This window comes from Pan troglodytes, chromosome 20, assembly GCF_028858775.2.
Source record: "Pan troglodytes isolate AG18354 chromosome 20, NHGRI_mPanTro3-v2.0_pri, whole genome shotgun sequence".
Lineage (NCBI taxonomy): Eukaryota > Metazoa > Chordata > Mammalia > Primates > Hominidae > Pan > Pan troglodytes.
In genome coordinates, this window is record NC_072418.2 from 25406469 (window position 1) to 25550647 (window position 144179).

A 144179-nucleotide genomic window follows, 5' to 3' on the forward strand; every position below is an offset into this window, starting at 1 on the left:
GGAAAGACATAACCTAGATCTGGGGCTCAGCTTTATGTTCCAATCACCCCACTGAAAAGGGCCCAAGAATGAAAGAAGAGTCACATCACAATTCCCACTGTAGACAAACCCCAGAAGAGGAGAGTCACATCATGTAGAAAAAAGAAGGCATTTACCTGGGCTTTGCCCATAGGAGAAATTGCAATGGGTCAAGAGATATGTTACAATGCTTCCTGTGGTCAGGGTTCAGGCAGAAAACTCACATAATCTTGGTGCTGGACCCAGCAGTATGTTTCAGTGTTTTCTAAGGGCACAGCCAGGGCAAAGAAGTAACATCACCTTAGGGTTAGATGCCACAATCTCATTTGTGGGCAGAAAGTATCCCCTGTGAGTAGAGAAAAGGGAGGAAAAAAAGGCACATTCCCTCAGCGATTGGTGAAGATATATATTACAATGACTTCTGTAGACAGAGTCCAGAATGAAGTTACATCACCTGAGTGTTGGACTCAGCCATGTGTCACAATAACCCATGTGGAAAGGACACAAGTAAGAGAGTCACATAACCTAGGCCTAACAATATGTTACAGTACACCTGTGGGCAGCATCAAAAAGAGGAGACTCACATCACCTGGGTGCATGGCCCAGTGATATATCACAATGCCCCCTGTGGGTTGTATCAAGACAAAATAGAGTGACATTACCAAGGGTCTGGGTCCCAAGATATGTCACTGTGAGCTGGGCCCAGGTGAGAGAGTCAAATAACTCAGATGCTGGGCAGAGACACATGTCACAATCAGACCTGTAAGAAGGTACTGTGGTGACATTAAAAATGACATTGTCAGCCAGGTGCAGTGTCTCACACTTGTAATCCCAGCACTTTAGGAGGCTGAGGCAGGTGGATCACCTGAGGTCAGGAGTTCGAGACCATCCTGGCCAACACGGCAAAACCCCGTCTCTATCAAAAATACAAAAATTAGCTGGGTGTGGTGGTGTGCGCCTGCAGTCCCAGCTACTAGGGAAGCTGAAGCAGGTGAATCACTTGAACCTGGGAGGTGGAAGTTGCAGTGAGCCAAGATCGTGCCACTGCACTCCAGGTTGGGTGGCAGAGCAAGACTCCGTCTCAAAAAAAAAAAAAAAAAAAGAAAGAAAGGGCTAGGCACGGTGTTTCATGCCTGTAATCCCAGCATTTGAGAGGCCGAGGCGGGTGGATCATGAAATCAGGAGTTCAAGACCAGCCTGCCCAAGATGGTGAAACCTCATCTCTACAAAAAATCCATAAAAATTTGCCTGGCGTGGTGGCATGCACCTATAATTCCAGCTGCTTGGGAGGCTGAGGCAGAGAATCACTTGAACCCAGGAGGTGGAGTTTGCAGTGAGCCGAGATTGTGCCACCGCACTCCAGACTGGGCAACAGAGCAAGACTCCATCTCAAAAGAAAAAAAAATGACATTGTCTTGAATCAAGGAATGAGAGTCAACACCTCCTACATGTTGGGTTTAAGTACAAGAAATCACAATCTCAGTGGTGGACTGAATTTGCCAATGAGCCTCAATTTCTCTTGCAAACTCTGTGCCTTAGTGAAGTTACAGCCACAAAGGTGTGCTGAATCTTGGTTAAAGAGTTACCAACCTGGCCAGGTGCGATGGCTTACACCTGTAATTGCAGCACTTTGGGAGGCCAAGGCGGGCAGATCACGAGGTCAGGAGATTGAGACCATCCTGACTTAACACGGTGAAACCCTGCCTCTATTAAAAATACAAAAAATTAGCTGGGCGTGGTAGCAGGCACCTGTAGTCCCAGCTACTTGGGAGGCTGAGGCAGGAGAATGGCATGAACCCGGGAGGCGGAGCTTGCAGTGAGCGGAGATTGGGCCACTGCACTCCAGCCTGGGCGACAGAGCAAGACTCTGTCTCAAAAAAAAAAGTCATCAACCCAACTGTGGACAGTATCCATGAGTGAGAGTCCATTTTCCAACATTCAATTGCCTCCAAATGTGAAATTCAGAACCTCAGAAGTGGGTTGCGTTCATTTAAGTGAATGATTTGCTGTTGGCTAGGTGTGAATATGAGTGTCACAACCTCACCTGTGTGCTTGTCCCTGTCAGGACACACTCTGTACCACTTGAGGGCTTTATATGGTATGCATGAGTTGCAATCTGCTCTGAGACTTTTGCGCTCCTATGGACCCATGATCTTATGTGGCCCTAAGTCTAGGTATGAGCGTCAACATCTCTCCAATTGGCTGGGTCCAGAGAGGAGAGTCCTCACCTGCCTATGAGCTGGGTTTAGAAATGAGTCACCATCTCAACTGTGGCCAGATGTTCACATATGATAGTCACAATTTCAACTATGTACTGCATCTGCGCGTGAGAATCATGAACTCATCAGTGGGTTCTGCCTGTGTTTGAGAGTGGTAATTCTAAAAATTGGCAGAGTGTGCTTACAAGAAACACAATCTAACCTGTTTGCTATGTCCTCATCACCCTCTGTACCATCCAAGAGCTTTATACAATATATGAGAGAGTAGTAATTATTTATAACCTTCATATAGAGAGGAGACCCAGGATTTTACCCCTTTTTCTAAGCCTAGCTGTGAGAGAGAGTATCTCTTCAATTGGCTGGTACAAAGTCTTAGAGTCATCATCACACCTGTGATCTGGGCCAAGATATATGTTACCAACCAACCTGTTAGCAGAAAGCATCCAGGAGAATCACATCTCCTGGGTGCTGGACCAATGATATAAAAAATTCTTCCCTGAGGGCAGTGACCAGGCAGGAGAGTCACATCACCTGGGTTCTCAACCAGTGATAGGTTACCATTTCTTCCTGAAAGTAATGCACATGGAGGAGACACACATCACCTGGTGGCTGGACCCTGCAATATGTCACAATCTTTCCTGTGGGCAGGTAGAAAAGGAGTCACATCTTTTATGTAATGAATGCAGATAAATGTCACAAAAACCCCTGCAGACAGGGCTGAGGCAGGAGCCTCCCATCTTTTAGGTGTTTGGCCCAGTTAAATGTCACAATACCCAAAAATGTGGTTCGCAGGCAGAAGAGAAGGGTCACATTGCCTAAGTGCTAGTTCCAGTGATATGTCTCAATTTTTCCCTTTGGCAGGGTCCAGGGTGAAGAGAGGATTCACACAGCCTAAGTGATGAAGGAAAATATATGTCCTAATATGCCCATGAGCAGGGCCTATATGAGACAGTTGCATCAGCTGTATGTTGAACCCAGTGATATGTCAAAACATACAATTTATGCAGGGCCCAGGCAGAAGAGAGTGTCATAACCTAGGTGTCAGTCCCAGTGATACATCACATACATCACAATGCCTTATTTTTTTTTGTTGTTTTTTTTGTTTTGTTTTGGCGAAGTCTCACTCTGTCACCACGGCAACCTCCACCTCTTAGGTTCAGCGTCCAGGGATATGTCCCAATCCCTCTTTTTGTCAAGGCCCAGGCATAAGTAGAGAGTAGCATCACCTGGGTGATGAAAGAAAAGATATGTCATCATACCCCTGCAGGCAAAGCCCATGCAGGAGAGTCACATCACCTAGGTGTGGGGCCCAACGATATATTAAAATCTCTTCTTGGGTATATCCCAAGCAGTAGAGGAGAGTCACATCACCTAGGTTCTCAGTCCAGCAATATGTCACAATGCCCCTTGAGGGGAAGGCCCAGGCAGGAGAGTCACATCACTTAGGTTAGGGGCCAAGAGATGTGTCACAATGTTCCCTGTAGGAAGGGCTCAAGAAGAAGAGGAGAGTAACATGACCTAGGGGCTTGGTCAAGTTATGTGTCAAAATCATACTTGTGAGCAGGGTCTAGGCATGAGAGGAGAGTCACATCAAGTAAGTGCTGGGCCACGTACATGATGTATCACAATAACCCATATAGACAGGTCCCAGGAAGATACCACCTAGGTGCTAGGTCCAGAAATGCATCACAATGTCTCTCATGGGCAAACACCAGGAAAAAAAGGGAAGGGGATAACATGAACAATCTGATGGGCCAAGAGATATGTCACAGTGCCCACTGTGGGCAGGGTCCAGCCAGGAGACGCACATCACCTTGGTGTTGGACCCAGGAATATGTCATAATGCCTTCTGAGCGCAGGCCCAAGGTGCCCAGCAATATGTTACAATCTCTTCTGCAGGCAGAACCTAGAAAGAAGAGTTGAGTCACACCAGCTAGGTACTGGGCTCAGCAATATGTCACATTAGTTTTTGTGAGAAGGAACTAGGCAGGAGAAGAAAGTCACATCACCTGGGTGATGAGCAAAGAGATATGTGACAATGACTCCTATAGGCAGAACCCAAACAAATTAGTTACATCACCTAGGTTTTGGACCCAGCAACATGTCACAGTGGCCCATGTTGGCAGAGCACAGGCAAGAGAGTCACATAACCTGTAGGGGACAGCAGCGATATGTCACAATGCTTACTGTGGACAGTACCAAGGCAGAAAACAGAACTTCCATCATCTGGGTGCTAGGCCCAGTGATATGTTACAATGTCCCATGTGAAAGCACAGAAGCAAGAGAATAGAGTCACATCACCTAGTTTCTGGTCCAGCGATATGTCACAATTTCATCTGTGGGCTAAATCCACGCAGGAGAGTAAACTATACAGAGGCATATGGCACAATCGTGCTTGCAGGAAGGTCCACAGATGAGATCAACAATTCTGTACATATCCTGCTTCTGTGGGCACCAGGAAGGCAGGAGAGGAGACTCACATTACCTGGGTGCAAGGCTCTGTGATATGTTACAATGTCCTTTTTGGGTAGCACCAAAGCAGGAGAATAGAGTTACATCACCTAGGTGCTGGGTCCAGCAGTGTGGCACAATCCTATCTGTAGGCTGTGCTGGTGCTGAAGAGTCACATTACTCAGGTGCAAGGCAGAGGTGTATGTCAAAATCACACCTGCAGGAAGGACAGGGGATGAGATTAACAATACTGTACATATCCCGATTCTAGGTATGAGAGTCAACACCTCCTGTATGTTGGTTCTAAGTACACTAGTCACAGTCTCTGAAATGAACTGAATCAGTGCATGAGAAACTCAATCCCTCTTACCACTGTGCCTCCTTAGTGGAATCACAGCCTCACAGGTGGGTCAAATTTTAGTCTGAAAGTCACCAACTTACCTTTGAACTGGATCCACATATGAGAGTAAATTTTCCACCTTGCAACTGCATCTGTGTGAGATTCAGAACCTCAACAGTAGGCTGTGTTCATGTGGGAAGATGACAACATTTACTGTCGGCTGGGTGTACATATGAGTGTCAAAATCTCAACTGTACTTTGGGCCCAGTTAGAACATGCTCTGTACCAGCCAAGTGTTTTATAAGGTATGCATAAGAGTCACAGTCCTTTGTGACTGGGAGACATTCGTGCTGGTTTGGACTCATGATTGTGCCAGTTATAAGAGTTAACTTCTCTGCAATGGCTCAGTCCAGATATAAGAGTTGTCCCCTGCCTATAAGCTTGGCTTACTAAGGAGTCACCACCTCTGCTGTTGCCTAATGTTCACATATGACAGTCACAATTTCAACTCTGCACTGCATCCACCTGTAAGATTTAAGACCTCACCAGTGGGCTCTGTCCATGGATGAGGGTGACAGTCTTTTTTATTTTTATTTTTATTTTTGAGACAGAGTCTTGCTGCATCACCCAGGCTGGAGTGCAGTGGCAAGACCTTGGCTCACTGCAAACTCCACCTCCCAGGTTCAGCCAATTCTCCTGCTTCAGCCTCCTGAGTAGCTGGGATTACAGGCGCTCACCACCACGCCCAGGTAATTTTTGTATTTTAGTAGAGACACGGTTTCACCATGTTGGCCAGGCTGGTCTTGAACTCGTGACCTCAAGTGATCCGCCCACCTCGGCCTCCCAAAGTGATGGGATTACAGGCACGAGCCACCACCCCGGCCGACGGTCTTAACAATTGGCAAAGTGTGCATACAAAAAACACAATTGCACCTGTTTGCTGGGCCCTGTTATGACACTATATTACCCGAGGGTTTATACAATATGTGAGAGAGTGTAATTTTCTCTGACCATCCTAAAGAGGAGAGCTAGGATTTTATCCGTTTTCCTAAGCCTAGCTATGAGAAACAGCATCTCTTCTATTGGCTAGTTTGAGGCATGAGAGTCAACATCGCACCTATGATCTAAACAAAGATATATGTCACAGTCTCATCTGTGGATAGGGCATGCACAGGAGAGTTACGTCATCTGGGTGCTGGGCCAGAGATATGTCACAATCTTCCCTGACAACAGGAATCAGGCAGAAGTGTTATCACCTGGGTGGTTGGTCAGAGATATGTTACAATTTCCTCCTGAAAGCAGGGCACACTCAGTAGAGTCACATCATTTGGGTTCTAGGCCCAGTGATATGTCACAGTGCTCCCTGTGAGCAAAGCTCAGGCAGGAGAAACACATCACCTGATTTCTGGGCCAAAAGATATGTCACAATCTCTCCTATGAGCAAAGCCTTGGTATAAAAAAAGAGTCACATCAAACAGTTGATGCTCCCAAAGATATGCCACAATGTTCTCTGTTATCAGGGTTCATACAAACAACCCATGTCACCTTGTTGCTGGGCCCAGCAATATGTCACAATGCCTTTTGAGGTCCAGGCCAAGACAAAACAGTAATGTCACATTGTTGTTAAGCTCCACAAGATGTCTTAATATCTCTTGCAAGCAGAACTTATGAAGAGTCACATTTGTTTGGCACTGGGACAAGTGAGATGTCAAAATTCCCCATGTGAGCAGGGACCAGGTAGGAAATGAGAGTCACATCATCTGGGTGATGGGTGAAGAGATATGTCATGATGTTCTAGAACCTAGGCAGTAGAATTACATTACCAGGTGTCGGACCCAGCAATATGTCACAATTGCTTATGTGGTCAGGGCACAGGCATGACAGTCATATAACCTGGGTGTAGGCCCAGAGATATGTCACAATGCCCCCTATGGGCAGTGCCAAGGCAGGAGAGGAGACTCACATCACCTAAGTGCAGGGCCCAGCGATATGTCACAATGTCCTCTGCAAGCAGCACCAATGCATAAGAATAGAGTCATATCTCAGATCTGGGTTCAGCAATATTCACTATCCCATCTGTGGGCTGGTCCCAGGGAAGACAGTCAGATTACTCAGGTGCTGGGGAGGGGAAAATGTCACAGTTAAATCTGCAGGAAGGTCCAGGGATGATACTAGCAATCCCATACATGTCATGATTTTAGGTATAGGAGGTTAACCCCTTCTATATGTTGTGTCTAAGAACAGGAGTTATAATCTCAACGGTGGACTAAAATTGTGCCTGAGCGCCTCAACTCCTCCTGTGGACTTTGTCTAATTAGTGAAGTCACAGCCTCATAGGTGTGCTGAATCTTGCTCTGAGTGTCATCAACTCACCTGTGGACTGGATCCACATCTGAGAGTCAAGTTTCCGACCTTTGACTGCCTATGGGTGTGAGATTCAGAACCTCAAAAGTGAGCTGTGTTCCTTTTTTTTTTTTTTTTTGAGACGGAGTCTCACTCTGCAGCCCAGGCTGGAGTGCAGTGGCACGATCTCGGCTCACTGCAACCTCCGCCACTCGGGTTCATGCCATTCTCCTGCCTCAGCCTCCCGAGCAGCTGGGACTACAGGCGCCCACCACCATGCCCAGCTAATTTTTTGTATTTTTAGTAGAGACGGGGTTTCACTGTGTTAGCCAGGATGGTCTCGATCTCCTGACCTCGTGATCCACCCACCTCGGCCTCCCAAAGTCCTGGGATTACAGGTGTGAGCCACCGCATCCGGCCAAAAGTGAGCTGTGTTCATTTGAGAAAATGATGATGTATACTGTTGGGAGGGTGTGCATACAACTATCACAATCTCCTGTGTTCTGGGCCTTGTTAATACCCTCTTTAAAATACCCAAAAGCTTTATACACTATGAATGAGAATGATAATTAACTCTGAGATCATGTTTGTAAACACCCATGACCATACCTGTGGCCCTAAGCCCAGATATGAGTGTCAACATCTCTCCTATTGGCTGGGTCCAGACAGTAGAGTCCTCATCTGCTTATGTTCTGGGTTTAGAAATGTGTCACCATTCCAACTGTAGCTGGAGGCTCACATATGACAGCCACAATTCCAAGTGTGGACTGTGTTTGCATGGGAAATTCAAGACCTCGGCAGTGGGCTCTTTCCATGTGTGACGGTGATAATCCTAATGATTGGTGAGGTGCACATATGAGAAACACAATTTCATCTGTTTGCCGTGCCCTGTGATGACACTTTCTGTAACACCTGAAGGCATTATATGATAGGTAGGTGGGTGGCAATCCTTTATAACCTTCATACAAAGAGGAGACCCAGGATGTTGTCCATTTTTCTAAGTCGAGCTATGACAGTATTTCTTCTAATAGCTCATTTGACGTATGAGAGTCATCATTGCACTTGTAAGCTGACTACAGTATATGTCACAATTTCACCTGTAGGTAGGGAGCTAGCAGGAGAGTCACATCACCTGGATTTCAGCCAAGGTATCTCACAATCTTCCCTGAGGGAGGGAGCCAAGCAGGAGTGTCACATCACCTGGGTGCTCAGCCAGGGATATGTTACAATTCTCTCCTGAAAGCACAGCACAGGCAACAGACTCACATCACCTGGGTGCTGAGCTCAGCACTATGTCACAATGCTCCCTGGGGACAAGACAGAGGCAGAAGAGCCACATCACCTGGTGTCTGCTTCCAGGGATATGTCACAATCTTTCCTGTGCAGGCCAGGGTACCGGCAAATATGAAATGTCACACATTCTAGGTCATGGATGCAGATATATGTCACAAGGTCCCTGTGGGCAGAGCCTAGGCAGGAGCATGCAATCCCATAGGTTTTGGACCTAGTAATGTTTTACAATACCCAAAATATGTGAAGCCCAGGCAAAACAAGAGAGTCACATCACCTAGGTGCTGGGTTCAGTGATTTGCCACAATTCCCCCTTTTGGCAGGGTCTAGTCAAAAGAGGAGAATTATATCACCTGGGTGATGAATGAAAAGATATGTTATAACATCTCTGTAAGCAGGGCCCATGCAGGAGATTCACATCACCAAGGTGTTAGAAACAGTCACATGTCACAATACGCAATGTACAGGAGGAACCAGGCAGGAGAGGAGAGTTACATCCCCTAGGTGCTGGACCCAGCAATATATTACAATCCCTTCTTGGGAAAAGCCCAGGAAGTAGAGGAAAGTCACATTACCTGGGTACTAGGCCCAGTGATATGTCTCAATGTCCTCTGTGAAAAGCACTAAGGCAAGAGAAGACTCACATCACCTAAATGCTGGGTCCAGCAATATGGCACAATCCCATCTGTATGCTGGGCCCAGGCAGAAGAGTCAAATCACTCAGGTGCTGGGCAGAGGTGTATGTCACAATCACATCTGCATGAAGGTCAAGGTATGAGATTAACAATTTAACACATTTTCTAGATCTAGGTATGACATATAACACCTCCTGGATGTTGGGTCTAAGAACATGAGTCACAATCTCAATGATGGACTGGATCTGTGTGAGAACCTCAATCCCTCCTGCAAACTGTGTCCCCTTAGTGGAGTCACAGACTCACAGGTGTGCTGGATCCTGGTCTGAGACACACCTCCCTTATGAAAGATAGTTACACATGTGATTTGATTTTTCAAGTATGTCTGCCTCTGGGTGAGATTCAGAACCTCAACAGTGAGCTGTGTTTATGTGGAAGGATGACAGTCTTTACTCTTGGCAGGCTATGCATATGAGTGTCACAACCTCCCCTGTGTGCTGAGTTCTGTTAGGACATTCTTTGTACCTCTTGACAACTTTACACAGTATGTGAGAGAGTGTTAATTCTTTATGATCTTCATACAAAGAGGAGACCCAAGACATTACTCATTTTCCTAATCCTGGCTATGAGAGACAGTATGTCTGCTATTGGTTACTTTGAGGTATGAGAGTCATCATTGCACCTGTAAGCTGGGCCAAGATATGCATCACAATCCACCAGCGAAGAGGGACTGAGCAGTAGAGTCACATCACCTGGGTTTGGGGGCAGTGATATGTCACAGTCTTCTCTGAGGGCAGAGACCAGGCAGCAGTGTCACATCACCTGGGTGCTGGGCCCAGTGATATGTTAAAATGTTCTTTGTGGGCAAGGCCCAAGCAGGAAAAACACATCACCTGATTGCTGAGACCAATGGTATGTCACAGCCCTCCCAGTGGTCAGGGTGCAGGCAGAAGAGGGGAGTTAAATCTCCTAGATTACGGATGCAGAGATATGTCACAAGGTCCCCTATGTGCTGGGCCCAGGCAGGAGCGTTCCATCCCATGGCTGTTGAACTCAGTGAAATGTCACTATACCCAAAAGGTGCCAGGAACAGGGAAAATAAAAGGGTCACATCACCTAGGTGATGAAAAAGATATGTCGTAATACTTCTGTGGGCAGTTCCCATGTCATAAAGTCACATCACCTTGGTGTTGAATCCAGGCATATGTCACAATACACAATGCATGCAGGGCTTAGGCAGAAGAGGAGAGTCACATCACCTAGGCGGTGGGCCCAGCAATACATCACAATTCCTGCTTGGGCAAAGCCCAATCCATAGAAGAGAGTCACATCACCTATCTACTGGGCTCAGCAATATGTCACACTGTCCTTTGTGGGGAGGGCCCATGCAAGAGAGTCACATAACCTAAATGATGGGCTCAAAAATATGTCAAAATGCCCTCTGTGGGTAGGGCTCAGAAAAAAAAGAAAATCACATAACCCAGGGGCTGGGTCCAGCTATATGTAACAAACACCCCAGTCGGCAGGGCCCATGCATGAGAGAAGAGTCACATCACCTAGGTGCTGGGTTCAGTGCACCATACTGAGACCTTGTCTCTACTAAAGTAACAATACTTTTTTGGCATGGCCCAGGCAGAAGAGGAGTATCACATCACCTAGGTGATTAATAGAAAAATATTTTATAATACCTCTATGGGCAGGGCCCATGCAGGAGAGTTGTGTTATCCAGGTGTTGAAGCCAGTGACATGTCTCAATACACAACGTATGTAGGTCCCAGGCTGGAGAGGAGAGTCACCTCATCTAGGTTCTTGACAGAGTGATATGACACAATCCCTTTTTGGGTAGAGACCAAACAGTAGAGAATAGTCACATCACCTAGATGCTGGGCTCATCAATATGTTACAATACCCTGAGAAGAGGGTCCAAACAAAAGAGTTATATCATCTAATTGAGGGTCTCAGAGATATGACACAATGCCCCCTGTGGGTAGGGCTCAGGAAGAAGTGTGCAGTCACATAACCTTGAGGCTGGGCCCAGCTACATGTCAAAATCACCCCAGTGGGCAAGGCCCAGGCATAAGGACAGAGTCACTTCATGTAGGTTCTGGGCCAAGCAATATGTCACATTCCCCACTGTGGACAGGTCCCAGGAAAAAGAGAGTCATATAATCTCAGTGATCAGCCAAGATATATGTTACAGTGACTTCTGTGAGCCGGAATAAGAGTCATATTACCTGTGTGCTGAACTCATCAATAAGTCACTCTCTCTTCGGTGGGCAAGCCCCAGGCAGGAGAGGGGACACATCACCTTGGTGCTGGGCCCAAAGTTATGTCACAATCTCTTTTTGGGCAACATCTAAGAGAGGAGAGACACATAATATAGTCAAAGGGCCCAGAGATATGTCACAATGCACCTTGTAGGCAGGGTCCAGGCAGGAGACTCACATCACATTGGTTCTGGGCCCAGCAGTATACCACCATGCCTTCTGAGGGCAGTGCTAAGGCAAAAGAGTAATGTCACCTGGCCGGGTGCGGTGGCTCACACCTGTAAACCCAGCACTTTGGTAGGCTGAGAGGGACTGGATCACCTAAGTTCGGGTGTTCGAGACCAGCCTGACCAACATGCAGAAACGTCATCTTTACTAAAAATACAAAAACAAACAAACCAACAAACCAACACAATATCACCTTAGTATTAGGCTCGCTGACATGTCACAATATCCCCTGCAAGCAGAACCTAGGACAAGGAGGAGAGACATGTTAGCTAGGTGTGCACCCAGTGATATGTCACAATCCCTTCTGTGATCGGGGCCAGGCAGGAGAAGAGAGCCGCATTACCTGTGTGATGGGTGCAGGTATATGACACAATGTCCTCTGCAGGCAGGGCCTAGGCAGTAGAGTTACATCACCTGGGTGTTGGACCCAGCAATATGTCACAATGACCCACATGCACAGGGCACAGGCAGGAGAGTCACATAACGTATGTGTGGGACCCAGCGATATGACACAATGCCCCCCGTGGAAGAACCAAGGCAGGAGAGAAGATTCACACCACCTGGGTACAAGACCCAGTGATGTCACAATGTCCCCTGTGTGCAGTGCCAGGGCAGTAGAATAATCACATTACCTCAGTGTTGGGTCCAGTGATATGTCACAATCTCTTCTGTGGGCTGGGCCAGGGCTGGAGCACCAACTCACTCTGGTGCTGGGTAAAGTCATATGTCATAATCACACTGTCAGGAATGTTCAGCGGTGAGATTATGCATCTGGACTGGGAAGAAGCAACACATCAAAAATATGACCAGACCATCCACGGCGGCTCATGCCTGTAATCCCAGCACATTGGGAGGCTAAGGTGGGAGGATACGTGGAGCCCAGGAGTTCAAGACTACCCTGGGGGCTATATGGCGAGACATCTTTATTAAAAAATGATAATTAAAGTTTAAAAAGTAATATATATAACCAGAGCCTGGACAACATACTGAGACCATGTCTCTACTAAAAGAGATAGATAGATAGATAGATAGATAGATGATAGATAGATAGGTAGATAGATAGAGCCAGGCACGGTGGCTCACGCCTGTAATTCCAGCACTTTGGGGGCCAAGGCCTCACTCAAAAAGAAAAAAAAAAGAAGAAAAAAGAAATCTAAAACAACAGCAACTTCAGTGTGCAGGAAGGAGCATGAGAAAGACAAAAGAAACAGAAAAAGAAAGAAAGAAATAAAAATAAAACAGCGGCCAGGCGCAGTGGCTCACGCCTGTAATCTCAGCACTTCGGGAGGCCAACGCGGGCTGATCACCTGAGGTCGGCAGTTCGACACCAGCCTGACCAACATGGAGAAACCTCGTCTCTGCTAAAAATACAAAATCAGCCAAGTGTGGTGGCACATGCCTGTAATCCCAGCTACTCGGGAGGCTGAGGCCCAAGAACCACTTGAACCCAAAAGGCGGAGGTTGCAGTGAGCCGAGATCGCGACTTTGCACTCCAGCCTGGGTAACAAGAGCAAAACTCCGTCTCAACAAACAAACAAACAAAAAACAGCAACTCGATGTACTGTGGAAACAAACTTGAAGTGGGGCTAGGAAAACAAAAAAGAAAACAAAAACAGAAAGAGCCCCTGAGCCTCAGCTACTCGGGAGGCCGAAAAGAAAGGATTGCCTGGGTGAGCCCGGGAAGGTGGAGGTCGCAGTGAGCAGTAATCGCACCCTCTACTGGATCTTAGCGGTTCTGCAGCCGAGGAGAGCCATCTGGTCCGTCTTAAACATTTCAAGCTGGTGGCCAAGTCCTACACTCTTGGCCGACATCTGGTGGACCCGGCGGCCGGACTGAGAAGCCAGCAGGTAGAGGCCCAGCGGATCCACCCTACAGGCCAAGGGTGGCGCTCGCGGCCTGAAGCTGTTTTTCTGGCATCTAAGTCGCCAACCTTCCTTCCCACCGCGCCCCCAACCCCCATCTGCTGATCGATGTGGGCGGTGGAAAGAGGAGCAAGGGCTCAAGCGCAGGGACTGCCCCCCCGGTGACCACCCCACCCGCGGGGTGGGAGAGGGCAGGGACCCAGACTGCCACCCCCGGGCCCTCACAGCCATACCTGGGATGGGGCCTGCCGGGCCACACCCCCGGACACCTGCAACTCAGCCATCCATACCATGCTTCCCCAGCCCTATCCCAGCCGGTGGATCGAGCTGCCACCACCCCCACTCCCAGGAATGAGGGGAGGAGCCAGGAACCAGAGGGGTGGGAGGCCAAGCAGGGGAGCCCCCAACCCGAGGCACCCACCACGCAGCACGCCGTCCCTTTCGGCGCTCGGAAAGCCCTCGGGCGAACCCCTCCCGAGCCCACCCCTCCCAGGACCTCAGAAGATGGCTCAGGACGGCCCCTGACTCTCCATGGGGACTTGGGAATAAACTCGGCAGGCGCCTCAGACAGTCGGGACCAGCGTGGGCGTCCCTGGCCCCCTGCGTCAGGCCTGGTGGGTCCTGTGGGTCGGGCCTCGGCCGTTGCAGTGAGCTTGGGATCAGCCGGGGCAGCCCCACACTCGGCTCGGGCTGGGAGCGCGGGGACAGCCTCCCAAGCCACAGCCCTGCGCGCCCGACCTCCGACTCACAAGGGACGCGCCAGAGCTCTGGTCCCATTGAGACAGTTCAGCTGAAGGCTGCGGGCCTTTCCGAGCTCCGCCCAGCTCACAGCGGGGACGGTCCCTCCCTCGGCAGCTGCCGCTGGAGCTCCGGAGGACAAGAGAACTTAGAGAGGTGGCCTCAGTGGAGCCCGACAACCGGCGCGAACGTCAACAAGACAGATCGAGATGGCAAGGGCAGCTCGTGGGCGAAATGGATCCACCCGACCCCAGAAATGATCCCCGATACGTGGCTCTGCATAGACCACGACAGAGTCCAGTCAAAGACAACCCATGGGTGTGGGTGTTTGCAGATGCTTGGAGATGCATCTCAGCGGGAGAAAGAATGAGCAGGACTCGGTAGTGGGTGGTTTAGGACACAGGGAGATACAGAATGAGGAGACTGTCCCAGAATCCACACAAAGACGGACAGACGACGAACGGAAGGAAGGAAATAAAACAGAAAAAAAAGAAAGAGAAGAGAGAGAAAAAAAATGAAGAAAGAGAAAGAAGTATCAAAAGAAAAATAGAGAAAATAATGAAAAGAAAAAGGGAAGATGAAAAAGGAAGGAAAAAGGTGGAGAGACACAAAAAGAAAAAGGAAGAAATGAAGGAAAAAAGGAAAGAAGAAAGAGAGAGGGGAAAAAAAGAATACAAAGAAAAAAGAAGAAAATAAAAGAGGGCAGAGCATGGTGGCTCATGCCTGTAATTCCAACACTTTGGGAGGCTGAGGTGGGAGAATCACTTGAGCCTAGGAGGTTGAGAGCAGCCCTGACAACATAGTGAGGCCCTGCCTCTACTAAAAGTTAGCCAGGCATGATGCCACATTCCTGTAGTAGGAACGAGGGAAGGCAGGAGAGAAGGAGGAAAAAAAGGGAGGAAGGTAGGAATGTTGAGAGAAAGGCAGGAAGGAAGACAGGAGGGAATGAAGGAAGTTAGGGACCAGGTTCTACAAGGAGGAAATGTTAAAAAGAAACAGAGAAAAAGAAAGGAAGAGAGAAACACAGGAAGAAAAAGGGAAGGACAGTAAGAAAGAGACAGAAAGGGAGAAATTATGAAAATAGAAAGAAAAGGAAAAAAAGTAGAAAGATGAAAATACATCTCTAAAAGAATAATAGGCGGGGCATCGTGGCTCATGCCTGTAATCCTAGCACTTTGGGAAATCCAGGTGGGTGGCTCATGAAGTCAAGAGATCAGGACCATCCTGGCCAACATAGTGAAACCTCATCTCTACTAAAAATGCAAAAATTTGCTGGGCATCGTGGTGCGTGCCTGCAGTCCCAGCTACTTGGGAGGCTGAGGCAGGAGAATCACACATACACACAAAACCTGCTGCCTCAGGCTTTAAACACACATGTTTTCTGTAATCCAGCCTCATTTGATTGTGAGGGCTGTTGTCAGAAATGTTACTAAGAGAGGAATATGCATAAATTAGATCACATTTAAGGTTATGCTTATAATGCCACTTGAGTGGGAAGCAAGAGAGTGGAGTTACAGGCACCCAGCTGGGGTTTACCCACACCAGGTTGTTTCTTTCTCTTTTTTTTTTGAGACAGAGTATCACTCTGTCACTCAGGCTGGAGTGCAGAGGCATGATTTCGGCTCATTGCAACCTCTGCCTCCTGGGTTAGAGCAGTTCTTGTGCCTCAGCCTCCCGAGTAGCTGGAATTAAAGGCACGCGCTACCATGTCCGGTTAATATTTGTATTTTTAGTAGAGACAGGGTTTCACCATATTGACCAGCCTTGCCTTGAACTCCTGACTTCAAGTGATCTGACCGCCTTGGCCTCCCAAAGTGCTGGCATTACAGGTATGAGCCACCGTACCCGGCCAACCAATGCCAGTTTCTAGGCTCATGAGAGTGTGGCACAGGTAAACATCACCTGTCATTGGTGACAGAAGAAAAAAGGCTGGAGGGAAGACCAGGTGGGGGAGAGGTGGTAGGCTGTGGGGCTAGACCCTGGGCATGCTGGACCTGTTAGGTCACTGAACATCTATCTGGCTGGCCACCTGCCCCTTCACGTCAGTTGAGGAAAGGGGATTGGGCAGCATTCTCCATAAGTCCCACTGTGCTGTGAGGATGGAGGAGTGTCTACAAATTGCCATCTTAGGGTAGGTTTTAGTGTGAGCTGGACTCTCTTGGAGAGCCAATGAGATGGGAGGAAGACAGTCCACCAGGTAAACCTTAGGGACAGAGCCTGTGAAGTAAGAGGGGGTGTGTGGAGGTGGCCTGTCCCTATGAGAAGGGGAGTTTAAAGCTATTACAGGCTGGGCGCTGTGGCTCACGCCTGTAATCCCAGTACTTTGGGAGACAGAGACAGGTGGATCACTTGAGGTCAGGAGTTCGACACCAGCCTGGCCATGACAGTGAAACCCCAGCTCTACTAAAAATACAAAAATTAGCCAGGCGCTGTGGCACGCGCCTATAGTCCCAGCTACTTGGGAGGCTGAGGCAGGAGAATCCTTTGAACCTGGGAGAGGGAGGTTGCAGTGAGCTGCAATGGCGCCACTGCAGTCCAGCCTGAGCGACAGAGTCTCGCTCTGTCAAAAAAAAAAAAAAAGAAAGAAAGAAAGAAAGAAAGAAAAGAAAAAGACATTTGAATTCTAGTATCTGTCAGTTCCTCTGAGCCAACTGGAAAATAGATGCCCTTCACCTTGAAGTTTGTTTTTGTTTGTTTGTTTTTTTGAGACAGAGTCTCGCTCTGTTACTATACTGGAGGGCAGTGGCCTGATCTCAGCTCACTGCAACCTCTGCCACCAGTGTCTTGGTTATGGAAGCCTCCTACGTGCTTCCTGCCCCCAGTTTGATTTGCAGGCTCCTGGTTGTGTTGCAGTAAACGCGCTTTCCTCTGGCCTTGTCCAATGAATACGGTTCACACAGCTAACAGTACTTCTTGAGAGGGGTTACCATGTAAAGCTGAGAATAAACCGGGTTTAGGTAACGTTGTGCCTCCTTATCACCTGAGAGGCCATTGTTCCTGGTCCATTCTGTGAGTATATTAGTGCTGTCAGACATCTTTGGACAATTCAAATGAAAAGGGGCTGTGGTTTTATAGAGGAAACAAACGCTTTAGATGTGAAATCCTTCTTTTATTCTCCACTTCTCTTACGTGAAAATTTTTGTTTTATTTATTTATTTTTGAGACAGTGTCTCCCTCTGTCACCCAGGCTGGAGTGCAATGGTGCGATCTTGGCTCACTGCAACTTCTGCCTCCCGGGTTCAAGCGATTCTCCTGCCTCAGCCTCCCGAGCAGTTGGGATTACAGGAGCCCACCACCATGCCCGGCTAGTTTTTGCGTTTTTACTAGAGACGGGGTTTCGCCATGTTGGTCAGGAGGGTGTCGAACTCCTGACCTCAGGTGATCCTCCCGCCTCTGCCTCTCAAAGTGCTGGGATCACAGGCGTGAGCCACCGCCCCCCGACGCCTCAGCTCATTTGTTAATTAGCAGTAATTGCCCGGGTAAGTGACACCTCCTACTTGAGCCTCTTTCCCTGTCCATAAAATGCACTAATACTGGGGAGGGTGGGATTGGGAGGTGGGTCCTGGAGCTCCATCCAATCAGTGGCACTGGTGTAGGAACCGCCCGATCAGGCGCGCAGTTGGAGAGGAGGGCGTGGCTTCCGGCATTTGGCGGGGTCTTTGTCTCTCGCTCCCGCCAGAGCTTGGGATCGGTCTTCACTGTTCCGCGTCCTCCACCTGGGAACCCCCGACCCCCGCCCGGCGACTTTGTCACAGACTCTGTTGCCTTGTGATCTGCAGGTCCTGGGAGACGCACAGCTAAGATGCCAGGGCAACCTGGAAGCTGTGAAGTGGTGCGTATGCGGGGTTGGGCATCCCGAGAGGCGAGAGCGGGCTGTGAAACCTGCAGGACCGGCCTCCCCACAGTCCGCTCCCGGGTCCGCCGACCTCAGTCCTCTCTGGCGCAGCTCGGCCCCAGGCCTCTGTGGCCGCAAGATGGCGGCTGGGCCCGCAGCCGGGACCCCCAGCGTCTCGCCGCGTCCCTGCTGGGCGCCCTGTCTGGACCTCCCTGGGCAGCTCTGCGCCCGCAGCCCCGAGTATTTCCCAGAGTGCTTAGGGATGCCAGGCGGGTCATCAGGGTAGAATTCCGACTCGGTGTGTGCGTGGGAGGAGCTGCGACCCTTGGGGTTCCCAAGCTTTCCTGTTTTTTTTTTCTTTTCTTTTTAGACAGTCTCGCTTTGTCGCTAAGGTAAAGTGCAGTGGTGTGACCTCGGTTTCTGTAAGCTCCGTCTCCCAGGGTCAAGCCTCCCAAAGTGCCGGGATTACAGGGTTGAGCCACCGCGCCTGGCCTAATATATTAGTTTATAAGAAATGCATTCGAGTTGGGTTTTAGATTTTTTAAATTTATGAACACAGGGGACTAGAGCCACTTTAGTCTAATTTCCTGCTCTTTAATTACTTTAACACTCCACAGGAGGACTCGTTTTCCTCTGTGCCTTCCTAATGTATGGCAAGCAGGGCTCTAATCCACCACTTTTTTCCCTTAGCCTAACTCAGGCTTGCAGTAAAATTATAAATTTCCACTTTTGTTCCTACATTCTCAAATGTGGGATATGAGACCAACTTCCCCTGTCCAGTTTACGACACTATCAACTATTTGTCCTTTATTGTACATTAGAGACACAGTATTTTAATTGTTAATCATGATTTTACACAGCAGTGGATGGTGGCAGGTTTTTGAAGATTTGTTTTCTGTCTATAAACATTTCACATGAGAAAAAAGTAGAAAATAATCCTCTGACACTCCACTGTAAAAAATAAAAATAAAAATTATCTCTGCCTCTCCCACTTTTATCTTCCCTAGGCACACACACCTTATTAGTACGTCTTCGGGTTGAAGTTTTGCTTTGGAGAAATTACAGGGCCCTTTACAGCAGCCCTCTGGTCTTTTCTTGGTCATGAGTTTCAGAACTGTCTTATCCAACCCAGGATGCCCGTAGTGACCATATCTCTTGGAGTGTCTAACGAATATCATCCCCTGGGTCATTTCTTAGAGGGCAGCCTGAGGAATGGGAGTATAGCCTCTCAGAGGAGCAACTGGGTGGCCTGGGCCTGAGGACAGTCTCCTGGTATACCATTTGTCTAAAAAGCTAACCTCTTAGAACATTTAAGATTTTTTTTTTTGTCAAAGGAATGCTTAGGCACCACTGGTGGGAGTTTAAATCAGTTCACCTATTGTCGACAGTGTGGCCATTCCTCAGAGACCTAGAGAAAGCAATACCATTCAACCTAGCAATCTAATTATTGGGTATATACCCAAAATAATATAAATCATTCTACTATAAAGACACGTGCATGTGTATATTCATTGCAGCACAATTCACAATAGCAAAGACATGGAGTCAACCTGAATGCCTATCAATGATAGACTGAATAAAGAAAATGTGGTACATATACACCATGGGATATTGTGCAGCTATAAAAAAAATGAGATCATGTCTTTTGGAGGAATGTGGATGGAGCTGTAGGCCGTTATCCTTAGCAAAGTAACACAGGAACAGAAAACTAAATACCACATATTCTCACTTTAAAGTGAAAGTTGAATGATGGGAACACATGGACACAGAGGGGAACAATCCATACTGGGGTCTATTAGAAGGAGGAGGGAGAGGAACAAAAAAAGTAACTAATGGGTACTAGGTTTCATACCTGGGTGATGAAATAATCTTCACAACAAACCCCCATAACACACCTATGTAAAAAATGTGCATAGGTAAAAATGTGTCTCAAACTCCTGATCTCAGGTGATCTGCCCGCCTTGGCCTCCCAATGTGCTGGGATTACAGGTGTAGGTTTTTTAAAAATTTAGGTAGCTTTTCCCATAATTCCCTAAGAGCTTTTTTTTTTTTTTTTTTTTTGAGATGGCGTTTCACTCTGTCACCCAGGCTGGAGTGCAGTAGCAGTGTCTTGGCTCACTGCAACCTCCAACTCCTGGGTTAAAGCAATCCTCCTGCCTTAGCCTCCCGAGTAGCTGGGATTATAGGCATATGCCAGCCAACACACCCGGCTAATTTTTGTATTTTTAGTAGAGATAGGGCTTCACCATGTTGGCCAGGCTGGTCTTGAACTCCTGATGTCAAGTGATCTGACCGCCTCAGCCTCCCAAGGTGCTGGGGTTACAGGTGTGAGGCACCACGCCCAGTCTGTGTGGGGAAAAGAAAGAGAGATCAGACTGTTACTGTGTCTGTGTAGAAAGAAGTAGGCATAAGAGACTCCATTTTGCTCTGTACTAAGAAAAATTCTTCTGCCTTGAGATGCTATTAATCTGTAACCCTACCCCCAACCCTGTGCTCACAGAGACAAGTGCTGTGTTAACTCAAGGTTTAATGGATTTAGGGCTATGCAGGATGTGCTTTGTTAAACAAGTGCTTAAAGGCAGTATGCTTGTTAAAAGTCATCACCAGTCTCTAATCTCAAGTACCCAGGGACACAATACACCGTGGAAGGCTGCAGGGACCTCTGCCTAGGAAAGCCAGGTATTGTCCAAGGTTTCTCCCCATGTGATAGTCTGAGATATGGCCTCATGGGAAGGGAAAGACCTGACCATCCCCCAGCCCGACATGGGTAAAGGGTCTGTGCTGAGGAGGATTAGTAAAAGAGGAAGGCCTCTTTGCAGTTGAGATAAGAGGAAGGCATCTGTCTCCAGGCATGTGTCTTTATAGTAGAATATAGCAGAATGATTTATATTATTCCTGGAGAGTGATTTATATTATTCCCTGGGCAATGGAATGTCTTGGTGTAAAACCCGATTGTATGTTCCATCTACTGAGATAGGAGAAAACTGCCTTAAGGCTGCAGGTGAGACATGCTGGTGGCACTAGTCCTCTTTAATGCACCAGAGATGTTTATGTACGTGCACATCAAAGTACAGCACCTTTTCTAACCTTGTTTATGACACAGAGATATTTGTTCACGTGTTTTCCTGCTGACCCTCTCCCCACTATTACCCTATTGTCCTGGAACATCCCCCTCTCTTGAGATGGTAGAGATAATGATCAATAAATACTGAGGGAACTCAGAGACCGGTGCCGGCACGGGTCCTCCATATGCTGAGCGCCGGTCCCCTGGGCCCACTTTTCTTTCTCTATACTTTGTCTCTGTGTCTCTTTCTTTTCTCAGTCTCTCATCCCACCCGACGAGAAACACCCACAGGTGTGGAGGGGCAGGCCACCCCTTCAGTCTGAAGAATAATTTTCCACTCTGTGCAATTTAAGACAATTATCTTTTTTTTTTTTTTTTGAAATGGAGTTTTGCTCTTGTGCCCAGACTGGAGTGCAGTGGCACAATCTCGGCTCACTGCAACGTCCATCTCCTGGGTTCAAGCGATTCTCCTGCCTCAGCCTCCTGAGTAGCTGGGATTACAGGCATGTGCCATCATGTCTGGCTAATTTCTGTATTTTTAGTAGAGATGGGGATTTCACCACGTTGGCCAGGCTGATCTCGAACTCCTGACCTCAGGTGATCTGCCCTCCTCAGCCTCCCAAAGCGCTGGGATTACAGGTGTGAGCCACTGTACCCGGCCCTATCTATGTATTTTTAATCAATGTTGTCCCTGCTTTGTTTATGACACAATTTTTTCTAGGTTTTCAATTATTATATTGTTTTAAGGCAGAGTTTTGCTCTTGTTGCCCAGGGTAGAGCGCAGCGGTGCGACCTTGGCTCACTGCAACCTCTGCCTCCCAGGTTCAAGTGATTCTCCTGCCTCAGCCCCCTCAGTAGCTAGGATTACAGGCATGCGCCACCACGTCCAGCTTATTTTGTATTTTTAGTGAAGATGAGGGTTTCTCCACGTTGGTCAGGCTGGTCTCCAACTCCCGACCTCAGGTGATCCGCCCGCCTTGGCCTCCCAGAGTGCTGGAATTACAGCCATAGCCACCGCGCCCGGCCTATTACTTTATTTTGTCTTGGTGAGTAGTCAAGGAAATAATCTTAAATTCACAATCTACTTATAGTTTGAATATATGTAATTTTGTGAGAAGAACACTTGTTATTTGAAGGTAATTTAAAAAAATTTTTGTAACTTTTTTTAAGTATTCTTAAATTTTAAATTGTGGTTAAAAACATGCAATAGTCATTTCAAACATTATTAGGTGTACAGTTTAGAAGTATTAAGTGCAGTCCTGTTGTTTTCCAGGAGGTTAGAGATGATTTTTGTCTTACAAAAGTAAAAGCAAATACTCACTAAACAACAAATTGTCCTTTCCACCTCTCTCTAGCTCCTGAAGAACCCCATTTTACTTTCTTTTTTCATGACTTTGACTAAGTATTCTATGTAAGTGTGATTATACAGTGTCTCTTTTTTTGACTATTTTATTTTACTTGACATAGTATCGTAAAGATTTATCATTATTGTAGTATTTGTCAAGATGTCCCTATTTTATTTATTTATTTATTTTGGAGTCGAACTCTTGCTGTATCCCCCAGGCTGGAGTGCAGTGGCGCCATCTTGGCTAACTGCAACCTCTGCTTCCTGGGTTCAAGCAATTCTCCTGCCTCAGCCTCCTGAGTAGCTGGGATTACAGGCACGCGCCACCATGCCCAGCTAATTTTTGTATTTTTAGTAGAGACAGAGTTTCACCATGTTGGTCAGGCTGAGATGACCCTATTTCAAAAGACTGAATAATATCCTGTTGTATATATGTGCCGCATTCGTTTAATCTACTCATTTGTAAAGGGACATTTGCTTCCAGGTATTATCTTTTGTGAGTCATACTGCAATGTACATGAATGTGCAGATATCTATTCCATGTTTTGCCTTGACTATGGGATATTTTGAATACACTGATTTAGTGTCATGTATATACTCTTATTTTTTTTATTTTTTATTTTGAGACAGAGTCTCACTCTGCCACCCAGGCTGGAGTGCAGTGGCGTGATCTCGGCTCACTGCAACCTTTGCCTCCCGACTTCAAGTGATTCTCTACCTCAGCCTCCTGAGTAGCTGGGATTATAGGTGCGCACCACCATGCCTGGCTAAGTTTTTTATTTTTAGTAGAGACGGGGTTTCACCATGTTGCCCAGGCTGGTCTCAAATTCCTGGCCTCAAGTGATCCACCTGCCTCGGCCTCCCAAAGTGCTGGGATTACAGACGTGAACCACTGTGCCTGGCTATGCTCTTACTTTTATTGCCTGATCTCTCGATGTTGTGTTCCCCAAATCATTGCCAAACCCATTGTCATGAAGCTTCCCCCTTCTGTATTGTTCTAGGAGTTTTACAGTTATAGATTTTATGTTAAAGCCTTAGTTCATTTCTTTTTTTCTGTTCCCAAAGTGCTGGGATTACAGGCGTGAGCCACCGCACTAGACCTCTTTTTTTCTTTTTTTTTGAGGGTCTCACTTTGTTGCAGAGGCTGGAGGGCAGTAGTGCGATCTCGGCTTGCTGCAAACTCTGCCTCCCGGGTTCAAGTGATTCTCGTGCCTGAACCTCCTGAGCAGCTTGGATTACAGGCATTTGCCACCACTCCTAGCTAATTTTTGTTTTTTGTTTTTCTTTTTTTGAGACGTAGTCTCTCTCAGTCACCCAGGCTGGAGTGCAATGGCGCTATCTTAGCTTACTGCAACCTCCGCCTCCCAGGTTCAAGCGATTCTCCTGCCTCAGCCTTCTGAGTAGCTGGGATTACAGGGGTGAGCCACCATGCCCACCTGATCTTTGTAGTTTTAGTAGAGATGGGGTTTCACCATGTTGGCCAGGCTGGTCTCAAATTCCTGACCCCAGGTGATCCACCCGCCTCGGCTTCTCAAAGTGCTGGGACTACAGGTGTGAGCCACTGCACCTGGCTAATTTTTGTATTTTCAGTGGAGATGGGATTTTGCCATGTTGGCCAGACTGGACTTGAATTTCCGGGTTCAAGTGATTCACCCACCTCGGCCTCCCAAAGTGCTGGGATTTCAGTCTTGAGCCAACACACCCAGCCTTATCTTTTATTTATTTGTTTATAGACAGACTCTTGTTCTGTCACCCAGACTGGAGTGCAGTGGTGCAATGATAGCTCACTGTAACCCCAAACTCGCAGGCTATCTTTCCACCTCAGCTTCCCTAGTAGCTGGGGCTACAGAAATATGCCACCATGCCATGTCTATTTATTTTCTGTAGAGATGAGGTCTCATGTTGTTCAGGCTGGTCTTGAACTTCTGACTTCAAGTAATTCTCTTGTCTCAGTCTTTCACACTGTAGGAATTACAGTCATGTGCCACCACACCTGGCCTTTGCTAACTATTTTGTAATATGCAACACTTTTTTATTCATCATTGTCATCCTACTGTGTAATAGAAAACCAGAACTTACTCTTCTTCTTTAATTGTAACTTAATATTTGTTAAGTAACCTCTTCCCATCCTCCCACTTTAGTCTCTGGTGACACCTGTTGTATTCTTTGCTTCTATAAACCCTTTTTTTCAGAGTCCTCGTATGAGTAAAATTATGAGATCATGAAGTATTTGTCTTTCTGTGTATGACATTTCACTTAACATGATATCCTCTTGGTCCACCCATGTTGTTGCAAATAGCAGATTTTTTTTTTTTTTTTGAGATGGAGTCTTGCTCTGTTGCCCAGGCTGGAGTGCAATGGTACGATCTTGGCTCACTGCAACCTCTGCCTCCCAGGTTCAAGCAATTCTCCTGCCTCAGCCTCCCGAGTAGCTAGGATTACAGGCGCCTGCCTCCATGCCCAGCTAATTTTTTGTATTTTAGTAGAGACAGGGTTTCACCATGTTGCCCAGGCTGGTTGCAAACTTCTGAGCTCAGGCAGTCCACCCGCCTCAGCCTCCCAAAGTGTTGGGATTATAGGCGTGAGCCACAGCGCCTGGCATAATTTTTTTTAATAGCTAAGTAGTATTGTATTGTGTATGTATACCACATTTTCTTTTTTCATTTTTTTTTTTTTGAGACAAAATCTCGCTCTTGTTACCCAGGCTGGAGTGCAATGGCGTGATCTCGGCTCACCGCAATCTCTGCCTCCTGGGTTCAGGTGATTCTCCTGCATCAGCTTCCCAAGTAGCTGGGATTACAGGCATGTGCCACCATGCCCGACTAATTTTGTGTTTTTAGTGGGACGGGGTTTCTGCACGTTGGTCAGGCTGGTCTCAAACTCCTGACGTCAGGTCATCTGCCCACCTCAGGCTTCGAAAGTGCTGGGATTACAGGTGTGAGCCACCGGACCCGGCCTTTTTTCTTTATTCATTTATCTGTTGCTATACATTTGAATTGATTCTATATCTTAGCTTTTATAAATAGTGCTGCAATAAACACGGGAATGCAGATATCTTTTTGAAACATGGATTTTCTTTTTTTTAGATATATAGGCAGTAGTGGCCGAGCCCGGTGGCTCACATCTGTAATTCCAGCACTTTGGGAGGCTGAGGCCGGCTGATCACGAGGTCAGGAGTTCGAGACCAGCCCAGCCAATACGGTGACAACCTGCCTCTACTGAAAATACAAAAATTAGCCAGGCATGGTGGCACATGCCTGTAGTCCCAGCTACTCGGGAGGCTGAGGCAGGAGAACTGCTTGAACCGGGGAGGGGGAGATTGCAGTGAGCCGAGATTGTGCCACTTCACTCCAGCCTGAGGGACACAGCGAGACTCCGTCTCAAAGAAAGAAAGAAGATACATACCCAGTAGTAACATTACTGGGTCATATAGTAGCTCTATTTTTAATTCGAGGAACCTCCATACTATTTTCTATAATGGACATAAATATTTACACTCCCGCCAACAGTGTATATGTGTTTCCTCTTTATTACATCCTCATTAGTGCTTGTTTTTTTTTTTTAAGTATAGCCATTCTAATAGCGTTAGGTTGTATATTATTGTAGTTTGGGTTTGCATTTACCTGGTGATTAGTTTATGTTGAGCATCTTTTTATGTACCTGTTAGCCATTCATATGTTTTTTTGATAATACCTGTTAAGATCTACATATTTTTAATAGATTGTGTTTTATTTTAGAATTTCACAGTTTTTAAGATAATTTTGAATAAATTCCTTGTCGTATGTATAGTTTGTACATTATTTTCCTTCATTTTTTAGATTGCCTCTTCACCCTCATAATTGTTTCCTTTTATATGCAAAAGCATTTTAGCTTGATGTAATCTCATTAGCTCATTTTTGCTTTTGTTTCCTATGCTTTTGAAGTCTTATTTTAAAAAATTATTTCCCAGTCTAATGTTTTAAAACATTTTTTCTATGTTTCTGTTTAATAGTTTCATAGTTTGTGGTATTACATTTGAGTCTTTAATTCATCTTGAGTTGATTTTTGTATATAATGAGGGGTAGGGATCTGGTTATATTCTTCTGTGTATGGATATTTGATTTTCCCTGCCATTTGTTGAAGAGATTGTCTTTTCCCCAAAGTGTGTTCTCACTACCATTGTTAAAAACTAGTTGGCTTTAGGTGCATAGATTTGTTTCTGAGCTTATTGGGCACATTGATCTATGTGTTTGTTTTTATGTGAGTACAATGCTGTTTTGGTTATAATAGCCATGTAGCAAATTTTGAAGTCAGATATTGTGATGCCTTCAGCTTTGCGCTTTTTAAAAAAATATATAAAAAGTATTTCCTAGACAAGTGGCAGATTACATTTTAGAAACAAAACCATCTTTGAAAATACTGGCCGATTCTTCTTTAAAACGTACAAATAGGTCTTTTAAAAAAACTTAAGTTCAGGGGTACAAGTGTACGTTTGTTGCACTGGTAAACATGTGTCATATGGGTTTGTTGTAAAGATTAAGCCTAGTACCCATCAGTTATTTTTCCTGATCCTTTTCCTCCTCCAACCTTCCACCCTCTGAAAGGCCCCAGTGTGTGCTGTTCCCCTCTGTGTGTCCATGTGTTCTCATTATTTACCTCCCACTTATAAATGAGAACATGCAGTATTTGGTTTTCTATTCCTGTGTTAGTTTGCTAGGGATAATGGCCTCCAGCTCTGTCCACATGCCTGCAAAGGACATGATCTCATTCTTTTTTATGGCTGCATAGTATTTCATGGTGTATATGTACCACATTTTTCTTTATCCAGTCTATCATTAATGGACATTTCAGTTGATTTCATGTCTTTGCTATGGTGAATAGTGCTGCAGTGAACATACACGTGAATGTGTGTTTATAATAGAAGAATTTATATTCTTTTAGCTGTATACCCAGTAATGAAATTACTGGTCAAATGTTATTTCTGTCTTTAGGTCTTTAAAAAATCACCACACTGTCTTCAACCTTAGCTGAACAAATTTACACTCCCGCCAACAGAGTATAAGCATTTCTTTTCCTCCACAACCTCGTCAGCATCTGTTATTATTTAGCTTTTTTAAAATAGCCATTCTGACTAAGGTGAGATGGTATCTCATTGTGGTTTTGATTTGCATTTCTCTAATCGGTGATGTTGAGCTTTCTTTCAGATGATTTTGATCACACATAAGTCTTCTTTTTAAAGGCTCATGTCCTTTTAGAGGTTCGTGTCCTTTACCCACCTTTTTTTGTTTTTTTTTCTTTTTAAAGGATCATGTCCTTTACCCACCTTTTTTTTGTTTTTTTCTTTTTTTTTAAGTAGAGACAGGGTTTCACCATGTTGGTCAGGCTGTTCTCGAACTCCTGACCTCAAATGATCTGCCCTCCTCAGCCTCCCAAAGTGCTGGGATTACAGGCATGAGCCACCATGCCCGTCTTTTTTTTTTTTTTTTTTTTTTTAAATATAGACAGAGTCTTGCTCTGTCACCGAGGCTGGAGTGCGGTGGCATGATCTTGGCTGCAACTTCCACCTCCCAGATTGAAGCGATTCTCCTGCCTCTGCCTCTCTAGTAGATGGGATTACAGGCTCCCACCACCAAGTTTGGCTAATTATTTTTTTGTATTTTTAGTAGAGATAGGGTTTCACCATGTTGACCAGGCTAGTCTCGAACTGCTGACCTCAGGTGGTCCACCCGCCTTTGTCTCCAAAAGTGATGATTACTGATGTGAGCCACCGCACCCAGACCTATTTCACCCAATTTTTTTTTCTTTTTTTTTTTTTTTTTTGAGATGGAGTCTCGCTCTGTCACCCAGGCTGGAGTGCGGTGGCACGATCTCGGCTCACTGCAGCCTCCGCCTCCCAGGTTCAAGCAATTCTCTGCTTCAGCCTCCTGAGTAGTTGGGATTACAGGCGCCTGCCACCACATCCAGCTAATTTTTGTATTTTTAATAGAGACGGGGTTTCACCGTCGTGGCCAGGCTGGTCTGGAATTCCTGACCTCATGATCCACCCTCCTTGGCCTCCCAAAGTGCTGTGATTACAGGCGTGAGCCGCCGCGCCCGGCCCCACCCAATTTTTAATGGAGTTGTTTATGTCTTGTAAATTTGTTTCTTCTAGCTGCTGGATATTAGACCTTTGACGGATGCATAGTTTGCAAAAATTTTCTCCCATACTGTAGGTTCTGTTTACTCTGTTCATAGTTTCTTTTGCTTTGCAGAAGCTCTTTAGTTTAATTAGATTTTACTTATTTATTTATTTATTGTGATTGCTTTGGCATCTTTGTAATGAAGTCTTTGCCTGTGCCTATGTCCTGAATCATGTTACCTAGGTTGTCTTTCAGGGTTTTTATAGTTTTGGGTTTTTCATTTAAGTTTGTAATCCATCTTGAGTTAGTTTTTGTATAGGGTGTAAGGAAGGGATCAAGTTTTAATTTTCTGCAAATGGCTAGCCAGTTTATTTATTGAAGAGAAAATTCTTTGCTCATTGCTTTTGTCAGCTTTGTCAAAGGTCAGATGGTTGTAGGTGTGCAGCTTAATTTCTGGCCCTCTATTCTGTTCCATTGGTCTGTTTCTGTTCTTGTACCAGTACCATGCTGTTTTAGTTTCTGGAGCCCTGTAGTATAGTTGAAAGTCAGGTAGTGTGATGCCTCCAGCTTTGCTATTATTTGTGTTTAGGATTGTCATGCCTATTCAGGGTCTTTTTTGGAAAGTTTCATATGAATTTTAAAATAATTTTTTTCTAATTCTGTGAGAATGTCAATGCTTGTTTAATGGGAAAAGCATCGAATCTATAAATTGCTTTGGGCAGTATGGCCATTTTAGTGATATGGATTCTTTTTATTCATAAGCATGGAAAGTTTTTCCATTTGTGTCATTTCTGATACCTTTGAGCAGTGGTTTGTAGTTCTCCTTGTAGAGATCTTTCACCTCCCTTGTTATCTGTATTCCTAGGCATTTTATCTTTTTTGTGGCAACTGTGAATGTGAGTTTGTTCGTGATTTGGCTCTCAGCTTGACTGTCATTAATGTATAAAAATGCTAGTAATTTTTGGCTGGGTGCGGTGGCTCACGCCTATAATCCCAGCACTTTGGGAGGCCCAGGCAGTTGGATCACCTGAGATCAGGTGTTCGAGACCAGCCTGGCCAACATGGTGAAATCTTGTCTCTACTAAAATTACAAAAATTAGCCAGGCATGGTGGCGGGTGCCTGTAATCCCAGGTACTCAGAAGGCTGAAGCAGGAGAATTGCTTGAACCCGGGAGGCAGAGGTTGCAGTGAGTCGAGATCGCACCACTGCACTCCAGCCTGGGAGACAGAGCAAGACTCCGTCTCAAAGAAAAAAAAGAAAAAAAGAAATGCTAGTAATTTTTGCACATTGATTTTGTATTCTGAGACTTTGCTGAAGTTGTTTATCAGTTTAAGGAGCTTATGGGCTGAGATTATGGCATATTCTCGATATAAGATTATATTATCTGCAAACAGGGGTAGTTTGATTTCCTCTTTTTCTATTTGAATGCCCTTTATTTTTCTTGTCTTTTCTTTCTTTTTTTTTTTTTTTTGAGACGGAGTTCGCTCTTGTTGCTCAGGCTGGAGTGCAATGGCATGATCTCGGCTCACTGCAGCCTCCACCTCTGAGGCTCAAGCAATTCTCCTGCCTCAGCCTCCCAAGTAGCTGGGATTACAGGCATGCGCCACCACGCCTGGCTAATTTTGTATTTTTAGTAGAGACAGGTTTCTTCATCTTGGTCAGGCTGGTTTCGAACTCCCAACCTGAGGTGATCCACCACCTCGGCCTCCCAAAGTGCTGGGATTACAGGTGTGAGCCACCACACTCAGCCTAGATGCCCTTTATTTCTTTCTCTTTTCTTGTTACCCGGACCAGAAGTTCCAATATTATGTTGAATAGGAGTGATGAAAGAGGGCATCCTTGTCTAGTTTTAGTTTTTGTTTGTTTGGTTTTTTGAGAGGGAGTCTCACTCTATCACCCAGGCTGGAGTGCAGTGGTGCGATCTTGGCTCACTGGAACCTCCGCCTCCCGGGTTCAAGCAATTCTCCCTGCCTCAGCCTCCCGAGCAGCTGGGATTACAGGTGCCCACCACCATGCCTGGCTAATTTTTGTATTTTTAGTACAGATGGGTTTTCACCATGTTGGCCAGGCTGGTCTTGAACTCCTGACCTCAAGTGATCTGCCTACCTCAGCTTCCCAAAGTGCTGGGATTACAGGTGTGAGCCACCATGCCTGGCCTATTGAGAGTTTTTAACATGAATGGATGTTGAAGTGTATTGAAAGTTTTTAATGCATCTATTGAAATGATCATGTGGTTTTGTTCCTTTTTGTTTGTTTGTTGGTTGGTGGGTTGGTTGGTTTTTGAGATGGAGTTTCTCTCTTGTTGCCCAGGCTGGAGTGCAGTGGCGCGATCTCGGCTCACCACAACCTCCACCTCCCGGGTTCAAGTGATTCTTCTTCCTCAGCCTCTCGAGTAGCTGGGATTACAGGCATGTGCCACCTTGCCTGGCTAATTTTGTACTTTTAGTAGAGAGGGGGTTTCTCCATGTTGGTCAGGCTGGTCTCGAACTCTCGACCTCAGGCGATCCACCTGGCTCAACCTCCCAAGTGTTGGGATTACAGGCGTGAGCCACCGCGCCTGGCTGATTATGTGGTTTTTGTCTTTAGTTCTGTTATATGATGCATCGTATTTCTTTTTTCCTATTTATTTTTTTCTGTCTCCCAGGCTGGAGTGTAGTGGTGTGATCTCGGCTCCTGGCAACCTTTGTCTCCTAGGTTCAAGCAATTCTCCTGCCTCAGTCCCAAGTAGCTGGGACTACAGGTGGGTGCCTCCATGCCCTGCTAATTTTTGTATTTTTAGTAGAGACAGTGATATTGTTTGATTGAGTCTCCATTCAGATCTCAATTTGAATTGTGTCTCCCAGAATTCCCATGTGTTATGGGAGGGACCCGGGGGAGATTATTGAATCGTGGGGTCTGTTTTTTTCCTGTGGTATTCTCATGATATTGAATAAGTCTCACAAGATATGATGGGTTTATTAGTGGTTTCTGCTTTGCTTCTTTCTCATTTTCTCTTGCTGCTGTGATGTAAGAAGTGCCTTTTGGCTACTGCCATGCTTCTGATGCCTCCCCAGCCATGTGGAATTGTAAGTCCAATTAAACCGCTTTTTCTTCCCTGTCCTGGTTATGTCTTTATCAGCAGTGTGAAAACAGACTAATACAGTAAATTGGTACCAGTAGACTGGGGCCTTGCTGAAAAAAATAACCGAAAATGTGGAAGCGATTTTGGAACTGAGTAACAGGCAAAGGTTGGAACAGTTTGGAGGGCTCAGAAGAAGACAGGAAAATGTGGGAAAGTTTGGAACCTCCTAAAAATGTATTGAATGGCTTTGACAAAAATGCTGATAGTGATATGAACAATAAGATTCCAGCTGAGAGGGCTGGGCACAGTGGCTCATGGCCTGTAATCCCAGCACTTTGAGAGGCTGAGGAGGGCAGACCACGAGGTCAAGAGATCAAGACTATCCTGGCCAACATGGTGAAACCCTGTCTCTACTAAAAATACAAAAATCAGCTGGGTGTGGTGGCGCATGCCTGTAGTCCCAGCTACTTGGGAGGCCGAGGCAGGAGAATTGTTTGAACCTGAGAGGCAGAGGTTGCTGTGAGCCAAGATTGCGCCACTGTACTCTAGCCTGGCAACAAAATGAGACTCCATCTCAAAGAAAAAAAAAAAAATCCCAGCTGAGGTGGTCTCAGATGGAGATGAGAAACTTGGAACCGGAGCAAAGGTGAGCCTTATGTTTTAGCAAAGTGACTGGTGGCATTTTGCCCTGCCCTAGAGATTTGTGGAACTTTGAGCTTGAGAGAGATGATTTAAGGTATCTGGTGGAAGAAATTTCTAAGCAGAAAAGCATTCAAGAGGTAACTTGGGTACTTTTAAAAGCACTCTGTTTTAAAAGGGAAACAGAATATAAAAGTTCAGAAAATTTGCAGCCTGACGATGCAGTAGAAAAGAAAACCCCATTTTTTGAGGAGAAATTCAAGCTGGCTACAGAAATTTGCATAAGTAGCAAGGAGCCTAATGTTAATCCCCAAGACCGTGGGGAAAACATCTCTAGGCCATGTCAGAGACTTTCACAGCAGCTCCTCCCATCACAGGCCCAGAGGCCCAGGAAGAAAAAGTGGTTTTGCTAGGCATGGTGGCTCATGCCTGTAATCCCAGCACTTTGGGAGGCTGAGGTGGGTGGATCACCTGAAGTCAGGAGTTTGAGACCAGCCTGGCCAATATGGTGAAACCCCATCTCTACTAAAAATACAAAAACTAGCCAGGCATGGTGGCAGGTGCCTGTAATTTCAGCTACTCAGGAGGCTGAGGCAGGAGAATTACTTGAACCCAGGAGGCAGTGGAGGTTGCAGTGAGCCAAGATCATGCCATTGCACCCCATCCTGGGTGACAAGAGCAAGACTTCGTCTCAAAAAAAAAAAAAAAAAAGAAAAAGAAAAAGTGGTTTTGTGGCCCGGGGCCCAGGGTCCCCATGCTGTGTGCAGCCTAAGGACTTGGTGTCCTGTGTCCCAGCTACTCTAGCCATGGCTGAAAGGGGCCAATGTACAGCTTTGGCTGTGGCTTCAGAGGGTGGAAGCCTCAAGCCTTGGTAGCTTCCATGTGGTGTTGAGGCTGTGGGTGCACAGAAGTCAAGAATTGAGGTTTAGGAACCTCCACCTAGATTTCAGAAAATGTATGGCAACACTTGGATATCCGGGCAGAAGTTTGCTGCAGGGGTGGAGCCCTCATGGAGAACCTCTGCTAGGGCAGTGTGGAAGGGAAATGTGGGGTCAGAGCCCCCCCACAGTCCCTACTGGGGTACAGCCTAGTGGAGCTGTGAGAAGAAGGCCACCATCCGCCAGACCCCAGAGTGGTAGATTCACCCACAGCTTGCACTGTGCACCTGGAAAAGCTGCAGACACTCAATGCCAGCCAGTGAAAGCAACTGGGAGGGAGGCTGTTCCCTGCAAAGCCACAGGGGTGGAGCTGTTCAGGATCATGGGAACCCACCTTTTGCATCAGCCTGACATGGGTCTGAGACTTGGAGTCAAAGGAGATCATTTTGGAGCTTTAAAATTTGACTGCCTCGCTGGATTTTGGACTTGCATGGTCCCTGTAACCCCTTTATTTTGTCCAATTTATCTCATTTGGAATGGCTATATTTACCCAATGCCTGTACCTCTATTGTATCTAGGAAGTAACTAGCTTGCTTTTGATTTTACAGACTCATAGGCAGAAGGGACTTGCCTTGTCTCAGATGAGACTTTGGACTGTGGACTTTTGGGTTAATGCTGAAATGAGTTAAGACTTTGGGGATCTGTTGGGAAAGCATGATTGGATTTGAAATGTGAGGACATGAGATTTGGAGGGGTCAGGGGCAGAATGATATTCTTTGGATGTGTCCCCATTCAAATCTCAACTTGAGTTGTGTATCCCAGAAGTCCCGTGTTTTGTGGGAGTGACCCAGGGGAATGTAATTGAATCATGAGGGCTGTTCTTTCCCATGCTATTCTCGTGATAGTGAATATCTCTCTCAAGATCTGATGGGCTTATCAGGGGTTTCCAGTTTTGCTTCTTTCTCATTTTCTCTTGCTGCTGTGATATAAGAAGGGCCCTTTGCCTCCCACCATGATTCTGATGCCTCCCCAGCCATGTGGAACTGTAAGTCCAATTAAACCTTTTTCTTCTCAGTCTCAGGTATGTCTTTATCAACAGCATGAAAACAGATTAATATAAATGGGGTTGGTGGCCAGGTGCTGTGGCTCTTGCCTGTAATCCCAGCACTTTGGGAGGCCGAGGCAGGCGAATCACCTGAGGTTGGGAGTTCGAGACCAGCCTGATGAACATGGAGAAGCCCCATCTCTCTTAAAAAAATTAGCTGGGCATGGTGGTGCATGCCTATAATCCCAGCTACTTGGGAGGCTGAAACAGGAGAATCACTTGAACCCAGGAGGCAGAGGTTGCGGTGAGCCAAGATTGCACCATTGCACTCCAGCCTGGGCAAGAGCAAAACTCCATCTCAAAAAAATAAAAATAAAAAACAGACGGGGTTTCACCATGTTGGCCAGGCTGGTCTCAAACTCCTGACTTCAGATGATCCGCCCACCTCGGCCTCCCAAAGTGCTGGGATTGCATGCGTGAGCCACCACAGCTGGCCTGAATAATATTTCTTAATTTCAGTATGTTCAACCAACCTTGCATTTCAGAGATTAAGCCTACCTGATTCTGGTGGATAAGTTTTTTCATTTGCTGCTGAATTTGGTTTGCCAGTATTTTGTTGAAATTTTTTGCATCACTGTTCATCAAAGATATTTACCTGAAGCTTTCTTTTTTTGTTGTACTCTGTTGGGTTTTGGTGTGAAGATTGTCCTGGCCTCATAGAATGAGTTAGGGAGAAGTCCCTTCTCCTCAATTGTTTTTTTGTTTTTGTTTTTGTTTTTTTGAGACAAAACAAAACTCTTGTTGCCCAGGCTGGAGTGGAATGGTGTGATTTCAGCTCACTGTAACCTCCGCCTCCCGGGTTCAAGTGATTCTTCTGCCTCAGCCTCTTACAGGCACACGCCACTATGCCCAGCTAATTTTGTATTTTCAGTAGATACGGGATTTCGCCCTGTTAGCCAGGCTGTTCTCGAACTCCTGATCTCAGGTGATCCACTCGCCTTGGCCTCCCAAAGTGCTAGGATTACAGGCATGAGCCACTGCGCCCAGCCTGTCGTTAATTTTTTGAAAGAATTTCAGTGGAAACTGTACCAGCTCTTCTTTTTACATCTGGTGGAATTCAACTGTGAATCTTTCTTCCCATGGGGACTCAGGGACCATCCTGTGTCATCTTCTGAGGGCCCGGAAGGGGTTTGCCTGTGGGCTTTCTAATTGCTGGAAGGGACGGCATGCTGCATGGTGGGTGCCCCTGCTGTGGGTTAGGGGGTACCCCTGCTTGGCATCCCGCCCCTCTGGTTCCTGCTTCCCCCCCTCATTCTTGGGGGTGGGGGTGGTGGCAGCTTGATCCCCGGGCTGGGACAGGGCTGGGGGAGCCTGGTGTGGATGGCTGAGGCACTGGTGTCTGGGGATGTGGCCCAGCAGGCTCCATCCCAGGTAAGGCCCTGAGGGCCCGGAGGTAGCCGTCTTGGTCCCAGCCCTCTCCCACCCCAGGGGTAGGGTGGTCACTAAGGGGCAGTCCCTGCACTTGAGCCCTTCCTCCTCTTTCCACCACCTACGGTCGATCAACAGACGGGGTCAGGGGCATGGTGGGAAGGAAGGTTGGCGACTTAGATACCAGAGGAACAGCTTCAGGCCACGAGCGCCTCCCTTGGCCTGTAGGGTGGACCCGCTGTGCCTCTGCCAGTTGGCTTTTCCTTCTGTCTGCCAGGTCCACCGGATGTTTGCCAAGAGTGTAGGACTTGGCCACCAGCTTGAAGTGTTTCAGGTGGACCAGAGGGCTCTCGCCGGGGTCAGAACTGCTTAGATCCAGCAGAGGGTGCGATTGTGGCTCACTGCTACCTCCATCTTCCCAGGCTCACCCAGGCGATCCTCCCATTTTGGTCTCCCAAGTGGCTGCGGCTCTGGGGATCTTTCTGTTTTGTTTTGTTTTGTTTTTTTCCCTAGGCCCACTTCAAGTTTGTTTCCACAGTACATTGAATTGCTGTTGTTTTTTTTCTTTTCTCTCTGTTATGCTCTTTCCTGCATACTGAAGTTCCTGTTATTTTAGATTTTTTCTTTTCTTTTTTTTTTTAAATCAGGCTTTGGCTCCCAAAGTGCTGGAATTACAGGTGTGAGCCACCATGCCTGGCTCTATCTATCTATCTATCTATCTATCTATCTATCTATCTATCTGTCTGTCTGTCTATCTGTGGGCACTCTATAGATAGGTAGGTAGGTAGGTGGTAGGTAGGTAGGTAGGTAGAAAATAAATAAGTTTTCATTTATTTATTTATTTATTTTGAGATGGAATTTCACTCTTGTCACCCAGGCTGGAGTGCAATGGCACCATCTCCAGTCACTGCAACCACCGCTTCCTGGGTTCAAGCAATTCTCCATCCTCAGCCTCCCAAGTATCTGGGATTACAGGCGCGTGCCACCACACCCAGCTAACTTTTGTATTTTTAGTAGAAATGGGGTTTCAACATGTTTACCAGGCTGATCTCGAACTCCTGACCTCAGGTGATCCACCCACCTCGGCCTCCCAGAGTGCTGGGATTACAGTCGTGAGCCAAGGAGCCCAGCCTATCTATTTTTTTAGTAGAGATGTGGTCTCACTATGTTGTCCAGGCTTTGGTTATATATATTACTCTTTTAACTTTGTCATTTTTCATTAGAGATGTCTCACAATGTTGCCCCCAGTATAGTATCAAACTCCTTGGCTCCATCTAGCCTCCCGATTTGGCCTCCCAAAGTGCTGGGATTACAGGCATGAGCCACCGTGCATCATCTGGTTATATTTTTGATGTGTTGGCTCTTTCCAGTTCAGATGCATAATCTCATCCCTGAACATCCTGCTGGTGCGATTATGACATATGATTTTACCCAGCACCAGAGTGATTTGATGCTCCTGCCTGGGCCCAACTCACAGAAGGGATTGTGACATATCACTGGACCCAGCACTGAGGTAGTGTGACTATCTTACTGCCTTGGTACTGCCCACAGAGGACATAGTGACATATCACTGGGTCTTGTACCCAGGTGGTGTGAATCTTCTGCCTTGGTTCTTCCACAGGGGACATTGTGTAATATCGCTGGGCCTCACATGTACATTATGTGACTCTCTTGCCTGTGCCCTGTCCATGTGGGCCATTGTGACATATTGCTGGGTCCAACACCTGGTTGATGTAACTCTACTGCCTAGGTCCTGCCTATGGAGGACATTGTGATGTATCCCTGAACCCATCACACAGGTAATGCAACTCTATTCTCCTACCTGGCCCCTTCTCACAGAAGAGATTGTAACATATCACTGGGCTCAGCACCTAGCTCACATGACTCTCCCCCTCTTTCTAGATTCTGCCCTCAGAGGACATTGTGACATGTCACTGGGCCTAATACTAAGATGACATCATTCTTTAGTTTTGGCACTGCCCTCAGAAGCCGTGGTGGTATATTGCTGGGCCCAGAGCCAATGTGATGTGAGTCTCCTGCCTGGATCCTGCCTACAAGGTGCATTGTGACATATCTCTGGGCCCTTTGACTATTTTATGTGACTGTCCTCTCTTACCTGGATGTTGCCCAAAAAGAGATTGCGACATACTTTGCACCCAGCACTGAGGTGATTTGACTGTCCTCTTCTGCCTGTGCTTTGCCTACAGGAAAGAGAGTGACTTATTACTGAGTTTAGCATACACACGATGTGATTTTCCTCCACTCACAGAAGTCATTGTGACATGTATCTTGGCCCATCACTGAGATTGTGACTGTCTTTTTCCTGGGATCTGTCCACAGTGGAGAGTATGACACTTTTTGGCCAAGCACCTACAAGATACGACTCTCTTCTTACGCCTGGGCCACTGGGGTGATTTTGACATGTAGTTGGCCCCAGCTCCAAGATTATATGACTCCACACTTCTTCCTGAGCCCTACCTACAGGTAGCATTGTGTCATATCTGTGAGACCCTCAATTAGGTGAAATGACTCTTTTGTTTGGGCCCTCTTCTCAAGGTACTGTGACATATTGCTGGGCCCAGCATCTAGGTGATGTAACTCTTCTGTACTGTTTGGTTTCTGCCTAAAAAGGGATTGTGACATACCACTCTATCAAGAACCTAGGTGAGGTGACTCCTCTCCAGCCTGGGACCTGCATACATTGCTTATTGACACATATCACTGGCTCCAACACCTAGGTAATGCAACTCTCCTACATGGGCCCCCACCCACAGGGGTATTATAAGATATCTTTCTATTAATCACCTAGGTGGTGTGACACTCCTCTTCTGCCTGGGCCCTCCCAAAAAAGTATTGTTACACATCACTGAGCCCAGCACCTAGGTGATGCGACTCTTCTCTCATGCATCGGCCCTGCCAACTGGGGTGTTTGTTACATATAGCTGGGCGCAGCCCCTAGGTCATGCGATTCTTTTTTTTCTGAGCCCTACCCAAAGAGGGCATTTTGACATATTTTGAGCCCATCATTTAGTGATGTGACCCTTTTGCATGGGCCCTCCCCACAAGGGGTACTGTGACATATTGCTGAACCCAGTACATAGGTGATGTGACTCTGCTCTATGGATTGGGCTTTGGCCAAGCAGGGCTGTGATGTGTTGCTGGACTCACCACCTATGTATTGTGATTATTCTGTTCTGCCTAAGCCCTGCGTACAGTGTGTATTGTGACATATGCCTGGATTTAGCACCTAGGTAATGTGACTTTATGGCATGGGAACTGTCCACAAAAGTGTTATGACATCTTTTTCATCACCTAGGTGATATGACCCTTTTATTTTCCCTGTTCTGGCATATTTTGGGTATAGTAACATATCATTGAGTCCAATGCCTATGGGATATGTGGCTCCTCCCTGGGCCCAGCACATAGAGTGCCTCATGACATATCTCTGCATCCGTAGTCTAGGAGATTTAACTCTTCTCCTGACTTTCTTCTCCTGCCTAGTTTCTTCTCACAAAAAGTATTGTCACATATCACTGGGCCCAACAGCAACAGTAACAATGATGTTACTCTTTGGCCTACTGTTTGCCCTCAGAAGGCATTGTGACACATTACTTGGCCAACATCAAGGTCATGTGCTTCTCCTGCCTGGACCCTGTCACAGGGGACATTGTGACATATCTCTGTGTCCATCACCCAGGTGAGGTGAATCTTTTCACCTGCCTGGTGTCTGCTTGCTGGGGGATAATGATATATATTGCTGATTTCATACCGAGCTGATATAACTCTTCGCGTCTTCATACATCCTGCCCGGAAGAAAACTGAAATATCGCTGGGCCCAGCACCAAGGTTATTTGGCCTGGCCCCGCCCTCAAAAGGCATTGTGACATGTTGCAGTGCCCAGCACCAATGTAATTTGTCTCCTGCCTACACCCTGCCTACTTGGGGCATTGTGACATGTCTTGGCCCATCAACTATTTGATAAAGCTCTCCTTTCTTACCTGGGTTTTTCCCATAGTAGAGATTGTGAAAGATCTCTGGGACCAGCACCTAGATGATGTGACTCTCTTCTTTTGCCTGGGCCCTTTCCAGGGGATGATCGTGTCATATAGTTTTACCCAGCCCCTAGGTTATGGTTTCTGTGACATATTGCTTGACTCAGCACATAGGTGATATGACTCTTCTCCACTGCTTGGACTCTGTCAAGGAGGTATTGTGGGCCAGGAGTGGTGGCTCATGCCTGTAATTTCAGCACTTTGGGAGGTCAAGGCAGGTGGGTCACCTGAGCTCTGGAGTCTAAGACCAGCCTGGCCAACATGGCAAAACGCTGTCTCTACCAAAAATACAAAGAAAAAAATAGCCGGGTATGATAGTGTGCCCCTGTAGTCCTGGCTACTTGGGAGGCTGAGACAGGAGAATCACTTGAACCCAAGAAGTGGAGGTTGTGGTGAGCCAAGATCATTCCATTGCACTTCAGCCTGGGTGACAGAGTGAGACTCTGTCTCAAGAAAAAAAAAAAAAGAAGGTATTGCAATGTATCACTGGGACTGACATCTAGGTTATGATACTCTCTCCTGCCTGAGCCCTGCATAAATTGTATATTTTGACATAGCACTGCATTCAACATATAGCTGATGCAACTCTAGCACATAGGCCCTGCTCATGGGCATATTAGGACATATATTTTTCTTCATCACCTAGGTTATGTGAATCCTCTTCTTCCCAGACCCTGCCAAAAGGAAAGATTGTGACATATCACTGGAACCAGCACTTAGGTAATGTGACTTTTCTGCTCTGCCTGAGAACCACATTTTTGGTATTGTGACATTTCACTGTGCCAAACACCTAAACGATGGGAGGCCCTGCCTCAGCCCTGTCCACAGGGGTTCTTGTGATGTATATCTGCATCCATTACATAAAAAATGTGACTCCATTTCTACCTGTCCCCTGCTCACAGGAAAGATTGTGACATAGTGCAGGGTCCAGCCACCAGGTGATGTGTCTCTCCTACATGTGCATTATTTTTAGGAAGAAATGGTAACATACCATTGGTTGAGAACTCAGGTGATATGACTCTCCTGCCTGATCAGTGCTGTCAGGGGAAATTTTACATATCATTTGCCCAGCATCCAGGTGATGTGATGGTTCTGGGTACTTTCTGTCAACAAGTAGGTTGGTAACGTATAGCTTAGCCCAGCTCACATGTGTGATGATCACTCTAATACTTTGTACCAGCCAATAGAAGAGATACTGTCTCTCACAGCTAGGCTTAGAAAAAGGAGTAAAATCCTGGGTCTCCTCTCTGTATGAAGGTTATAGAGAATACTCTCGCATATTGTATAAAGCCCTCAGATGGTACAGAGAGTGTCGTCATAGGAAAAAGCAAACAGATTAGATCATGTTTCTTGTAAGCACACTGTCAATTTTTAGAATTACCACTATCACACAGGGACAGAACCCACGGAGGAGTTCATGATTCTCATGTGCAGATGCAGTCCATAGTTAAAATTGTGATATCATATGTGAACATCTGGCCACAGTTGAGATGGTGACTCATTTCTAAACCCAGGTCATAGGCAGGTGAGGACTGTCCTCTGTGGACCCAGCCAATCGGAGAATGTTGGCTCTCATACCTAGACTTAGAGCCGCATAAGATCATAGGTCCATAGCACCACAAAAATCTCAGAGCAGATTGTGACTCATGCATACCATATAAAGCCCTCAAATGGTACAGAGGCCATTTGACAGGGCCAAGCACAGAGGTGAGATTGTGAGCCTCATATTCACAACCAGTCAACAGTAGAGATTGTCATCTGCTTAAATAAACACAACCCACTTCTGAGGTTCTGAATCTCACATTGGGAGGCAGTTGAATGTTGGAAAATGGACTCTGTTTGTGGATTCTGTCCACAGTTGGGTTGATGACCCTTTAACCAAAATTCAGCACACCTTTGTGGCTGTCACTTCACTAAGGCACAGGGTTTACAAGAGAAATTGAGGCTCTCATACATGAATCCATTCCACCATTGAGATTGTGACTTCTTGTACTTAGACCCAACTTGCAGGAGATGTTGACTCTCTCATTCCTTGACTCAAGACCTTGTCATTTTTAATGTCACCAAAAGACCTTCTTATAGGTGTGATTGTGACATGTGCCTCTGCCCAACGTCTGAGTTATTTGACTCTCACCTGGGCCCAGTACCCAGTGACATATTAGGGGACCCAGACCTTTGGTAATGTCACTCTATTCTGCCTTGATATAGCCCACAGGAGGCATTGTGACATATCACTGGGCCTTGCACTCAGGTGATGTGAGTTTTCTCTTCTTGGTGCTGCCGCATACGTGTATTGTGACATATTGTTGGGCCTAAGTTATGTGACTCTCTTGCTTGTGTTCTTCCCACTTAGGCTATTGTGACATATGCCTGAGGCTAACACCCAGATGATATAAGTCTTCATCCTGGACCCTGTCTACAGAAGTCATTGCGATATATGTCTTCACCAATCACTGAGGTCGAACGCCCAGTGATGTGACTCTCCTTCTTGGTCCATGCCCTCAGGGAAGATGATGACATACCCCGGCCCAGCACACAGTTAATGTCACTCTTGTGCTTGCTGTCTACCCATGGGTAGGATTGTGACATATATCGTGGCCAAGCACAAAGATGTAATGACTGTCATACCTCGAAGAAAGCAATAGAGTTAATGTTGCTCCTAGGTAGGCTTAGGAAAATGAGGAAGTCGTCTTTCTGTTCAAATCTCACTCTCTGACATATATAAAGCCCTAGTGTGTTACAGAGAATGTCATAACAGGGCTCCTCACACAGGTGAGATCGTGTTCTATACACAGCCCACCAATCTTGAGAATTGTCACCCTCACACATGGACAGAGTCCACTGGTGAAGTCCTGAATCACACATGAATGCAGTTCACAGTTGGAATTGTGACTGTCATCATTGAACATCTGGCCACAATTTGGATGGTGATTCTTTTTTTTTTTTTTTTTTTTTTTTTGAGACAGAATCTTGCTCTGTCACCCAGGCTGGAGTGCAGTGATGCAATCTTGGCTCACTGCAACCTCTGCCTCCTGGGTTCAAGCAATTCTCCTGCCTCATCCCCCTGAGTAGCTGTGATTACAGGCACCCGCCACCAAGCCCAGCTAATTTTTGTATTTTAAGTAGAGACAGGGTTTCACCATGTTGGCCAGGCTGGTCTCGAAGTCCTGACCTCGTGATCTGCCCACCTCAGCCTCCCAAAGTGCTGGGATTACAGGTGTGAACCACCATGCCCGGCAGTGATTCATTTCTAAACCCAGCTTGTTAAAAGGTGAGGACTCTCCTATCTGGACTAAACCAATTGGATAGATGTTGATGCTCATATCTGGGCTTGGAACCACAGGAAAGATCTTCTTGGACAAAGGTCACAGAGGATTACCACTCTTGCATATTGTATAAATCCATCAAGTGAAACTATCATAAGAGAACATAGCACATGCGTGAGATTTTGTCTTTTGAATGTATACCCAGGCAACAGTAAAGATTGTCATTCTCCCATATAAACACATCTCACTGTTGAGGTTCTGAATGTCAGACACAGAGACTGTGAAAAGTTGAATAATTGACTCTCACGTGGATCTGGACTAGAGGTGGACTGGTGACTCTCAGAGCAAGATTCAGCACACATAAGAGTCTGTGACTTCACTGAAAGGACAAGCCTGCAGAAGAAATTGTGGCTTTCCTGCCCACATTCTGTCAACCATTGATATTGTGACTCACATACTTAGACCCAACATACAGAAAGTGTTGACTCATACCTAGCACCTGGACATATATGGAATTTCTACTCTAATTCCTGGACTTTTCTGCAGGTGTGATTGTATGCATCTGCTACCCACCTTAGTGATTTGACTTTGCTGCCTTGGCCCAGCCCACAGATGAGATTGTGACATATCGCTTGACTCTGCACCTTGATGGTGCAATCTCCACTCACTGCAACCTCTGCCTCCCAGGTTCAAGTGATTCTCCTGCCTCAGCCTCCTGAGGAGCTGGGATTACAGGCATGCACCACCACACCCAACTAGTTTTTGTATTTTTAGTAGAGACGGGGTTTCACATGTTGGTCAGGCTGGTCTCGAACTCCTGACCTCGTGTTCTGCCCGCCTCAGCCTCCCAAAGTCCTGGGATTACAGGTATGAGCCACCATGCCCGGCCTCGCTGGGCCTTTCACCCAGATGATGTGAGTTATTTTTCTTGCATTGGTATTGCTCACAGGGTGCATTGTGACATATTTCTAAGCCCTTCACTCAGGTTATGTGACTACTTTTTTGCCTGTGCCCTAACTATTTTGCATGTTAGGACATATTATGAGGCCCAACACCTATAAAATAGAGGCTCCTCCCTGGGCCTTGTCTACAGAGGGCCTTGTGACATATCTCTGCATCAGTCACCTAGGAAATGTGACTCCGTTTTGCCTGCACTCTGTCCACAGGAAACATTGTGACTTATCACTAGGCCCAGGTACTAGTTGATGTGTCTCTGGTAACTGGGCCTTGACCACAGAGAGGATTGTTACCTATTGCTGGGCTCAGCCCCCATGTGGTGTGACTGTACTGTCTGTGTCCTGCTTTCAGGAGAAGGCTGTAACATTCCTGGTTGAGTATTCAGGTGATGTGACACTCCTGTTTGGTCCCTGCCTTCAGAAAAGATTGTGATGTACTCCTGGCCAAAAACCCAGGTGATGTGACTCTTATCTCTTCCTATTCACAGGTAAGATTGTAAAATGCCTTGGTCTAGCTCAGGTGTGATGATGTTGATCTTTTTTTTTTTTTTTTTTAATTTTTTTTTTTTTTGGAGATGGAGTTGCTCTGTCGCCCAGGCTGGAGTGCAGTGGTGTGATCTCAGCTCACTGCAACCTCCACCTCCTGGGTTCTAGGGATTCTCCTGCCTCAGCCTCCCAAGTAGCTGGGATTACAGGTGCACACCACCAATCCCGGCTAATTTTTGTATTTTCCGTAGAGACATGGTTTCAGCATGTTGGCCAGGCTGGTCTCGAGCTCCGTACTTCAAGTGATCTGCCCGCCTCAGCCTCGCAAAGTTCTGGGATTACAGGCATGAGCCACCGCGCCCGGCCACAAGTGTGGTGATGACTCTCATACCTCAAACCAGCCAATAGGAGAGATCCTGTTTCTTATAGCTAGGCTTAAAATTTCTTATAGCTAGGCTTAAAATCATGAGTATGGTCATGGGTCTTCTTGTACGAAGGTCCTAGAGAAATACCACTTTCTTTTATACTATATAAATCTCTTACTGTACAGAGATTGCCATTCCAGGGTTCAGAACACAGGTGAGATTGTGTTTCTCATATGCATACCCCAGCAAACATTAGAATTGTCATCTTCACACATGGACAGGGTCCACTGGTAAGTCCTGAATCTCACACATGGAAAAAATCCACAGTTGAAATTGTGACTGTCATATATGAACATCCGGCCAGAGTTGAAATGATGAGTCATTTCTAAATCCAGTTTATAGGCAAGTGAGAATTTTTCTATCTGAACCTGAGAGAATAAAAGGTGGTTTTGAATTAGACAAAATAGAGCCAAAAGTTCAAACAAATGGTGGAAGGATTGTAAAAATCTTGCAAAGAATTCCATGTGTGGTTATATTGACTAAATTCAAAAAGGTACTACATGGTTTTTCTGTAAATAAAAAATTGAAATAAAAGCACAACAAGGTACTCGTAATGCACTAATCTGCTTTTTAGCAAACTTTGTTAACGGTTATAACAGATTGTTGCTTCTTTAAAATTTTGGAGTCATTGTAACAAAATAAATAATTTACGATAATCTGAAATTCTATTTTATAACATCAAGTGTTTCAAATCTCTAACACTTAACATGCTTCCCAAAATCATACTTTAGTTTCAAAATTGCCTTTCCTGATTCCTGACTTTTGGATACTTCAGAGGGCCCCTGGAGTATCCAAAAGAGAGGTAAACAGAATTATTTGACATGTTTAGGTACATGAGATTGGCAAAATGGTGTTTATTCCATCTTTAGGTTATATTTTGGTGAATAATACTAATATATGTTCCAAAATTGTTTGGGATTTCTAAAATTCTAATATATGGTATCAATGGTAATTAAGGTTGTTATGTTAAGTTATTGTAAACCACAGAGATAGCCAAACTTCTTTGTCAATTGTGTTTCTAACTGTAACTAACCTGGACATTTTGTTATTCACAGACAAGTGTTGTCTTGTTTTAATTATTTTTAAAAGATGGTTTATATTAAACTATAGAACTTTCACAGGTGCTTTCAAATACAGGTTTCTGATAGCCTTGGAGATTGTGACATTGGAATAAAGGAAAAAAGGACAGGATTCAGGGCCGGGTGTGGTGGCTTACACCTGTAATCCCAGCACTTTGGGAGGTCAAGGCAGGTGGATCACGAGTTCAGATCGAGACCATCCTGGCTAACACGGTGAAACCCAGACTCTACTAAAAATACAAAAAATTAGCATGGTGGCTGGCACCTCTAGTCTCAGCTACTCGGGAGGCTGAGGCAGGAGAATTGCTTGAACCTGGGAGGCGGAGGTTGCAGTGAGCTGAGATCACACCACTGCACTTTAGCCTGGGCGACAGAGAGAGACTCCATCTCAGAAAAAAAAAAAAAAAATGCACAGGACTCATGAGGAGCTAAAATGTTCACAAATATCAAGCAAAACAAGAGTTAAGTAAATGGACTGCACTCAGAAAACTAAAGCAACCTTTTTGACTTTTGCTTGGTATATTGCTGATCCTTCTTTAATTTTTTAGAGTCAAGGAAACTTGTTTTTAACTACTATTTATGGCCTTCAATAATTGAGTAAAGTATACTCCTATGAACAAAATTAGGAATATGTTTGTTTTTCTCTGCCTCTTTCCTCTAGAATTTGGAAACTATCTGTGAGTATTCTCAACTTATGGCAATATAGTTGTTTGTATGAGTGCAATAAGAATCCATTTTCTTTAGCAACAGGATGCAACTGGAGAAACTGTTTGTTTGTTTGTTTTAACCAAGGCTTTGACTGAAAGGGTATGCTTCCCTTTAAAGAGTCAAGCTTGACTTGCAGAGATGATAAAAGCCCCTTGAAAAAACTGCCCTCATATCCTTGTCTACACAGTCTCTGTACAGCGTTCCTGACCTGTGGTCAGTGAAAAATATCACTTTTTAACAGGCCTAGGAGCTCCAAGTTTATCTTGGGACCTTAAAAGGAAAGGATTACCCAGCTCACAGGTATTTGAGGATACAAACACATGGCTGTGCTCAGCTTTAGAAGGTCTTATTCCTTGTGGAACAGATTTCCATCGAAGCCAATCTAAAAGGCCTATGTAGAGATAGTCATTTTTGCTCACCTTATGCAAATAATCAGGGCAAGTATAGGACTAAAGGCTATGTTGCAAACAACTCAGTCCTGTTATGATTTTTTCTTTTCTTTTTTTTTTTTTTAGATGGAGTCTCGCTCTGTCACCCAGGCTGGAGTGCAGTGGCGCAATCTCGGCTCACTGCATCCTCCGCCTCCCAAATTCAAGCAATTCTCTGCCTCAGCCTCTTGGGTAGCTGGGATTACAGGTGCCCGCCACCATGCCCTGCTAATTTTTGTATTTTTAGTACAGACAGGATTTAGCCATCTTGGCCAGGCTGCTCCTAAACTCCTGACCTCATGATCCACCCACTTCGGCCTCCAAAGTCCTGGGATTACAGGCGTGAGCTACCATGCCTGGCCAGAACCCAATATTTTCTACAACAATATTTTATACATTTCTTTCTACATGGATTATATAAATTGGGCTTTCCAGCAGAAAAAGGAAAAGAAAAAGCATATGTCTCAATGAGAGCACACAATTATGAGAATGGCAACCATGCAAAGAAAAATTGCAAGGACTTAGTGCTGATGAGGATTTACAGCAACTAAAACTAGAAATGTAAAATGATACAGTAAAACAATTTAACGGTTTATTGTAATGTTATATATACATTTATCATATTACCAGGATATCCACTCCTAGGTCATTACTAAAGCAAAGTGAAAACTAATGTTGAAATGAAAACTTTTTTGTGGCTGTGTATTGCTAACTTTATTTTCAATTGCAAAAAGCTAGATATAAACCAGATGCTTTATAGCAGTTGAATAAATAAGCTGTGGTGCATCCATAAAATAGCATCCTAGTTGTCAACAACAACAAAAAACAAATTATTGATCGACACCACAGTATGCATGAGTCAGACATGCATTTCCTTCAGTGAAGGAAGCAAGATCCAAAAGGCTACATATTACATGATCCAATTATATGGCATTGTAGAAAAAGAAAGTTATAGAGATTGATTATAATCAAGCTAGGCTTGATAGCTCAAACCTATAATCTCAGCATGTTGGGAGGCTGAGGTGACAGAGTTGTTTGAGTCAGGGATTTTAAGAGCAGCCTGAGCAATATAACAAGACCTTCCTAAAAAAAGAAGAAGAAAGCAGAAGGAGAAGGAGAAGGGGAGATGGAGAAATAGAAGGAGGAGGAGAAAAGGAAGGGGAAGAAAAAAGAGGAGGAGGAAGGAGAAGCAGGAGGAAGAGGAGAAAGAATAACAAAAAGTAGTAGTAGTTAGGACGATGAAACAGTTCTGTGTGGTACTCTGAAGATGGGTATGTGACTCTAGACAGTTGTCAAATCTTATGAAACTGAACATCACAGAGAATAAATTTTCCTCTGCAAAACAACACAAAACAACAAAATACATTGATTTGGAGTATATTTAGATACAATGTAGAAAATGTTAAAAGGAGCTTAACCTAATAGAAATGTATTACCTAACCCTATTAAAGAAGGTTGGAATGAGGCCAGGCATGGTTGTTCATGCCTGTAATCCCAGCATTTTGGGAGGCCGAGGCAGGTGGATCACCTGAGGTCGAGAATTTGAGACTAGCCTGACCAACATGGAGAAACCCCATCTCTACAAAAAACACAAAATTAGCTGGGTATGGTGGCACATGCCTGTAATCCCAGCTCCTCGGGAGGTTGAGGCAGGAGAATCACTTGAACCCAGAGGTGTATGTTATGAAGAGCCAAGATCGTGCCATTGCACTCCAGCCTGGGCCACGAGAGCGAGAACTGCGTCTCAAAAAAAAAAAAAAAAAAAATGTTGGAATGAAAGGTCTTAATTTAAATCACTTTGAAAAACAGTGTTTTGATTGAATACTGCAAGAGTCAAAAACTATACACAAACTGTATTGTTGTTTTTTCATAAGCATATGAATTAGCAATTTTTAAAACTATATGTTGGCGTATACACACACACATAGTAATTACTGCCTGTTTTTTGAACTTGAAAAATGTTAGCATCAAAGGGAGAATTTTAGAATAAATGATGTGATGCTGGACTGGAGTTGCGCATGTTTTTTTTTTTTTTTTTTTTGAGACAGTCATTGTCACCCAGGCTGTAGTGCAGTGGTGCATTCCTGGCTCACTGAAGCCTCCACCTCCCAGGTTCAAGTGATTTTCATGTTTGAGCTTCCTGAGTAACTAGAATTACAGGTGTGTACCAACTCACCTGACTAATTTTTGTATTTTTAGTAATGATGGGGTTTCACCATGTTGGCCAGGCTGGTCTCAAACCCCTGACCTCTTGATCTGCCCACCTTGACCTTCCAAAGTGCTGGGATTACAGGTGTGAGCCACCACACCTGGCCTGTTTTTTCAATAAGACTTATGACACCCACCTCAGACTTCCAAGTATCCTGGACCCTCTGGTGATATCCCGTCTCTACTTTAAAAAAAAATACCAAAAAAAAAAAAAAAAAACCCCACCACAGCTCTGTTTTTTGTTATTTTTTTAAAGTAGAGACAGGGTCTCGCCATGTTGCCCAAGCTGGTCTTGAACTCTTGAACTCCAGCAGTTTGTCCCTTTTGGCCTTCCAAAGTGCTGGGATTACAGGCAGTGTATTACTTGGTAAGAATTCATTAAGCTTTGCATGAATTAATGATTTTCACGTATATTTCTGTATGAATGTTTTATATCAACAAAAAATTACATAGTACATATTTGCACAAAATGCTAACTCATCTCAGAATAATGGCAGCATCTTTTGGTTTGTTTATGGTGGAACACACTCAGGACAAGATCATACAGATTGTAATATTCCAAGAGGAGTATTAAAGCCCTACCCCTTGGGTGAAACTGTAGGTCTTTTTATTTTTACCTCAGTTTGGTTCATGGTATGTTTTTTATCTTAAGAGAATGCAATTTTTTTTTGTTGTTGTTTGTTTTTTCCAGAAAATGTCCCCTCACAGCAATGATTGCCAATGCCGAGGCACCTAGCACAGTGTCTTGCTCAGTGGGTACTCAGTATTTATGGAACTGGGTTGATTAAGGCACAAAACAGCAAGGTTGGTTCAGTGAAGAATAATTTAGTAATACTGGTTAGACTAAAAGGCCATGACTTAGCAGCAAACATTCTTACATTCATTTGAGAAATAATTTACAATTAGGTCACCTAAAAATGTTAATTTACAGTGGTGGCATTTAAGCTTGGCTGCTCTGTCATCACCTATACAGATTAAAATCACACTGTTGCCCAGGTTCAACTCAAGCAATTCTGATTTAATTAGGGTGTTGCAATTTGTGTTTAGGGGATTTTTAACACCACCACCCCCTCCCACCCCCATGCTGCCCCAAGTGATTTTTACTTGCAGTCTGGGATGAAAACAATTGGTTTAGGGTGAGGGATGGATTCACTGTGTGTGATTATCATGAGTGCTGCTGAGATTTGTCCCATGGCTGCTTCTGACTTTGGGATTTTGAAAAGCAGCGCTGCCATTGTAAAAATCAAAAGACAACTTCAAGATGTACTCAAATACTTTGCTAAACTGCAACAGAATAAAATGTCTTCTTAGCTCGGTCTATAGTCACTTTAATTCAAGGTAAGAGATTGTTTCAGGTACAGTAGTTTTAGTAAGTGTTGAAAATCATAAATAGCCTACACATACCAAGAAACTATTTTAATCCTTTGACATATTTGACAGGCTTTTCCAAATCAAATTTTAGCTTACAAATTGTCTTTTTTTTTTTTTTTTTTTTTTTTTTATGAGACAGAGTCTCACTCTATTGCCCTGGCTGGAGCACGGTGGTGCAATCTTGGCTCACTGCAACCTCTGCCTCCCAGGTTCAAGCAATTCTCCTGTCTCAGCCTTCCAAGTAGCTGGGATTACAGGTGTGCGCCACCATGCACGGCTAATTTTTGTATTTTTAGTAGAGACGGGGTTTTGCTATGTTGGCCAGGCTGGTCTCGAACTCATAACTTCAGGTGATCTACCTGCCTCGGCCTCATTAAGTGATGGGATTACAGGCATGAGCCACAGCACCCAGCTGAAAAATTGTGTCTTTTTTGACCTCTAACTTTTGGATGCTATAGAGTGCCAATGCAGCATATAAAAGAATAAGAAACAGAATTTTTTGTTGTTGTTGAATTACATGGAAAGCATTGTCAAAAATGTTTGATCTTCAACTTAATATTTTAATAAATGTTATTAATGTTTATTTCAAAATGTATGAAATTTCCTTTTTTTTGAGACAGAGTCTTGCTCTGTCACCAGGCTGGAGTGCAGTGGTGCAATCTTGGCTCACTGCAACCCCGCCTCCCAGGTTCAAGTGATTCTCCTGCCTCAGTCTTTCAAGTAGCTGGGACTACAGGCACACACCACCACGCCCAGCTAATTTTTTTTTTCCTTTTTTTTCTTTTTTTTTTTGAGGCGGAGTCTCCATCTGTCACCCAGGCTGGAGTGCAGTTGTGAGATCTCGGCTCACTGCAGCCTCTGCCTCCAGGGTTCAAGTGATTCTCCTGCCTCAGCCTCCCGAGTAGCTGGGATTACAGGCGCCACACCCAGCTAATTTTTGTATTTTTAGTAGAGATGGGGTTTCACCAGGTTGGTCAGGCTGGTTTTGAACTCCTGACCTGACCTGGTTTTGAATTCCTGAGCCCGCCTCAGGCTCCCCAAGTGCTGGGATTACAGGTATGAGCCACTGCGCCTAGCCTAATTTTTGTATTTTTAGTAAAGACAAGGTTTCACCATGTTGGCCAGTATGGTCTTGATATTTTGACCTTGTGATCCACCCGCCTTGGCCTCCCAAAGTGCTGAGATTACAGGCATGAGCCACCGTGCCCAGCCAATGTATGAAATTTCTAAAAATCTAATTTATCTGAGTATATCTAATTGTCATAATTATGGTTATTATGACAAATTATTGTAGGCTGAAGATATAATCAATTTCTTTTTATTTGTTTCTTTATAACCATTTTTTTTTTTTTTAAGACGGAGTTTCACTTTTGTTTCCCAGGCTAGGGTGCAGTGGTGTGATCTTGGCTCACAGCAACCTCCACCTCCCAGGTTCAAGCGATTCTCCTGCCTTAGCCTCCCAAGTAGCTGAGATTACAGGCATGCACCACCATGCCTGGCTAATTTTTGTATTTTTAGTAGAGAAGGGGTTTCACCATGTTGATCAGGCTGGATGGTCTCGAACTTCTGACCTTGGGTGATCCACCCGCCGTGGCCTCCCAAAGTGCTGGGATTACAGGCATGAGCCACCGTGTCTGGCCTCTTTATAACCATTTTAAGTCATTTCCACAGTTAATGGTCTAATTCTAATGCAGTTTCTCAAAACTCCAAAAGCTTGCAAAATTGTTAAGTATAGTGTCTTTAAGGAGGTTTATGAAAATATGGGTAAAGTCGAGTATAGGTTTCTGATCAGTTTGGGATTAATTGTTTGGACTGGGTAAGGACTCTGAGAATCCTAATGAAGAGATTGATTCTTATAAAACTGCTAACCCAAGCAAAACAAAGATTAATTAAATATTAGAAAAATATTCTGCCACATATTGTGTTAAATCAGCCAGTACTGAAGTTTTTTAGACATGCGATTTGAATGAATTCTGTGGCCTAAGTCAAATTACCTATGATAACCCCTCAGTTATCAGTGCTATGCACCTAAATTGTAGAAACCTGGTATTTAAGAGGACAAATTTAATGTTAAGTGTGGACTCTTGGAGAACCTAGACAGCCAACAGCTACTTGTTCATTCCTGAGTTCTTAAAGCTTCCATTATTAACAGCTCTGCATTCCATTACTCATCACAGAAGAGATAATCTAAATTAAATATAAATTAAGTTTGTGTGTGGTGACTCTTCTAAATTACTAAAATAGGTTAAGACCAATTTTTTTTGTCAAGCATATAATCCCAATAAGACAATCAAAACTTCATGTACATTTCTGCTACCTGATGAGCCATTTAAACATTTATACAGAAATTTTATTTAATTGTCATTTTTAATGCATGTTTTCTTGTATAAAAGTTTTCTCATGCAAGAGGGTTGATGTTAGTAACTAAAAGGATATTAGGATACATGTTTTCTCATATCTTCAGTGATAAAGATACTTATTTCTCTAGACAAGGTGTAAAACTGTTAAACAAGATATTAGGCTGGGCATGGTGGCTCACGCCTGTAATCCCAGCAGTTTTGGAGGCTGAGGTGGGTGGAACACTTGAGGTCAGGAGTTCGAGACCAGCCTGATCAACATAGTGAAACCCCGTCTCTACTAAAAATTACAAAAAATTAGCCGGGCATGGTGGTGCATGCCTGTAGTCCCAGCTACTCGGGAGGCTGAGGCAGGAGAATTTCTCGAACCCAGGAGGCGGAGGTTTCAGTGAGCCGACATCACACCACTGCACTCCAGTCTGGAGATAGAACAAGACTCCGTCTCAAAAAAAAAAAAAAAAAAAAAAAAGATACAGTAGTATTGAGCAAAACTAACTAAATTGACTGGATTGCTTTTGTAATTGCAGATTGATGACATATCAGATCCATTTAGAGTGGAAAAAATATGTTGGCCATTTAAAAATAGTCATTGGAAGGCCTATGCACCTAAGAGAACCTCATGTATCTTCTGCTACTGAAGTCTAATATTACTAAATTCAAAAAGGCTTTAATGCATTATGACAAAGCATATGAAGAAAGCCTTAAGGTGAAGAAAGCCTTAATAGTCTACTGACTGAGGACAGTAAAACCCTTTATTATCTAGAACCCAGAGATTGAGTCTGCCTGCCATGTACACTGAAGCAAGACATCAAGACTTTGAACACTGGGTTGATAATCTCACAACTTAGAAGGTCCCCTCCAAACTCTTTAATTGTAAACCCATAGGAGATCTTAAAGCTAACCAGAAAGGTTTCTCCTAAAAAGCAGATGGATATCTTTATGTAGATAGCTTTTTTAATAAGATCAAAAATCAAGACACATCTGCTATCATGATACTCTTAGTTAAGTTTGTTTACGGCTCTACAAACAATAGAAATTAAAAAAACATCTTTGTGTGCACTCATTGGGTATACTTATATGTAGAGAATTTTGCAGCCAACGTATGAAAAAACATAACATCTTTTATAGGTAAAAAATGAAAGGCAGGCCAGGCACGGTGGCTAACGCCTGTAATCCCAACACTTTGGGAGGCTGAGGTGGGCAGATCATGAGGTCAGGAGTTTGAGACCAGCCTGACCAACATAGTGAAACCCCATCTCTACTAAAAATACAAAAATTAGTCAGCGTGGTGGTGCACTCCTGTAATCCCAGCTACTCGTGGGAGACTGGGGCACGAGAATCGCTTAAACCCGAGAGGTGGAAGTTGCAGTGAGCTGAAATCGCGCCACTACCCTCCAGGCTGGGCTACAGAGCGAGACTTCGTCTCAAAAAAATAGAAGAAAAAAAAAAAACTGGAAGGCCAATATGGGTGAGAAATTTTAATGGGACATTTGTTGTCTCATCAGAAACAGAATGTGTGTCCACTGCTCTTAACCTATTTCACAAGTTAAAGAGAACTTATTCAAAATAGGTTAAAGAGCATTGCCAGGGTGCCATTACTTTTCTAAATGGGCATCGTTTGATAGGTCTTTTTTCCCCCTGGTTTAGAGTAAATGAGGCAATGGTTAGAAATGTATCCCCTATCATAGGGCTTTATAGCAGATTGCACTGTAAAGGCTATGGTTACACAATAGACTTTAAATTTTTTGCTAAAGTTGTGCTGAATCATATAATTTCTTTGGATTACTTACTGTATAAACAGAAGTGTCTGCAGTTGCTAATTCTTGTAGTTGCACATGGAGAAATACATTGGGTATTACAGAGATGCAGTTGTAGGGGATTAATGAACAGGCTGTTTGGTTAAAATAAGTAGACTATAGCTAATTATTTGATCTATGTAATGTTAGTTGGTGGTTCATGAGGACCCTGGCTATAAAGCACGCTTCAAACTGTTCGTATTATCCTCCTGGTAGTCAAAATAGTAGTTTCCCTGCTGCATTGTATTCTCAAAAGTTAGAAATGTTTTCATGCAGTCACCTTTAGAATATAAAATTGTCTCTCACTAACTGGAATGACAGAAACTCAAAGACATGTGACTATGATGAAACCATAACCTATGAATGACATAAGAACAAAGACCCTAAATAATGGAAACAGTGGTACTAAGGCCCTGAGTTTTGGTTACACTGTGCACTGTTGAAAATTTTTTGAACAAAATTATTAGAGGCCATCATTCTGGACTGAGCTTGTGCACTAGGTCCAAACAGACAAAATCAAACCAAAATGAGTCACTCATGCTAAATATGACATAATCAAACTGAAAATTTAAGGAAATAGGTAGATTCTGTAGGTTTTGTTTTTCTTCTGTAAACAGCAGATCTTAACACAAGGGGTTTCCCTCTACTCAAACCTTTAAAAATAATAATAAAATAATAACCTGAATTTCTTGATTCCACTTCACAAAACCCATAGTTCTGCTATTTCACAGTGGAATCTGAGACTAAGTACATTTTTGATGGTGACAGAGTGTTATCAATGTCTAAAGTTTTGGTCTATCAAAATTTAGAAGATGACCAAAAAAGGAGAAATTGTTTAATTATACCCTAAATCTACCCCCTTTCATGTTTAAGTTTGGTCAATAAGTTTTTTTGTTGTTTTGTTTTGTTTACATAGTAAACTGAAACCTAACAATGTGTAAATAGACTGTACTCATTTTTGTACCAACAACTGTTTTGGCCAATAAAAGGATGTCAAATGTTCAAACCATGTTTAAATAAGGAAAATCCCAAGCTGTAATCAATCTAGCTGTTCCTATATTTCACTTCTATTTTCTGATGTCACCTTGCTTCTTCTGTCCATAAATCTTTCACCATCATGTTGCTGTGCTGGAGTATTTCAGAGCCTACTTTGGATCCACAGGCTACTCAATTTGCAAATCCCTCTTTGCCCAATAAAACTCTGTTAAATTTAGTTTATCTAAAGTTGTTTTTCTTTTTCTTTTTCTTTTTTTTTTTGAGACGGAGTCTCGCTTTGTCACCCAGGCTGGAGTGCAGTGGCGCGATCTCGGCTCACTGCAAGCTCCGCCTCCCGGGTTCTCGCCATTCTCCTGCCTCAGCCTCCCCAGTAGTTGGGAATACAGGCGCCCGCCATCACACCTGGCTAATTTTTTTATTTTTATTTTATTTTTATTTTTTTTTTATTTTTAGTAGAGACGGAGTTTCACCGTGTTAGCCAGGATGGTCTCGATCTCCTGACCTCATGATCCGCCCACCTCGGCCTCCCAAGTGCTGGGATTACAGGCGTGAGCCACCATGCTCGGCCCTAAAGTTGTTTTTCTTTTAGAAGTTTTCAAATTTATTCTCTGATCAAAAATGAATAATCTGTTGTTGGGCTTTGATTTTCTAAACTCATCCCTCAGCTATTTTTCCAAATTATTCTATGTTCTTTCAAAATGTTTCTGCAATTTTTTTGAGATGGGGTCTCATTCTATCACCCAGGCTGGAGTGTAGTGGTGTAATCAATTATGGCTTACTGCAGCTTTTACCTTCCATACTCAAGCCATCCTCCTGTCCTCGTCACAGAGTACCTCGGACTACAGGCATGCAACATCATGCTTGGCTAATTTTTTTTCATGAAGACAGGATCTTACTATGTCGCCCAGGCTGCGTTTGAACTGCTGAGCTCAAGTTATTCTCCCATCTCAGCCTCACAAAGTGCTAAGATTACAGGTGTGAGCCACCATGTGCTTCTGCAATTTCTTGACAGGATTATTTCCAATAATAAACAGTACTATGTGGGCACAAATCTAAAAAAAAAAAAACTGTCTTCTTTTGCAGAAGTGTCACTCTCCAGAATTTCAAGGGTCTGTGGCAGTTACTCTAGTAATATAGTTTGATCTATGGAGGTGCCTGAGCTTTGGAGTCAGAATTTATCCTGAGGTTCAGCCCAGCCAATTAGTAGCTTTGGGTCTTTGGACAAGTTTCTTCATGTGAAAGAGTTGTATAAACCACATATGCAAAAAAGGCAGAATGATACTAATTGCAGAAATTGCAGCAATTTTTCATCCCTCCTATATCCTTTGCCACGTGCTTTTTTACAGCTGTTCCCATTGAGATATGGAATCTGTTTTCCAGACCCTAGATACGGCTGACCTTATTTCCTCAGGTCAGTAGAAACCTGTGAACATGACCGTGTGCCAGTTTGGGGCCTAGGCTCAAATGGTCTTGAATGCTTCTGCTTTTCTTTCAGAATGCTGCCCTCTCCATGAACAAAGCACATGTTAGCCAGCTGGAGGAAAACATAACATGGTGGGTGGGGAAGAGAAGCAAAGTGCCTCTGTTGACAGAAGCAGAAGCTCACCCCCAGAAGCAGAAGCTTACCCCCAGAAGCACAGCTTCCTAGTCAAGAAGCAGTTGTTGATACATGTCTGAAGGAGCTCAGCTGGGACCAGAAGAATGGCCCCAGTGAGCCCAGCCTAAATGGCTGACCATCTCAATTATTACCTAATAAGTTTTGGATGGTTGGTTATGCTGCAATAGCTAACTAATACATGCACCCAGTGCAGATAGGTGCCATGATTTAATGACAGGTTGATTACTAGTTACCTTCTAACAGTGGGCTCCATAAAGGTACTAATATTTTCCCCTGATTTAAAGTTAGATGTGTTGTAAGATAATGTTGAGTAACGCTGCAATACATGTAGATATGTATGCATGTGATTGGTCCTTAGTCCCCGCACGCACAGGAGAAAACGTAAAACTACATCCTGACACTTAGGGCCAAGGCCAAATAGCAAAATAATTTTGCCTTTAATCCGTTTTCTTCATATCTAACATTGGAGGTCAAGACTGTGGACAGATCTGAAGACATAGAGTTTTCTTCCCCTGTGGCCCCATCATCCTTTGTTCAGTGTCTGATCTCTGGAAGAAAGGTGGTCACCAGGTAGTGATCTACCTGTGGTTATTCTGCTTTTTCTTTTCTTTTCTCTTTTCTTTCTTTCTTTCCTTATTTCTTTTCTCTCTTTCTTTTTCTCTCTCTCTCTTTCTCTCCTCCTCCCTTCCTCCTTTCCTCCCTTCCTCCCTTCCTTCCTTCCTTTCATCTCACTCTGTCACCAGGCTGGAGTTCAGTGGCACGATCTCGGCTCATTGCAACCTCCACCTCCTGGGTTCAAGCGATTCCCCTGCCTTAGCCTCCCGAGTAGCTGGGATTACAGGCGTGCGCCACTACTCCCAGCTACTTTTTTTTTTTTTTTTTTTTTTTTGTATTTTTAGTAGAGACGGGGTTTCACTTGTTGGCCAGGCTGGTCTCAAACTCCTGACCTCAGATGATCCACCCGCCTTGGCCCCCCAAAGTGCTGGAATTACAGGCGTGAGCCACCGCGCCCGGTCTATATTCTTTTGATTTGTGAATATTCATATAGCATATTATTTATAAATACATATGATCTTACACAAAAGGTTAAAGTCAATACCCTCTGGGGTGGGCCTGTCTCAGTTCAGGGAGGAAGTCCTGCCCGAAAAGGCAGTCTACGTTGTCACTCTTCATTCAGCCCAGCATCTGATCACATCTGTCACTCAGGGCCTGGGGGGCGGGGCCTTAAACGTTATCCAATCAGGGACACTGGGCTGGGGGCCGTCCAATCAGGCCCGCAGCTGGAGCAGACAGGGCGGCTTCCGGGATTTGGCGCGGCCTTTGTTTCTCGCTGCCGCCGAAGCTCCAATTCTCGTCTGTCTGCTTTGTGTCCTCTGCTCCTAGAAGCCCAGCCTGTGTGGCCCTGCGACCTGCGGGTATTGGGAGATCCACAGCTAAGACGCCAGGGCCCCCTGGAAGCCTAGAAATGGTGAGAGTGCCGGTCCGACATCCCGAGAGAGGGAACGGGGCTGGTTGGAACCGGTGGGAAGCGGCTGTGGCGGGACTCAGGCCTCCCCGCAGTCAGCTCCACAATCTGCGCCCAGAGTTCTTGCCCAGCTCGGCCTCAGTCCCCTTCAGCCATACGATGGCGGCCGCGCTGACAGCCGGGGCCCCGGCGTCCTGTCTCTTCCCTGCACTGTGACTGTGCCCTGGCCTGGAGCCCTCTCTGGGCAGCTCTGCACCCGCAGCGCCGCGTCTCTCCCAGATTATGCAGGAACCAGAGAGGATCGTCAGGGGAGAATCCTGACTCGGGATGCGGGTTCAGGAATGGGAAGAGCTTTGGTCTGTGGCGTTCCCAATTCCTCTTTCCTTCTGTTAAAAATTTATGGGAGTCATCACCAAAATATTAACGAATTTAATTAAAGAATGATTCTAAAATTGTAGAGCACCCAGTTACGGGGTGTAGCTTGTTATCCATGGGACGGGCTTGAAGGAAAGACTTTCATAAGATGCATGATGCAAAAACCCAAATTCGGTAATCGGTTAGGTACAGTTACATAGTTTCTAAATTTGCACCTTGAGCGTACAAATTTTCTGGTTATGTAATCAGAGCTTAATAGGCAGTTTATAGTTTGTTACGCCTAAATTTTGTTTTCCTTAATGTAGTAATTTACAAAAAAATACATTTGAGTTACATTTTTTTTTAAAGTAGGAATCCAGGCATCGCAGCCACGTACCTCGAATTGCCTGTCACTTAACTATTTTCACACTCCACAGGAGACTGATCTTCCGCATTTTTTTTTTTCATGTTTCTCAAACGGGGTCTCAAGTCTACCCCTCAACCCCCATTCCTCCAGCCTAACTCTGGCTTGCGGTAAAATACTAAATTTCCAGTTTCTTCTGATTATCCCAAATGCCAACTTTCCCTCTCTAATTCACATTATTATCTGTTTGTCCTTTAGTGTACACTTTTGATACTGTATTTTAATTATTTTTTTACAAACCATTGGGTGGGACATTTAAAAAGATTTGTTTTCTGTTTGTGAATATTGCCCATGAAAATAAACCAAAACTAATTCCCTGACACTGTATTGTAAAAAAATCTCTGTGCCTCTTTTTCTTTTGTCTTCCCTAGGCACAGAGATCTTGTGAAAGTGTTTTGGGGTCAAGTTTGTTTTTTGTTTTTTTAATCTTTATGGGATTATGTATTCTCAGCCACCCTTTAGTTTTTTCCTGATCCTGGTTTTCAGTACTGGCTGTGAATAAACCAGGGTACACACCATGGCTATGTCTGCTAGAGTGTTTGATGATTATTAGCTTCTGGGTCATTTTCTCTCACTGGACAACAAGAGGTATGAAGTGTAGTCTCTCAAGAAAGCAGGTGGATGCCCTGGGGCTAAGAGGAATCTCCTGGTGTCTTTGAAAAGCTAACCACTTCAGACATTAACATTGTCTTCACCCAACCTAGCTTCCCTTTCTTAGAGACACATTGCGGGTCAGCCAATCTTACGCGGGTATTGAGGGAAAAACAGAAGTGATTTCTGCCCCTCGGATTCTCTGAGATTCATGGAAAAAATAGTATCCAAATGGCAGATTTTACCTATTCTTTTATTTGGTAGCATTCTACAACCAAATGTTGTAGATAATGGGTGAGTTACAAGATTTATGAAATCATCGGTTGTTATTTTTACAGGGTAAATTTGTGACCGTGAATATCTCTGTTCTCTATCCTGTTATCTTAATTTCTGAGTTTAATGCTAAATTTTATAAAAAGAAAAAGAATCATCTGCAAACAGAGATTGTTTTAATTTCCTCTCTTCCTGTTTGGATGTGTTTTATTTCTTTCTCTTGCCTGAATGCTCTGGCCAGGACTTCCAATTTTATGTTGAATAGTGGGGGTGAGAGAAGGCATTCTTGTGCCAGTTTTCAAGAAGGAATGCTTCCAGCTTGTGTCCATTCAGTATGTTGGCTGTGGGTTTGTCATAGATAACTCATTATTTTGAACTATTTGCCTTCAATGCCAAGTTTGTTGAGGGTTTTAAACATGAAGGATATTAACTTTTATTGAAAACTTTTTCTGTATCGAAATAATTTTGTGGTTTTTATCTGTAGTTTGTTTATCTGATTAATCACACATATTGATTTGTGTATGTTGAACAAACCTTGCATCCCAGGGATACAACCTACTTGATCATAGTGGATTAGCTTTTTAATGTGCTGCTGGATTTGGTTTGCTAGTATTTTGTTGAAGATTTTTACATCAATGTTCATCAAGGATATTAGCCTGAAGTTTCCTTTTTTTGTTTTATCTCTGCCAGATTTTGGTATTAGAATGATGCTGTTGCCAGGAGCAGTGGCTCACGCCATCTCAGGACTTTGGGAGGCTGAGGTGGGTGGATCAGGAGGTCGAGATGGAGATGATCTTGGCCAACATGGTGAAACCCTGTCTCTACTAAGAATACAAAAAGTAGCTGGGTGTGGTGGTGCACGCCTGTAATCCCAGCTGCTCGGGAGGCTGAGGCAGGAGAATCACTTGAACCTAGGAGGCAGAGGTTGCAGTGAGCCAAGATCGCGCCACTGCACTCCAGCATGGCGACAGAATGAGACTCCGTCTCAAAAATAAATAAATAAATAAATAAAAAGAATGATGCTGCTTTTATATAATGAGTTGGGGAGGAGTCCCTTCTTCTCAATTTTTTAAAATAGTTTTGAAAGATATAATACTTGTTTTTCTTTGTACATTTGTTAGAATTCAGCTGTGAATCTGTCTGGTCCTGGACTCACTTTCTTTCTTTTTTTTTTTTTTTTTTTCTCAGACAGAGTCTCGCTCTGTTGCCCAGGCTGAAATGCAGTGGTGGGATTTCGGCTCACTGCAACCTCCGCCTCCCAGGTTCAAGCAGTTCTCCTGCCTCAGCCTCCCAAGTAGCCAGGACTAAAGGCGGGTGCCACCATGACCGGCTAATTTTTGTATTTGTAGTAGAGACAGTATTTCACCATGTTGGCCAGGCTGGTCTCGAACTCCTAACCTCAGGTGATCCTCCCACCTCGGCTTCCCAAAGTGCTGGGATTACAGGCATGAGCCAGCACACCTGGCTGGTCCTGGGCTTTCTTTTGGTTGGTAGGCTGTTTACTACTATTTCAATTTTGGAGCTTGTTATTGGTCTATTCACTGATTCATTTTGTTGTTTTTGTTCAGTTATGGGAAGATGGATTTTTCCAGAAATTTATCCTTTTTTTTTTTTGGATTTTCTAGTTTGCACAGAGAAGTTTATAGTAGACTTCAGTACTTATTCATATTTTTGTGGGGTCAGTGGTAATGTCGCTTTTGTCATTTCTAATTGTGTTTATTTGGTTCTTCTTTTTTCACTAATCTTATTAGTGGTTTATTAATCTTATTAACTTTGTTATAAGATAATAAGATAAGTGGTTATTATCTTATTAAATTTTTCAAAAGATTTAACTCAATAGATTTATTTGTATGACTTTTCATGTCTAAATCTCCATCAGTTCAGATCTTCTTGTCTTCTGCTAGCTTAGGAGTTGGTTTTCTCTTGCTTCTTTCATTCTTTTATTTATGATGTTAGGTTGTTATATTGACCTCTTTCTAACTTTCTGATGTGAGCATCAAAAAGTGCTATACATTTCCCTCTTACCACTGTCTTAGCCATGTTGCAGAGATTCTAGTATGTTGTATCTTTGTTCCCATTTGTTTCAAAAAACTGCTTAATTTCTACCTTAATTTCATTATTTATTCAAAAGTCATTCACATGCAGATTCTTTAATTTCCATGTAATTGTATAATTTCAAGTAGTTTTCTTTGTGTTGAATTATATATTTATCAAGCTGTGGCCTAAGAATGTGTTTGGTATGATTTGGGTATTATTAAATTTGCTGATAATTGTTTTATTTCTGATTGGTCAGTTTTAGAGTATTTGACACGTGGTGGTGAGAAGAGTGTATACTGTGTTGATTTCAGATAGAGAGTGTTGTAGATGTCTATTAGGACTATTTGGTCAAGCATTTAGTTCTGATATCTTTGTTAATTTTCTGCCTCAGTGATCTGTCTAATAGTGTCCATGGGGTGTTGTAGGAGTCAGAATCTAAATCTCTTCATAGTTCTCTAAGAACTTTGTGTGTGTGTGTGTATGACAGAGTCTTGCTCTGTTGCCCAGGCTAGAGTGTAGTGGCACGATTTCGGCTCACTGCAACCTCCGCCTCCCAGGTTCAAGAGATTCTCCTGCTGCTTCAGCCTCCTGAGTAGCTGGGATTACAGGAGTGTGCCACCATGCCCGGCTAATTTTTGTATTTTCAGTAGAGACCAGGTTTCACCATGTTGGTCAGGCTGGTCTTGAACTCCTGACCTCGTGATCCACCTGACTGAGCCTCCCAAAGTGCTGAGATTACAGGCGTGAGCTGCCATGCCCAGCAGAACTTGTTTTATTCATGTGCGTGCATGGATTTTTATTTTTTATTTTTTATTTATTTATTTTATTTTTTTCTTTTTTATTGATCATTCTTGGGTGTTTCTCGCAGAGGGGGATTTGGCAGGGTCACAGGACAATAGTGGAGGGAAGGTCAGCAGATAAACAAGTGAACAAAGTTCTCTGGTTTTCCTAGGCAGAGGACCCTGCGGCCTTCCGCAGTGTTTGTGTCCCTGGGTACTTGAGATTAGGGAGTGGTGATGACTCTTAACGAACATGCTGCCTTCAAGCATCTGTTTAACAAAGCACATCTTGTACCGCCCTTAATCCATTCAACCCTGAGTGGATACAGCACATGTTTCAGAGAGCACAGGGTTGGGGGTAAGGTCACATATCAACAGGATCCCAAGGCAGAAGAATTTTTCTTAGTACAGAACAAAATGAAAAGTCTCCCATGTCTACCTCTTTCTACACAGACACGGCAACCATCCGATTTCTCAATCTTTTCCCCACCTTTCCCCCCTTTCTATTCCACAAAACCGCCATTGTCTTCATGGCCCGTTCTCAATGAGCTGTTGAGTACACCTCCCAGATGGGGTGGTGGCCGGGCAGAGGAGCTCCTCACTTCCCAGTAGGGGCGGCCGGGCAGAAGCGCCCCTCACCTCCCAGACGGGGCGGCTGGCCGGGCGGGGGGCTGACCCCCCCACCTCCCTCCCGGACGGGGCGGCTGGCCGGGCAGAGGGGCTCCTCACTTCCCAGTAGGGGCAGCCGGGCAGAGGCACCCCTCGCCTCCCGGATGGGGCGGCTGGCCAGGCGGGGGGCTGACCCCCCCACCTCCCTCCCGGACGAGGCGGCTGGCCGGGCAGAGGGGCTCCTCACTTCCCGGTAGGGGCGGCCGGGCAGAGGCGCCCCTCACCTCCCGGACGGGGCGGCTGGCCGGGCGGGGGCTGACCCCCCCACCTCCCTCCCGGACGAGGAGGGAGGACGCTCCTCACTTCTCAGACGGGGTGGCTGCCGGGCGGAGGGGCTCCTCACTTCTCAGACAGGGCGGTTGCCAGGCAGAGGGTCTCCTCACTTCTCAGACAGGGCGGCCGGGCAGAGACGCTCCGCACATCCCGGACGGGATGGCAGGGCAGAGGTGCTCCCCACATCTCAGACGATGGGCGGCCGGGCAGAGACGCTCCTCACTTCCCAGATGTGATGGCGGCCGGGAAGAGGCGCTCCTCACTTCCTAGATGGGATGGCGGCTGGGCAGAGACGCTCCTCACTTTCCAGACTGGGCAGCCAGGCAGAGGGGCTCCTCACATCCCAGACGATGGGCGGTCAGGCGGAGACGCTCCTCACTTCCCAGACGGGGTGGCTGCCAGGCAGAGGCTGCAATCTCGGCACTTAGGGAGGCCAAGGCAGGCGGCTGGGAGGTGGTTGTAGCGAGCCGAGATCACGCCACTGCACTCCAGCCTGGGCGCCATTGAGCACTGAGTTAACGAGACTCCGTCTGCAATCCCGGCACCTCGGGAGGCCCAGGCTGGCGGATCACTCGCGGTTAGGAGCTGGAGACCAGCCCAGCCGACACATCGAAACCCCGTCTCCACCAAAAAAAAAATACAAAAACCAGTCAGGCGTGGCGGCGCGCGCCTGCAATCGCAGGCACTCGGCAGGCTGAGGCAGGAGAATCGGGCAGGGAGGTTGCAGTGAGCTGAGATGGCAGCAGTACTGTCCAGCTTCGGCTCGGCATCAGAGGGAGACCGTGGAAAGAGGGGAGAGGGGAGAGGGGAGAGGGGAGAGGGAGCTCTATCTACCACACAGTCTTAGAAGGTGCCATTTCTCATCCCCGGATTTTTAATAACATATTTTTTCTGTCTGCTTTTTTTCATAAACATTCTTTCAAGTGCATACAGTATGCCCAAGGCTACAGCTTAGATGTCTGCATCCAGTGTCTACTGAAATTCAGATGTCCAGTGTTCAAGAACATGTCCAGAGACTTGGCTGTTGTAGAAAAAAGTATAAATTAAAGATAAGAGGCTTTATTCTCTTACCTGAAAGTAAGGGAGTATATTTTGTTCATCTCTCTTTTTTTAAAACATTTAGATTACACGTAGATAGTTTTCTCTGCTTTTTAGAAATATATGTAAATCATAGTAACAGCTATATAAACCTTTTGTTATTCTTTCTGACTCAGAATTGTCTTCATCTAGGACCTCAGAACCATTGCTTTGTTTTTGCTTTGGCAAAGGTTTTTTGTTTGTTTGTTTTTGTTTATTTTCATTTTTAGTCTTTTAAAGTAGACACAAATTTGTTTAAAGCTTTTTTTTTTTTTTTTTTTTAGACAGAATTTCACTCTTGTCGCCCAGGCTGGAATACAATGGCACGATCTTGGCTCCCTGAAACCTCCACCTCCCAGTTCAAATGATTTTCCTGCCTCAGCCATTCAAGTAGCTGGGATTACAGGCTCCTGCCACCACCCTTGACTAATTTTTTAATATTTTTAGTAGAGACTGAGTTTTGCCATATTGGCCAGGCTAGTCTCAAACTCCTGACCTCAGGTGATCCTCCTGCCTTGGCCTCCCAAAGTGCTGGGATTACAAGCGTGAGCCACCACACTGGGCCGTTTAAAGCTTATTTTAAGAGCACACAAAAGTTGAGCACAAAGATAAGATTAAATTTAGCAACACAGAATGATAAAGAATAAAAAAGATACTGAGTAAATTTTTTTGACAGAAAACTGATTATCCAAGGTAATTATCTCATATTTGCAGGCTAAAGTACTTACACTGCAAAGGCAAGAACAGTTCAGTTTATTCACTAAATAGTGGAATCTGTAGGTGGACTTTGGTTTCTGTTACTTCAGAACAATTAGTATAGTTAGGTGTAGTGTTTGTAGACAACTTGCATTCACACAAATTAACATTTTGTATAATAGTATGAATATAAGGCTACAATATTTCAATAAATCCCTTAAGTAGTCATTTTAATATTGTTATTTATACTCTTGAAATATCAAGTGTTTTAACTGAATTATGGTTATAGATATTTTTAAAGTTCTACATACATTATGACAAGTACATTAAAATTATTTACACTTAGATATTTATATCTAATATCCAAAGAAAATTCACTACAAAATTGTTACAGTAGATATTAGTTTGACATGCTTATTAATTTATCCAATAGGGATAATTATAGGTAAGCATGGTTTTAGTGTCTTTCATTTCACTGAATTTGAATGCTGCTATTACAGGACAAATAAACATGATGGGTGATGTGACCACCCAAAACCATAATAGCTCCTCAGCTATGTTGCAAGCTCAAATATATTCCACTGTATAACAAAGTCAGATTCCAGTTTTTCATCAAAAAGTGCTGGTGAAAATTGTCAGATGTATTCCAATATAGATCCCCAATTCACTGGTTAGGAGATGGGAGAGCAGCAGACATGAAAAAGAAACCTTATAGGCCAGACACGGTGGCTCACGCCTGTAATCCCAGCACTTTGGGAGGCCGAGGCAGGTGGATCACAAGGTCGGGAGATCAAGACCATCCTGACTAACATGGTGAAACCCCGTCTCTACTAAAAACTACAAAAAATTAGCCAGGAGTGGTGGCGGGCACCTGTAGTCCCAGCTACTTGGGAGGCTGAGGCAGGAGAATGGCCTGAACCCAAGAGGTGGAGCTTGCAGTGAGCCGAGATCGTGCCACCGCATTCCAGCCTGGGCAACACAGCGAGACTCCAAGACTCCGTCTCAAAAAAAAAAAAAGGAAACCTTATAAAATTCTGCTGAGAACATGCCTTTTTTTCATAATGCTCATGTTTCTCATGCTGACATGCTGAGAGTAACCGTGCATTTTGTTTCAAGAAAAATTCCTTTTGGGGGACTATCTTCTGGCCAAGTTGATCGGTCTTACATCTAATCTGAGTTTTTTCTTAAGATGCTTTTAACTTATTTTTTCTTTCAATATAATCTCGCTCAGATTGAGAGCTGTTTTTCTCTCCAATGCTTTGGGTGTCTGTTTCAGAAACCCTATTAGTATCCCATGGTCTCTGTGAATGAGGTGGGTTGTCACAGGGAGAATATTCTTGGAGTTATCTCTATCTATCTCATGCTGGAAATCTAGCAGTATTTTTTTTTTATGTCACCGTTATAAATAGAAACTGAGGGTGAAATACTGCTCCCATTCCCATTATTGTGAAGGTGCAGTTCTACCCAGGAGGCCTGCAGGCTCCTCTCCCTGCAGCGCAGGCTCCACTCTCTGATGTGACACTAGAGTACTGCTGTGGCATTGGGGTTCATGTAAGATGTGAGCCAGCAGCTTTGAGCTGTGTGTTGTGGGCTGTGTCTCAGTGGAAGTTGGTAGGCGTAAAGAGAGGACACTGGCCACTAGGAGAACGCAAACAGGGTGCTGCATGTTCTACATTCTGTGAGAGGTTCCGAAAGTAAATAGAATCTGATGGCCAAATCTGTAAATGTAAACAAGCATCTTAGGAGTGAAAGATCAAGGCTACAAAGTATCCAGAGCCATAACCACAACTATACCTACCAGTAAAATGCAAGACTGGAATAGAGTATTGTTGTCCTTCCTCTTACTGAAGAGCTAGAATCAGGACAGGCGATCCAGTTTCTGGAGCTCCACCAGAGCAGTTCCATTTTTTATTTAGAATCAGCCTGAGTCTCTCCTGCCTGGCTTATCATTGGGCAATCAACCCAGGATAACTGGGAACCCTCTCACAATTACCTAGCCATCTTTGAAACATTTGAGAATATCCAGAGCAGAATTTTATCAGGCTGACAAGAGTGGTTAATGCTACTTCTTTCTCAGTGTAAAAGAAATGAGTCATTCTGTGTTTGTTCCTCCCTCATACAAGAGATAATTTTGGTTGGTACTCAGATGATAGTTTCCCCAGTTTTCTTGTACTTGGGTGAAAAACAAGGAAGAGGTCTAGAAACTAAAACAGATAAACTGATTGCTTTCATTTCATATTATCATTAGAAAAATAGGTAGAGCAGTTATGGTTCTTATCATACAGAAACTTTTAGTCTAGACTAGTGATATGGCTTGGCTATGTCACCAACCCAAATCTCATCTTAAATTGTAACTCCCACAGTTTCTACATGTTGTGGTAGGAACCCAGAGGGAGGTGATTAAATTATGAGGGGAGGTCTTTCCTGCACTGTTCTCATGATAGTGAATGAGTTTCACAAGATCTGATGATTTTAAAAATGGGAGTTTCACTGCACAAGCTCTCATTTTGCTTGCCACCATCCATGTAAGATATGACTTGCTTCTCCTTGCCTTCTGCCATGATTGCAAGGCCTCCCCAGCCATGTGGTATTATAAGTCCATTAAATCTCTTTTTCTTCCCAGTCTCTGGTGTGTTTTTATCAGCAGTGTGAGAACAGACTAATACAAAAAATTGTTACCAGTAGAGCCGGGCATTGATGAAAAGATACCTGAAAATGTGCATGTGACTTTGGAACTGGGCAACAGGCAGAGGTTGGAGCAGTTTGGAGGTCTCAGAAGACAGGAAAATGTGGGAAAGTGTGGAACTCCCTAGAAACTTGTTGGATGGCTGTGACCAAAATGCTGATAATGATATAGAAAATAAAATCCAGGCTGAAATGGTCTCAGATGGACGTGAGGAACTTGCTGAGAACTGGAGCAAAGGTGACTTTTCTTATGTTTTAGCAAAGAGACTGGTGTTATTTTGCCCCTTCCCTAGAGATTTGTGAAACTTTGAACTTGAGAGAGATGATTTAGGTTATCTGGCAGAAGAAATTTCTAAGCAAGGCAGGTCTCTGTTGAGCCGTGGATGCCAGTCTCTGTTCTGCAGGATAGGTTTTGTTAAAGTTGTTAAAAATAATGCCTATTTTAAGAGATAACAAATGAAATTTAGAGGACAAGAGGGTAAAGCTAATTACTATTCTTGGAAATGCTTGATGATACAGGATAAAAATAAATACAACACACCCAAATACAGGATGATAGTTTTTTTGTTAGTTGGGTTTTTTTAAAGCATAATGCAGGAGTAGATTTAGTATAGCTACTCCAAATGTTGAAGAGTGATACAGTGACCACAGAGTTAAAAACTCTCACTGTTATTGCTGTTTATTTTACAATAATTGGTTTAGTCTACAAGTTTAAGGCAAACATACTAATGCATTTGCTTTTCTTCAGAAATCATAAAGATTACATAAAATCTGTCCCAAAACTTCTAATAAATATTCAGTAGTGAAAAATAAGTCTGATTAAGATGCTTTACCAGGATACATGAATGAACTAAGGTGGTATATAATGCTTTTTTAAAACAAAATTTAAAAAAATTCAATAAAGGCAATCTTTATCGTGTTTGAACAATGCATTCTGAAAAGGTTAAACTTCAGAAATTATTTAAAGGTAAATAAGATTGGCATCCATAGGGAATACTATTTATAAAATAAATGCAGTTATAGAGGCTACTTTAAAGAAGAATAAAATTTGGACTTCTGAGTATGATGAGTGCACAATAATGGGCCACTGTCTTGGGGAACACAGTGCAGCATTACACCACACAGACTGGCATCGCCTGTACATGGCGCTGCTCCATGCTTCTCAGAAAAAGAGTAGATCCATTTTGTCAGCTGTTTTTTGTTTGTTTCCAGTGAGCATAAATGCTTAACATCATTAAGAAAACAAAAATAAAATTTGAAGGAAGGCAGCCCTTTTCAACAGGAAGGCAGAATGTGGCTTATGTGTCTCCATTTAGCACTGCCAGGCAGTTTGGCAGCAACTGTAAGTTACCCTTTGCATGCTTCAGTTCTAACTCTGCCAGTTCCACTAATTTTTTTTTCTGAATGCAGCAATGCTTCTTGTCTTAAAATCTATAAGTTCTTGTTTTGCAGACTGAGATTTTTTTTTTTTTTTCAAATTTCTGACTACATAATTGTTGGGAAGTTTTAGCCAGCAGAACATCTTTATTTTTTGCTCTTGCTTTATCCAGTGCTTTATTAGCATTTTCATAATCCACTAGTGACCTAGACCTTCAATACAGGAGATCCTTAGCAGCTTGAGTTTCTCTTAAGTAATATTTTTAAGGGTCAGAAAGTTTGAGGTCCTCATCAGCAGACACTCATGCTTCTATTTTTCTTGTTTTATCAAACATTTCTGAAACTTTGAGAAAAAACTTGCATATATCTGTAGAATCCCAAGTTCCTAAAGCATATAATGAAGAACCAATTCTCTTGTAATCATCTGCAGCACTTTTGTGGGATCTTGTCATTCTATGAGTTAGCAGATGCATCCTTATCTCGGTTATGATATTCTAAAAGAAATGTTTGTTCATGCTCAAAGAAATTATCTACATCCTTTACTCTGGAAACAATTACTCCATCTGCTGATTTAACCATGTTTTTAAAGAAATCTTCAAGTTTCTCTTTTTATTTTTCCTTGCACACTCAAGTCTTGATTATATTCCAAGAAGACATGGAAATTTAAATATTTTCTCAAAATAGGATGTGCTGTCACATGACATAGGAACACTTCATGCATCACAACTGTGTTCTTGGATATTCCCAAATATCCAGCTTCCACTTCCTGTTTCATCTTTGTGAATTCTTCCTTTGTCATTGACCCTTCTCCTTCTCCAAGCTTCTGTACTTTTTCCCTTGAAGCATCAAAATCAGCTCTTGGTGGTGCTGGTGGAATGATGTAACCTGCATAGTCTTCATTTTTAACAAAGGAATCATGAAGCCAGATAAATTGCTCACGTTGCTGAACAACAGAAAACTCATTTTGTTTAAAATTTGGAAATAAACTCTTTGTGTGAACGGTGAATTTTACTTTATTCCACTCACTAAGAGCATCAGAAATGTCCACCAGCAGAGCAGGATCACTTTGAAGGTTTACATTTATTGCTTTAAGTCCACGGTTCTCTTCCCAAGAGGAAGTCAGGGCCATCGTCCAAGTCTTCCATCATGGCTGCTCCCCAGGATGATAGTTTGTGTAACAAACAGAGATATTGTCAGATTGCTTATACCCATATAGAAGAGGACGTGATATTACACACAGCATATGCACGTAAACTGCCAAAATATGATGTGAAGATTGGCCTAACCAGTTACACTGCAGTGTATTGTACTGGCCTGCTGCTGGCCTGCAGGCTCCTCAGTAGGTCAAGATCTGTGACCTATGGCATGGACAAGATCTGTGAAGGCCAAGTGGAGGTGACTGGCAATGAATACAATGTGGAAAGCACTGATGGTCAGCCAAGTGCCTTCACCTGCTATTTGGATGTAGGCCTTGCCAGAACTACCACTGGCAATAAAGTTTTTGGTTCCCTGAAGAGAGCAGTAGATGGAGGCTTGTCTATCCCTCACAGTACCAAACAGTTCCCTGGTTATGATTCTGAAAGCAAGGACTTTAATGCAGTAGTACACCAGAAGTACATCATAGGCCAGAATGTTGCAGATCACATGCACTACTTAATGAAGGATGATGAAGATGCTTACAGGAAACAGTTCTCTCAATACATAAACAAAAGCGTAACTCCAGACATGAAGGAGATGCATAAGAAAGCTCATGCTGCTATGTGAGAGAATCCAGTCTATGAGAAGAAGCCCAAGAAAAAAATTAAAAAGAAGTGGAACCATCCCAAAATGTCCCTTGCTCAAAAGATCGAGTAGCTCAAAAGAAGGCAAGCTTCCTCAGAGCTCAGGAGTGGGCTTCTGAGAGCTAAACCAAACAATTTTCAATGAGGATTTTTTAGATGAAGAAAATAAACTTATTGACAGCAAAATTTAAAAAAAATTAAATTTATAAACAGCAAAGCATTCAAGAGATTACTTGGGTTCTGTTAAAGGCATTCAGTTTTAAAATGGAAACAGAGCATAAAAGTTTGGAAAATTTGCAGCCTGTCAATGCAATAGAGTAGAAAACCTCATTTTTTGAGGAGAAATTTAAGCCAGCTGTGGGAAAAATGTTTCCAGTTCATGACAGAGGTCTTCTCTGCAGCCCCTTCCATCACAGGCCCAGAGGCCTAAAAGAAAAAGATGGCTTTGTGGGTCAGGCCCAGGGCTCCCCTGCTCTGTGAAGCCTAGGGACTTGGTATCCTGTATTCCAGCCACTACAGTCATGGCTAAAAGGGGCCAAGGTAGAGCTCAGACTGTTGTTTCAGAGGGTTGAAGCCCCAAGCCTTGGCAGCTTCCATATTGTGTTGAGCCTGTGGGTTCATGGAAGTCAAGAATTGAGGTTTGGCACCCTCCACCTAGATTTCAGAGCTATATGGAAACCCCTGGATGGCCAGGCAGAAGTTTGCAGCAGGGGTGAAGGCCTCATGAAGAATATCTGCTAGGGCAGTACACACAAAAAATGTCGGGTTGGAGACCCCACACAGAGTCCTTACTGGGGCACCACCTAGTGGAGCTGTGAGAAGAGGGCCATTGTCCTCCAGATTCCAGAATGGTAGATCCACTGACAGCTTGCACCATGTGCCTGGAGAAGCCACAGGCACTCAACACCAGCCCATGAAGGCGGCCAGGAGGGAGGCTGTACCCTGCAGAGCCACAGGGGTGGAGCTGCTCAAGACGATGGGAACCCACTTTTTGCATCAGCATGACCCAATGCGGGACATGGAGTCAAAGGAGATCATTTTGGAGCTTTAAGATTTGACTGCCCTGCTTGATTTTGGACTCGCGTGGGGCCAGTAGCCCCTTTGTTTTGGCCAAATTCTCCCCTATGGAATGACTGTATTTACCCAATGCTTATATCCCCCCCATTATATCAGGGAAGTAACTAACTTGCTTTTAATTGTACAGGCTCATAGGCAGAAGGGACTTGCCTTGTTTCAGATAAGACATTGAATTGTGGACTTTTGAGTTGATGCTGAAATGAGTTAAGACTTTGGGCTGGGCGTGGTGGCTCATGCTTGTAATCCCAGCACTTTGGGAGGCTGAGATGGGTGGATCACGAGGTCAGGAGATTGAGACCATCCTGGCTAACACAGTGAAACCCCGTCTCTACTAAAAATACAAAAAAATTAGCCGGATGTGGTGGCGGGCACCTGTAGTCCCAGCTACTCAGGAGGCTGAGGCAGGAGAATGGCCTGAACCCGGGAGGCAGAGCTTGCAGTGAGCCAAGATCGTGCCACTGCACTCCAGCCTGGGTGCCAGAGCGAGACTCCGCCTCAAAAAAAAAAAAAAGACTTTGGGGGACTGTTGGGAAGGTATGATTGGTTTTGCAATGTAAAGACATTAGATTTGGAGGGGCCAGGGGTGGAATGATATGGTTTTGCTGTGTCCCCACCCAAATCTCACCTTGAATTGTAATTCTCACAAGTCATGGGAAAAACACGGTGGGAGATGATTCAGTTATGGGAGTGGGTCTTCCCTGCGCTGTTCTCTTGATAGTGAATGAATTTCAGAATATATAATGGTTGTAAAAACGGGAGGTTTCCTGCACAAGCTCTCTCTTTGCCTGCCGCTATCTATGTAAAATGTGACTTGCATCTCCTTGTCTTTTGCCATGATTGTGAGGCCTCCTCAGCCACGTAGAACTGTAAGTCCATTAAATCTCTTTCTCTTCCCAGTCTCAGTTATGTCTTTATCAGCAGCATGAGAACAGACTAATAAAACTAGCAACTGAATAAAGGTTGAATTATGCATCATATGGTAGGTAAATAAATGTGTGCAAAAAAAAACTTGGGCTTTATTTCGGCCATGTTCTTTATATTGTTGTGACTTTTGGTGTTTTCACCTGAAGGAATATTTATGAACAGAAGGGTTGTTATTATTATTTGTATTTCTTTTACCTTACTAAAAATACATATTCATCTTTTAATAAAATTATCCGAGGAAACCTTAAATGATTTGTTTAAATGGCTTATTAGTATATGATATAAAATTGACAGGGAAGTGACTATAAAAGGTTTAAATTACACAAACTCTGAGATTTAAATTTCTCTTAGGTAAGCTTAGGAAAAACAAAACTGGAAATATCCCCATTGGCATACAGAACCAAATTCTAGCTAGGGTCCACTCCCTGCCCCAGTTCTGTTCAGATTTACCTTTTGAAGGCCTTATTTAAGTCTGGCCCTACCCTGGAGTCTCATCTCACAGAACTGATTAGAAAAGATCAGTTTTGGGTGATGAATCGTGTTCCATTTTTAGAGCTGGTGCTCACAATTTTCTGAAACAGAAAAGCAGATAAATGAAAAATATAAAGTATGAATTTTAGGGTCTTTTTAAAATTATTAAAACCAGTGCTTGCAGAGACATTTTATTTAGCAACTTGTTTTCCATTCCTGCAGATCTACTAGTTGCTCCCCAAGCCACAAGAAGTAAATATAAAAACAATAAAAATTTATGTAAATTATATTAAACTCTTCATTTCTCTATTCTGCTCATCTGTTTTTGTTTAGTTTTTATTCTACACATTTTTTTAAAAGGTCAATGACAGAGAAACAGAAAAAAATATGGATCATTTTTCTAAATACTGGGAATTATTCAACACTTAGTATCAACACACAGGGTGTTATTAAGATTAAATCCTGTAATGTGCTATCACAGTGCCCTGTAGCATCTTATTGAGATTGTAGTACCTGAATAATAAACATTGCATTACTGCATGTGTATATGTTGTTTTCTAAACGCAGACTTAAACATTGTTGCTTTCTAAATACAAAAACAAAAAACATTGTTTCTTTCTGTTTCTTCTGTAAACTTAAAAAAAGCCAGCAAAGATTATAATACTTTAAGGTGGAGATTGATTGTCCTTATTTGTACCAAAAGTGTTTGTATTGTCACAAGAGTGCTGAGTGTAATGAACTCTGTGCTGTGCCTGCTTGCTCTAACTAATGCTAATAATGACCCCAGGTGGAGAAACATCAGCATTGATAGGAAACTTGTTTATAACACCCATTCATGTATCCTTTCAAAACCTGCAGAATCACATTTCATAGAGTAGGGCCAAAATTACCAAGTGATTTATAAGCTATTAAAGCTGGAGAGGCAATGCTTAGTTAAATGGTTATAAGCCCAGGCTTCTAATTAGAATCATGTGACTCTAAGTTGAGGCCAGAATCAAGTATGAGGGTTCAAGATACATTTATGATAGTTAAGTCTCACTTTGCACTAAAGGGTGGTCCCAGAACCTGTTCTGTTTGGGTTGCATAGGAACAGGGCAGTGTGGCCCACATTTTTCTTAACTGTAGCAGAAATTGCTGGTGTCTGTGGCAGGGGAGGGCACCTGAGGACAGGAAAGGAGAAACATATTTTTACATCTGTGGAGCAGCTTATTGTTCCTGAATCTCTTCTGTTATAAAGGACAGAAATGGGTAGAGTTTTTCTGTATTGGTCCATCTGCCTATGAGTGTGGTGGTAGCAGGTAAAGATGTGGTGCTTACATCGTTCAAGGCATATTCTCCAGATGCAGATGTAATTTGTTTCAAAAATCTCATCTGAGAAGAAATTCCAGAGAAAGACGAGAAGAGAAAAAAATGGCTTTTTTTCAGCTAAACATGCCTTGGAGTAAGGGTTGTGTCCACTCTGCCTGCTAGAATGCCATGCCTTTAGTACTTGCCAAACTTTAATTCTCTACTTGTGCTTTTCCTCTTAAATGAGTTTGTTGTAACTACGTTTTAAAATTCTTATAATAGTCAAGGATCTCAGAAAAATATTTCTTTCCTATGTACCAGAGCCTTCTGTACATTCTCTACATCATGGCTTCTTATATGCCATGATTCTCACCATGAATTTATAATCTGCAATATTAAAAATGTTCCCTTTGTGGCTGTTGAACATGGGAAGGTGTGGATGCTCAAGATTCCTACTGGGGAAACGCCGGGGTTCTTAGTAAAAATAAAGACCATGTAATGTTGAGGTTCTGTCTGTGTTCTCCATCAGCTCTATGTAGAGAAGGATTAAGAAAATGCTTATTTAAACAGGGTGTCATTTATTACCCAGTAAGTTCTGAAAAAAATTATTAGGAGATACTTGTTCTCCACGGTGCTAAAGAAAGACTATTTAAAATAACTATTAACTATTAACAATTATAGAACATGGGAGATATCTGTATTTTGAACTTTGCATAAAACTGATGTTTCTTTATAGTTAAATTCAGGCTGTAATTTACTTTTGGAGGGCCACTATTACAACAGTGATGCTGTGTCCTGTGTGCATCAGCACATCATAAAAATTTGTCTTAGCCCAGTTGATATTAGTAACTCACTTGATTAATGAAGCTGACAGATTTCTTCAATATGGAGTTAATTATTTTTCTCTTCATTAGTAGTTTCTTTATGCAGCTGATGTGCAGAAACCATCACATTTAATCTGGCAGCTGCCCTTCTTATGTTTTCTTTGCCTTTACCTGCCTTTGGAAAATGAAAGCTCTAATGTTTGTTACAGGCCAGAAAAACTGGAAAAAAAAGACTACAGGCTCTTCCAGTTACTCCATATTTGACAAAATAGCCTTCTTGGGCCGTAAATATTGGCATGACTGGTCATCTTGTGTTTTTTTTGTTTTTGTTTTTTTGAGACAGTTTCACTCTTGTTGCCCAGGCTGGATTACAATGGCACAATCTTGGCTCACTGCAACCTCTGTTTCCCAGGTTCAAGCAATTCGCCTGCCTCAGCCTTCCCGAGTAGCTGGAATTACAGGCATGCGCCACCATGGCCAGCTAATTTTGTGTTTTTAGTAGAGATGGGATTTCTCTGTGTTGGTCAGGCTGGTCCCAAAATCCTGACCTCAGGTGATCCGCCTGCCTCGGCCTCCCAAAGTGCTGGGATTACAGGCATGAGCCACCGCACCAAGATCCAGAAACTCAGGCTTTATTCCAGACCTTCTGACACAGACTGCATTAACAAGATCTTCAGTTTATTGTAGACATTACAATTTGAGCAGTACCTTCTAACTCAATGTGACTTTTCCATCTGAAAAGTTTACACAACTCTTTCTGTATGATGTAAATATACCACTCAAAAATGTACATGTTAGTGTTCATGTCTTACTTCATCATCTGGAAAAGTATCTCATATATACTGATATTTTGGATCTTATGCCAATCTCTTTTCTCAGAGTTAGAGTATACATTAGAGAATATTTCTGTGTTGAAGGTTATTAGATAATTTCAGTCACCCCTATAAGTAAGACCCAATTATATTTACTCTTATTTCACCTTGAGTCGAATTTAAAATTCTGCCCAGGGGCACTTGGTAAATATGTGTGTTTGTTTGTGTTTTTCAGGGAGCGTTGACATTTAGAGATGTGGCCATAGAATTCTCTCTGGAGGAGTGGCAATGTCTGGACACTGAACAACAGAATTTATATAGAAATGTAATGTTAGAGAACTACAGAAACCTGGTCTTCCTGGGTGAGGATAACTTTAATACACAATTCCTAATATACCCTATAGATTTCATTTATTTTTGTAAAAATTCTGTGCTTTCAGATCCCGGGTTTTTTTTTTTTTTCTTTTTCTTTTAAGTCTTCAGGATTTGTCCATGTAGAAAAGAATTTCAAGATGTTTTATTTTGACCTGAACTTTCCACTTTCCTGAGCTGGTTTGTTTCCTTCATTCTAGATTAGGGTTAATTTTAGAAATTTAGTTGCAACATCTTGTTGCTCACATCTTAAAATTTAATCACCATCACCAATTTTTGAATTAGTACAAAGTAGTTAAATTAAGAACCTATAAAATTAAAATATTTTTAAATATTTAGAAATTTCTTTTATTTTTTTTATTTTTTTGGAGACAGAGTCTCATTCTGTCACCCAGGCTGGAGTGCAGTGACACAATGTCGGCTCACTGCAACCTCTGCCTCCTGGGTTCAAGCGATTCTCCTGCCTCGGCCTCTTGAGTAGCTGGGACTACAGGCGTGTGCCACCACACCTAGCTAATTTTTTCGTATTTTTAGTAGAGACAGGGTTTCACTATGTTGGCCAGGCTGGTCTCGAACTCCTGACCTTGTGATCTGCCTGCCTCAGCCTCCCAAAGTGCTGGTATTAAAGGCATGAGCCACCATGCCCGGTATATTTAGAAATTTTTTATAAATTATTATTTTGGGGTTAATTTACTAGAATATTCCATTACATTCTCTTTACTGAGAGCATTACTAAGTTGGTAATTGGAGAATATGAGCAAGATTCATGTTATTTTTCATAAAACAGGTATTGCTGTCTCAAAGCCAGACCTGATCACCTGTCTGGAGCAAGAAAAAGAGCCTTGGAATTTGAAGACACATGATATGGTAGCCAAACCCCCAGGTAGGTGACAGTAAATACAATACACAAAACTGATAAGAGATCTATAGTTTAAAAACAGAAAAAAGCCAGTTTTTAAAATAATTTGGGAAGCTGTTTTACAAAGGAAATAGTTTCTGTTTCTTTTTATTTATTTTGCTTTTTATTTATTTTTTTTCCTCTCACATAGAAGCATCTTTTGTTTTATCTTTTTTAAATCTCTAAAAATTCTTTCCCTTTGGTAATCTTACTTTACAGTGAGAGCCAAAGTCCATTTCATGGCATATAATAGACTGCACAATCTCACTGCTTTTCCATTGTTTCTGGAAACACACAGATATTTGAATAATTTTGAGAAACTCTATGTTGAACTATTTTTATTTTATTTATTTGTTTTTTTTGAGACGGAGTCTCGCACTATCACCAGGGCTGGAGTGCAGTGGTGTGATCTCGGCTCACTGCAACCTCTGCCTCTCGGATTCATGTGATTCTCCTGCCTCAGCCTCCTGAGTAGCTGGGATTACAGGCGTGCACCACCACACCCAGCAAATTAAACTATTTTTTAAGTTCTCTTTTTGCATTATGTCTGAAATGTGTGAGAATAGTGGTTTCTGTTTCATTTATTTATTGCTAATTTTTCTGCATATTCCATGCTGTTTTATTACTATAGTTTTGAAATATAGTTTGAAATTATACAGCATGATGTCCTCCTGCTTTTTTTTTTTTTTTCTTTCAAGATTGCTTTGGCTATTCAAAGTTTATTGTAGTTTCATGTAAATTTTGGAATTGTATTTTCTATTACCTTAAATAACTGGAATTCTGATGGGAGTTTATTGAATCTAGAGACACCTTAGATAACAAGTCATTTTAGCCTGGGCATGGTGGCTCACACCTGTAATCCCAGCACTTTGGGAGGCCGAGGCAGGTGGATCATGAGGTCAGGAACTCCAGACCAGCCTGGCCAACATAGTGAAACCCTGTCTCTACTAAAAATACAAAAAATTAGCCGGACGTGGTGGCAGGCACCTGTAATCCCAGCTACTTGGGAGGCTGAGACAGGAGAATTGCTTGAATCTGGGAAATGGAGGTTGCAGTGAGCCAAGACTGTGCCACTGCACTCCATCCAGGGCAAGAGAGCGAGACTCTGTCAAAAAAATAAAAATTAAAAATAAGGCACTGCAACAACATTTATTCTTTCCATTAATAGACATAAAATATTTTTAAATTTATTTGTGTCTTCTCTAATTTTTTTAATTGATATATCTTTCATTTAAAATATTTTTTAGTTCCTTGGTTAAATTTGTTCTCAGAAATTTATTTTAGTGCTATTGTAAATAAGATTACTTTCTTTCTATATTTTATCAGATAGTTTAAGTGTATGGAACCATAACGTATAGTTGTATGTTAATTTTCTATTTGCTAATGTCTTGAGTATAATTATTACTTTAATCAGGTTTTAATGTACTGTTTATGGTTTTTTATATATAAAGTCAAATGCTCTAGAACCAGCAGCTTCTTACTTGTCTTCAATGTCAGTGACTTTAAAAATTTATTTTGACTAATTTTTCTGCCACGTACCTTCAGTGCTATGTTTAAGTAGAAGCATTGAGAATGGGCACAATATAGTTTTGCTTTGGTCTCTGTGAATTTTAAGAAGCAAACACCTCTTCAAGTTTTTATAAACTGGCTTCAAGATGTAAAGATATTCTTTTGTTGGGTGCCCAGGGTGATAGAGTACCCTCTGGGCTTATAGTGGAGAGGGGTTGTAGCTTGGTAACCAGGCTGCTGGGTCTTCACTGGGGTCCAACTTTAGTTGACTTGTTACAAGGGGCTTGGATAGTTATAATTCCCATTATATTTTTGGGCAGAGTGAATATCCTTTAGGACTTTGCTCTGTAGGATAGACACTAGGGCAGGTTTCTGCAATTGGTTATGCATATATGGTGGGCTTTATATCAAAATGTAGATGAAAATAGCTTTCACTGGGTACCAGAAAGGATTTCCCCAGGTCTCTGTGTGGGTTTCCATGTAGGTAGAGCTGAACATGAACTGTGGCTCAAGGAGCTGGAACTGAGTCATGGAAGTGCTTCAGGGAAGACAATAAGGACCAAGGTCTGCAGTCTTGTCTGTGTGGCTATAAATAAGTGTCTTTTTCCAGGCCTCTGAAAAGGCAGGACCTCTTCCAGACTTTGGCTGGGAAGAGTTTTGGATGGTTTCAGAGTAAGTTCAAAATTCTCAGTGGGACCAAGTTGGGTGGATAATTTTCTGGTCTGTAGCCAAGAACAGGTGTCCTGTTGTTTGCCACCTGAATGAAAGCCTGCCTTCTAAAAAGGATGCTCCTCAATCTTAGGCATTAGCAGAGTTTCACAACTTCCTTCCTGAATCTCAAAGCTCTCTTAAAGGCACTTATTTTGGAGATGGGGTCTTGTTACATAACCCAGACTAGTCTTGAAATCTTTGCCTGAAGCAATTCTTCAGCCTTAATGTACCATGTAGCCATCATTACAGGTTTGAGCCATGATGCCTGTTTCTCTCATAAAGGCATTTTTTTTCAGGGATTGCTGACAGATTTTCTTGCTGTAGGAAAATAAGCAAATAGGGCACCTTTTATTTTTCCATCTTACTGATGTCACTCTCCCTGTACATTTTTACTTTCTATTTCAATTTTGTGTGTAATTTTAGATTGAAACATTTAGGGAAATATACTAGAATTGACATGTTATGTCTGAAGTAAATTAGATAATTAGTAGGCAGGCAGGCAGGCAAAAAGAAATAGACAGGCAAAATGGAATTATAGGATTTTCACCCATGTTTGTCAGCCTATGTCTAAAAAATAACATGATTTATTCTCAAATATTTGGTTTATATATCAGAGATCCTAACTATATTCTGCAAAAAATATATATATTTTTCTTTATTTAGCATTGTAAAGCTATTCTTTGCTTCTAAGCTTGGATTACAGCAGTTTCATTTTGTGTATAAATAGCATATATTTAAAACTTAAAAATTATTTTTAGTTTCTTTTAAATGTTTATTTATCAAAAGTTTTTCATTAGAATCTTCTATTTATAATTATACTGCATTTTCTCTGAAATTTTACTACCATATAGTGCATGCCAATGATTCAAAATACCTTTCCTCCATGAGTACAGTTTCAGTCTAATATTGCATTATCTAGACAAACTCTTTTTTTGTTTTTGTTTTTTGTTTTTTTCTGAGATGGAGTCTTGCTCCGTTGCCCAGGCTGGAGTGCAGTGGCACGATCTTGGCTCCCTGCAACATCCACCTCCTGAATTCAAGCAATTCTCCTGTCTCAGCCTCCCGAGTAACTGGGACTACAGGCACCTGCCACCATGCCTGGCTAATTTTTGTATTTTTAGTAGAGACAGGGTTTCACCTTGTTGGTCAGGCTGGTCTCGAACTCCTGACCTCAGGTGCTCCACACACCTCGGCCTCCCAAAGTGCTGGGATTACAGACGTGAGCCACTGTGCTCAGCTGACAAATTCTTTTTAATGCTACATCAACGTTGCATACCAGATTTTATGAATAAGCATTTCTGTTATTATTGTTTTGCAATTCCATATCAGTGTGTTTTTTCGGTGTGGGTTTCCTAACATCAGTTTATTGTGTTTGCTGGTTTTACAGTTTTAGGCAGTTTGCAACTCTGTTTGTACATATAAGTCAATGTGGGATATAATTAAGAGATAAATCAGCCATATGTTTATCACAATCAGAATATATGTGTGTGTGTGTGTGTCTCTATAAATATGACCCCTACTTTGGTTATGGCACATCTTATATACTTTTTTTTCTCAGCAGATTTTCCATAGTGTTTTTTTCTTGTGTAAGTGAGTAGTCATGAAAGTAGTTTTATTTTCACCTTGTGTTTAATAATAAATGTTTCCTTTGAGAAAAACACTTTTGTGACTTGAAGGTCATATTTGAAAAAATTTATAATTTTGTATCTTTTAATTTATTCTTTTTAAAAAATAGACTGGTTGCGGTGGCTCGTGACTGTAATCCCAGCACTTTGGGAGGCCAAGGCGGGGAGATCACTTGAGGTCAGGAGTATGAGACCAGCCTGGCCAACATGGTGAGACCCCATCTCTACTGAAAACACAAAAAATTAGCCGAGTGTAGTGGCGTGCACCTGTAATCCCAGCTACTTGGGAGTCTGAGACAGGAGAATTGCTTGAACCCAGGAGGCAGAGGTTGCAGTGAGCCAAAGTAGCGCCACTGCACTCCAGCCTGGGCAACGGCGAGACTCGGTCTTAAAAAAAAAAAAAAGATGTAAAAACATATAACCTAAAATTTACCATCTTAAAACTATTTAAGGCCGGGCGTGGTGGCTCACGTCTGTAATCCCAGCACTTTGGGAGGCCGAGGCAGGCGGATCACAAGGTCAGGAGTTCAAGACCAGCCTCACCAATATGGTGAAACCCCATCTCTACTAAAAATACAAAAATTGGCCAGGGTTGGTGGCCAGTGCCTGTAGTTCCACCTACAGGGGAGGCTGAGGCAGGAGAATCGCTTGAACCCAGGAGGCAGAGCTTGCAGTGAGCCTAGATTTTGCCACTACACTCTAGCCTGGGTGACAGAGCGAGATTCTGTCTCAAAAAAAAACTAAGTATTCTACTTGGGAGGCTGAGGCAGGAGAATGGCGTGAACCTGGGAGGCAGAGCTTGCAGTGAGCAAGATCGCTCCACTGCACTCCAGCCTGGGCAACATAGCGAGACTCCGTCTCAAAAAAAAAAAGAAAAAACAAAACAAAACAAAAAAACTAAGTATTCATTTCATGGCCAGTCATGGTGGTGTTTCACATCTGTAATCCCTGGATATTAGGAGGCTAAGGCAAAAGGATCGCTTGAGCCCAAAAATTTGAGACCAGCCCAAGCAATATATGGAGACCCCATCTTTCCAAAAAAAAATTTAGGCTGGGTGTGGTGGCTCACGCCTGTAATCCCAGCACTTTGGGACGCCGAGGTGGGTGGAGCATGAGGTCAGGAGATCGAGACCATCCTGGCTAACACGATGAAACCCCGTCTATACTAAAAATACAAAAAAATTAGCCGGGTGTGGTGGCGGGCACCTGTACTCCCAGCTACTCGGGAGGCTGAGGCAGGGGAATCGCTTGAACCCAGGAGGCAGAGGTTGTAGGGAGGTGAGATCGCGCCACTGCACTCCAACGTGGGCGACAGAATGAGACTCCGTCTCAAAAAAAAAAAAAATTAAAATAAACAGACATGGTGTTGTGCACCTGTTATCCCAGCTACTTGGGAGATTAAGGGGTAAGGATTAATTGAGCCTAAAAGTTTGACGTTGCAATGAGCTGTAATTGTGCCACTGCACTCCACCTTGGGTGACAGAGTGAGACACTGTCTCAAGAAGTCTGTATATTTCATGCATGTTAAGTATATTCACATTGTTGTGTAAAAGACTTCTAGAAATTTTACATTACACATTAAACAACTACCAATTTTTCTCATTTCCTGGCACTTTTCAAACACCATTCTGTTTTCTGTTTCTAAGAATAAAACTGCTTTATATATCTCATAAAATTTTTGTCGGTTTGTGGCTGGCTCATTTAATTGTGCATAATGTCATCAAGATTTATCTTTATAATTGTTGGAATATTTTCTACTTCTTGCAAATTGAGTGATATTCCAGTATGGTTTTTTTTGTTGTTGGTTTTTTTTTGTTTGTTTTTTGAGACAGAGTCTCGCTCTGTTGCCCAGGCTGGAGTGCAGTGGTGTGATCTCTACTCACTGCAGCCTCCGCCTCCTGGGTTCAGGAGATTCTCCTGCCTCAGCCTCCTGGGTAGCTGGGATTACAGGCGCGCACCGCCACGCCCGGCTAATTTTTATATTTTTAGTAGAGACGGGGTTTCACCATGTTGATCAGACTGGTCTCGAACTCCTGACCTCATGATCCGCCCGCCTCGGCCTCCAAAAGTGCTGGGATTGCAGGCATGAGCCACTGCACCCAGCCTCCGATATGTTTATATTTCAAATTATATCTACTGAATAATTTGGTGACAAAAACTTGCATTGCTTTTACCTATTTGCTTTCAGTAACAGTGCTGAAATAATTACAGGTATGCAAATGACCTTCATAAGACCATATATGTAAAAGTTTATATATGCGCTGAATTCTATTTTATTTATTTATTTATTTTGAGATGGAGTCTCTGTCTCCCAGGCTGGAGTGCAGTCGTGCAATCTTGGCTCACTGCAACCTCCACCTTCCTGGTTCAAGCGATTCTTCTTCCTCAGCCTCCCAAGTAGCTGGGACTACAGGCACCCACCACCATGCCCAGCTAATTTTTGTATTTTTAGTAGAGATGGAGTTTCACCATATTTGTGAGGCTGGTCTCAAACTCCTGACCTCAGGTTATCCACCTGCCTCGGCCTCCCAAAGTGCTGGGATTACAGGTGTGAGCCACTGCACCCACCCTGCATTCTATTTTATTAGTCTACTTTTTCACCATTATACTCATAGTTAATTGTTTGGTTTTTTTTCTTTGAGATGGAGTCTCACTCTCTCGCCCAGGCTGGAGTGCAGTGGCGTGATCTCGGCTCACTGCAAGCTCCGCCTCCTGGGTTCACACCATTCTCCTGCCTCAGCCTTCTGAGTAGCTGGGACTACAGGCACCCGCCACCACGCCCGGCTAATTTTTTGTATTTTTCGTAGAGACAGGATTTCACTGTGTTAGCCAGGGTGGTCTCGATCTGACCTCGTGATCCGCCCACCTTGGCCTCCCAAAGTGCTGGGATTAACAGGCATGAGCCATCACTCCCGGCCAGTAAATTGTTTTATTTATTTATATTTATTTATTTGTTTGTTTGTTTGTTTTTTTCAGACAGAGTCTCTGTCTCCCAGGCTGGAGTGCAGTGGCGTGATCTCAGCTCACTGCAACCTCCACCTCCTGGGTTCAAGCGATTCTTGTGCCTCAGCCTCCTGAGTAGCTGGGATTATAGGCACCTGCCACCACGCCCAGCTTGTGTTTTTAGTAGAGACAGGGTTTCACCATGTTGCCCGCACTGGTCTTGAACTCCAGGGCTCAAGCGATCCACCAGCCTCAGTCTCCCAAAGTGCTGGGATTATAGGTGTGAGCCACCGTGCCTGGCAATTGTTTTAATTCTGTAGCTTTGTGCTGTGTGTTTAAATCAGAAACTATAAAGCCTCCAACATTGTTCCCTTTTTCTTTTTTTGAAGATTGTTAAGTACTTTATTGTCTGTTGAGATTCTGTATACTCGAGGGGTTGCTGTTAGAAAATGCAATGAGAAATTTCAAAAACATTACATTAAATCTGTAGATTGCATTGAGCAGGATAGACACATTTACAATATTAACTATTTCAACCTTTCTACAAGAGCACAATCAAGAATGTGTTAATTTTTATATATTTGTGAATTTTTTAGTTTTTTTCTCATTATTTATAGTCTCATTCCATTTTGGTCATATAAAGTAATTTATAAAATTTTAGTTTTAAAAAATTTGGTTAGACTCTTTTTTTGGCCTAGGACGTTGTCTATCAAGGAAAATGTTCTATGAGCTATTGATAAAAGTGTGTATCTTAAGGTTATTGATGGGTGCCTTCTATACCTTTGTTAGGAATAATTGTTTTATACTGCCTTCAAGTTGTCTGTTTTCTTACTAATAATATTCTGTCTTGTTTTATTTTTATTACAGAAAGTGCAATATTAAAGTATACAATAATTATATTGCTCTCTGTGTTTCTTTTATTCTGTCGATATTTGCTTTATATGTTTAGAGCCCTAATGTGAGATATATATATATACCCACACATACACACACAGAAACAAACACACACACACACACACACAGAAACACATGTGTATATACAAATGTTTCATAGGTTCCCAGTGAATAAATCTATAATTTTTTGAGGTCCTATTTTGTCTCTTTAGAGTTTTGACTTCAAGTACATTTTATAAAACATGATAGTTTTTAACTTAAGATGTAGTTGCATAATATTATTTTGACCTCTTCTGCTCTCATTTGATTAATATTTGCATGAAGCATCTACTTCCATCTTCCCACTTTCAGTCTATTTTTTTCATTAGATCTCAAGTGACTCTTGTAGAAAGGCAAGTTGGATCTTGGTTTTTAAAATGTTTAATAAATCTATTTATTGAAAGTATGTCTCTTGGCCAGGTGCGGTGGCTCACTCCTGTAATCCCAGTACTTTGGGAGGCTGAGGCAGGCAGATCACAAGGTCAGGAGATTGAGACCATCCTGGCTAACACGGAGAAATCCCATCTCTACTAAAAATACAAAAACAAAAATTAGCCGGGTATGGTGGCGGGCGCCTGTAGTCCCAGCTACTTGGGAGGCTGAGGTGGGAGAATGGCGTGAACCCGGGAGGTGGAGCTTGCAGTGAGCCAAGATCGTGCCGCTGCACTCCAGCCTGGGTGACAGAGTGAGACTCTGTCTCAAAAAAAAAAAAAAAAAAAAGTTTATCTCTCAATTTGAAAGTTAATTATATATATTTTTAAATAATTTTATGAAAAAGACTTACTGTTATTTTATTATTTTGATTCTTGCATTTTTGTCCCTCATTTTCTCTTTTTGTCTTTCTTTGTGTCTTTTTGATTTTTGTATTGATATGGTTTTACTCATTTCTTATTCTCTTTGTGTATCTATACAGATATTTTCTTTATGGTACCTTAGGGATTACATAAAACCTCTTAAAAAAAACAAGAGTAGCCGGGCGTGGTGGCTCATGCCTATAATCCTAGCACTTTGAGAGGCCGAGGCAGATGGATCATGAGGTCAGGAGATCGAGACCATCCTGGCTAACACGGTGACACCCTGTCTCTACTAAAAACACAAAAAATTAGCCGGGCGTGGTGGCAGGCACCTGTAGTCCCAGCTACTCAGGAGTCTGAGGCAGGAGAATGGCGTGAACCCTGGGAGGCGGAGCTTGCAGTGAGCCGAAATAGTGCCACTGCACTCCAGCCTGGGGGACAGAGCGAGACTCCGTCTCAAAAAAGAAAAAAATATATATTTTTTTGGTTTGGTAAAAAATTAACTTCAACTGAATAAAAAATTCTTCCTTATTACATCTGCCTTGAAATTTGTCATTGATGTTGCTATCGTCTTTTTATGGTGTATATTTATTAACAAATGTTTATAATAATTGCTATGCTTTTATCTTTCAAATTTTAGAGAATAATTTAAAATGTTTTCTGCAACATTATGATAATGCTACAAAAATCCTTTTTTTATGTATGTGCATATTTTTCTCAGAACATAATTTGTTTTTGTTTGATTATATGGTATTTTCTTGAATCCTTTTATTTTCCATTTCAGGAACTGCTTTCAGCATCTTTTATATGTTTGTGAAGTTTTATAAGTATATGCAGTGCCAATATACTTTTTCAGAATTTGGCTATTTTGGAACATCATTTTTTCATTTTTCAGGACAGATTTGCTGATGGTGTTACTCTCACTTGAAAGCTATTTTTTTTCCCAGGACTTTGACTGCATCACACAGTTTCTTTCTGGCCTGCAAAATTTTTGTTGACAATTCACTGGTTATATCGTAAGACTATGTTTGTATATGACACATCACTTTTATCTTGCAGCTCCCAAGATGCTCTGTCTGTGACTTTTGAAATTGTGCTTATATATGTATTTGTTATAAATATTTTGTATGTATCCTCGTTTGTTTGTTAAGCTTCTTCATGTTTACATTGTTTTTCTTACTGAGGGATTTTTCAGGTATTATTTCTTCTTGTATTTTTTACCCCCATAATTTCTATTTTTTAATTTTTTCAATATTTTTGTTCTTATCTTCATTTCTGATTTTCTGTAGTCTGTGTTCCTGTTTCACCCATTGAATATTCAATTTTTTATCAATTTTTAAAATTAATGTGTACATCTTTTCTATGGTTTCCTTCTGAAAATTTTACAATATTTTTGATGGAATTATATTGCCCTGTTTTGTATACATTGTAATCTTTAATTGAGATTTGGACATTAAAAAAATCTACCTGTCACAATCTTTATAATGTAGTTCTGTCCTGACACAGTCTAAAAACAATCGTTTTGGCTAGACATTCTGGGAGTCTCTCACACATGTTCTTAAAATGTGTCTTGTCTAAAATTTTGTGTTTGCTTTTAGTTAAAGGAGTTTGTGTTTCTTCTTAAAAATCAGTAGGCCAGTTGTGGTGGCTCATGTCTGTAATCCCAGCACTTTGAGAGGCTGAGGTGGACATATCATGAGGTCAAGAGATCGAGACAATCCTCCTAGTCAACATGGTGCAATCCCATCTCTACTAAAAATACAAAAAATTAGCTGGGCGTGGTGGCATGTGCCTGTAGTCCCACCTACTTGGGAGGCTGAGTCAGGAGAATCGCCTGAACCTGGGAGGCAGAGGTTTCAGTGAGCTGAGATTGCACCACCGCACTCCAGCCTGGGCGACAGAGCAAGACTCTTGTCTCAAAAAAAAAAAAAAAAAAAAAATTAGTAATCACTTGCTACATTTGTTCTCTGTCTGTGATACCACAGTCTCTCTGATGCTGTAAAACTTATTTTTTTGTCTCAGCAGGCTCAAATTGTCATTTTAAAGTATGCCACCATTTCTTTCAGAACTTTTTGTCATAAGAGATAGAAACCAGTGTCTAGAAAAGCCCCTATAAACCAGAAATAAAGATGTATGTGCCAGTATTTTAACTTGTCTTTTAAAAAGGAAACCAAGAGTTGGTAATTTACTTGTAAAGTCACTATGTTACAATGGAGGGGAGGAAGAGCTGTGTTGGGTAAAATGTAACAGACTTTCTTTTTTCCTCTATATAGTTCTTTGCATTGTGTTCACCTGGGGCACTGTACACACTCAACTTACTTTTTTACAAATGTACTTTGGATTTTTGTTACATTTATATGTTTATGAAGAAATTAGGGCCTGTGATATTTTGCTATGCTATCTTGTTAGGTAGTTTGTATAACTTTATAGGTTAGGTTTATAAACTATACTCAGTCTAGTACATGGAGTAATTTGTTATTTTTATTTCTTTCAGTTATATGTTCTCATATTGCCCAAGACCTTTGGCCAGAGCAAGGCATAAAAGATTATTTCCAAGAAGTCATACTGAGACAATATAAAAAATGTAGACATGAGAATTTACTGTTAAGAAAAGGCTGTAAAAATGTGGATGAGTTTAAGATGCACAAAAAAGGTTATAATAGACATAACCGGTGTTTGACAACTTCCCATAGCAAAATATTTCAGTGTGACAAATATGTGAAAGTCTTTCATAAATTTTCAAATTCAAACAGACATAAGATAAGACATACTTCAAAGAAACCTTTCAAATGTAAAGAATGTGGAAAATTATTTTGCATTCTTTCACACTTAGCTCAACATAAAAAAATTCATACTGGAGAGAAATCCTACAAATGTGAAGAATGTGGCAAAGCCTTTAATGAGTCCTCAAACTGTACTACACATAAAAGAATTACTGAGAAAAAACCTTACAAATGTAAAGAATGTGGCAAAGCCTTTAACTGGTTTTCACATTTTACTACACATAAGAGAATTCATACTGGAGAAAAACCCTACCAATGTGAGAAATGTGGCAAATTTTTTAACCAATCCACAAACCTTACTACACATAAAAGAATTCATACTGGAGAGAAACCCTATAAATGTGAAGAATGTGGCAGAGCCTTTAACCAGTCCTCAAACCTTACTGAACATAAGAAAATTCATACTAAAGAGCAACCATACAAATGCGAAAAATGTGGCAAAGCTTTTAAGTGGTCCTCAACCCTTACAAAACATAAAAGAATTCATAATGGAGAAAAACCCTACAAATGTGAAGAATGTGGCAAAGCTTTTAACCGATCCTCAACCCTTAATAGACATAAGATAACTCATACTAGAGAGAAACCCTACAAATATAAAGAATGTGGTAAAGCTTTTAACCAATCCTCAACTCTTACTATACATAAGATAATTCATACTGTAGAGAAATTTTACAAATGTGAAGAATGTGGCAAAGCCTTTAGCCGGATCTCACACCTTACTACACATAAGAGAATTCATACTGGAGAGAAACCCTACAAATGTGAAGAATGTGGCAGAGCTTTCAACCAGTCCTCAACCCTTACTACACATAAAAGAATTCATACTGGAGAGAAACCCTATGAATGTGAAGAATGTGGCAAAGCTTTTAATCGGTCTTCAACCCTCACTACACATAAGATAATTCATTCTGGGGAAAAAATCTACAAATGTAAAGAATGTAGTAAAGCCTTTAAGCGGTTCTCACACCTTACTAGGCATAAGACAATTCATACATAAAATTGTAAAGTCTGTGGCAAAGCTTTTAAACAATCTTTATACCTTACTACACATAAGATCATTCATACTGAAGAGAAACCCTACAAATGTGAAGAATGTGGCAAAGCTTTTAACCAGTCCTCAAATCTTACTAAACATAAGGTAATTCATACTGGAGAAAAACCTACAAATGTGAAGAATGTGGCAAAGTCTTCAACCAATCTTCACACCTTACTACGCATAAGATAATTCATACTGGAGAGAAACCCTACAAGTGTGAAGAATGTGACAAAGCCTTTAACAACTCCTTAATTCTTAACAGACATGATTCATACCAGAGAGAAACTCTACAAACCTGAAAGTTGTAACATTGCTTTTGACAACACCTCAAACTTTTCCAGACGTCAAAGAAATGCTGGTGAGAAATTCTAGAAATATGAAGAATGTGACAAAGCCATTAAATTGTTGTCACATTTAATTGTAGGTAAGGTGATTCATACTGGAGAAAACTACAAGTGTGAACAAAGTGGCAAAACTTTTAACCAATGCTCACACTTTATTGCACAGGACATTTATACTTGAGAACAAATATACAAATGTAAAGAAAGTGAAAACCCTATTAATATCTGCTCACATCAACTCAACATCAGAGTTCATACATAATAAAATCATTAAAAGTGCAATTACTGTCCGAAGATTTTTTCAGAAAATATAAGCCTTTAAACTTCAGAAGATGATTTATTTTGAAGACAAACATTAAAATGTAGAGAGTTATAGTAACTTTACTAGGATCACAATCTTATTCTACTCATTTTGTACTAGAGGCAAACCCTGAAGTCATTGCTCAAATTTTGTTCGACATCAGACAGATAATTTGTATTAATGAAAAACTCTCCAAATAAAATAGGTTTGGAGAAAACATTTTTTTCAAAAACTACAGCTTAGAAAACTTCAGAGAGTTTATACTAAAATATATTTTTGCGGATGCAATAAATAGAAAAAAAATTTTAATCCAAAATTAAGTTTATGTAAGGCCAGGCAGAGTGGCTCACACCTGTAATCCCAGCACCTTGGGATGCCAAGGCTTGCATTTCTGTAATAATAATTGACATTGATAATTTCTTAATGTATCTGTTGGTCATATGTATGTATTTTCTTGAAAAATATTTATGCCTCTTGCTCATTTGTTGTTTGTTGTGTAGTCATTTAACTTTCTTATGTATTTTTGATATTAACCCCTTGACACATGTATGATTTACAAATATTTTGTTCCAGTTTTTAGTTGACTTGTTGATTGTGTCAGATTCTGTGCAACAGCATTTTAATTTGTAGTAATCTGACTCATTTGTTTTTCCTTTTCTTCCCTGGGATTTTGAGGTTAAATTTAAAAAGTCACTGCCCAACCAATGTTATGGGGCTTTTACTCTATTTTTTGTAGTAGTTTCCAGTTTTCAGGCCTTACATTTAAGTGATTTATTTTGAGTGGCCAGGCACGGTGCCTCAGTCTGTAAAGACTGTAATCCCAGCACTTTGGGAGGCCAAGGCAGGCAGATTACCTTAGGTCAGGAGCTCAAGACCAGCCTTTCCAACATGACGAAACCCCGTCTCTGCTAAAAATACAAAAATTAACGGGGCATGGTGGCACCCACCTGTAATCCCAGCTACTCAGGAGGTTGAGGCAGGAGAATCACATGAACCTGGGAAGCAGAGGTTGGAGTGAGCTGAGAAGGCGCCACTGCAGTCCAGCCTGGGCGACAGAATGAGACTCTGTCTCAAATAATAATAATAATAATAATTTATTATGAGTTTGTTTTTATATATGATGTGAGATGATAGTCTGATTTTATTACTCTACCTGTGGCTATAACATTTTCTCAACACCATTTATTGAAGATACTGTCCTGTCTCTAAGAAATAGTCACCTTTATTTAAAATCAGTTAGCTGTAAGTAGATGGATATATTTCTGGTCTTTTTTTTTTTCCTGCTCCATTGCCCTATGTGTCTGTTTTTATTCAAGTACCATACTGTTTTTGTTACTATAGCTTTATAGTATATTTCAAAGTCAGGTAGCATGATATCTTTACTTTTTTTTTTTTTTTTTTTTTTTTTGCTTTATTTGGCTATTCAGGGTCTTTTGTGTTACCATATAAATTGTAGATGTATTTTTAAAAATATTTATTATGTCACTGGGATTTTCATTGAGATTGCATTATATCTGTAGATCTTTTTCTGTAATACAAATATTTAACAGTATTAATGCCAATTCAAGAATAAGAAATGTTTTTTATTCATGTATTAATTTCTTACTTTAATGTTCTTTAGAGTATAATGTAAGGTGTTTCAAATTATTGGTTAAATTTATTTCAAAGTATAGTTATAGTTATTGAGATGGAATTGTTTTTAAATTCATTTTGAGATAGTTGTCAGTGAATAGAAATTCTGACTTTTGGATATTGCTTTTGTATTCTGCAAGTTTAATAAATTTGTTTATTCTATTAGGTTTTAGTAAAGTCTTAGGCTTTTCTTATGATTATGCATAGAGATAAAATATTATATAGGAATAATTTAACTTTTTCTTCTCAACTGGATGCTTTTGATTGTATTCTTCAATATGTCTTTCTTGGACTTTTAGTACTATGTTTAGTAAGACTGAAGAAATGGCACATTGTTGACTTGTTTTAGATCTTAGAGTAAAATCTTACATTTCCCTGTTTAGTATGTTATTAGCTCTGCATTTTTTGTTATATGTGATATTTATTGGCTTGAGGTGCCTTTTTCCTATACCTAAATTTTTCAGAGATTTATCATGAGGAAATGTTGAATTTTGTCAAGCTTTTATTCTGCATCTATTTAATGTTAAAAATGTAAAATCACAATGAATTCTACATAAATTGAAAAGTTTTCAAAGACTATCATGAACATCTCTATGTATGCAAACTAAAAAATTTAGAGAAAACTGATAAAGTTTTAACTATACACAACTTTCTAAGATTGAACCAGTAAGAACCAGAAGTCTTGACCAGAGCAAAAATGTATAAAATATATAATGATATTGAATAAGTAATAAAAAAAGTATCAATAATAAAAAGCCTTGTGTGATATAAACTCACAGCCAAATTTTACCATATATACAATGATGAGTTGGTACTAAGCCTACTAAATGTATTCCAAAATATCAAGATGGGATTCTGCCCTAACTTGTTATATAAAATCAGTATTGTCTTGATACCAAAATATAGTGAAGACATAAAAAAGAAAACTACAAGCCAGTATTTTTATAAACATTGAAACAAAGTTATTCATGAAATAATAGTCAACTGAGTTTATAAGTAAATCCAAAAGTTATTTTGCCACAATCATGTGAGCTTCATTCCATGTAAGGATGTTTTTTCACATGCAAGTCATTAAGTGTTCTTCACCATGTAAAGATAAGCCAAAAATTATATGATTAACACAATAGATGCAGAAAAAACATTCAAGAAAATTTAATATTGATTCATGAAAATATTCTCAACAAACTAGACATTGATGAAACATACCTCAAAAGAGTAAAAGCCATCCATCACAAATCTTCAGCCCACATCATACTGAACAAGCAAAATCTGGATGTATTCTCCATAAAAATAAACATAAGACAAGAATTTCCACTCTTAAGTAGTTCTATTAAACATAATTCTGAAAGTTCTAGGCTGGGCATGGTGGCCTTTGCCTGTAATCCCAGCACTTTGGGAGGCCAAGATGGGCAGATCACCTGAGGTCAGGAGTTCAATACCAGGCTGGCCAACGTGGTGAAACCCTGTCTCTATTAAAAATACAAAAATTAGCTGGGTGTGTTGGTGCATGCCTGTAGTCCCAGGTATTTGAGACTGAGAAGGGGAAATGCTTGAACCTGGGAGGTGGAGGTTGCAGTGAGCTGAGATCACCCAACTGCACTCCAGTCAGGGTGACAAAGCAAGTAAAATTCATAGGGAAGAATAAGAAAACCCAAATAGCCAAGGCAACTTTAGACATTAAAAAAAGAGAGAAAGAAACCCTGAAGGCCTCCCATTACCTGACTTTAAACTGTACTACAAGCTACTGTAACGAGTGTAACATGATTCTGGTACAAAAATACACATATAGACCAATGGAAAAGAGCCCTGAAATAAAGCAATACTTTTACAGCCAACTTATTTTTTACAAAGTCAACAGAAATACAGGAGAAATAACTCCTACTCAATAAATGGTAGTACTGGGAAAACTAGTTAGTCGTGCAGAAAAAAAGTAGACCCCTGTCTCTTCCCACATAAAAAATATAACTCAAGATGGATTAAAGACTTACGTGTGAGTCTTTGAGCTACAAAAATTCTAGAAGAACACGTAGAAAGTACTCATTTAGACACTGGCCTCTGGTAAAAATTTGTGAATAACACCTTAAAAGTGAGTGCAAATAAAATCAAAAGGCTGTGCATGGTGGCACATGCTTGTAATCCTAGTGCTTTGGGAGGCCAAGGCAGGTGGATCACCTGAGGTCAGGAGTTTGAGACCAGCCTGGCTCACAACGGTGAAATCCTGTCTACTAAAAATACAAAAAATTAGCCAGGCATGGTGGCTCGTGCCTGTAATCCCAGCTACTCAGGAAGCTGAGGCAGGAGAATCACTTGAACCAGGGAGGCAGAGGTGTGGTGAGCTGAGATTGCACCACTGCACTCCAGCCTGGGCGACAGAGCAAGACTCCATCTCAAAAAATTAAAATAAAAAAATGGCATCTAATTAAACTAAAGAACTTCGGCACAGCAAAAGTAACTAAACAAAGTAAGACACCCTACATTATGAAGTAAAATACTTGCAAACTGCATACAACAAAAAATATATAGAATTTATTTTAAAATTAATTTAAAAACAGACAAATGATATGAGTAGATACTTCTCAAAGGAAGACGTGTTTCCAGTAAACATGCCAAAAATGTTCAACACTCCTAATCATCTTAGAGATATAAATCAAAATGAAAATGTGATACCATTTCACACCAGTTAGAATAGCTGTTATTAAAAGTCAGAAAATAACAGATTTGAAGTTGTGGAGAAATGTATTATGAAGAAAATTTATCTTCATAAATTGTTGGTGGGAATGCAATAAAATTTAGCCACTGTGGAAAGTAGTTTGGAGATTTCTCAAAGAACTATAAATAGAATTGCCATTTGACCCATCAGCCCCATTATTCCCAAAAAGCATAATTTTTCTTTGCCAAAAAGCCACCTGCACTCACATGTTTATTCTAGCATGATTCACAATAGCAAAGACATAGAATTAAACCAGGTACCTATAAACCTCAGATTGGATAAGGAAAATGAGGTCCTTATATACCATGCGATACTATGCAGCCACAGAAATGAAGTAATGTCCTTTGCAGCAACATGAATGCAGCAGATGGCCATTAATCTAAGCAAATTAACACAGATCAGTAAAACAAATACCACATGTTCTCACATGTGGAAGGTGAACATTGGATGCACGTGGAAACACAGATAAAATCAATAAACACTGGGAATTCTAAAAAGATGGAAGAAGAAATGGAGACAAGCATTGACAAACTACTTTCCAGTGTGTTGTACACTACTTGGGCGATGGGATTATTAAGTATCCAAACCTCAACACCATGCAGTATACCCATGCTACAAATCTGCACATGTACTCCCTGAATCTAAAATAGAAATAAGATGTTTTGTGGTATAATGACATGTTATGTATCTTTAGCTCCAAGTTAATGGTTGGAATTAGCAGTGTAAGACAGAGAAGTATTTACCTCTTAAGGCATAGGGGTAAATGTTTTTATACCAGGTCTCCTACATGTTGTAAGCTATCCTCTCTGAAAGCTCTTGGTCTATAGCCCAAGAAGTGTTTTATTCCCAAGTGTGCAGCTGAAATAAATGACTGTATCTTTTTTTTATGTATTAACTGTAGACAAGAATATATAGTTAGTTACTCTTTTTGGGGATAAGTGGTATGTGGTTTAATCACTTTCATTTTTAGAATGAATCTTTTTTTTAATGTGAGGTTGTGGAAAATCATGTTAAATTACTGAATAAGGAAAATAAAACATTTTTCTTAAGCATAAAAGTCTTATGGCCAAACCCCAAGAATGATGAAACAGAGAGTGTGGATTAAGACCACACTGCTGCAACAATTCCATCACAATCATTCTGGTAAAAACAAAATAATGGGTCAGAAGGAATTTTTAGAATACTTTTTTGATTCTATCACAGTGTTAAATTTTTATTTGTCTTTATTATTTGCTATATAGAAGTCTGTACTTCAGCAAAAGATGCCATGAATTTCTAGTTAATGTGCTCACACATATTCTCCCTAGAAAGGTACTGCTGTGTTTACAATAAATGTGGAGCATTGATTATCTTCCTTGTGCTGCTATGTTTGTATAAAAAAAGACTTCAAGTCTGACTTTGCAAGTAAAGCAGAGTCAACCCTGACTTTTCTAGTTTCAACAGCCACAGCCTCTGAAATTAGTCAACTATGAATAACGATAGCATTTCAAAACTGAGAAAAAGAAATTGATAACTTTATATTTTTAGTTTATCATTTAGTTTATAAAAATTTATAGTTTCTAAATTATATGTTAAATAACTTGAACATGCAGATACCTAAAAGATTCATTTAGATGATAGTATTAATATTTAATAGCTTATAATTGTGTATCACATTTGCTGCTTTGGGCTTCCTGGAAAGCAGTTATTTAGTTTCTAAATGTAAATAGAGAAAAGGCTTTCTATAATCCTAATCATACAGCTCTTTTAAGATTAGCACTATGTTTAGATTTGAATAAAATTCATAGGTTTGTAAGTAAGGTAAATATTAATAGTTTTTTTCTAAAACCAACATTTTAAGTGACTGATCAGTAATTTCAATCTATTTCATTTTATTAACTGAGAAGCCAAATTAAGCAAAATAAGTATTCTTATATTACTCTTTCTAGAACTTTCAGAAACTAACTCAATGGATGATAATGTACATACAGACCACAAATATTCTATATAATAATAGGCTCATTCTTGCTCTCTTTCTTTGCCCAGGCTGTTGTGCAGTGGCACAATCTCGGCTTACTGCAACCTCCGCCTCCTGGGTTCAGGTGATTCTCCTGCCTCAGCCTCCCGAGTAGCTGGAACTACAGGCGCATGCCACCACACCCAGCTAGGTTTTTTTTTTTTTTTTTTGTATTTTTAATAAGGATGGGGTTTCACCATGTTGATCAGGCCGATCTTGAACTCCTGGCTTCGTGATCTGCCCCCCTTGGCCTCCCAAAGTGCTGGGATTACAGGTGTTAGCCACCACGCCCGGCCCATTCTAGATTTTAATATAAAAAATATATTTCAAAAGTAAAATTGGCGTCTGCTCTTTTAAGCCATGAGAGGAACACCATTGTTAGAATCCATTTACCAAAGTGCATTAGGCTTAGTAATAAGTGCTTTACGCCAAAAATCAAGTTCTACCTACTATCTAAGGGTAAAGAGAAGTAGTTTTAAAATTCCTATGTATTTCTACTACCCTAAAAAATTAAAAGCCAAAATGTTAGGAATAAAAACAAGCATTGCGTGAAATGGTGTTAAGCATAAAGATTAAAACTGAAACTCAATATTAGGTGGTGCTGTAGCAGGACAAGCTGTAGACAAACCCCTCTGACACTGAGTTAAAGAAGGAAGGGCTTTATTCATCTGGGAGCTTTGGCAAGACTCACATCTCCAACAACAGGGCTCCCTGAGTGAGCAATTCGTGTCCCTTTTAAGGGCTTACAACTCTAAGGGGATCCGCATGAGAGGGTCATGATCGATTGAGCAAGAAGGGGGTACATGACTGGGGGCTGCATGCACCGGTAATCAGAACGGAACAGAACAGGACAGGGATTTTCACAATGCTTTTCCATACAATGTCTGGAATCTATAGCTAACATAACTGGTTAGGTCATGGGTCAATCTTTAACCAGGCCCAGGGTGCGGCGCTGGGCTGTCTGCCTGTGGATTTCATTTCTGCCTTTTAGTTTTTACTTCTTCTTTCTTTGGAGGCAGAAATTGGGCATAAGACAATATGAGGGGTGGTCTCCTCCCTTATTCCCCCCCTTTGAGAATCTCACTCAATAGTGGGGGTTCTCAGTTTTATTCTTACTACCCATGTCTTCTTGCAAGACAGATTGATAGTGATTCATATAGTACACTTGTGCTGAAGCATTTTGATGAACTAAGGTAGTGATAAAGCTTTCTATCATTTGAAGAAGTACAGGTAGCAAACAAAGGAGCAGTAAGCAGGTTTCCATTACTATTATAACTCCTATTATAACAGTTTTAAATCTTTTTAGCACTGGCAACCACTTTCCAAACATGGCCCCAGGATTAAATCCATGCCACACTTGCACAGGCACATGTGCCAGTTTTGTCATATTTCTATGTCTTCAACTACTTGCCCTTGATCATCTATGTGAAGACAGCCATTAGTAAGGTTAAATTTTCTACTGACCCCCTCCTTCAGCTGCTAGCAAGTAGTTGAGAGCCAATCTATTTTGATAGATAGCATTTCTCATCGAGTTTCTTGCCAGGCCAGAATAGTCAAGGCTTTGCTGGTCTTATTAGTGATTATTTTTAAGACAGCTTTTAACCATATGATTTGGTTGAGCATGTAAATGGGGGTCGGGTATCCCCACGAGCCGTCTTGTGGCCAAGTAGCAGGCCCATAATATAGTATGATTCTCTCAGGGGGCCATTCATTATCTTTCCTATTTTCTATAGCTATGATTCTCTTTTCGCGGGAAGCATAGACAGGGAAGCCCAGGAGTTCACCTGTCTTTATGGGCAGTAGGAAGAAAGATGGTTTAATAGTGCCAATAACACAACTACCTGCCCACTGGTCAGGTAATTTGGCATAAGGTCTATGCCCACATATCCAGTATAATCCAGTGGGTCCAGTCCCGGTGGGACTCCGGGTGGGTCTACACAGTTTGCAACTTTGGGAATTTACTAAATGGATTTTTCTTAATATGGTTTGAACTATATTAGGTGGCTGTTTTTGTAGTACTATTATACAGTTTTTGCCCAAGGCAGCTGAGTCTTCCCACAGGATGGGTGAAGTCCTTCCCGACTCTTGCTATACAGTATTGTCTAATGATTGAGGCTTTTAGGACCCAGAAGTTACCAGGGTGATTCTTTTGAGCCAGGAATTTATCAGGAACTGGGTCTGTAGATAGTAATTCTCGGGCTTCCCATGGCCATTGATCTCCCGTTATAGTTCCTCCACATACATAACATGAAGTGACATTGAGAGACTGGGCTACATGCTTGGCTAATTGCAAAAACAAATTTCTTGTTTTTCCTGGAATTTCTGGTACTGGCACATTCAGTTCATCATAGAAGGTTTGAAATACTGGCTCAGGAGAGCATTTATAAACTCCTCAAACCACGATATTTATTTGAGGATCCAATTCAGCTTCATCGATTTCTAGGGTTACACATTCCCCTTTTTTCCAGTGAGGATTAAGGGGGTTGGTTATTCTAGTTCTAAGGGGTCACAGTGACCACTGGTAGAGGACGGGCACTTTTCCCTTTCTGAAGCTGGACAGGATTCTTTTCATTTTTTATCCAAGTAGCCTAAATGACACAAGATCAGTATCCACATTCATTTCCACACAGTCCTAATTCATGGCAAAGGTACTTATTTTCTGCCATATAGCCTCTTCTTTAAATTAAGAGAACCATATCCTCTTCCTAACATAACTATTAGTGACAGCACAGGCATCATAGTTCAAGGTGACTTGTTTGGGCACCCCTTTTTCTTCTGTTTTGGCTAACACTTTACTCGTATCGTTTATGAGCCCCCACCAGTCCTCAGTCCTTAATCTTATTTTAAAAACTGTGGTCGGCTGGGTGCAGTGGCTCACGTTTGTAATCCCAGCACTTTGAGAGGCCAAGGAGGGCGGATCACAAGGTCAGGAGATCTAGACCATCCTGCTAACAGGGTAAAACCCCATTTCTACTAAAAATACAAAATAATTAGCCGGGCGTGGTGGCGGGCGCCTGTAGTCCCAGCTACTCGGGAGGCTGAGGCAGGAGAATGGTGTGAACCCAGGAGGTGGAGCTTGCAGTGAGCTGAGATCATGCCACTGCACTCCAGCCTGGGTAGCAAAGCAAGACTCCATCTCAAAAACAAAAACAAAACAAACAAAAAACTGCTCATGGAAGGCTCAGATGGGTCATAACACACATCAGGTTGGTCATTTCCTGGGCTACATACCTTGTATAGAATAACATTATACAAATAAGTTCTTTTTAGAGTTCCAGTACACTTATAATAACCATAAAATAATAGGACCATAGCAATCTTTTGTCCTACCTCAGTGACTTGATGTATACACTGGGAACAGTCCTCAGTATGAGGAAAGTCAGTTGAAGTCCTTACTGTAAAAGTCCAAATTTTAAGGAAAATGAGTCCTACAATGAGTTTTCTCATGCTTCGGCCATGCGTGGACCAGTCAGCTTCCAGGTGTGACTGGAGCAGGTCTTGTCATCTTCTTCAGAGTCACTTTGCAGGGGTTGGAGAAGCTGCTCCCGTCCACATACAGCTCCCAGTCAACTAATGTTCAAGGATGGTCTCAGAGGTTGGGCCTGCTAGAATAAACTGAGTCCAACACGTCTACACAGTTATGTTCAACTGCACTCTCTGATACCAGGAGCAAGGTGGCGGGGTTTAGGGTGTTGCAAACTTCAGTGGTTATGCGGGAATTTTCACAGAGCAAGCTTTGGTACTTGGTTAATCTGACATTTGTTAACCAATGATGTCCTTTGGCAGTCATTAAAGTTACCACAGCTTGGGGGGGTCTTTATATTTAGGTTTTGCCCAAGGGTTAATCTGCTTCTTGTGCTAACAGGGCCGTTGCTGCCAGTGCCCTTAGACATGGGGACCAGCCTTTGGAAACCCCGTCTAGTTGTTTTGAGAGATAGGCCACTGGCCTTGGCCAGGAACCCACAGTCTGGGTTAAAACTCCAACTGCCATTTTTTTCTCTTTCTGACACATAGGGCATAAAGAGTTTTGTCATGTCAGGTTGCCCCAGGGCTGGGGCCAACATGAGTTTTTCTTTTAACTCATGAAAAGCTTGTTGCTATTGGCTGTAATAGATGTAGTTTATTCAATCTACATTTTTATTAACTGCCACCCACCAAAATATTGACTTATATGCTGCAGCTATTTGTTTTTAAGCTTTAAATTGATCTGATATTCCCCGTGGGACTCCAGTTGCATTTAATGAACATGAGAGTCGATAGATCCATAAGGGGCTTCTCTCATTTTACAATGTCTTATTTTTCCTCCTTCTGGTTGATGAAATGCCAGGGTGAAAGGGAGAGCCAACTGGACTAAAGTATAAGTGCCACTCCAGTTATTTGGCAGAGTGCCCGGTAAAGGTCTACAACAATACCACCACACATCCACTCAGGGATGAACAAGGGCTGACTGATTGATAAGCTCTTGAAAATTCTTAAGCTCACTGCATCTCTTCAGGTCTCCAAGAAATGCTAAGTTTCCTCCCTGTCCTGAGAGACACAAAGTGAACTTAATGTTGGGAGACAGAAGCTGGATGGCACTTGGGTGTGACTCGAAGGGTACTGGACTTCAGGATATAGCAGAGAGAGAGCTTGGCATGACTTGTTACTCCAGGCTGTAGAATCCTGGAAAAGAGCTACAATGCAGCCCACGCCTAGTCGACTGGAGGACCACCCTAGTGGAAAGGGGACAATCTGGGTCTCTGGCCTGCCATGCACACAAGCATAACAATTGCTTTTGTTTAACGTGCGGATGGAATATTTGATCCATTCCAACCAGACATTTGTATCTTGGTATCCTGTCTTAATTGCCAAAGTTTGTTTTAAGTCTTCAAAACAAGATGATCCTCTAGTAAAATGATCCTCTATAAGGATCATAGTAAAATGAATCTATGATTTTAGGAAGTTATAAAAATCAGTTAGGGCAGTCCATCCTTGCTCTTTAGTGGTCCAAAGAACGTTGGACCAACTATGGCATAAAAGTTCTACATTGGGGGGCAAGACTCCTGGTTGACAATGGAGTCTTTATCAAAATTTCCCCAGATTAAATTGTCCTAATTTACTAATGCCCAGTCTGAGGAGAGTCAGGAGGGACATAGTACTTTTCTGAAGTACAGAGCTGTCTTTGACTTGGCAAGTCCCCACAGGGTATAACAAGGTAAACATTAAATGCAATAGTTTGAGGCAAAATTGACTTGGTTATGTTAATAACTAGATGGTCAGCAATAGAGTGAGGAAAGAAGAAAGAGTAATAGAACAGATGAAAGAGTTAAATTTCTCTAAGCTTTAGTTTGGTAGGGTTTTCCCGTGGGACTATGGCCCATGACTCTGGAGGGGGTGGTGCTTTCTTGACTTGGGTGTGATGAGTCCATCATTTTTACACTGTACTAACAGCAGTCTTGGTGGTTAGCAGCACAAGGTAGGGTCCTTCCTAGGCTGGCTTGAGTTTCCTTTTTTTTTTTTTTCACCTTTTGATGAGAATGTGATCTTCAGGCTGGTGCTAGTTTACCAGAAATTCTAGGGGTGGTACATGTGCTAAAAGAGTTTTAGTTTTGAGGGAAAGGAAAGTGGAAGATAAACCAAATATATAATTTTTAAGAAATTAACCTTTTGTTTTAAATGTGGGGACATCAGCAGTGGACTTTATAGTCCTTGGTGCCTTTCTACTGAGAAATTTCCTTTAGCACCCATTCTTTTAATTAGTTTTTAGACCAAAGAAGCCAAACACCATTTTATATTTGACAATGCTTCCTGTATGATTTTTATACCAGATAAGCTAAATGTCACCTTTATATTAGTGTGCCATTAATGTTAAAGTTAGTTTTAATAAAACTTTGTAGACTATTCAATTTTTAATGTCAGACCATAAAGTAAGATTTTTATAGACTCTTTTTAACCTTTTATAATTTTTGTTGAAGAGTAGGTTAGTGCTTTAAGAAAAACTCATCGTGTTTATACTTTAATTTCCTGTTCACAGAAAAACTGGATGATACCCCTTTAGCTGATGTTTACACACAGAATTTTCTTTACAATTAACGTTTCAAAACTTGCTTAAACCTTCAAAACAATTTTTTAACCTTTTAATGTAGGAAAAAATCCACATTCTTATGTCTCCTTATAATCCTTTTACCAAAGGTATATTTTACCTTCCTTATGGACCTTGCACATAAACTGTTTCTTCAATAGTACTCAGGAGGCCTTATTATTTTTAAATTATACAACATTTCTTGCATAATTTTTTTTTTTTTTTTTTTTTAGTATTTATTGATCATTCTTGGGTGTTTCTTGGAGAGGGGGATTTGGCAGGGTTATAGGACAATAGTGGAGGGAAGGTCAGCAGATAAACATGTGAACAAAGGTCTCTGGTTTTCCTAGGCAGAGGGCCCCGCCACCTTCCGCCTTCCACAGTGTTTGTGTCCCTGGGTAGTTGAGATTAGGGAGTGGTGATGACTCTTAACGAGTGTGCTGCCTTCAAGCATCTGTTTAACAAAGCACAACTTGCACCGCCCTTAATCCATTTAACCCTTAGTGGACACAGCACATGTTTCAGAGAGCAGGGGGCTGGGGGTAAGGTTATAGATTAACAGCATCCCAAGGCAGAATTTTTCCTAGTACAGAACAAAATGGAGTCTCCCACGTCTGCCTCCCTCTACACAGACACAACAACAATCCGATCTCTCCCTCTTTTCCCCACACTTCCCCCTTCTCCATTCAACCAAACCGCCATTGTCATCATGGCCCTTCTCAATGAGCTGTTGGGCACACCTCCCAGATGGGGTGGCGGCCGGGCAGAGGGGCCCCCCACCTCCCGGGGCAGCCTGGCAGAGGGGCTTCTCACTTCCCAGATGGGGCTGCCGGGCGGAGGGGCCCCCCACCTCCCAGACGAGGCAGTGGCCGGGCAGAGGGGCTCCTCACTTCCCAGACGGGGCTGCCGGGCTGAGGGACCCCCCACCTTCCAGACGGGGTGGCGGCCGGGCAGAGGGGCTCCCCACTTCCCAGACAGGGTGGCCGGGCAGAGGCGCCCCCCACCTCCTGGATGGGGTGGCTGGCCGGGCGGGGACTGCCCCCCACCTCCTGGACAGGGCGGCTGCCGGTCAGAGTCGCTCCTCACTTCCCAGACGGGGCAGCTGCCGGTCAGCTGCCGGTCGGAGGGGCTCCTCACTTCTCAGACGGGGCAGCCGGTCAGAGACGCTCCTCACCTCCAAGATGGGGTGGCGGCAGGGCAGAGACACTCCTCAGTTCCCAGACGGGGTCGTGGCCGGGCAGAGGCACTCTTCACATCTCAGACGGGGCAGCGGGGCAGAGGCGCTCCCCACATCCCAGATGATGGGTGGCCGGGCAGAGACACTCCTCACTTCCTAGAAGGGGTGGTGGCCGGGAAGAGGCGCTCCTCACTTCCCGGACTGGGCGGCCAGGCAGAGGGGCTCCTCACATCCCAGACCATGGGTGGCCAGGCAGAGACGCTCCTCACTTCCTATACGGGGTGGTGGCTGGGCAGAGGCTGCAATCTCAGCACTTTGGGAGGCCAAGCCAGGCAGCTGGGAGATGTAGGTTGTAGTGATCTGAGATCACACCACTGCACTCCAGCCTGGGCAACATTCAGCACTGAGTGAGCGAGACTCCGTCTGCAATCCCGGCACCTCGGGAGGCCGAGGCTGGCAGACCACTCACAGTCAGGAGCTGGAGACCAGCCCGGTCAACACGGCGAAACCCCATCTCCACCAAAAAATATGAAGACCAGTCAGGTGTGGCAGCGCGCGCCTGCAATCGCAGGCACTCGGCGGGCTGAGGCAGGAGAATCAGGCAGGGAGGCTGCAGTGAGCTGAGATGGTGGCAGTACAGTCCAGCTTCGGCTTGGCATCAGAGGGAGACCGTGCAAAGGGGAGACGAGGACCATGAAAAGGGGAGAGGGAGAGGGAGAAGGAGAGGGAGAGGGAGAGTGCATAAATTTTTTTTAACATTTTTCTCTTTCACAACTTTTGCAGACAATTCTTTGACATGCCTCAACTTTCTGACTTATTACAAACATTTCTTTCTTTAAACAACCAGTTAATTTATTTCAGGACAATAATTTACCATATAACATTCTTTTTACAGAAATTCTGCCCCCCACTTTTTTTTTTCGAAGATGATAACCATTCTTTTCCAAAGCGAACTTCTTTTATGTCTGTGGACTAGACCATCTAAGGCCACAAGATTAGAAGTTACTATAATACATGTTACACTGTTAACTTTTAGCAAATTTTACTTTTGTTGAAAACCTTGTAAGTTTGGGATTTCAATTATCCTTTGCTATCAATAAGACCTTGTTTAGTCCAAATGAACTTAGAATTGGTATAGATAGGTTTTTTTTTTTTCTTTAATTACCTTGGAGGAATCATCTATCGTCCTGTCATGAAGGGAGTTCCTCCTAGGTCTGGTCGGAATTTTGTATGGTAATTAAGATTTAGATCTCCTGTTAGGGAACCTGCTGGGTTAAGGGAATTTTCAGTGGTTAATGTTAAATCATCTTTTTTTCTTTTTTTAGGATACTTCTGAACTGGTGAGATGTGCTCAAAATGAGGTTTCCTCTAAAAGTTATTTTTCTACTTTCTTCTGTTAGCAAAGCAGTTGCCACTACAGATTGAATGCATTTGGGCCATCCACAGATTACTAGGTTAAGGATTTTTGATAGGAAGGCTACACAGGTTGTCAGTAGCCTCAGTGCTTTCAGGCTATGCCCTTGTTTACACTGACAACAAAGTGATATTGGAATGTTATAGGGTTATGGAGAATACCTTTAATTATCAATTATAGGTTTTAAATTTACCTTGGCTTTTAAAGGAATAGGGTACACTGCTTGTTTTTCTTAACAACTTGTATATCTTTCTTTCTTTCTGTCTTTGATTTTCTGTCTCTTTTTCTCTTTGACTTTCCTTTTGCCTCTGTCTCTTTCTCTCTCTCTGTCTCTCTCTTTCTCTCTCTCTCTCTCTCTCTCTTTCCTTGACTCCCTCTTTGTCTCTCTGTCTCTTCCTCTTTCTCTCTCCTGGTCTTTCCTTGCCTCTGCCAGCTGCTTATGCTGCTGTTCTCTCAACCACTGTGGGGGTAGGGTGGGGGTCTAAAACCAGCCATGAGCAAATGTCTATGTACGGCAACTGGTCTGGGTGCCCTGGCTTACAGGTTACCTTGTACCATACCTTTGAAACAAGGGACCTGTCCAGGCTTCCTTCTGATGGCCAACCCACTTCTAATGCTGACCAGTCTATTTCACACAAAGTTCTAAGTTTTCCTGCTCTCATAGTAACATTCTAATCTCCCTTAAATCCTTTCTTTAAATTTTTCAACATAGTTCCTAGTAGGGTGGGCTTACTTTGTGCCTGACCCATGCTTCTTTGAGACAAAACACCACGCTCACACCACACACACACCACAAAACAAAGAATGTGTAAAAAGGGCACACATACACTTTTACAGTTTACACGAAACCAGAATCAAAACCAAAATCAGAGTATCCAGAAATCCAAGCCAGGTCAAAACCAAAACCAAAGTATCAAGCAATCCAAGTCAACTCAAAAACAAAAACCAAAGTGCTGGTACAGGCACATTGTGGGTGATCAGGCCACACTTCCACTCAAATGGAGTGGGCAAGTTCCAAAAACTAGTCTTACCAAGTTTCAGATGTCCAGACTCCAAGTGCCAGTTCCTTCCCGGTGTTCAGCCACTGCACTGATCCTCCACAGGGGCATGCCACACACTGCTCTGGTGAGGCGTTCCACTGGAGCAATTGCCTACCTGGGAGTGCTCTCAGGATCCGCGTCGCTCAAGCTGGCTGCAGTCCCCAACAGGGATGCTCCACAGGGCAGGCCTAAGCCACCTAAAGGGCTGCCTCGACCATCTGTTAATCACTTTGCTTCCTGGTTGGGGAACCAAGAAATGTAGCAGGATGAGCCACAGACAAAACCCCTCAGACACTGAGTTGAAGAAGGAAGGGCTTTATTCAGCCAGGAGCTTTGGCAAGACTCAAGTCTCCAACAACCGAGCTCCCCAAGTGAGCAATTCCTGTCCCTTTTAAGGTCTTACAACTCTAAGGGGGTCTGCGTGAGAGGGTCATGATCCATTGAGCAAGCAGGGGGTACATGACTGGGGGCTGCATGCACTGGTAATCAGAATGGAACAGAACAGGACAGGGATTTTCACAATGCTTTTCCATACGATGTCTGGAATCTATAGATAACATAACCGGTTAGGTCAGGGGTCAAACTTTAACCAGGCCCAGGGCATGGCGCCGGGCTGTCTGCCTGTGGATTTCATTTCTGCCTTTTAGTTTTTACTTCTTTCTTTGGAGGCAGAAATTGGGCAATAAGACAATATGAGGGGTGGTCTCCTCCCTTGGTGCCTGATTGTATCTCAGTTCTCCCACTTATGGGCTGTATGACCTAAGTATAGTTTCTTGCCTGTCTGTGCTGGGCCCTATAGTGGTTCTGTGAGAATAATAGTGCCTACATCCTAACGTTTTGTTTAAATTAAAGCAATTAATGCAAATAAAGGTGTCAGAAAAATGCCCAGCACATAACAAGTGTACAGGAAATTTAGTAACTCTTATTTGTTGATTCTGTTAGATCATGACAAATGTTAAGCCTGAAAACAAGATGGCCATACCACTGGTTCGTAACCCATGTTCCTTCTAATTTGTCCGTCTGGGGCTATAATAGTAGTTGAATGTTTTTAATACTAACCTTGGCAAATTCCCATATATTCACATACAGCATGGATATAAATATCTTTAAAAGATTTATCATTGAGTACTGCTCTTTAGCACTCCAGTAAATGGATAAAGAAGAACTTAAATGGTGAGTGTTTGTCAGTTTTATTCATTAGAGAATGAGGCAAATTGTTTCTTTATCTACTTGTTTAATATATTTCTTATTTATTTTCATTTGATACATTTAAATGTAGTTTGAAAATATATATTTAAATAACTTTTTTCTCTAACAAATGAAGAAAATCATTTATTTATAAATTTAGACAGAATTTTACTCTAAACTGTTGCTTTAGATTTTTTTTTAAGGTATTATTTAGATCACTAAAAATCAGCATACTTTATTTCTGAGTGTGGGTTCAGACTATTCATGATATTAAAAGTTTACTTACATCACTACATGAGCAAGCCACATGAAATAAAAAAATATGTATATGTCTCCTGAAATTTTAAAATGAACAAACACTTTATTCTCTGGCCCAATTTCTTAAAATTTCTCTCTCTTTTTTTTTTTTTTTTTTTTTTTGAGACATAGTCTTGCTCTGTCACCCAGGCTGGAGTGCAGTGGCATGACCTCGGCTCACTGCAACCTCCACCTCCCAGATTCAAGCAATTCTCCCTGCCTCAGCCTCCTGAGTAGCTGGGATTACAGGCGCCCACTACCACTTCCAGCTAATTTTTGTATTTTTAGTAGAGATAGGGTTTCACCATGTTGGCTAGGCTGGTCTTGAACTCCTGACCTCAGGTGATCTGCCCACTTTGGCCTCCCAAACTGCTGGGATTACAGACATGAGCCACCGCACCCAGCCTCTCTCTCTCTTTTTTTTTTTTTTTTGAGATGGAATCTCGCTCTATCACTCAGGCTGAAGTGCAATGGCACAATCTCAGTTCACTGCAACCTCTGTCTCCTGGATTCAAGTGATTGTCCTGACTCAGCCTCCCAAGCAGCTGGGATTATAGGTGCCTGCCACCACACCAGGCTAATTTTTGCATTTTCAGAAGAGATGGGGTTTTGCCATGTTGGCCAGGCTGGTCTCCAACTCCTGACCTCAGGTGATCCACCTGCCTTGGGCTCCCAAAGTGCTGGGATTATAAATGTGAGCCACCACACCCAGCCTTCTCTTATATATTTTTTAAAGTATTAATAGTATTTTTGATTGGCAAATAAGAGTTGTATAAATTTATGGGTTAAAATGTGGTTTTAATATATGCATATTATATAATATGATTAAGTCAAGTTTTATAACATATCTATCAACTCACTTGTCAATCATTTCTTATGATACATTTGAAATTTACTGTTTTTAAAAAAATACAGTACTTTATACTTTACACTTTACTATCATCATGCTGCTGTGCAATAGATCTCAAAACCTACTTATCCTGTCTTTTTGAAATTTTGTACCCTTTGATCAACAACTTCCTATTTACTTCCCACCACACCTAACCTCTCATAACCATTATTTCATTTTCAACTTTTTTGAGTTAAACTTTATTAGAGTCTACATATAAATAAGATCATGCGGTATTTGTCTTTTTGTGTCAGGCTTATTTCATCTAGCATAATCTCTTCAAAATTTATCTATATTGTTTTAAATGATGGGATTTATCCATTGTTATGGTTGACTAGTGTTCCATCGTGTATCTATACCAAAATTTTAAAAAATAATTTAAATATATGTATATTAATTAATAACTAATAATATTAATTTGTTATTTACATAAATATATATTTATCTCTTGGTTGAAAAACTAGTGTGTTATGAGAAAATATTTCTTTGTTAAAGCATGTATCATTGTAATTTAGCATGTAAATATTTTGTTAATAATAGCTCATTTGTACCAAGCACTAACCATAACATTATATGTGTTAATAAATTTAATTCTGACAGTAATTTAATAACATAAGTATACTAATTATCATTATTTCACAGTGGAAGAAACAGAGCCACTGAGAGAAATGACTCACTCACAATAGCAGAGCCCATATTAAAATACAGGCAACTTTGTCTTAAAGATAACTCTTGAGTACAACCATAAAAATCTTTCAAACAGATAAGACAAAATTACTCTTAACAATTATTTTTCATAAAAACTAACATAAATTGAATAATTGGATAAATTGTCATTGTTATATGTGTGTGTAAATGTATAAAATGGTACATAAAATAGAAATAATTTAAGCTAGAAAAAAGATAAGTTAATAATTATTATGAATAAAATGGAGAGGTAGTCAATTATTATTTGTAGATGATATCTTTGTTTACTTAGATAAAAAAACTACAAGACTACTTTAAATGTCTATTCAGGTGGGTAGGCAAAATTTTAAGACGATCACCTGGATTTTCAGTCTGTTGCACACCTGCTGTGTAATCTTCACCTCTGAAGTGTAAAAAACAAGTGTCTCACTGTGGTGGAAAATTACTTATGAAATTAGGTTACTAATGTGTTGACTCTGTGTTCATCAAAAGGGAGATTACCCTGATTGGGCTAAACTTGATGAGAGGTACTTTTAAGAGAAAAAGACACATCATAGAAAAATACCCCTGCTGACCTGGAAGTAAGTGACTTCTAGGTCAACCAATTTGTAAACTGCTTATGGTGACCCCATGGCAGGAAATCTATTTGTATATTGTCAGAATTCCTGCCTTCCACTTGATGCTTCCAGTAGGAAGAGAAAAAGGATACCATGACAGGTTTAAAAAGAAAAAAGGGAGGGGGCTCTCTTTTTTCAAGAAATAATCACCTCTCATCTGGGATAGCTTAATATAAACAGAGGAGACCACAACATGAGCACATCGATGAGAGGAAAAAGGCAACCTGGTTGAAAGGGCTCACTGACATGATGGAGCAACATTTACGAAGTCACAGTGAATGATTAGCCTCTGGGATAGCAATAGCCTGCCAAGAAGTCTACACTCATTCTTATACTGATTAAATGAGCATATCCGTGCCATTCTGGAGGCCCAGTTTTACACTACTCATGACAGAAATAACATAGAGACCAGTGGGTAACCTCCTAGAATTAAACTGATTGTGAAAAAGCATATCTTATTGTTTTCACAATTGAAAAACCTTGAAAACATAATGAATTTATATAATAAATGCATTAATACAGATGTTTATTGTTGCGGGAAGTCAGGGACGCCAAATGCAGGGACCGGCTGAAGCCATGACAGAAGAATGTGGATTGTGAAGATTTTATGGACATTTATTAGTTCCCCAAATTAATACTTTTGTAATTTCTTATGCCTGTCTTTACTGCAACCTCTAAACATAAATTGTAAAGATTTCATGGACACTTATCACTTCCCCAATCAATAGCCTTGTGATTTCCTGTGCCTGTCTTTACTTTAATCTCTTAATCCTGTCAGCCGAGAAGGATGTATATCGTCTCAGGACCCTGTAATAATTGCGTTAACTACACAAATTGTACAGCATGTGTGTTTGAGCAATATGAAATGTGGGCACCCTGAAAAAAGAACAGGATAACAGCAATTATTCAGGGAATAAGAGAGATAACCTTAAACTCTGACCGCCAGTGAGCCGGGCAGAACAGAGCCATAGTTCTCTTCTTTCGAAAGCAAATGGGAGAAATATCGCTGAATTCTTTTTCTCAGCATGGAACGTCCCTGAGAAAGAGAATGTGCACCTAGGGGTAGGTGTCTGAACTGGGCCCCCCAGGGTGAACCTGTCTCTTATAGTCGAGATTGCAGGGGTGAAATAAACTCCAGTCTCCCTTAGTGCTCCCAGGCTTATTAGGAAGAGGAAATTCCCACCTAATAAATTTTGGTCAGACCGGTTGATCTCAAAACCCTGACTCCTGATAAGATGTTATCAATGACAATGGTGCCCAAAACTTCATTAGCAATTTAATTTCACCTTGGTCCTGTGGTCCTGTGATCTCACCCTGCCTCCACTTGCCTTGTGATATTCTATTACCCTGTTAAGTACTTGATGTCTGTCACCCACACCTATTCGCACACTCCCTCCCCTTTTGAAAATCCCTAATAAAAACTTGCTGGCTTTGTGGCTTGTGGGGCATCACGGATCCTACCAACGTGTGATGTCTCCCCCAGACACCCAGCTTTAATATCTCTCTCTTTTGTACTCTGTCCCTTTATTTCTCAAGCCGGCCGATGCTTAGGAAAATAGAAAAGAACCTACGTGATTATCGGGGCAGGTCCCCCGATAGTTTATAATAATAAACTGCTAATTTTAGAAGATTCTACTATATTGTCATACAATATTGAACTTTAAACACCTTAATATGAATATGTCTTGAATGCATGAACAGCTATGCAAATAGTTTCTCTTAGATTAACATGATAAAAGTAACAATTAGAGAAAACATTTAGAATGGGATAAAATTTATCAAAACCACATTTTTTCAATGGCTTGGCATAATTGTCATGCTTTTTGAAATGGCTAAATTACTAAAAAGAAGCAAAGACAAAATCGTGGCTTTGCCAAATGATTAAATTCTTGACCATTTAAAATCTAAAATTCTGGCTAATGGATTTAGGTGGCTTCTTAGGGTCACAAAGGCAATACAAGAAGAATTTAATAGGCAGTAAAATGCATTCTACATACACACATTGCTCTTCTCAGATTTGCTTTAACATTAAAAGATTGAAGATTGCAAATCTAGTCTCTCAATTTAGAGTTAATTAATAAAAAGTTTTATATTTTAGCCAAGCAAATAATTGTATAAAACTCATAGGTAACAAAACAATGTCATTAACTGCCAAAAAATAGTATGACTAGATTCAGTAAGTATCTAGCCATGCAAATGACAGTGCAATTAAATCAAAATTCTAATAGGTGCATGTGGAAAGCATTTATGTGCAATGTGGTGAACTTCTGCTAGGCCCTTTTTTTTGAAAAGCAATATTCTTTATCCACAGTGGGCTTTAGAAGTACAACTCATGTCAAGACATGTATTTATTACTATACTTTGGTATACAATCATAGATATTTTTTATCTGGAATACAAAACCAAAATAAATAGCACAACTTTTAGAAACTGATGTTTATTTTCCATCAACTTTATTTCCATGCTGCTTAAGAGCCTGTGCAAGAGCAGCTTAAGACCATCCAGTGGTTGCTCCTACCCATTCAGTGGCCTGAGCAGTGGGAGCTGCAGACCAGTCTTCCATGGTAGGCTGAGCTCTCCAGTCTTCAACAGGGAACTGCTGGAGAGGCACAGAGGACACCTGCATGCCTTCAGACCAGTCTGCAACCTCAAACTGAGTAGCAGTGACATCAGGAGCTTGAGAAGTCCATTCAACCTGAAATGTCTCCTTGGTCACAGCCTTTTCAGCAGCAGCCTGCTCTTTTTTTTTTTTTTTTTTTTTTTTTTGAGATGGAGTCTCACACTGTCACCTGAGCCAGTGTGTAGTGGTGTGATCTTGGATCCCTGCAACCTCCACCTTGTGGGTTCAAGCAATCCTCCTGCCTCAGCCTCCCTGGTAGCTGGGATTACAGGTGCCCACCACCACTCCCAGCTAATTTTTTGTATTTTTAGTAGAGATGAGGTTTCACTACGTTTGCCAGGCTGTTCTTGAACTCCTGACCTCATGATCCGCCCACCTCAGCCTCCCAAAGTGCTGGGATTACATGCGTGAGCCACCGCACCTGGACCCTAGCCCTGTTCTTAAAGGATCTCACCCACGGGCGGATCACGAGGTCAGGAAATCAAGACCATCCTGGCTAACACGGTGAAACCCCGTCTCTACTAAAAATACAAAACAATTATGGTGGTGGGTGCCTGTAGTCCCAGCTACTCAGGAGGGTGAGGCAGGAGAATGGCATGAACCCAGGAGGCGGAGCTTGCAGTGAGCCAAGATCGCACCACTGCACTCCAGCCTGGGCAACAGAGCAAGACTCCGTCACAAAAAAAAAAAAAGAAAAAAAAAAGGGTCTCACCCAATAATCCAATTGGGAAATTAGAAAAAAAAAAACTTATAATTACTGAATCTTCTGGTTGTCTGTGTGGCTATATATGTGTTATGTGTGCAATGTCTATTAAAAGAGCTCTAATTAATTGGCCTAAGAAAAATAAGCACTTAAATCATATATGTTTAAGGAAAAAGTAAAATCTGTGAGACCTTTCAGTTCACATGACTTTAATCTTTAAAGCTTACAGGTATAGTAAGATTAGAAATGTCTTCAGAGTTGCCAGGATACATTTTTGTTTGCATTTATTAATCAAGCAATTCCATACTTAGCACTGCCAAATACTAAAAGATGTCAAAATTTGGCATAGAGGCTACAAAACTGTAACTCAGCCCAAACAGAATAATCTTTGCTTGTATAACTTTTAAATAAAACAATAATATTGGTTTAATAAAGATAGCTACATCTTGAACTATTTAGTGAAATACCCTAACTTCCTACCTTTTAATCTTGTGGCCTTAGGCAGTCTAGTCCACAGACATGAAAGAAGTTTATTTTGAGAAAGGACTGTTATCATCTTTAGTATTGAAGAAAAGAGAATTTATTTAAAAAAAAAAGGATCTTACATGATAAATTTCTTTCCTAAAGTAAATTAACCAGTTGTTTGAAGAAAGTGATGTTTGCAACAAGTCAGAAAATCGAGGCCTGTCAGAGATTGTGAAGATTATGAAAAATTTTATAAAAGGGAATTTATGCAAGAAATGCACAATTTAAAAGTGATTAGGCATCCTGAATGCTTTATAAAATGCCACTATAACTCTTAGCTGTGCAACTTGCCTGCTTTGCCAGTAGGTAAGACCTAGGACACGTGGAGTTAAATGCTGGAATAAGCCAGACCTTATCTGCATTTCTGTCTAGGTCCTAGGCTCTACACCTAGCACATAATTAAAATCTCAAACTTACCAACGAAAGTAAAGATTGCTAAAAGTTAACAGTGTAAAATGTATTTAAAACTATTGAAAAAACAGTTTACATATACTTTTGGTAAAAAGATTATAAGGAGGCATGAGAATGTGGATTTTTACCTAGAATAAAAGGTTAAAGAATTGTTTTAAGTTGAATAAAATAAAAATGAAATTTTAAGCAAGTTTTGGAAGGTTAATTGTAAAGGAAAAGTTGTAGGGATATCATTCAGTTTTTCACTAACTTGAGCATTAAAATAAAAGCACGAGTTTCTTATTTATTTATTTGTTTTCTTTTTGACATGGACTTCCACTCTTGTTGCCCAGGCTGGAGTGCAATGGTGCAGTCTTGGCTCAGCTCACTTCAACCTCTGCCTCCCGGGTTCAAGTGACTTTCAGCCTCCCAAGTAGCTGGGATTACAGGCATACACCACCACACCAGACTAATTTTATATGTTTAGTAGAGATGGGGGTTTTCCCATGTTGGTCAGGCTGGTATTGAACTCTCAACCTCAGGTGATCCACCAGCCTCCCCCTCCCAAAATGCTGGGATTACAGCCGTGAGAGCCACTGTGCCTGGCCGAGCTTCTCTTGAAGGACTAACCTGCTCTTTAACAAAAGTTATAAAGGGTTAAAAAGGGTCTATAAAAATGTTAGCTATGGCCAAATATCAAAATTGGGTAAATATGTCTGCAAGATTTTATTAAAAATTGAGTTTAACATTAATAACTCCCTAATATAAAGGTAAAATTTGGCTTATTTGGTATAAAGTCATACAGAAAGCATTGTCAAATATAAATTGGTGTTTGGCTTTCTTTGAGCTTTATTTATATAAATATGTTATTGGTATGTGTTCCAAAATTATGGGAGACTCTTATAATTCTGGTATTTCTTAGTGTACATTTTCAGTAATAATTATAATTGTTAAAATTATTGTGTGCCACAAAGATAGCAGATATCCTTGTTAATTGTAACTTTAACTGTGACTACCCTAAAACTTTTAGTTATCCATAAACAATTGGTTTGTTTTGGTCCTCTTTAGAAGGTAGTTTTACAATCAGCTATAAAGTTCTAACAGCTGCTCTTGAATGCAGGTTTCTGATAACTTTAGAGATTGTGATATCAGAATAGAGGGAAAAGGTTGAGGACTCTTGAAGAGCTAAAATGTTAATTAATATCCAGCGGGACAGGAATTAACTGCATGAACTGAAGTAATAGGATACTGGAGTGATCATTTTGACATTTTGCTTAAAATGTTGTTAATCCTTTGTTTTGGTTTTCAAAGACGAACTTTTCTTTTGCGTGATTGACAGCTTTTAATAATTTACTTCCATGAACAAAATTTGAAGCACACTTGTTTCTGTCTGTCTGATTTTCTCCAGAATTTGGAAACTATCTGAATATTCTTGTTATGCCAGTATAGTTATTTGCATAAGTGCAATAAGAATCTGTTTTGTTTTGCTTTTTTGAGATGGAGTCTCACTCTGTCACCCAGGCTGGAGTGCAGTGGCATGATCTTGGCTCACTGCAACCTCCGCCTCCTGGGTTCAAGTGATTCTCCTGCCTCAGCCTCCAAAGTAGCTGGGATTACAGGTGCCTGCCACCATGCCTGGCTTTTTAAAATTATTTTTAGTACAGATGGGGTTTCACCATCTTGGCCAGGCTGTTCTCAAACTCCTGACCTCATAATCCACAAGCCTCAGCCTCCCAAAGTGCTGGGATTACAGGCATGAGCCACCACACCTGGCCTAAGAATCTGTTTTCTTTTGTGACATTACACAACTGGAAAACTTGGTTATTTTACCAAGGCTTTAACTGGAATGTTGTGTTTTCTTTTAAGGAATCAAACTTGACTTAGGAAACCAATAAATCCCTTGGAAACTGGCCTCAGATTTTGTGTACACAGTCCCAGTACAGGGTTTCTGATCTGTGGTAAGTAAAGAATGTCACTTTCTAGCAGACTGGGAAGTCCAAGTTATCTTGGAACCTCAAGAAGAGAGAAATTCACTCAACTCATAAGTGTTTGATGGTACAAATCCGTGGCTAGGCTTGGCTGTAAAAAGGTCTTATCTCAGATTCCTTCTACAAAACAAAGTTCCTTCAAAGCCAATTTAGAAGACCTATGTAACAAATAATTATTCTTGCTGCACCGTATGCAAATAATTAAGATAACTATAATAAAGCAAACACGTCCTACCATGATTTGTCTTCTAATAAAAATGGGAAACTGGAGAGAGAAAATTGTTTCAAAAACTACAGCATGCCTGTTGTTATATTCTAGTCTTGCCTAACGTTTTTTATTTTTATTATTTTATTTATTTTATTTTTATTATTTTCTACTGTTTAAATTAAATTCTAATTTTTCTGACTACAATTTCCAAAATAAGCTGTGTTTTCTTAAAGCCCTATGAACAGAAAACTATATGTTTCAGCAGGCGCTGCCTCTGAGCCCCCGTATCATCACAGGAGGAAATCTCTTCACTGACAACTAATAACCGAGTGTGCCCAGAATCCTTCTCCACCACATCTAGTGAGTCCATGGAACCCAGGGTAATTCAGAGAGTATCTGTTATAGGAATCAACTCCTGGATACATCACACGTAAGTCAAAGCCTGGAAAGATGAGGAAGCAACCCCTGATAGCCCAAAGGAATGTCCTAAATATCAATATAAAGAAATAGGAAATCTTAAGCTGAAAATAGTAAAAAATAAGTAACTGAGTGAGAACTACTCATCTTACTCAGTCTCACCCCTACCTCACCAAATACTTTTTGTCATTCCTACCTCAAATATTAATGAGGCAGAAATTTAAAAATAATAATAATAATAAGTACTGCATTTATTCACTACTAGAAAAGTAAAAGCTAAGTCTCAGAATGTGGCAAGGCAAGGGTTAAAAGGAAAAAGAAAAGAACAAATTTTCCTCTGCCTAGCAAGCTCACTTCAAGGACAGTTGTAAGATAATGCTGTCTGAATAGCCAAGGCCAAAGGAATGGGCTCCAGACACCCCCCATGCCCTTCCAGAGCAAGGTTGAAGGAAGAAAAAGAAAGACGGATTCTTTTACTGTTACTCTTTTCCCAGGCTTCTTAAGCATTATTGTGTTTTACAAATGTCTATATTTAGCCAGGTCTTGTTTTTCTTTCAATGCAGCTACAAGGCCACCAGCTATGCAAGGTCACAAGTTATGTTATGCTATAGATTACGTGACCTGTCACTGCATGACTAACTGCTTTTGTTTTGCTTCTGTAAGGCCACTTATAAAAACCCCGCTCTGTCTTTGTTCAATGCTCAGCTTTTTGGATGTGAGTCCACTGAGCCAGTGCGTACCTAAAATAAACAACAATCCTCCTGTACTCCATATTGGTCTCTCTGTTCCTCAGTTTACCGCAACATTAAAACTTTTTAATTAAAATTATTATTATTTTTTTTTTGAGACGGAGTTTCATTCTTGTTGCCCAGGCTGGAGTGCAATAGCATGATCTCAGCTTATCACAACCTCCACCTACCGGGTTCCAGCGATTCTCCTGCCTCAGCCTCCTGAGTAACTGGGATTATAGGTGTGGGCCACCCGCCCGGCTGATTTTGTATTTTTAATAGAGACGGAGTTTCTCCATGTTGGTCAGGCTGGTCTCGAACTCCCGACCTCAGGTGAGCCACCCACCTCAGCCTCCCAAAGTGCTGGGATTACAGACATGAGTCATTGCACCTGGCCATGAAAATTATTTACTATGCCACCTTGTGGGAATTGCTTTACTTACTCTACTATTTGCAGTAGGACTATATGCTGTAGCACCTTCAGGGTGGAATATTGGACCGAGAATATCAATTACTGTAGCATTTTGCTTAGTTATTATCCTCATAGCAGGAATAATGGTTACCAATAAAAAATAACACATGGGCCTTACCAAACATGCACCTCTGCCTCTCATTAGGTATGCAATGTTGTTTCTATCTCAACTAATCTGGCCTAGTAAGAGACACTGCTGAAAACTTAAAGGACTAAAAAGCTAAGGTAATACCAAAACAACCAAATAGATTCTTGGTTTGGAAACAAAATCATAGCATGGGTCATCCCATTCCTGGGCCCTCTCCTAATAATATGTCTAGGACTAATGTTCTTATCCTGCCTAGTTAACCTTTTTCGAAGATTTTTAACTGACAGGATCATGGCCATTTCACAGACAATTACCCCAAAACATCTACAGATGGCATTACTCCTGCAGTCTATCTGAGACCTGAAAACTCTTGGTCCCCTTGTCAGCAAGAAGTAGCCAGAAAGAACATGCCATCCCTCATCCTTTTTATAACTACAGGATCTGGATTAATAGAGCAGGAGCTTCACCATCTTGGACAAGTACTGCCATTTTTCACCTCAATCAAAAACTGCCTAAATCCAAAGGGCATCAGTCTAATGTCTAAGGTCAGCATGACGATAAACCACAAATAACATCTCTGACCAGATACTCTCCAAACCCCTCTCTAACCAGAAACATGCCAGCCCTGAGATAACCTCCCCTCTGGCTGGAGAGATGTCAGCCCCAAAATAACCTCCCCTCTGACCAGAGACATTCTAACCCCGCCATAAACTTCTCCACCACACAGAAACATTTCAAGCCTGTGATAAGCTGTCTCACCTTGAACGCTTAAATAATCTTAGTCTGTAAGAGAAAGTGCTCCTGACCAAACCCAGGGTGCAGTGGCATGATCTCGACTAACTGCATCTTCCACTTCCCAGGTTCAGCGATTCTCATTCCTCAGCCTCCAGAGTAGCTGGGATTACATACATGCACCACCACTCTTGTCTATTTTTTGTATTTTTAGTAGAGACAGGGTTTCCCCATGTTGGCCAGGCTAGGCTGGTTTCAAACTTCTGGCCTCCAGTGATCCACCCACCTTGGCCACCAAAAGTGCAGGGATTATAGTCATGAGCCACTACACCTGGCCACTACTTACTCAGGGTAGTAAAACCTTTTATAATCTAAAATCAAGACATTGAGTCTGCTTGCCATCTACACTGCAGCAAGACTTGGGCCCTTGAAATTTGGGTTTATAACGTCACAACTCAGAAGAACCCCTCTAAACTCTTGCAATTGTATACCCTTTGGAGATCTTAAGGGAAAGCTAACCAGAGAAGTTTATCCTTAAAAACAAATGGCAACTTTGATATAGATAGCTTCTTTTACAAGATCAAAAATGAAGACATGTCTGCTATTATGACACTCTTAGTTGACAAATTTTTTTCTCATGGCTCCACAAACAACAGAAATCAAAAAGAAATCTCTCATGTGCACTCATGGGGATATTCTTTTATATGTAGAGAATTTTGCAGCCAACCTTACATATGAGGTTTCTTACCCACATTAAGAAAGAAATTTTAATGAGACATTTGCTGCCTCATAATATCAGAAACAAAATATTGGTCTACTGCTCTTAACCTACTTCATAACTTAAAGGGAACTTCTTCAGAATAGGTTAAAGAGCATTGCCAAGGGCCATTCGACTTCTGAATGGGCATTGTTTGTTAGGATCCCCCCACACCCCGCATGGAGTAGAGTAAATGAGGCAATGATTAGAAATGTATTTTCCATAATAGGCTCTATAGCAGATTTTACTGCAAAGGCTATGGTTACACAATAGACTTTAAATTTTCTTACTAAAGTTTTGCTAAATAATAGAATTTCTCTAAATTACTGAATAAACAGAAAAGTATCTGTGCAGTTGCTAATATTTGTAGTTGCACATGGAGAAATACATTAGGTACTACATAGATTAAATTGCAGGGGATTAATAAAGAGGCTGCTTTGTTTAAATGAATAGAACATTTATCTAACTAATTATTTGATCTGTTTAATTTTAGTTGGTTTGTTCATGGGGACCCTGGTTAAAAACATACTTCAAACTCTTGGTGTTATCCTCTTTATAGTAAAAATAGTAGTTTCTCTGCCACACTCTATTCTCTCAAAAGTTATAAATGTTTGAATGCAGTCATCTGTACAATATCAAATGGTCTATGTTTAACTGGAATGAAAAAACCTCAAAGGCACATACGACCATGAGGACACCATAACCTATGAATGACATGGTATAAAAAAAAAAAAAAACTCAAAATAATGAAAACTGAGAGTGGCACTAAGGCCCTGAATTTTGGTCACACTCTTACCTACATGAGAACTTAACCAAAATGGGAGGAGGGGATATCTAAAATAAAATTATTGGAGGCCTTCATTCTGAACTAAGCTTGTGCCCTAGGCACAGAGCAAACCAAAATGGAGTCACTTATGCTAAATGTGATGTAATCAAACTTAAAATTTAAGAAAATAGATTCTAAAACAGGCCAAGTTTTGTTTTCTGTAAACAGCAGATGTAAACACAAGGAGGTCCCCTCTATTGTAATTATTTAAAAAAATAATAACCTGAAGTCGTTGTTTCCACTTAAAAAACCCACAGTTCTGGTATTTCACAGTGGAATTTGAGACTAAATAAGTACATTTTTGATGGTGACAGAGAAATATCAATGTCTAAAGTTTGGATCTGTTTCTCAAAATTGAGAAAATAACTAAAAAAGAGAAAATGTTAATTATAGCCTAATGCTGCCCCCTTTCATGTTTAATTTTGGTCAATAGGTCATTTTGTACATAGTATACTAAAACCACACCGTATATGTAAGTAGACCGTAACCCATTCTTGTACCTGTCAGGCCTCTGAGCCCAAGCTAAGCCATCATAACCCCTGTGACCTGCACGTATACATCCAGATGTCCTGGAGTAACTGAAGAACCACAAAAGATGACATTCCACCATTGTGATTTGTGCCTGTTCCACCCCAACTAATCAACTGACCTTGTGACATTCTCCCCTGGACAATGAGTCTCATGATCTCCCAACCCTGCACCCTGTGACCCCCGCCCCTGCTCACAAGATATAACCACCTTTAACTGTAATTTTCCACTACCTACCCAAATCCTATAAAACTGCCCCACCCCTATCTCCCTTTGCTGACTCTCTTTTTGGACTCAGCCCACTTGTACCCAAGTGAAATAAACAGCCTTGTTGCTCACAGAAAGCCTGTTGGTGGACTCTGTTCACACGAACTCATGTGACATTTGGTGCTGAAGACCTGGGACAGGGGGACTCCTTTGGGAGACTGGTCCCCTGTCCTCACCCTCACTCCATGAGGAGTTCCACCTATTACCTCAAGTCCTCAGACCAGCCCAGGGAACATCTCACCAATTTTAAATCGAGTAAGCGGCCTCTTTTTATTCTCTTCTCCAACCTCTCTCACTATCCCTCCACCCTTCAACCTCTCCCTTCCTTAATTTCGGTTCCTTTCCCTTTCTGGTAGAGACAGAGGAGACATGTTTTATCTGCGAACTCAAAACACTGGCGCCCGTCATGGAGTCGGAAAGATAGTCTTCCCTTGGTGTCTAATTACTGAGGGGGCGCTTGCCTGATTATTCACCCACATTCCAGAGGTGTCTGATCACCTCAGGGACTCCTGCCTTGATCCTTCACCTTGGTGGCAAGTACCACCTCCCTGACAATTTGACTTCCTCTTTTCCTAATTGAATACACTTTATTTCCTTCTCCTGCCTAATTGCCCTGGCCAGAACTTCCAACACTATGTTGAATAAGAGTGGTGAGAGAGGGCATCCCTGTCTTGTGCCAGTTTTCAAAGGGAATGCTTCCGGTTTTTGCCCATTCAGTATGATATTGGCTGTGGGTTTGTCATAAATAGCTCTTATTATTTTGAGATACATCCCATCAATACCTAATTTATTGACAGTTTTTAGCATGAAGGGCTGTTGAATTTTGTCAAAGGCCTTTTCTGCATCTATTGAGATAATCATGTGGTTTTTGTCTTTGGTTCTGCTTAGATGCTGGATTACGTTTATTGATTTGCATATGTTGAACCAGTCTTGCATCCCAGGGATGAAGCCCACTTGATCATGGTGGATAAGCTTTTTGATGTGCTGCTGGATTGGGTTTGCCAGTATTTTATTGAGGATTTTTGCATCGATGTTCATCAGGGATATTGGTCTAAAATTGTCTTTTTTTGTTGTGCTTCTGTCAGGCTTTGGTATCAGGATGATGCTGGCCTCATAAAATGAGTTAGGGAGGATTTCCTCTTTTTCTATTGATGGGAATAGTTTCAGAAGGAATGGTACCAGCAACTCCTTGTACCTCTGGTAGAATTCAGCTGTGAATCCATCTGGTCCTGGACTTTTTTTGGTTGGTAAGCTATTAATTATTGCCTCAATTTCAGAGCCTGTTATTGGTCTATTCAGGGATTCAACTTCTTCCTCGTTTAGTCTTGGGAGGGTGTATGTGTCCAGGAATTTATCCATTTCTTCTAGATTTTTTAGTTTATTTACATACAGGTGTTTATAGTATTCTCTGATGGTAGTTTGTATTTCTGTGGGATGGGTGGTGTTATCCCCTTTGTCATTTTTTATTGTGTCTATTTGATTCTTCTCTCTTTTCTTCTTTATTAGTCTTGCTAGGGACAACATTCTTTTATGCAGTCCTTTTCAGTTATCCCCACCTTCCCAGTTCCCTTATGAGGTCGAGACGTTTTAACAAAATTATCTGCTACCCTGACTATTCCTGTACTGCAGCCCATCTCATTGCTGCTCTTCTCCCCAGCTCAAAGCCTCCTTCATGTCTTCCTCTTGTATCACCCCCACCTTAACCCACAAGTGTGGGACACCTCTACTCCCTCTCTGGCAACAAATCACACACCCATTACTATCCCATTAAAACCTAATCACACTTACCCCACTCAACGCCAGTATCCCATCCCACAACAGACTTTGAAGGGACTAAAGCCTGTCCAGAATCTTCACCTTATCAACAAAATTGTCTTGCCTATCCACCTGGTGGTGCCAAACCCATATACTCTCCTATCCTCAATACCTCCCTCCACAACCCATTATTCTGTTCTGGATCTCAAAGATGCTTTCTTTATTACTCCTTTACACCCTTCATCCCAGCCTCTTTTCACTTTCACTTGGACTGGCCCTGACACCCATCGGTCTCAGCAACTTACCTGGGCTGTACTGCTGCAAGGCTTCAGGCACAGCCCCCATTACTTCAGTCAAGCCTTTCTTCATGATTTACTTTCTTTCCGTCCATCTGCTTCTCACCTTATTCAATATTTTGATGACCTTCTACTTTATAGCCCCTCCTGCGAATCTTCTCAACAAGACACCCTCCTGCTCCTTCAACATTTATTCTCCAAGGGATATTGGGTATCCCCCTCCAAAGCTCAAATTTCTTCTCCATCCGTTACCTACCTCAGCATAATTCTTCATGAGAACAAGTGTGCTCTCCCTGCCAATTGTGTCCAGCTGATCTCTCAAACCCCAGCCCCTTCTACAAAGCAACAACTCCTTTCCTTCCTGGGCATAGTTGTATACTTTCACCTTTGGATACCTGGTTTTGCCATCCTAACAAAGCTGTTGTACCTGAGCGAGTTAGAGAAAATGTCACACTTTGAGATGAATTAAGAGTCCATTTATTTAGCCAGCGGCCAAGAGATGGCTAATGCTCAAAATTCTCTCAGCCCTGAAGAAGGGGCTAGATTTTCTTTTATACTTTGGTTTAGAAAGGGGAGGGGGCTCTAGTTAAAACAATTTTACAGAAATAAAGTAGGCAAAAAGTTAAAAGGATAAATGGTTACAGGAAAGTAAGCAGTTCCAGGTGCAGGGGCTTTAAGACTATTACAAGGTGATAGACCCAGGGCTTTGGGCGTTATCAATGGGACGAATTCCTGGGAACTGCGGATATAGCTTGCCACAGTATCTTATCAGTTAATTGCATTCTTGGATGTGCTGGGAGTCAGCTTGCACAAGTTAAGTCCTTGAGGAAGGGGGTGCCAGTGAAAGAGCCAAGATGGAGTATGTCTGGCTCTCTTAGCAAAGGGAGAGTCAATTCAGGTGGGAAAAGGCTAGGTGATTAAAGGAAAAGGGAGAGTCTAAAAACAGTGTTAGTAAAAACAAGGTTGGGCATTACATTCCTCACTTGTGTTTTTGGGGAATCAAATCGTTGATTCCTCAGTTATAGCAAGGGGGTTATACTGAGTCTTAAGATACATAAGTTTGACAGAAGCTATGCATTGTTTTACAAAATGAAGAAACTAATTTAATATGCAAGGCCCAAAAATTAGACTTAATAGTAGGATGGGGAGGGGTCCGGCTAACTTAGTGATTAGAGTAGTTATCCCTGGGTTCTAGTTGAACATGCTTTGATACTAGGGGATGTTATTTTCTCATTTTTGTTGGTGCCTATCTAGATTTTCTCACATCTTTTGGAGTGTATCTTTTATGACTAAGAATGGTGGAGGAACAGTTAAATCAACTTTGTCAGGGTGTTTCTGGAACATAAGGTTACTTAGATCAGTTAAAGGCCTAATTGACTTAGGTGGGCTTTATGAGACTAAAATTTTCTTTTGGATGGTGAACACAGTTCTAACATCGAATCCTGAGATATAAAGTCTTAATCTTTATGACATGCCATAATACTATTGAACTGAATTAGGGTCATGAACAGTTATAGTAAGAGGATTACAATTATTTTTAGTACATGATTTAGGACGAGAAGCATGAGTTATGGAATGAAGATCTGGTTGATCCTCTAGAGTAGGTGGCTAAAGTTACACATGTCTAATCAGGGCAGAAAAACTGATAAGTATCTTGACAGCTAGCGTCAGGGTGATTTCTAGGACAGAGGTAAAAGTCAACATTTTGGAGTCTTTTTTTCTGCACTTTTGGAGCTTCTACATCTAGTTTGGCTCTTGGAGCGCTTAAATCTTGCTGCAAGGTCAACACTTCCTGCTCCTGGGACTGGCAGATTGTGTTGCTCTTCGTGGGTACCGGCTGGCTCTGGGAACAGTACACATAAATCAACTGCAAAGGAGACTTCTTTGGAGGTACCAGCCTTCTAAGTGGTGTTTGCAAATACACGTCCTGTCATGAAAGAGGTGAGGAGAAAGGAGTAGGAAGGTACAGAAGATGTAAAGGGCAAAAACAAACAAGTGAGGTAGATAAAAAGAATTAACCTAATGGCTTCACTTGACTTAGGCACAGTTTTAAGGGGCCTGACCTAGGCCTGGAGACCTATGTTTCTAGTTGGGCTGTGTTGGTCTTTTTGATGCAGGAGTGATGAATCTAAGCAGGAATGCCGTCCACCTTCAGAGCCATTGGCATCGTGAGGAGAGTGGTGTGAGGTGTTTTCTAAGCAGGAGTGAGTCCTTCTTTTTGGAACTTTTTAACAAACACTAGGTCTCCTGGCTGGAACAAATGGCAGGAACCTGTCTGGTCAGGAATTGGATTGGGATGGGCTCCTCGAACAAGTGGCAGGATGATATCTTGTAGGAGAGACTGTAGGTACTGTAATCAATTAGCTTGTGATATTTCTGCCAATTGGGCATCTCTTAGCTTAGGCAACATAGTCAGTGCCTTCCTATACATGATTTCAAAAAGTGAGAACCTAGCCTAGTAAGGGGTGCATTTTACTTTAAGTAGGGCTAAAAGAAGGAGACTTACCTAATTTTCACCGGTTTTTAAGATTAATTTTGTAAGAGTGTTTTTTAGGGTGCGGTTCATGCGTTGGGTCGATAGGCACCATGGAGCTTCCATTGAATGTTAAACACCTTACTGACCGACTGAGCTATGGACAAGGTGAAGGCCAGTCCATTATCAGACCTTATGGCAGCAGGCAGCCTATGTCAAGGGATGATTTCATTGAGTAAAAACTACTGTGCTGGCAGTTTCGTTTTTGGTAGCAAATGCCTCAGTGCATCCGGAGAAGGTGTCTACTAGTACTAGAAGGTATCTGTACTTATCCTGGCGTGGTTTTACTTCTGTAAAGTCGATTTCATACTTTTCTTCTGGCGAGTTTTCTCAGAGACGGTGGCCTGGGCTGGGATTAGGACCTTGCTTGGCATTTACCTGGGCGCAGGTTTTGCACCGGAGAGCTGCTTGATCTGTTAGGCTTTGAAGATGGGGCATCCTTCTTTGTTTTTGATAGCCTTTCCTGCTGAGGTGAGTAGCCTGCACTCCTGGTAGATGGCTCCATGTACATGCACAGTAGCAAAGGCGTACCTGCTGTCAGTGTAAACGTTAATATCCTTACCCCATCGGAGAGCCTGAGTGAGGGTGATCAATTCAGCTTTTTGCGCTGAGGTGTTTGCTGGTAAAGCCTGAGCCTACGACACATTTGTCTCCGTGGTAACAGCTGCACCGGCCTTTCGTACTCCCTGCTCGAGAAAGCTGCTACCATCTGTGAACACAGTGGCGTCCGCCTTCTCTAGGGCCACATCTTGAAGGTCAAGTTGGCCAGTTTCGATAGTTTCTAACAGTTCCTGACAGTCATGAATAGTAGCTGGATTTAAACACCTTGTGGGAGAGAAAGTCAGACGAGGCTGATCTAACAGTAAACTCTGATACTGCAGGATGCGAGCATTTGACATCTATTCACCAGAAGCACTTTAAAGTAAAGTCTCTACAGCATGAGGAGCTGTAAGGGTTAAATTTTGGCCTAGAATCAACTTATCAGCCGCTTGGACTAGGCTTGCTGTAGCCGCTACAGCTCGCAGACGACTTGGCTATCCGGAGGCCACAGGATCCAGTCTCTTAGATAAATAGGCCACTGGGCACCTCCAGAGTCTTAAAGTCTGTAGTCTTAAGCTTTTTTAGCAACTTCCTGGCTTTCATGGACAAACAGGTGAAACGGCTTTGAGATATTAGGGAGGGCTAAAGCAGGGGCTTCAGTTAACGTCTTTTTCAGGTTTTGAAAAGTCTGTTCTGTGTCTGTCCAAATTAATGGGCCATTTCATCCTGTACTTCTTGGATAGCCACTATTAAGATTTTTGTTTGTCTTTTGAATGCTTTATCAGTGGCCTTTTCAGCTGTCTGTGTTGCTTATTTCTGTTTTTCAAACTCTCGATTGTCAGAAACCTTTTGGGCTATTTCTAAAAGCTGACTGATATTCACTCCAGCAAATCCTTCCAGTTTTTGGAGTTTTCTTTTTAATATCTGGGGCTGCCTGAGCCACAAATGCTAAATTAGGAGGACGGCTATTTTCGGGGGCCGCTGGGTCAAAAGCTGTGTAAATCCGATAAGCCTCCTGGAGGCGCTCTAAAAACGCTCCTAGTGACTCATCGGGCCTCTGGACGACTTCAGTCACCTTACATAAGTTTATGGGTTTCTGAGCAGCTCCTTTAATACCCGCGAGGGGATACCAGTGGAAATTGTCTAAAGCTTTCCCTCCACTTGAGGAATTTGGGTCTTAATTAGGCCGGGTAGAGGGGAAGCCCTCCTCCAGGAGGTCTCTAGCTTCCTCCTCTGGCTATTGGCTGATGTGAGGTTGACAATCATCCTAGGTGGGCCGATGTGTCCGGAGTATGGACTCCATCAGTGAGGTCAAAGCCTGGGGCTTTTCAGAGAAGGGAGGATTATGGGTTTTCTAATTATACAAGTCAGAATTAGAAAGAAGGGACATAAACTAAGAAGGGGGCTGAGCGCTAGTCACCTGGAGGGACTTGTGCCTCTCTTAGTGGTAGTAGAGTGGCTACTTCCTCCTGCTGTGGCTTCAGTTGAGGGGCAATGGGTGGTGAGCCTACAGGAGGTGTCGTCGAGAAGACATGGGATGACCTTAAGGGAGCAGGCTGGTTGTAAGGCGGTGCGACTTGGTGAGGGGGACTCTCCTCTTCTTCAGAGGGAGGCAGTACAGGGGGAGCCAAACCAGCCGAGGGTCGAGGCAAAAACGCGGTCTGGCTCAGGAGGACTTTGGAGGTAGAATTATTAATGGCACATGAATGGAGCCATGGAAGAGGGCTCCTGACCAAACTCAGCCATTGATCAATGTAGGGAAACTGATCAGGGTGGCTAGGAGTTTCGGTAACAACCTGCCACACAGCTTGAACAATTGTAGGATTCAGTGACCTTTCAGGGGGCCACCTAACTCTAAACTTTGGCTATTCTATCTTGCAGAGTGTCCAGAGCTTGCCTTTTTTAAGGCAGACTGCATAATCTTTGGAAAAACTGAGAAAAATTCTGTAGCATGCATTGGAGAGGGCTCTAACTTTTACAAGGCCGGGAGGAAGTGTTTCTTTTTTTTTCTTTTTTTCTTTTTTTTTTAAAAAAAAGGCAGTTTAACAGAATTTGAGCAGAGATATCAGATCTAACATGGACAAAGACACTCACTCCCTGGGGGGCTGGAGTATCGGAAAAACAGAATTAACATAACTAGAAAGAACAGAAAAACTACAACAGCTAATACTACTTGTCACATTGCTGTAGCTTTAAGATTGAGGGAAGGGGACTAGAGGCTAGTCTGAGGTCTCCTGGGTTGGTTGGATCTAGGCATTCTCCTTCTCCTTTTTCTTCTAGACCTGTACCTTAAATACCTTTGATGTCTCCACAACTCAAAGGCAAATAGCTCAAATTCAGCTCTTTCTTTTAAGGGTTCAAGGAGTGAGAGCAGAGCCAAGTCCTGGAAACACTGAACTTGTTGTCACACCAGAAAATGAGATGTGCAGCATAGGGGGCAGGGATGAGGAGGAAAAGGACCACTCAGATCATCCTTAAGATGAGAGAGTAGCCACAGAGGAACAGAGTAGGAATCTAAATGAAGTAAACCAGTACGGGCATAGGTTTCCTTAGACAGTGTTCTATTTAAGGGCACAGGAAAAGTTACAGAATGACAAAAGAGGTCAGCAAGGAAATCTGCAGGGTGGCTGTTTTGAACCTACTACAAGTTTAATCTAGAGGAGGTCTAATCACTTGGATGTGGGGTATGACAATCTAAATGCCTACAACCTCCATGGTGCCAGAAATCTTCATCAGATGAATGTTCTTCACACTTGTTCCTGTAACAACACTTGACTTGCCTCTGGCAGAAAAGACAGGACTGTGGTGGCCAGCCTAAATGATTGATGAGAAACTTAACCTCTTGTGACAAAAAATCAGCACTAAGGACCTTGAAGAAGTTTTTACCTAGACGTCTTGGGCAATACTTACATCTTGACATGCAAAACCTTGACGACTACTAAACAAGACAATAGACACTGAACAAAACAATAAACATAAAACAAACAATTGACTTTAGGGCATGTAAACAGTTATAACAGTTTTCCTATTTATTTTTTATTAGACAGACAAGGGGAGGGGGTCCTGTGATGGGATCATTCAGATGCCTGCCTGGCCTCTCTTGCTGAGGGGACTTGGGCTCCTCTTATAATTGGCAGGCCGGTATAAACCTCTGACTCGGATCGAGCTATGCCTGATGCTGCCTTAAGCCTTATGAGGTCACCACGGAACTGCAGGTGAGGACCCACTCAAACTCCGTAGCTTTTGCTGTGGAGCTACAAACTGGAAGACAAACGCAAGCCCTTGTCTTCCCCACTCACTCACCATTCACACAGAGTTTATAACAATTTTTTTCTCTTTTCTTTTTTTCCTTCTTGGAGATTCTCCAAGAAACTTGAACAAGAGAAAGATGAGAGATGAAAAAAGAGAGAGAGAGAGAGACTGGTCTGCCAGAAACTAAGGTTCAGTTCCCCAGCATCCTGGGACGTGAACTGAGTCAAGGGAGGGCCCCCGTCAGGACCACTTCCTACCTAAACCAAGACACAAAGGCACCTACGAGAAAACCAAGGCTCAACCTTTTAGCATCCTGGAGTAACGGGCTGAGTCAAAAGAGGGACGCCTTTGTCAGGGCTGCTTCCTTCTTACCAGAATCGAAGTCAAATCTGACCTACCTGAACCTGGGGTCAGAAGCTGAGGACTCAGATGTTGAATTTTAGGGCACCCACGCGGTAGTTGATCCGCTCTCCTCCGGAAGACAGTCACCCTTCGGGGACCTGAAAAAAATTTTTCAGGTGGCACCTCCCCCTATAAGCCAGCCATCTGTCCTGGGGAGCCCAGAGCGAGAAAGTCTCTCGCCCAGTGGCGTTAATATCTCACTGGGGCCTCCAAATGTTGTACCTGAGTAAGTTAGAGAAAACACCACACTTTGAGATGAATTAAGAGTCCGTTTATTTAGCCAGCGGCCAAGAGACAGCTAACGCTCAAAATTCTCTTGGCCCTGAAGAAGGGGCTAGATTTTCTTTTATACTTTGGTTTAGAAAGGGGAGGGGGTTCTAGTTAAAACAATTTTACAGAAATAAAGTAGGCAAAAAGTTAAAAGGATAAATGGTTACAGGAAAGTAAGCAGTTCCAGGTTCAGGGGCTTTAAGACTATTACAAGGTGATAGACTCGGGGCTTTGGGCGTTATCAATCAGATGAATTCCTGGGAATTGCGCATATAGCTTGCCACAGTATCTTATCAGTTAATTGCATTCTTGGATGTGCTGGGAGTCAGCCTGCACAAGTTAAGTCCTTGAGGAAGGGGCTGCCAGTGAAAGAGCCAAGATGGAGTCTGTCTGGCTCTCTTAGCTAAAGGAGAGTCAATTCAGGTAGAAACAAGGCTAAGTGATTAAAGGAAAGAGGAGAGTCTAAAAACAAGGTTAGTAAAAACAAGGTTAGGCATTACAAAACCATTATATAAACTCACAAATGGAAACCTAGCTGACCCCAAAGATCCTAGATCCTTTCCCCACTCCTCTTTCCGTTCCTTGAAAACAGCTCTAGAGATTGCTCCCACACTAGCTCTCCCTGACTCATCCCAACTTTTTTTATTACACACAGCCAAAGTGCAGAGCTGTGCAGTCAGAATTCTTACACAAGGACCAGGACTGCATCCTGTAGGCTTTTTGTCCAAACAACTTGACCTTACTGTTTTAGCCTGTCTTTCATGTCTGCATGCAGTGGCTGCTGCCACTCTAATACCTTTAGAGGCCCTCAAAATCACAAACTATGCTCAACTCACTCTCTACAGTTCTCATAACTTCCAAAATCTATTTTCTTCCTCACACCTATTGCACATACTTTCTGCCCCCCCCCCCACCCCCTACCCCAGCTCCTTCAGCTATACTCACTCTTTGTTGAGTCCCACAATTACCATTGTTCCTGGCCCAGACTTCAATCCGGCCTCCCACATTATTCCTGATACCACACCTGACCCCCATGACTGTATCTCTCTGATCCACCTGGCATTAACTCCATTTCCCCTTATTTCCTTCTTTCCTGTTCCTCACCCTGATCACATTTTGTTTATTAATGGCAGTTCCACCAGGCCTAATCACCACTCACCAGCAAAAGCAGGCTATGCTATAGTATCTTCCACATTTATCATTGAGGCTACTGTTCTGCCCCACCTCCACTACCTCTCAGCAAGCCAAACTCATTACCTTAATTCAAGCCCTCACTCTTGCAAAAGGACTGCGTGTGAATATTTATATTGATTCTAAATATGCCTTTCATATCCTGCACCACTATGCTGTTATATGGGTTGGAAGAGGTTTCCTCACTATGCAAAGGTCCTTCATCATTAATGCGTCTTTAATAATAACACTTCCAAAGGAAGATGGAGTCCTTCACTGCAAAGGCATCAAAGGGCCTCAGACCCCATTGCTCAAGGCAACAATTATGCTGATAAGACAGCTAAGGAAGCAGCCAGTATTCCTACTTCTGTCCCTCATGGCCAGTTTTTCTCCTTCTCATTTGTCATTCCTACTTACTCTCCCACTGAAGTTTCCACCTATCAATCCCTCCCCACTCAAGGCAAATGGTTCTTGGACCAAGGAAAATATCTCCTTCCAGCATCACAGGCCCATTCTATTCTGTCTGTCATCATTTCTTTTTTTTTTTTTTTTTTTTGAGATGGAGTCTCGCTCTGTCACCTAGGCTGGAGTTCAGTGGCACGATCTCAGCTCATTGCAAGCTCCACCTCCGGGGTTCATGCCATTCTCCTGCCTCAGCCTCCCAAGTAGCTGGGACTACAGGTGCCTGCCACCATGCCTGGCTCAGTGATTCTCCTGCCTGAGCCTCTCAAGTAGCTGGGATTACAGGCATGCACCACAGGTTGTAGAGTTTGAGGGGTCAGATTCTTAACAAGAACTGATTGTTCAGCTATGGTGTCTTCATACGGCTGGGAATCTGAAGTAGGCAAGAGAAGATTAGCAGCCTGGCAAATTTCCTGTCTAGCTTGCTAGAGGATTGGAAGATAGTCGCCTAGAGGGCTGGTGTCTGGGATGAGGTCGGGGCCAAGCAAGAAAGTGCGTCCATATAAAAGTTCAAATGGACTGTACCCTGTAGCATCTCAAGGACAGGCTCTAATTCTGAGAAGGGCAAGAGGTAAAAGTACTGTCCATTCTGTTTTAAGTTGGTGGCTGAGCTTGGTGAGGTGTGGCTTTAAAAGACCATTAGTCCGTTCTACCTTTCCAGAGGATTGAGGACGGTAAGAGGTATGAAGGTTCCACTGAATACCAAGAGCCTGAGAAACTGCTGGGGTGATTTGACTAATAAAGGCCTGTCCCTTTTCAGACTGTATAGAGGTGGGAAGGCCAAACCAAGGAACTATGTCTGACAGAAGGGAAGAAATGGCAGCAGTGGCCTTCTCAGACCCTGTGGGAAAGGCCTCTACCCATCCAGTGAAAAGTGTCTACCCAGACCATAAAGTATTTTAGTTTCCTGACTCAGGGCATGTGAGTAAAGTCAATTTGCCAGTCTTGGGCAGGGGCAAATCCCGAGCTTGATGTGTAGGGAAGGGAGAGGGCCTGAAAAATCCCTGAGAGTAGTAGAATAGCAGATGGAACACTGATAAGTGATTTCCTTGAGGATAGCAATTTCAATTGCTCTTTTTTATTCTTGGCCAGGCATGGTGGTTCATGCCTGTAATCCCAGCACTTTGGGAGGCTAAGGTGGGCAGATCATGAGATCAGGAGATCGAGACCATCCTGACTAACATGGTGAAACCCCATCTCTACTAAAAATGCAAAAAAAAGAAATTAGCTGGGCGTGGTGGCGGGTGCCTGTAGTACCAGCTACTTGGGAGGCTGAGGCAGGAGAATGGTGTGAACCTGGGAGGCGGAGCTTGCAGTGAGCCGAGATCATGCCACTGCACTCCAGCCTGGGTGACAGAGAGAGACTCCATCTAAAAAATATATATATATATAAAAAGACATTGTAGCCAACAAATACATGCAATGATTATGTTTTGATTAAAAACATAATCTTTTAAAAGGAGCAATTATTTTTTATTCAATGAATCTTTGATACAGTCACTTTAAATTCTTAGGTGTTAAGCCTATAAATGTTCAATGGCTTAGGTAATGTCTTATACTGCATATCCTACATGCTAATCACTGTGACTATCAGATTCTCTTTTGTTCATAGCATTTTTTAAATATAATATTTTGTTTTTCTTATTAAAATTTATTTTTCTGTCATGCCTAAATCTTGATAAAAATAAAGAGGATTGGTTTGCCTGATTTATTCCAAAGTCAAATAGCAGTTTTGCTTTTTTCTTTTTATTCAGTAACTCATTTGTTTCACACAATAAACATGAGAATTAAATAACACAATTATAGTTATATCCTCATGCTAACAATGGAGAAATATTTGAGTTATTTTTTGATAGGGCTAAAATCTTATTTTATATTTTTATTACAGATTATTTCATGTCAAGTGACTAGAATATGAATTTTAATAATATACTATGAAATTAGAAAATGTGATAGTCACAGATTACGGAAGTACAGTGAAGAAATAGATTATATTAAGAGGTGATTTATTATATCTATAATAAAATGGAGCATATAAATAGCCATATAACAAGTAAAGTAAAAAGGTTACTTAAAATGATTTTACATAAAAAGCTCAGTGTCAAGTTGCTTAAATTTTAAATTTTACCAACACTTAATGAAAAGTTGATACCAATTTCCCATAAAAACTGTGAGCAACAGAAGAGGTAACATTTCCCAATTCATCTATTAGCCAGGATTACCATGATCCCGAAACCAGACAAAAGAATCAGAAATAATGAAGACTATGGAACAACGTCCCATATAAATATAGATGCAGAAATTTTCAGAAACACTAGCAAATTAAATCCAGCAACATATGAAAATGAGTACATACCATGACCAGGTAATATTTTTTCACAAATTTAGTGTTGACTTAATATTTAAAAAATCAACTAACATATTACAAAATAGTAATTACTCACAGGTTTTGTCCTGGTCGCTTCACCTGTGCAGGACCCAAGAATCTGCTCTGCTCTTGTTTCTCTAAGAAGCCAGGTGCTTAACCATGAGAACCAGGAGAAAGCAAGCTGAGGGAGCCAGAAGAGGAAGCGAGCTACAGAAAGAGGGGTGACAGGACCTCCAGGCGCAGGGTGCTTCGGGCAGGGAGGCGGGCAGGGCTGGCGGCTGCCTGGGTCAGGTAGCATGAGGTGGATCTGAGGGTACTCACGGACAGGATGTTCCAGCAACGAAAAGAGCAGAAGCTCCAGCTTTTATTTGCATGGCCATTACCACGACCAAACAATGGGAAAAGGACTGACTCTCCAACAAATGGCACCAGAGAACTTAATGTTTAAATTAAAACAAAACAAAACAAAACAAAACTTGGGGCTGGGCGCGGTGGCTCACGCCTGTGATCCTAGCACTTTGGGAGGCCGAGGCGGGCGGAACACTGGAGATCAGGAGTTCGAGACCAACCTGACCAACATGACGAAAACCCTGTCTCTACTAAAAATACAACATTAGCTGGGCGTGGTGGCACGTACCTGTAATCCCAGCTACTCGGGTGGCTGAGTCAGGCGAATCGCTTGAACCCAGGAGGCAGAAGTTGCAGTGAGCCGAGATCGTGCCACTGCACTGCAGCCTGGGCGACAGAGCAAGACTCTGTCTCAAAACAAAAAAACAAAAACCTTGGATCCTTTTTTTTTGCATATTATACAAAAAATGTCTATGTATGCAAAGCAGAAACTGGAAGTAACATTTGCATACTCATGTTGATAATCATATTATTCACAAAACCAAAACTTGGAAGCTTCTTAAATGATTTTTGATGTATAATTTTTTTTTTTTTTTAATTGAGACAGGGTCTCACTCTGTCGTCCAATTTGAAGTGCCGCGGCGCCATCTCGGCTCACTGCAACCTCCGCCTCCGGGGTTCAAGTGATTCTCCTGCCTCAGCCTCTGGAGTAGCTGGGATTACAGGCGTGTGCCGCCACACCCGGATAATTTTTGTAATTTTAGTAGAGACGGGGTTTCACCATGTTGGCCAGGCTGGTCTGGAACTCCCGACCTCAGGTGATCTGCCCACCTCTGCCTTCCAAAGTGCTGGGATTACAGGCTTGAGCTCCCACACCGAGCCATATAAATGGATTTTTAAAATGGCATATACATGCGATGGAATATAATTATACCTTATAAAAGGAAATTATGTCACATGCTACAATGAAGATAAACCTTTAGGGCCAGTGTGGTGGCTCACTCCTGTAATTCAGTTTGAGAGGGTGAGGCAAAAAAATGTTTTGAGCCCAGGAGTTTATGACTAGCCAGGCAACACACACACACACGCACACACACACACACACACACACAAAGGATAAACCTTTATGACATTATGTTAAGTGAATTATGCCAGGAACAAAATAACAAAGAGCATATAATTTGATTTACATGAGATATCTTCAGTAGTCAAATTAATAAAAATTGAAAGTAGAATGGTGTTTGTCAACAACTGGGGTAGGGGATAAAAGGGGAAGTTCTTGCTTAATGGGTTTGAATTTTGAGTTTTACTTTTGCAAAATGTAAAAGTTCTAAAGGTCTGTTGCATAACTTTTTTTTTTTTTTTTTGATACTGAGTCTTGCTGTGTCGCCCAGGCTGGAGTGCAGTAGCATGATATCGGCTCACTGCAACCTCCACCTCCCGGGTTCAAGCAATTCTCCTGCCTCAGCCTCCTGAGTAGCTGAAATTACAGGCACCTGCCACCATGCCTGGCTAATTTTTTTATTGCATAACAATTTTAATACACTTAATACTACTAAACTATAAACTTCATGGTCAAATATATGTAATAACATTTTAAAAAGCATAATTATTAAAAGTATACAATTTTTAATTAAATAGGATTGACTTTGCATCTTCTTTGCTTTATGATTATGTAAAGTTTTACTTCCATTATCATGCCAATTTTCTACCTTCTCTTTCTTTTTTTTTTGTTTTTGTTTTTTTGTTTTTTTTGAGATGGAGTCTCACTCTGTCCCCCAGGCTGAAGTGCAGAGGCATGATCTCAGCTCACTGGAAACTTTGCCTCCCGGGTTCAAGCAATTCTCCTGCCTCAGCCTCCAAGTAGTTGGGACTACAGGCACGTGCCACCATGCCCGGCGAATTTTTGTATTTTTAGTAAAGACGGGGTTTCACCATATTGGCCAGGCTGGTCTTGAGCTCCTGACCTTGTGATCCATCCTCCTAGGCCTCCCAAAGTGCCACCAATCCCGGCCATTCTACCTTCTCTTTCTAATCCTACGGAGATTTTCTTAACTCTTTTCTATTCTTGCATAATGAATAAATTCAATGCATTTCTCTGAGATTTATTGTAACAATGAAATTTTTACTTTTACTTGTTTTTTTTTTTCTTGAGACGGAGTCTCGCTCTGTCGCCCAGGCTGGAGTGCAGTGGTGCAATCTCGGCTCACTGCAAGCTCCGCCTCCCGGGTTCACGCCATTCTCCTGCCTCAGCCTCGCGAGTAGCTGGGACTACAGGCGCCCGCCACCACGCCCGGCTAATTTTTTGTATTTTTAGTAGAGATGGGGTTTCCATGTTAGCCAGGATGGTCTGGATCTCCTGACCTCGTGATCCACCCGCCTTGGCCTCCCAAAGTGCTGGGATTACAGGTGTGAGCCACCGAGCCCGGCCTTTTACTTTTTTTTAAGTGAAAGCAAGTTTATTAGGAAAGTAAACAAACGAAATAATTGCTACTCTACAGGCCTACCTTTGGTTTTCATACCTACAAGTTGTTTTTGAAAAGAGATCATTTGAGAAATACTAACAGTAATTGCCTGCTATGCAAAGCTGTGTAAAATCAGTACCCAAAATTACAATTCTTCTTTCAAGCAAAGCTCTAGGAGCACCTATAATGCTTTCAGTCTAGTACCAAATGTAAAATTCATTTTCTGCAAAGAACTGTTCCTTTCACTGGAAAACACAGATACCACACTGAGCAGGCTTGGCTGTACTTATTTGGGAAACGGCTTAGTCATTGTGCCCTAAGTACAATAATTTCCTTCTTCCTTCCTTCCTTTTTCTTTTTTCTTTTTTCTTTTCTTTTTTTTTTTTTTTTTGACGAGTTTCGCTTTTTTTGCCCAGGCTGGAGTGCGATGGCGCAATCTCGGCTCACTGCAACTTCCGCCTCTCGGGTTCAAGCGATTCTCCTGCCTCAGCCTCTCGAGTAGCTGGGATTACAGGAATGCACCACCACGCCTGGCTAATTTTTGTATTTTTAGGAGAGACGGGGTTTTGCCATGTTGGTCAGGCTGGTCCTGAATTCCCGACCTCAGGTCATCCGCCCGCCTCAGCCTCCTAAAGTGCTGGGGATTACAGGCGTGAGCCACCGCTCCAGGCCAATAATTTCTTAGAATTAGGAAATGAGAAAAATAAAAATAATATTAACTTATACAATTGAAATGTTTAAAAATGAAGTTTATTGTGTAATAAAAAATAATTTCAACATCTCAGTTACTAAGAAAAAGATTTGTTTCTTTTTTTTTTTTTTTTTTTTGAGACGGAGTCTCACTCTGTCGCTCAGGCTGGAGTGCAGTGGCGCGATCTCAGCTCACTGCAAGCTCCACCTCCCGGGTTCACGCCATTCTCCTGCCTCAGCCTCCTGAGTAGCTGGGACTACAGGCTCCCGCCACCACACCCAGTTAATTTTTTTTTTTTTTTTTTTTTAAGTAGCGACAGGGTTTCACTGTGTTAGCCAGGATGGTCTTGATCTCCTGACCTTGTGATCCACCTGCCTCGGCCTCCCAAAGTGCTGGGATTACAGGCGTGAGCCACCGCGCCCAGCTAAGATTTGTTTCTTGTTCATAGAATTGTTACACAGATTAACTGCATTTTTACTAGTTTTTGTCTTTATTCCAAAATCCAGGCTGGTGAAGCAGCTTCTCTCTACATTTTACTGATTTTCATGGCTTAGAGAAAAGAAGCAGTTGGCCGGGCGCAGACGCTCACGCCTGCAACCCCAGCACTTTGGGAGGCTGAGGCGGGCAGATCCCGAGGTCAGGAGTTCAAGACCAGCCTGGCCAACATGGTGAAACACCATCTCTAGTAAAGATACAAAAAATTAGCCGAGCATGGTGGCATGTGCCTGTAGTCCCAGCTACTTGGAAGGCTGAGGCATGAGAATCGCTTGAACCCGGGAGGTGGAGGTTGCAGTGAGGTGAAATGGCGCCACTGCACTCCAGCCTGGGTGACAGGGTGAGACTCCATCTCAAAAAAATAAATAAATAAATAAAAAGAAGCGGTCAACCACACATTGACTCTTAAAATTTATGCTCAGAAGTGACACACCTTACTTTAATCTATTTTCACTGGCCAAATAAAGTTAAATAGCCAAGTCTGATGTCTATGGTGTAAGAAAATATAATTCTCTTGGGAGGGTCATCAATTATCAGGAAACAATAATACAACTTACCACAAAACCTTCCTACTCAGCTAAATATTAAATTATAATATAGTCATTCATAAACAAAGGAACTTTGCATTTAATACTATTTATTAGTAATAATATTTAATATCTAATGTTTGCTTATTTTCTGCTAGAATCAATGATATGCATTTTATTTTTTTAATTTTTTTAGATAGGTTCTCACTCTTTTATCCAGGCTGGAGGGCAGTGGTGTAATCACAGCTCATGGCAGTCTCAATCTCTTGCTGAAATGATCCTCCCACCTCAGCTTCCTAGGTAGCTGAGATTACAGGCATGCACCACTGCACCTGGCTAATTTGTTTCATTTTTTTTTTTTTGTACAGATAGGGTGTAGCTATGTTGCCCAGGATGCTATCCAACTCCTTTGCTCCAGCAGTCTACCTGTCTTGGCCTATCAGTGCTGGCATAGGTTGCTGTGCCCAGCCAACGATAAGTGGGTTTTTTTGTTTGTTTTTTGTTTTGTTTTGTTTTGTTTTGTTTTGAGACGGAGTCTCGCTCTGTGGCCCAGGCTGGAGTGCAGTGGCATGATCTTGGCCCACTGCAACCTCTGCCTCCTGGGTTCAAGCGATTCTTCTGCCTCAGACTCCCGAGTAGCTGGGACTACAGATGCCCATCACCACACCTGGCTAATTTTTGTATTTTTAGTAGAGACCAGGTTTCAGCATATTGGCCAGGCTGGTCTCGAACTCCTGACCTCCAGTGATCTGCCTGCCTCGGCCTCTCAAAGTGCTGGGATTACAGGCATGAGCCACCACACCTGGCCCATCATAAGTATTTTATATGTGCTATTGCATTTAAATGTAAGAGGCTGGTATATAATTATCCCTATTTTAAAGATGAAGCTAGTAAAATGTAGTGAAGTTTTGAGTTGCATAAATAAGTAATGAAGTAGAGCTGCCTCTAATCCTTAGTAAATTGCCATACGCACACTAATAGTAACAATGTGTCAGTTTATAAATGCGCATGAAGTTGTACCCAAAGCTACTGATATTTTTCTTTACTAATTTGGATTATCCTTGGAGCTGCCATGAATAAAATATCCATCTAGAGCCCACAAGAGAGCAGCACATCTGAGAATAAACATGAAAACAATGAAGCAGCCACTTTTAGTGAGCTCAGCAGAACCATGGGTTCAAACTCTATTGACCATACTTATAAACCATCCAGGGCTCCAGGACAACTAAAACTGTGGCTTCTAATAATGGAGAACCACCTATGACATTTAAGGTGTGACTTTTTAAAACTGAAAAGAACAAATATGTTTACTGCTAACATTTTTATTTTGTTTATTTGACTTTGAGGATGAATGAGTAGATGTAAGAGAGGGCAATGATATGTCTTAATAGTCTTCTGAAGTAATAAATAATTTGATTTGGTCTATCAGAAGTCTATTGGCTACTACCAAACAAACCACAGTTATCCCGCGTTCAAGCGATTCTCCTGCCTCAGCCTCCTAAGTAGCTGGGACTACAGGCGCCTGGCTAATTTTTTGTATTTTTAGTGGAGACGGGGTTTCACCATGTTGTCCAGGATTGTCTTGATCACCTGACCTCATGATCCGCCTGCCTCGGCTGGCGTGAGCCACCGCGCCTGGTTGGCTGGAGTGCAGTGGCGCGATCTCAGCTCACTGCAACCTGCGCCTCCTGCGTTCAAGCGATTCTCCTGCGTTCAAGCGATTCTCCTGCCTCAGCCTCCCGAGTAGTTGGGATTACAGGTGCGCAACGCCACGCACAGATACTTTTTTTTTGTATTTTTAGTAGAGACGGGGTTTCACCATGATGGCCGGGATGGTCTCGATCACTTGACCTCGTGATCCGCCTGCCTCGGCCTCCCAAAGTGCTGGGATCACATGTGAGCCACCGTGCCTAGCCCAACAGCATCATTTTTATCTAAAGCTGTAGTTCAGCAAATGCTATAAGGTGAATAATTAAATATTATTTACTACAGACCCAAGCAGTCTACTATGATTTTATTACCCTTTAATACAAATTTATTTCTTGAATTAAATAATTATTTCTCTATTTTAGTTGTATTTTCTTTGTGTCTGTTGCTAAGTTTTGCTGAAATACTACCATTTTACTTAAACTTGCCCCACAGTTTTTTATTTGTTTAAAAAACTTCAAAAAAAATTGTAAACATGACAGCTTGCATTGGTAGTCCCAGCTACTCAGGAGGCTGAGGAAGGATAATTTCTTGAACCCGGGCAGTGGAGGTTTCAGTGAGCTGAGATGTCGCCATTGCACTCCAGCCTGGGCAGCAAGAGTGAAACTCCATCTCAAACTAAAAAAAAAAAAAAGAAAAAGAAAAATGTAGAATTCAATATGCTAAAACAACTTTTTTATATCAAATATATACATCATATTGATGGTTGTCTGATACAAATATTAAGTGTTCTGTATTCGATTTTGCAAAATATATAATTTTTTTGCACGAGTCATGAGCAAAAGCCCAACTATTCAAATGGCCATAAAAAATGATTTTTTGAAAAATAATATATGATTTTAAAAAGTTTGGGCCGGGCGTGGTACCTTGCACCTGTAATCTCAGCACTTTTAGAGGCCGAGATGAGCCGATCACCTGAGGTCAGGAGTTCAAGACCGGCCTGGCCAACATGGTGAAGCCCTGTCTCTACTAAAAATACAAAAATTAGCCAGGCGCTGTAGCATGTGCCTGTAATTGCAACTCGGGAGGCTGAGGCAGCAGAGTTGCTTGAACCCAGGAGGTGGAGGTTGCAGTGATCCAAGGTCGCCCCACTGCACTCCAGCCTGGGCAACAGAGAGAGACTCCGTCTCAAAAAATAAATAAATAAATAAACAAATAAATAAATAAATAAATAATAAAGAGCAAAACACCATCTCAAAAAAAGAAAATTACCATTCTCTGCTCTTTTTTTTTGGTTCGTTTTTTGGGTCTGTTTGTTTGTTTGTTTTGAGATAGAATCTCTCTCTGTTACTCAGGCTGGAGTGCAGTGGCACAATCTCAGCTCACTGCAACCTCCACCTCCCGGGTTCAAGCAATTCTCCTGCCTCGGCCTCCCGAGTAGCTGGGATTACAGCCATGTGCCACCACACCTGGCTAATTTTTGTATTTTTAGTAGAGACAGGGTTTCACCATGTTGGCCAGGCTGGTCTCGAACTTCTGACCTTGTGATCCACCCACCTCGGCCTCCCAAAGTGCTGGGATTACAGGCGTGAGCCACCACGCCTGGCCAACGGTTTTCTTTTTTACAGATGAGGGTTTGCTACATTGCCTAGGCTGTTCTCGAAGTCATTGGCTCAAGCAATGAGGCTCCTGCCTCAGCCTCCTAAAATGCTCGCTGTAATATTTAATAATACTTACATGAGTCAAGTGTGCTGGCTCATGCCTGTAATCTCAACACTTTGGAGGCTGAGGGGAAAAAATTGTTTGAGTTCAGGAGATTAAGACGAGTCTTGGCAACATCGTGAAACCTCATCTCGACTACAAATAAAAAAATAGTAAGTGGACATGGTGATACATACTACAGTACTAGCTACTTGAGAGGCTTATGTGGAAAGACCCCTTGAGCCCTGGAGATCGAGGTTGCAGTGAGCTATAATCACACCACTGCACTCCAGCCTGGGCAACAGAGTGAGACTCTATCTCAAAAATAATACTTATAGACAGAATGCATTTATATAATTTTGTTATTCACTGTATTGGATTAACTTATAAACAAAAAATATAATACAGTCAAAGGCGGAATCATCCTTTTCTAGTCTTTCTTTTGCCTTTCATGTTAGCTCCTCACTCCCAAAGCAACCCAGCCTGTAGGGCTAGATGTTGCCATGCTGCCAACTGTTTACATTCTTACTCTGATACCACATTAGCTTTTCTGAGCATATCTCTCAGAGAAGAATTTTGCCTTATATTTGTGTATGTAAGAGACTATAAGGTTGGCTTTCTTACTACTTCTTTTTCAATGATTAAA

The 144179-nt window shown here is 42.2% G+C and overlaps 1 protein-coding gene, 2 long non-coding RNA genes and 2 pseudogenes across 3 annotated transcripts; 3 read left to right on the forward strand and 2 right to left on the reverse strand.

The window, feature by feature from the left end:
- Positions 1 to 3010: 3010 nt before the first annotated feature.
- LOC107969703 (uncharacterized) lies at positions 3011 to 12372 on the reverse strand. The gene is made up of 9 exons (XR_010153561.1): positions 12135 to 12372; positions 11985 to 12033; positions 11531 to 11652; positions 10985 to 11130; positions 4799 to 4905; positions 4539 to 4682; positions 4318 to 4388; positions 4051 to 4143; positions 3011 to 3463 (listed from the first exon to the last, which is right to left on the reverse strand). It is a non-coding gene; the product is annotated as an uncharacterized LOC107969703 (long non-coding RNA).
- Positions 12373 to 18035: 5663 nt separating this feature from the next.
- On the forward strand, positions 18036 to 50834 carry LOC129137987 (uncharacterized). The gene is made up of 4 exons (XR_010153787.1): positions 18036 to 18224; positions 40485 to 40558; positions 42192 to 44548; positions 44798 to 50834. It is a non-coding gene; the product is annotated as an uncharacterized LOC129137987 (long non-coding RNA).
- Positions 50835 to 58810: 7976 nt separating this feature from the next.
- Positions 58811 to 93299, forward strand: LOC129137980 (putative zinc finger protein 730). Its single transcript, XM_054672875.2, is given in 6 exon segments — positions 58811 to 59000; positions 77644 to 77770; positions 78568 to 78663; positions 89688 to 91133; positions 91136 to 91277; positions 91279 to 93299. Coding segments are annotated over 6 exon segments (1920 nt in total). The 5' UTR covers positions 58811 to 58997; the 3' UTR covers positions 91385 to 93299.
- Positions 70038 to 71383, reverse strand: LOC129137983 (sorting nexin-6-like; annotated as a pseudogene).
- LOC129137981 (large ribosomal subunit protein uL18-like) lies at positions 71131 to 72233 on the forward strand (annotated as a pseudogene).
- Positions 93300 to 144179: the final 50880 nt, after the last annotated feature.